This window comes from Jaculus jaculus, chromosome 11 (genome assembly GCF_020740685.1).
Source record: "Jaculus jaculus isolate mJacJac1 chromosome 11, mJacJac1.mat.Y.cur, whole genome shotgun sequence".
Lineage (NCBI taxonomy): Eukaryota > Metazoa > Chordata > Mammalia > Rodentia > Dipodidae > Jaculus > Jaculus jaculus.
Genome location: NC_059112.1, coordinates 90195853 through 90340031, shown reverse-complemented (window position 1 = coordinate 90340031; position 144179 = coordinate 90195853). Strand labels below are relative to the sequence as shown.

The window sequence follows — 144179 nt, the reverse complement described above, 5'->3', positions numbered from 1 at the left end:
AAAGGACTCATCTCATTTCCTTAGAAGTACATGCTCAACCATGTTTATTGCTGCTCAATTTATAATAGCTGGGAAATGGAACCAGCCTAGATGTCCCTCAACAGATGAGTGGATAATGAAGATGTGGTACATTTATACAATGGAGTTCTACTCAGCGGTAAGGAAAAATGAAGTTATGAAATTTGCAGAAAAATGGATGGACCTGGAAAGTATTATACTAAGTCAGGTAACCCAGGCCCAGAAAGCCAAGCGCCACATGTTCTCTCTCATATGTGGATCCTAGCTACAGATGACTGGGCTTCTGCGTGAGAATGAAAATACTTAGTAGCAGAGGCCAGTAAGTTGAAAAGGAGACATAAAGGGTGGAGAAAGGAAGGGAGGAGGATACTTAATAGGTTGATATTGTATATATGTAATTACAATGATTGTAATGGGGAGGTAATATGATGGAGAATGGAATTTCAAACGGGAAAGTGTGGGGGAGGGGAGGGAGGGAATTACCATGGGATATATTTTATAATCATGAAAAATGTTAATAAAAATTTAAAAAAAAAAAAAAACCCAGTGGCACTGTGTCTGGATGACAGAGTAGTTCACAAGAACAGGTTTCAGATTCGCCCACCAGGACCAAGGGTGAGGCAGACACTCTGCATGAGAATCTGTCCCTAAACCCCTAGCAGTGCCATGAGTGCTTTCCTCTTATCAAGCCTCAGAAGGGTTTGCAGTGAGTCAGGAGTGAAGAATAAAGCAAGCAGACAGGGCTGGAAAGATGGCTTATCAGTTAAAGCACTTGCCTGTAAAGCCTAACGACTGGAGTTTGATTCCCCAGTACCCATGTAAAGCCAGATGCACAGAGGCACATGCATCTGGAGTTCATTTGGAGCTGTTAGAGGCCCTGGCACACCCTTTCTGTCTGTCTCTCTTCTTTCTCTTTCTGCTTGCAAATAAATAAATAAAAATATTTTAAAAAGAAAACAACCAGTGCTGGAGGGATGGCTTAACAGTTAAGGCACTTGCCTGCAAAGCCAAAGGACCCAAGTTTGATTTCCCCAGAACCCACATAAGCTAGATGCACAAGGTGGCACATGCATCTGGAGTTCATTTGTAGTGGTTGAAGGCCCTGTTGTACCTATTCTCGCTCTCTCTATCTTGCCTCTCTTTCTCAAATAAATAAATAAAAAGAAAATATTAAAAGCAAAAACAAGCAGACGAGTGTCTTCATGCATTCCTTTGTTCATTGAGAACCTGGTGAGTGTAAGCTATTCTGTTTGATACCATGGGGGATACAAGGATCAAAAAGGCAGGATTTTTTTTTTTTTTTGACTGAGAAAGAGGGAGAGAGAGAGAGAATGGGCACGCCAGGGCCTCCAGCCCCTGCAAGCAAACTCCAGATGAGTGCACCCACTTGTGCATCTGGCTAACATGTGTCCTGGGGAATCAAACCTGGGTCCTTTGGTTTTACAGGCAAATGCCTTAGCCGCTAAGCCATCCCTCCAGCCCCAAGGCAGGGATTTTTGTCTTCCAAGATTCTCTAGCATGGCTCCCATCCTCTGTTAATAGAGTAGGATTTGAGATCTCTGGCCCAGTGAACCAATGAGTCAGCAATCTAAATACTTCCTACTGGTACCCTCAAAAAATGACTGGGAGCTGGGTATGGTGGCACACGCCTTTAATCCCAGCACTTGGGAGGCAGAGGTAGGAGGATTGCTGTAAATTTGAGGCCACCCTGAGAATATGTAGTGAATTCCAGGCAAGCCTGAGCTAGAGAAAGACTCTACCTTGAAAAACAAACAAACAAACAAAAAAAATCACTGGGCTCAGCCCTGAGAGGTGGAGAAACCCCAGTTGTCCCTCCACTCCACGCCATGGCTTCCTTATCACCGGAAAAATCGTGAGTTCAAGATCCCCGGGAGGCACGTGGTGCTGTGGTCTTGGGAAGTTACGCAGGTACTGACATTTCTTTGCATCAGCCTCCCTTTCCTGGTGCAGTCCAGGCTGGGCTTGAACAAACAAGCATTCTTTTCAGAGAAACACACACACACACACACAAAGCAAAGCAGACATCTAATGTTCTTAAAGAATGGATTTTTTTGGATAATAATTAAACAGCTTCTCTGTCCACATCAAGTCTTCAAAAAGGCTGGGTGATGATTTGTTCAGAAACCCTCACACTTCTTGCTCGGGCTCTCCAGACCCAGCATGTCTGTATTTTGCAGCTGCTGACTTGTTTGCCTCCTATCTCCGTGATTTCCAGTAGGCTTCCCCAAACACTTGGTTTTTTTCAACATGTAGGCTTAAACCAAACACCTCTCAAAGTCCTATAATCTCTGATAAGTGCCAATGCACAGGAAACAAGACAGAAAACTCACTACAAAGAAAATGGGCTGTGGAATTAGTCCAATCAGAGTCCACTACCTCTGGGACTCCAGGTCAACTTCCAAATCTATTGTAGTCAGCTTCACGTCATTGGGATCAACTTCCAAACCAGGGACAAGTTATGAGAGGAATGGATTTATTGAAGCTTATAGATGGGGGCAAGTTCCATAATGGCAGAAGAAACTGGTCCTTTTTTACAGGTCCATGCAAAGAGAAAATTAACACCAGCAGTATCATAAGCAAGCACACTCCAGGAACCCCAGGCCGAGCTCAAACACTCCGCATACCTTAGGCTGGAATTCTAGATATGCCCCCAAACACACCTTAAGGCTGGACCACAGTGACACCTCCTCCAGCCAGGCTGTTCCTCCCCTAAACTGTGCTTGGTTTGGAAGGTCATTGCAGCAATGTGAAGCTAAGACAAAATATCAGTGAGCATGTGTTTGCTTATCTGTGAACTGGGGATAAAATGCACACAGCCATGGACATAGACATCAAGGACATTCTTACCCACTAACTTCCCTTTGCTTCCTCCTAAAAATAGTGATAAAGCGCAGGACTTAATCATTACAACACATCACCGGGCTGGAGAGATGGCTTAGCGGTTAAGGCGATTGCCTGCAAAGCAAAAAGAAAGGATGTTGGTTCAATTCCCCAGGACCTACTAAGCCAGGTGCACAAGGTGGCACAAGCATCTGGAGTTCGTTTGCAATGGCTGGAGGCCCTGGTGTGCCCATTCTCTCTCTTGGCCTATTTCTCTCTCTTAAATAGATAAATGAAAATTAAAAATATTTTTAAAGAGTATTGAAAAAAAAAACAAAGCACTTTTCTTTAAAAAAAAAAAATCACCACTGGCTGGGGTTTGAATCCCCAGACCCCACTTAAAGCCAGAAGAAGTGGTGGGTTTCATTAATCTCAGTGTACCTACTCCAAGAGAAGAAGAGTCAAGAGAATTTCCCAAAAGCTCCAGAATGGAGTAGAACAGCAAGAGACCCTGCCCTGCCTCCAACGAGTTGGAAGGGAAGGACTGACCAGAAAGTTACACACACACTCACACACACACACACACACACACACTCACACTCACACAACTAAAACACCACCTCATCAGTTAAAGATGCACACTGCTGCTGCTCACGTCCTAACCAACTTCTCTGACACTTCGGTAATTAAAACAAAAAGTCTTGACATTTCTTCACTTTCTTTTAAAAAATATTTTATTTTTATTTATTTGAGAGAAAGAGAGAAGGAAATAGGCAGGGGGAGGGAGAGAGAGAGAGAAAGAGAGAATGGGCATGCCAGGGCTTCCAGCCTCTGCTGACGAACTTCAGATGTGTGTGTCCCCTTGTGCATCTGGCTTATGTGGGTGCTGGGGAATTGAACTGGGTCCTTTGGGTTTCCAGGCAAGCACCTTACCACTAAGCAATTTCTCCAGCCATTCTTTTTTTTTTCCTTAATGTACACTTTATTTGTATATCTGGCTTTATGTGGGTACTGGGGAATCGAACGTGGGTCCTTAGGCAGTGCGGGCAAGCGTCTTAACCACTGAGCAATCTCTCCAGCCCGATTTCTCCATTTTCTTATTCAGGGTCCGGTGGGGAGGAAAGCACCCAGTGTTTAGCATCCATCATTTCTCCATCCTCGTGCCCTCGGTGGTGGGCTGGCTGTTTCTACAGAACACGGTGCCACTTTCCCATTGTGTGACAGGATGCTTAATGTCGGCCTCCTGGCCTGTTAGGTGGGGACAGCTTCGTTGCAGGTAAGGAAGAGGAAATGCCTCGGGTGCCAAAGTGCTCTTTTGAGATTGTTCAAACCTTTTTCTAGCACCGAAATCCACAAAGAACTCCTCTATGGGTTTCTGTTACCCAGGGCTGTTTCTTTAAATTGTTTGACGTCAGAGAAAGAATGCTATAGCAACAGTCTGTCAAAGTGGAATTAACTCAAAAGAAAGATGGGGGTGGGGAAAGGAAAAGTACTCCCAGGCGGCACTGGCTTCAGAGGAAGCAAATTGGAGAGATGCATTTATTTTGTTTTTTTTTTTTAAACATGAGACACTCAGACAAATGTGGAGGGGGAGAAAGAGACGCCTAAGGTGCACGTGGTGTTTAACTCATGCAGAAAAGGGCGACTTGGTTGGGGGAGACGGAAGGCCTGCGGGTTTCGTCAGTGATGAGTCCCAGTTACTTCCAAGAACTGATCATTTACAAGCAGGTTCTAAGCACGCGTTACCTCGCTTACTAATATTTGCATCGCCTTTGTGAGGCAGGCATCGCTATCCCTAGTTGGGCATTCATGAAACTTGGGCCTCCACACCAGCTACCGATGGTGATGGTGGGAGTTTTGCAGGACTAGGCTTCTGCTTACTCTCCTTCATCTAGAATTCCAACTGGAACCCTCAACAGGACCTCGGGGGTCCCATCACCTTGTCCACACGAGCAAAATCGCTCGGATAGGCTCACGACACTTCACTTCGACGGCGCTACTCTTCTGCGCGCTCCCGAGGCCGGGCTCCTCACCAAGAAATCGAAACTGCCCTGGAATTCGTGCTTTTCGTCGCCATCTGGCCAGAGACCAGAGGCAGCCTGGGAAGCAAAACTGCACCCGATGCCGCGCCCCCGGTTGGTCCCCAACCCAGGCCATGCGCGCTCCAGGCTCTGCGCGCCCCCGTCAGGCCCCCAACCCAGGCCATACGCGCTCCAGACTCTGCACGTCCCCGTCAGCCCCAAAACCCATGCCATGCGCGCTCCAGGCTCTGCGCGCCCCCGTCAGCTCCCCCCCCTCAACCCAGGCCCTGCGCGCTCCAGGCCCTGGCGCGCCCCCGTGAGCCGCGCCCCCGTCCCCGCCCCGGTCCCGCGCGCCGCGGAGTTGGCTGCTGGGTGTGGCCGGGGCCGGGTCTCTGCGCTCCTCGCCGCCCTGCTCCGCTCCGCCGGCGCCGCGCTCCCCGCAGCCGAGCGCCCAGCCTGAGCCCCGGGCAGCGCGCGGTCCACGCAGCCCGGTTCCCTCCAGGTAGGTGGCGAGCGCGGGAGCGGCGGCTCGTCGGGGCGCGGCGCACCGGGGTCCCCGGGCTCCTCGCAGGGGGCGTGGGGATCCGAGCGTGGGACGGGACCCGAGTGGCGGCGCCGGCGGGCCGGGGTTCCTCTTTGGCGCGGGTGGTGCGCCCTGGTAGAGGGACCCCGGGGCGGTGGAAGCAGACAGGCAGTGGCCTCCGGGAGGCCCCCCCTCCCTCCGAACACCCGCGGGCAACTCAGCGCCACGAGAGGCCCCGGAGAACCGTCCTGGAGGCCGTGGTGATCCCGCACTGCCCTGGACGGGCGCTGGGGTGGAGAGCGCGCGGAGAGCCCACGGAAGTTCTCACTCCGACTGCCTGCCTGCCCGGTTTGTTTTGGAAATTTATGTGTATATATATACCCGGCGGCGGTTCTGAGGACGAGTGATGGGGTTTTGAATCTTGATGCGTTTCTACGTGAGAAGGTGTGCTTTCTCTTCCCTCCGCATCTCTCTGCGTCGGGACGCAAGCGGTCGCTTTTGGCTTAGGCTTGGACTGCTCTTTGGTAAGGGGGTGGGAGGAGGGAGTTTTCAGAAGTTTTACCACCGGCTTGCCTTTGTTCGTGGCTTTAGGAATTTGCATCTTCCCGTCTACGCTTTTCTTCCTCTCCTTCCCCTTCTCCTTCAGTAAAGGATGTGGATGTGTTTTTTCTGCCTAGCCACCGACAAACAGCCTGGGGGTATAGACTCTCCCCTACCAGGAAGTTTTCCTCAGACATTTGAAATTTAATTGCTTTGGATCCCTTTAGTGTCGCAACTGAGCCGGGATTCTAGAGCGCATCTTCCAGGAAGGAGAGAGGGGACGACATGTCCAGAGGGTGGACCATATGCGTGGTCTCTGCCATGGCACACACACCCTGGCCTCTGAACGTGGACTGTGTGTGCTCCAGTATTTGGTCAGACATCGTTTTCATATCTCGTTTGGGTTTGTAGATGAATTTAACACTGAAATAAAGACTTGAAAATACCATTGTATTGAATATTGCCAACCCCTGTTGTGCATAAGATCATGAAATCAATTAGCATACTTACCTTCGTGTCTTTGAAAGCCCACAGATGTTACAGAGGAAGTGATTTTTGAGTTGTTGATCCTGGTCAGCCTGTAATATGGATCACTTTGAATCATTCACGCTTCAATATATCGCCACTTAAGTTAACACTCTAAAAGTAGGCTCGTGATGGGCATTTTCTGCTTTTACCAAATGGTGCCGGAGATGGTGTGATGTCTTTTTTTCTGGCATGTTACTGAAGTTGGATAGCCGGGTTATTAGTTTCTTTATTTACCCTGCTGACGAATTTAGTCTGCATTTATTCTAGGAGTTATGTACGAAACCTCTGCCTTGTGTTAGAGGCAGTCCTGTGTTATAATCTTATTTATGTCTTAACTTAGCAAAGGAAACATCATCAACTTCCACAGGTAAGGAAACTGCCTCTGAGATGTTAGGTGACTTGTTAGTGGTCTTGTAGTGGCTGGGTAACTCAAGGCCTCAGTCGGTGAAGTTCATGTTCCTTCCTCTGGGCCACATTCACTTAGTCCCTGGGCATGAGAAGCGATGCCATTTTCTCAGCGTATGCATAGCAGAGCGTTCCCCAGACGTCAGCGCCGCGTGCAGGGCTCCCCAGTATGACCTGTATGCTCATCCTTGTTTCTGTGTGGCCTTCTCCCGTCACTCCTGTCCTAGGATAATTGTCGACTTAGCTAGGGCACAGTTATCCTATTGACAATTAATAGGTAGTGAATGGGTTCTCTGGAGACATCGATATAATTATTTGGGGACCGGGGACATAGCTCAGTGGGCAAAGTGCTTGCCGTGCAAACACGAGGACCCGAGTTCGTGTCCCCAGTACCCATGTAAAGACATGTTCTGTCGTACACATGTGTAACTTCAGTGCTGAGGAGATGAAGAGAGGCAGATCCCTGTGACTTAATAGCTAGCTAGCTAGTCTAGCAGAATCGGTTAGCTTTAGATTCGGGGAGAGACCTTGTCTTAAAAGATGAGGTGCAGAGTAACTGAGGAAGACGCTTGACACCAACCTCGGGCTCCACTTGCACATGCTCACATATGTGTGCACACATACGCCCACACGCACATGAACACACACACACATGTGCAAAAGAAAAAGACATAACTAATTTGGAAGGTTGCAAACAGGATACCAACCTGTGTGTGTGTGGAGGGGTGTACGCCTGGAACCCCAGCACTAGGAGCAGGAGGGCGAGTTGGAGACCAGCCTGGCTATGTTGTTAGCCAGACGGTGTCTCGTAATAAGAGAAGAGAATGGCAGTCTATTCTGTGATGTGGGAACCCACGGATATTCCTTCCATCCAGCCAGGAGATTTCTCCTTGTGATCATCCTTTCTTTCCCCCGCCCCACGTCTACAGTTTGCCTGTTTCTATGGGATCATGCGTGTTGTCAGGCAAACACTCTGTTGTATCTCCTGCCTTAAGGTAAATTTATTTTTCTTCACCCAGTGCTCTGCTTCAGTGGCTGCCTCATTTCTGAGCTTCATCTTGAGAAAACCTAGTGGGTTTTTTTTAAATTATTTTTTTGAGAGAACAAAAATAAATGCGAAAGAGATAACCAGAAACTAGTTGCCTCTAGGAGGCAGGTAGAAACTGGATAGACCGGGGGAGAGAGGCGTGGCGCTGATTTGAACGCACCTCTTTTTGTAGTTTTGAGTCTCAGAAACTTGTTAATCTTGAGTATGTTCAATTGAAATTAACAAGCAACAAATGAGCAATCTGTGTTGCAGTGAATAAGCCAAGTTAACAAAAGAAAAAACAGAATTCAAGTAAGTTTTCAACACAAGACTGACTGTTTGCCCTTAACTTAGGTACAAAAAAAAAAAAAAGTGTGGGGGAGTTGGGGGTGGGGGGAGGATTGAACTCTGGTATAGGCTGTTACTTGTATGAAAGAGGTACAGCAATTCTAAAACTCTGTGTCTTTGTCAGATTAAATAGGTGAGTAAATTCACTAGCACTTTGCAAGCTAGAGTTTCCACTCAGAGAACAAATACAAAAACAAGGGATGAGACCTGGAGACTTAGAGCATTTATCTCCAGCATGCATGAAGCATTGTGTTCAATCTCCAGCACGTCATCAAACGGGGCGTGGTGACATGTGCCCCTTAGCACAAAGGAATGGAAGCAGGAAGATCAGAATTTAAGGTTACCCTCAGCTGCATATCCAGTTCAAGGGCAGCCTGGACTAAATAAGACCCTGTCCTGTAAAACAAACAACAACAAAAACAGGGGACTGGGGAGAAGCTTCCGTTAGTAAAGTGCTTGCTGTGCAAGCCCGAAGACCTGAGTTCAGATTCCCAGAATCCAGGCGACTGCAGGGTGTGACAGCCGCGATCCAGTGATGGCTGCGCACTGGAGTTGGTGGCCAGGGATCCCTGGGGTTCCCGGGCTAGCTAAAGTGGAGAATAAGAGAGGAAACGCCTGAAATCAACCTCTGGTCTCCTACACACACGCACTCATGCTGACACACTTATAATTCACATGCATGCACACCACACATACATATGCAAAGAAAAGAAAGAAAAAGAAATAATAGGAAAAGGTAATGACGAATTCTCTGGCATTGGATTGGAACTAGTGGCATCAAAATAAACCCATGATGGATAAATATATATATACACACACACGTCTGCACACATACGTACACTTCCTAGCTCTGGCTAGTGAAAGGGCCTAGGAGGCTTGACACTAAAATAGCCGTGAATTTGGCCAGTGCCTTATGCAAATGTGGGCCACTTAAGTTGGGAAGCTGTAAGGTGAGCCTTGAATTTTGTGCCACAGAGAGAGTGCTACAGAGATGGCTTAGTGGTAAAGGGGCTTGCCTGCAAAACCCAAGGACACCCATGTTTGATTTCTCAGTACCGACGTAAAGCCAGATATACAAGGTGGCACATGTGTCTAGAGTTTGTGGTGGCTAGAGTATTTATTTATTTAAAAGAAGAAGCTGGGCATGGTGGCTCACACTTTTAATCCCAGCACTTGGGAGGCAGAGGTAGGAGGATTGCTGTGAGTTCGAGGCCACCCTGGGGCTACATAGTGAATTACAGGTCAGCCTGGACTAGAGTGAGACCCTACCTGGAAAAAAAAAACAAAAATAAGTAAATTAATTAATTAATGAAAGAAAAAGAGTTTTTAAAAATAAAAACCTAATAATGGGTGTATGTCAAAAGGACATAGGAAAGATCTTTTTTTTTTTTTTTTTTTGGAAAGATCTTGAAAGTACTCTCAATGAACACATCTGGGAAGTGTGGAAATGAAACATAATGGAAATATCTTCAGATGTCTGGAAAATCTGGAAGGCCATGAGAGGTCTTCGTGTCCCATGTTGAGATTCCTGCCTGCTTCCCCCTTACCTTCTACTTCTCTGACCACAGGCGGGAGCAGCACTGGTTAATGGGCATAAGTATAAATATCTAGCAGGAAATTTGATGAGTACAACATACCCATTTGGTTAAAAAAAAAAAGTATTGGTTTCAACTCTAGGGTGCATGACCTCCCCAGCATAGGCTTTTGACTAAGTTATCAGTTACCAGGGATGAGTTCCTTCCCATGGAGTGGGCCTTCAATCCAATCAGAAAACAGTTGGTTACCCCCAAAACAGTCATGCCACTGTTGCACCAGCGGGCATGTCTTGCATAACTCACAGAATCTTACTGCTTAAGACTGCTGATGAGGGCTGGAGAGATGGCTTAGCGGTTAAGCACTTGCCTGTGAGTCCTAAGGACCCCGGTTCAAGGCTCGCTTCCCCAGGACCCACGTTAGCCAGAAGCAAGGGGGCACACTCATCTGGAGTTTGTAGTGGCTGGAGGCCCTGGCGCACCCATTCTCTATCTGCCTCATTCTCTGTCTGTCGCTCTCAAATAAATAAATAAAAATAAACAAAAAATTAAGCCGGGCATGGTGGCGCACTCCTTTAATCCCAGCACTCGGGAGGCAGAGGTAGGAGGATCACCATGAGTTCAAGGCCGCCCTGCGACTACATAGTGAATTCCAAGTCAGCCTGGAGTAGAGTGAAACCCTACCTCAAAAAACCAAAAAAAAAGAGACTGTTGATGACTTTTCTTCCCCAGCACTATGACAGCTAGCCCATCGAGAGGAGCTTTACAGTTTACCTCCAGCTTGATTTCTCAGTGTCCTGCAACCAGAGCATGTGAGAACCAAACACTCTCCTGGGAACCGAACCGGGCCAGCACTGTTGAAGGTGTTTTAAACCCTGGAGTTTCCAGCCTTGATATCGTCACCTTTACTCTTGGCTGCCCTCTGGTGAAGGCAGTGGTAACAAGCAGCAAGTGAGAGAACTAGATCAGCTGGAAGAAACGGAAATGGAAAAACCTGGATCACAAACTGTATAATCAACTTTAAAATTTTAACAGGAAGCTGGGGAGGTAGGTAGCTCAGCTGGTAGATTGCTTACCTAGCATGCACAAAGCCGTGGGTTCAATCACCAGCAGTACATAAACCAGGCATGGTGGCACAAGCTATAAAAACAAGGATGGGGCTGGATAGATGGTTAAGGCATTTGCCTGCAAAGCCAGAGGACCTAAGTTCGATTCTCCAGGACCCACATAATCCAGATGTACAAGGTCATCTGGAGTTTGTTTGCAGTGGCTGAAGACCCTGGTGTGCTGACTCTCTTTCTCTCTCTGCCTCTTTCCCTCTCCCTCTCAAATAAATTAAAAAGAAAAATAAAAAAACGGAGGCAGAAGGATCATGGTAAATTCAAGGTCAGTCTGGGATACACAAGACCCTAAGACATATACACACACAGAAATCAAATTGAAAAATTGTAATTTATTTATGTGCCTGTGTGTGTGCATATATATGTATGTAAGGGGTGGAGGTGAGCCAGGGTCTCTTGCCATTGTGAACAAACACCAGACGCGTGCAGCACTTTTTGTTTCTGACTTACATGGGGAATAAACCCAGGCCTGCAGGCTTTGCAAGCAAACACTTTTAACTGGGGAGCATCTTTTAAGCCCCAAATTTAAAATTAATCCCAACACTTGGGGGCAGAGGTAAGAGGCAGATTTAAGAGAGGGAGAAAGGCAGACAGAGAATGGGCATTGTAGAGCCTCTGCTACTGCTAAGGAACTCCAGATGTGTGCCATTTTGTACATCTGGCTTTATGTGGGTCCTAGGGCCATCGGGTTTTCCCAGCAAGTGCCTTTGACCGCTGAGCCATCACTCCAGCCCTGAAATGTTTTTTAGAAAGGTATTATTATAGAATATTACAGAGTTTAAGAAAAGGAGAGAGGGCACAGCTCCTTTAAAATAGAGTCCTGAACAAGTCATCCACCAATTTGAAGATTTTAATATTATGTAAGCCTCCTTATAAATTTCTCATATGATCAAAAAGAGTGCAAAGGAAATGGCCAGTAGTTAAATTTGAAGAGACGTGTGTCTTCGTGTGAGAACTCAAGTGTGCAAGCTAGGTACAGGAGGCCACTGCTTCATTGGAGTGTCTCCCTACACCTACCTGCCTGCGGGATGGGGCGGGGGCGTTGGGATAGGGCACTGGTTCTAGAGAATTTCTTTTGGTGCAACAGTTAGGAGCATCACAGCATGTGTTCTCCATTGAGTATTATGGAGAGCTTTTTCTCCAAGAGATGGATGCCATTTGATCTACCTTGAAAGACATCACATGAAATAATTTTTCTCCTCTTGCTGGGGATTGAACCCAGGGCTTAGTACACACTAGGGCCATATTTTCAGCTATAGACAAGCTAACAGAATTTCATCTTTTTTTATTTGTTTGTTTTGAGGTAAGGTCTCACTGTAGCTCAGGCTGACCTGGAATTCACTATGTAGTCTCAGGCTGGCCTTGAACTCGCGGCAATCTTCCAACCTCTGCCTCCCAAGTGCTGGGGTTAAAGGCATGTGCCACCACACCTTGCTTCATTTATATATATATATTTTTTCATCTATTTTATGTATGAGGAGGATGGTCCTTCTATCAAGTTCCTTCTTATTGCCAGGACTCAATACCTGACTAAGTCAGTTTAAGGGAGGAAGGATTAATTTATTTATTCCATCATGGTGGGGAAGGCGTGGCTGCAGGCCTTGAGGTCCCTGTTCATATTCAGTCCACAGTTGGGAAGCAGAGAGGATAAATACTGCTGCTCAGCCAGCTCTCTCCTTTCTCTTCAATCCAGGACCCCATCCCGTGGGGTAGTGCCACCCACAGTTAAGGTGGGTCTCCCCACTTCTATGAACACAATCTAGATAATCCCTCACAGGCAATTCAGGTCCTGTCACAGTCCTTATGATGATAGCACAAATAATTTCAGTGCTAGGATTTTTTGGCATGTGTGTATGTGGTGGGTCTGTGTGGTGTATTCATATGTCTGTGGACAGGTGTGCATTATCATGCATGGGAAGGCAGGATATTGATGTTTAACGTCTTCCTCATTTATTGTCCAGATTATTTGATGAGATGGGGTGTTCTTCAAAAATATCTTCTGTTCCTTTAATTTTTTTTGGCTTTTCAAGGTAGGGTCTCACTTTAGCTCAGGCTGACCTGGAGGCGTAGTCTCAGGGTGGCCTCGAACTCACAGTGATCCTACCTCTGCCTCCCAAGTGTTGGGATTAAAGGCGTGCGCCACCATGCCCGCCTTAATTTTTTTAAAAAAATTATTTGTGCGTGTGCATACATGTGTGCACTTGTGTTCCTGTGAATGTGGGTGCAGGTGTGCCATGGCACATGTGGAGGTTAGAGGACAACTTTTGGGTCCTTGATGGTCCACCTCATTTGAGGCAGAGTTTGCTTGATACTGTTCTTCTTTTTTAGTTTTTTGTTGTTGTTGTTTTTGGTTTTGGTTTTTCTTCTGGAGGTTGGGTCTCGCTGCAGCCCAGGCTGACCTGGGATGAAAGGCATGCATCATGATTCCCAGCTGCTGCTGTTCTTTTCTCTGTACTCCTCAAGGGCTGCTGGGAAATTCTCCTGTCTCCACCTCCCATGTGTCTGGCAGAGTGCTGGGATTACAGAGCCTGTCACAGCCTCGGGCTTTCTATGTGGGGTCTGAGCATCAAAGGGGCACACTCAGACTTGAGTGTGAACACTTTCTTCACTGAGCCGGCTCCCCAGTTGCGCTTTTGCTTCTGTTTTGGGACAGGTCCTCTCTTTGGTCTGGAGCTCACCACTCAGGCTAGACTGGTTGGCCCATGAGCTCCAATGATCCGCCTGTCTCCACCTCCCTAGTGCTGGCGTTGGACACCACCCGGCCTGACTTTTACGTGGCTGCTAGGAATCTGAACTCAGGTCGCCATTTACCTCTGAGCCATCTCCCCAGTCCGGTTTTTAATATTTTCAATTGGCAACATTTAGCGATGGCTTCGCTTAGGTTTTTATTTTTATTGTTATTATTATTTTTTTATTTTTTTGAGGTAGGGTCTCACTCTAGCTCAGGCTGACCTGGAATTCACTATGGAGTCTCAGGGTGGCCTCAAACTCACGGCGATCCTCCTACCTCTGCCTCCTAGGTGCTGGGATTAAAGGCGTGCGCCACCATGACTGGCTTATTTTTTCAAGTTTTTGAGGTAGAGTCTTGCTCTAGCCCAGGCTGACCTGGAATTCACTACACAGTCTCAGAGTGGCCTCGAACTCACAATGATCCTCCTACCTCTGCCTCCTGAGTGCTGGGATTAAAGGCATGCGCCACCATGCCTGGCTTCAGTTAGGTTTTATTTCCCCTTGATTTTTACATAATGAGTTCTTCACCCAAACACCTTTACCTAGGAATTGATTAACTCTTTGGCCAGGTGAAAGTAAAACCCATAAAGCAGCTGAAACTGACTGAAACAGAGTGCAGTTAGGGTAGTGGATGAGATTTTCATGACTAGATTTTTAAATTTACATTTATTTGAGAGAGAGGGAGATAATGGGCATGCAAAGGCCTCTAGCCACTGCAAACGAACTCCAGATGTGTGTGCCACCTTGTGCAGCTGGCTTATGTGGCTACTGGGGAATCGAACTCAGGTCCCTAGGCTTTGCAGGCAAACACCTTAACTGCTGAGCCATCTCTCAAGCCCTGTGACTAGTTTCGATAAGGAAATAAGACAGTTGTGAGTTACATATATTTCAGTAGAATGTGGGTAAGTATGGTGGCGCACACTGTTGTATGGCAAATTTCCTCCACATTAAAAGGTGTAAACAACTATTGCCAACTTTATTAAAAGCAGCTGGGTCAACTGGAAAGTGATCAGATTGCCACCTGAGATTCAGGTGCCCCTGTGCGGCTGTATACGATAAGGCATGAGGTCTCGTGGCCTCAGGGGGAGATAGAATATATAGAGGGCAAAAGAGCAAGTAATAATGAGCGCCGTTGAAGTGGTATCCCTGGAGTCTCCATACTCTGTAAGTTAAGCCCTCACCCTGAGACTGAGGAGCATCCGTGGGGGGATCCCAGTATAGAGAGCCCTGCTAAAGTGCTGCTCTGGACAGGTACAAGGAGCTTCTAGAACTGGCCACAGGGAAGTTGTCATTCAGGGTGGAATGAGACTTCTGTGGTTCTGAGGTCCCTAAGTAAGCCCTCACCCCTGTGGCTGAGGGAGATGCATCCAAGGAGTAGTTTTTTAATATTTATTTTTATTTATGTATTTGAGAGCGACAGACAGAGAGAGAAAGAGGCAGATAGAGAGAGAGAGAATGGGCGCTAGGGCCTCTAGCCACTGCAAATGAACTCCAGACGCGTGCGCCCCTTTGTGTATCTGGCTAACGTGGGTCTTGGGGAATTGAGCCTCAAACCAGGGTCCTTAGGCTTCACAGGCAAGCGCTTAACCGCTAAGCCATCTCTCCAGCCCAAGGAGTAGTTTTTGCAAGGTAGAGTCTCACTCTAGCTCAGGCTGACCTGGAATTCACTATATAGTCTTCAGGGTGTCCATGAACTCAGGTGATCCTCCTACCTCTGCCTCCCCAGGGCTGGGATTAAAGGCGTGTGCCACCACGCCCGGCCCCAGGAGTAATTTTGACACAGGAATCTCCATCAAAGTGGCTGCTTTGGGGGCCTCCCGTCCCTATAAGTAACCCAGCAATAAACTCATGGGTTCACCAAATTGATATTGGTCTGCCATCTGAGCTCTACTTGGGGTGAAGACATGTGTCTGTGTCTCGCCAGGAGAAAAATTTCCTGTGCCACATGCCTGTAATCTCGGCAATCAAGGAGACTGAGACAAGAGGATGATAAATTTGAGGCCAGCCTGGGCTACATTCTAAGACCCTGTGTTAAATAAGTAAAAACATACATATGTACGTGCATGAATGAAACATGCTAGGCAGTTAACTATTTAAAGAGGAAATTTGTCCTAAGAACCTTTTTTAAAAAAAAAATTATTTATTTGCAAGCAGAGAGAGATGGAGAGAAGAGAGACGGATGGAGAGAGAATGGGCGTACCAGAGCCTCCAGCCACTGCAAACAAACTCAAGACGCATGGGTCCCTTGTGCATCTGGCTTACATGCGTGGGTCCTGGGAAATTGAACCTGGGTCCTTTGGCTTCATAGGCAAATACCTTAACTGCTAAGCCATCTTTCCAGCCCCCCAAGCACCTTTAATGTGCATTAAGTTATGTGTAGTGGCCTGCACTTGGCTGCAGAAATGGTAATTCTTCATTGTGTGGGTTACTGCCCCAGGGTCCACTGGAGGGGGTATGTTATCATATATGATGAACGTTGAAAAAAAAAAAAAACTGAGATTGGGCATGGTGGCACATGTCTTTAATCCCAGCATTTGGGAGGCAGAGGTAGGAGGATCGTCATGAGTTTGAGGCCACCCTGAGACCTAAATTCCAGGTCAGCCTGGGCTAGAGCAAGACCCTACCTCAAAAAAAAAAAAAATAAAAAAACAACAACAAAGCAAAACCCTGAAATTCTGAAAGCTTATCTGGCCCTAAGGCTGAGGGTGATAACTGATGGGTCCATGTGGGCGTGGATTTGTACATGTCCCTTTCTTTTTAGACTGCAAACTCCAGTGTCCTGTACCTAAGTGGTGTTCATGGATCGCCAGGGTTCCCTCAGTACGTTCACCCCATATTTATTGAGAGACTAGAGAAACAACCTGGAGGGCAGGGCTTTCTTTATCTCCTGGAACACCAAGCCCGTGGTAGAGTTGATCCACGTGGTGATTTGAATGCGTCTGTCCCCTATAGCCTCAAGTGTTTGTGATTTAGCCTCCTTCTTAGCCCCCAGCTGAGGAGCCTTGGGGAGGCGGGGCCTTGCTGGAGATGATTGTCCCTGAAGGTGGACCTTGAGGTTTATTAGCCCAGCCCCACTGGGTGTTCAAAGCTAGCCCAGCTTGCTCTTGCTCTTCCCTCCCTGCTGCTGATGCATGAAGATAGGAGCTGGCTGTCTGCTCTACTATGCTTTCTTCGCCATGGTGAAACTTCCCCTTAGAACCTCACGTAAACCCCCTGCTTCCAGAAGCTGCTTCGGGTTGAGTGTTTGGTCCTAGCAATGAGAAGGTGACTGCTCTGGTACGTTCCGGAGGCACTTAAATCTGTTCAAAATAAGGAGTCACAGCCGAGTGTGATGGCACACCCCTTTAATCCCAGCACTCGGGAGGCAGAGGTAGGAGGATCGCCATGAGTTCAAGGCCACCCTGAGAGTACATAGTGAATTCCAGGTCAGCCTGGGCCAGAGTGAGACCCTACCTCAAAAAAACAAAATAAATAAATAAATAAAGGAGTCACATTGCAAAGCAAAAGCAGACACAGACCTCAGTACTTTGTGCTCCAGGTTCAGCATTTCCAAAGTCTCCTTTCCTCCTGAACCTGCTTGCCCCACACAGTTCAAGGTCTGGGCTGACTTGCGAAAGCCCTATGGATGTATCTGCATGTAGAATCCCTTGGGGGTGAGGTAGGAAAATGTGGTTTTAAATTCCTAGGTCAAGCCGGGCATAGTGGTGCACGCCTTTAATCCCAGCACTCGGGACGCAGAGGGAGGAGGATTGCTATGAGTTCGAGGCCACCCTGAGACTACATAGTGAAATCCAGGTCAGCCTGGGCCAGATTGAGACCCTCACTTGAAAAACAAAAACAAAACAAAAGTTCTTAGGTCAGAATAATCTTAAAAAAAAAAAAAAAGGCTGGAGGGATGGGTTAGTGGTTAGGGCCTTTGCCTGCAGAGCCAAAGGACCCAGGTTCAACTCCCCAGGAGCCACGTTAGCCAGCTGCACAAGGGGTCGCACACATCTGCAATTTGTTTGCAGTAGCTGGCGGCTCTGGTGTGCCCGTTCTCTCTCCCTCTCTTTCTGTGTCATATAAATATAAAATATTTAAAAAAAACAAAATTTCAGGCACTGGGAGAGAGCTCAGTTTAAAGGAACTTGTTCTGCAAGCCTGGAGACCTGAATGTGATTCTTCAGCACCCATACAAGGCCAGATGCAAAGTGGCGCGTGCTCTGAGGCCCCAATGTGCCTGCAGCAACGGGAGGCAGAGCCAGGAGAGGACATGGACCAGCTAGACTGGGCTTCCCAGCAGCAAAAGCCAGAGAGGCCCTGTCTCAGAAGAAGGTGGAAGGTGGGCTGGAGAGATGGCTTAGCGGTTAAGCGCTTGCCTGTGAAGCCTAAGGACCCCGGTTCGAGGCTCGGTTCCCCAGGTCCCACATTAGCCAGATGCACAAGGGGGCGCACGCGTTTGGAGTTTGTTTGCAGTGGCTGGAGGCCCTGGCACGCCCATTCTCTCTCTCTCTCTCTCTCTCTCTCTTCCTCTTTCTCTCTGTCTGTCACTCTCAAATAAATAAATAAATAAATAAATTTTTTTAAAAAAAGGTGGAAGGTGAGGGTGACCTGACCTCCACATGGGTGCCATCACGTGTGTGTACTCAAACTCCTCACACACACTTTAAGAAGCCTTGGAATACTGTACCTGATTTATTACGGTGTGTAAAGATTATAAAAGTATGAGACATAACACTGCAAAGAGAAAAGTAGAATCTTAGAAAATCTAATTAGAATAGCAAACCTTGATCTTAACTTTCCTGGGCTGAGAAGATGGCTCAGTGTTTAAAGGCACTTCCTTGCAAAGCTTGTCAGCTTGGGTTCAATCTCTCAGTACCCAGGTAAGGCTAGATAGAGTGGTATGCTAATGTGTCTGGAGGTTCTGCACAATGGCTCTAGTGCCCATTTTCTCTCTCTTTTCATCCCTCTCAATTTTTTTTTTTTTTTTTGGTTTGTTTTTTTGAGGTAGGGTCTCGCTCTGGCCCTGGCTGACCTGGAATTCACTATGTAGTATCAGGCTGGCCTCAAACTCACAGTAATCCTTCTGGCCTCCTGAGTGATGGGATTAAAGGCATGTGCCACCACGCCCAGCTCAAATAAATATTTTTTAAAAAACCGGGCTGGAGGAATGGTTTAGTGGTTAAGGTGTTTGCTTGCAAAGCCGTAGGAGCCAGGTTCAATTCCCCAGGACCCACGTTAGCCAGATGCACAAGGGGGTGCACACATCTGGAGTTCGTTTGCAGTGGTTGGAGGCCCTGACACACTCATTCTCTTAATCTCTCCTTCTTTCTCTGTCCAATAAGTAAATAAAAATAAAATGTTTTTGAAAAAAGAGGGCTGGAGAAATGGTTTAGTGCCTGCAAAGTCTAAGAACCCAGGTTCGATTCCCCAGCACCCACATAAGCCAGGTGCATAAGGTGGTACCTGCTTCTGCAGTTGTTTTGCAGTGGCTGGAGGCCCTGGCATGCCCATTTTTTCTCTTTCTCTCTCGCTCTCTGCTTGTAAATAAATAAAAAGACATAAAAACAGAAATTAGTTTTCCAGATGAATGCACTTTTAGGAAGTAAAATTTGCTATGTTTACATCTTAAAGTACAATTTAAAGTATTCTTTCATGCTTTCTATGAGTTCTCATGATCAGAATGAAAACTACGAGTGACCAAGAAGTTCTTGTAATTCTTTGTCTCGAATGAATTGAAATAGCTGTTTGCTAACACAGCAGAGTGGTTTCACAGGCTGCATAATGCCTGACTTCAGTACAAGTCCTGTGCGCATGCCGAGACATGCGGAGAGAAGACCATTTGAAATAATGCAGCTGTACTTTTTTCATTTTATTTAGCACATTGGCTTGAATATAATGGTTCATTGGTATCTTTTGATATTTGTTACTTGTACAGATGAACTTTGAAAAGGTAACTGACATGCGACTTGCTGCTTAGCTTGACAAGGCCTTCACTGTATGACCATTGTTCAAAACCTACTGGATGAATCAGATATTCATGTTGAAAAAGAACTTAGTCAACAAGTTCGAAATGAAACCACTGTTCTTACCAAATAATTTCTGTTAAAGTGTTAATTAAAGTTGCCTGAACAATTTCAACAGCATGTCAGTTACTGTGATAAACAGCTCCAACTTGACCGTGAGCAGAAATCACCACAGGGGAGATCATCGCCTAATATAGTATAACCTTACTTTTTTTTTTATTGTTTTGGTTATTTGAGGTAGGTTTTCACTCTAGCTCAAGCTGACCTGGACTTCACTGTGTAGTCTCAGGGTAGCCTTGAACTCATGGTGATCCTCCTACTTCTGCCTCCCAAGTGCTGGGATTAAAGGTTGTGTGCACCATGCCTGGCCTGATTTTTTTTTTTTTTTTGGTTTTTCGAGGTAGAGTCTCACTCTAGCCCAGGCCAACCTGGAAATCATTCTGCCTCAGGGTGGCCTCGAACTCACAGCAATCCTCCTACCTCTGCCTCCCACGTGCAGGGATTAAAGGTGTGTGCCACCATGCCCAGCTTGATTTTTTTTTTTTTTAAAGAAGTATGAGCAGTTGTACCTCACATTCCGTTTGAGTATTTTCCTTCCTTTCACTCTCTTAATCAAGTGGCTGATATAGAACCCTGGGAAACATAAATATTTAAAGAATGAGGGCTAAGGACATGGCTCAGTGGCAAAATTAACTCAAAGTAAGGCACTTGCTTGCAAAGCCTGCCAACCCCAGTTAAATTCCCTAGTACCCACATAAAGCCAGGAGTACAAAGTGGCACCTGTGTCATTTGTCGAGGGAAGAGGCCCTGGTATACCCATTCTCTCCCTCCCTTGGTCCCTCTTCCCTTCTTCTCTTCCCCTCCCCCTCTCTCATAAACATATATATGTATGCATACACACACATTGGGTTTTTCAAGGTAGGGGCTTGCTGTAGCCCAGGCTGACCTGAAATTCACTGTAGTCCCAGGGTAGCCTTGAACTCTCGGCAATCCTCCCACTTCTGCCTCCTGAGTGTTGGGATTAAAGGCATTCACCACCATGCCTGGCATAAAAAAAAATTTTTTTTTAAAGAAAGGAGGGGCTGGAGAGATGGCTTAGCAGTTAAGGCATTTGCCTGCAAAGCCAAAGGACCTTGGCTTGATTCCCCAGGACCCATGTAAGCAAGACAAACAAGGTGGCCCATGCGTCTGGGGTTCGTTTGCAGTGGCTTGAGGCCTTGGTGTGCCCATTCTCTCTCTTCCTGTCAAGTAAATAAGTTAAAATTAAAAAAAAAACCCATGGGATATTTTTTATAATCATGGAAAATGTTAATAAAAATTTAAAAATTAAAAAAATAAAAATAAATAAAAAAAAGAAATTACAGCAATGAAAAAAAAATTTAAAAAAAAAAGACCCGGGTGTGGTGGCACATGCCTTTTATCCCAGCATTTGGGAGGCAGAGGTAGGAGGAGTGCCGTGAGTTTGAGGATACCCTGAGACTACATAGTGAATTCCAGATTAGCCTGTGCTTGAGTGAGACCCTGCCTTGAAAAACCAAACAAACAAACAAAAAGAAACAAAGAAAGAAAGAAATTGGTAATTAATCCCCACTCATGCTCATGCAAGCATCCTGGATTAATAAACCCAATTGATTAAAAAAAAAAGGGCACTAAAGTTTAAGAGTGACTGGTTGGGAAGCAGGGTTTCAGCATGAGAGGAAGACAAGAGAGGGTAATAGGAAGTTAATATGATCAAAATGCGTTGTTACATGCACAAAATTAATGAATTACCTTCTAAATGATGAGATGGATGTAGTGAAGGCCCACGCAGATACAGAGAAGGAATAGTTAAATAAGGAAGTCTAGTAAGAGGATCCTGACTGATTCAGCAGGTTGCAGGAGATGGACAAGAGGCTGCTTGGCTAACTGAGCCATTTTCCTGGCCCTTATGAGTATATTAACACCTCTAAAACATGTACCCAACTGGAGAATTAGAAAGTAAAAAATTACTTGCAGATATTTGTATTTTCTTCACTTATATTGTTTTATGTTCTTCCTTTAGAAAAAAATTTTTTTTAATTTTTTTTTGTTCATTTTTTATTTATTTATTTGAGAGCGACAGACACAGAAAGACAGAGGGAGAGAGAGAGAATGGGCGCGCCAGGGCTTCCAGCCTCTGCAAACGAACTCCAGATGTGTGCGCCCCCTTGTGCATCTGGCTAACGTGGGACCTGGGGAACCGAGCCTCGAACCGGGGTCCTTAGGCTTCACAGGCAAGCGCTTAACCACTAAGCCATCTCTCCAGCCCTTTTTTTTTTTTTTTTTTGAGATAGGGTCTCACTCTTTTAGCTCAGGGTGACCTGGAATTCACTATGTAGTCCCAGGGTGGCCTTGAACTCACGGCGATCCTCCTACCTCTGCCTCCTGAGTGCTGGGATTAAAGGCGTGCGCCACCACCCCTGGTTTAGATAAGTTGTTTTATGTTCATACTTTTAAATTTTATTATTCTTTTTTCTTCTCAAGACCAGGTCTGGTATAGCTGCCCTGGAATTCTATGAGGCTGAGGATAACCTTGAACCTCTGATTCTCCTGCCTCTACCTCCCACGTGCTGGGGTTACAGGTATGCCCGGCAATATGAATCCATCTTGGAACAATATGTTAATTAGTTAAAAATGTTAATTAGTCTTAGTGGGCTTTTGGATTGTGCAAAAGGGATATATATTTTTTTTTCTCTTCAGGATTTTTACCATTTGCTTATGTTGTACACAACCACAATCCGTTTGTTTAGTTGCTGTGTCTTCATACACTGCAATCAACGCCACAACCTCCCAGTTGTGTCCTGCTTGATTGTCATCTTTTATTTTTAATATATTTTTTTATTTTTACTTTTTATTTATTTGAGAGTGACAGGCAGAGAAAGAGAGAGAGAAATTGAGAGAGAATGGGCGCGCCAGGGCCTCCAGCCACTGCAAGCAAACTCCAGACGCGTGCGCCCCCTTGTGCATCCGGCTAACGTGGGTCCTGGGGAACCAAGCCTCGAACCGGGGTCCTTAGGCTTCACAGGCAAGCACTTAACCGCCAAGCCATCTCTCCAGCCCTTGATTGTCATCTTCAGTCTTGCTGCGTGAACAGCTATCCCCGCCCTGGAGGGCACGTGCCAGAACTTCTCAGTTTAGGCTTTTGTGTCCAGAAGTGGAATTGAATTGGATTATCAAGTTGAAAGGTGCATATACCTGGACTGGGGAGATAGTTCAGTCAGTAAAGCGCTTGCCTTGCAGGCGTATAATCCCAGCCCTGGAAGCAGAGACATGTGGGTCCCTGGGGCTCACTAGCCAAACACTTGAGACTACTTGGTGAGCTCCAGGCCAATGAGAGCCCCTGTCTCACAGGAGGTGGTTGGCTTCAGAGGAACACATACAGCATCACGCGCGCGCGCGCGCGCACACACACACACACACACACACACACACACACACTTATTTGAGAAAGAGGCAGAGAGAAAGAAAGAATGGGTACACCAGGTCCTCCGGCCACTGCAAATGAACTCCAGATGCATGTGCCCCCTTGTGCATCTGGCTAACGTGGATCCTGGGGAATTGAACCGGGGTCCTTAGGCTTCTTAGGCAAATGCCTTAACCACTAAGCCATTTCCCCAGCCTACAGCATCACTTTTGTTTGGTGTTGCCAAAGTGTTCCTTGAAGAGCTATCCACCAAACCCTGAGTTCTTATTATTGTTATTATTATTTTGGCTTTTCGAGGTAGGGTTTCACTCTAATCCAGCTAACCTGGAATTCACTATGTAGTCTCAGGGTGGCCTGGAACTCAAGGTGATCCTCCTACCTCTGCCTCCCGAGTCTGGAATTAAAGGTGTGCGCCACCATGCCCGGCTTATTTTTTAAATTTTTATTTTTTTATTTTTTTATTTATTTGAGAGCGACAGATACAGAGAGAAAGACAGGTAGAGGGAGAGAGAGAATGGGCGCGCCAGGGCTTCCAGCCTCTGCAAACGAACTCCAGACGCGTGCGCCCCCTTGTGCATCTGGCTAACGTGGGACCTGGGGAACCGAGCCTTGAACCGGGGTCCTTAGGCTTCACAGGCAAGCGCTTAACCACTAAGCCATCTCTCCAGCCCCCGGCTTATTTTTAAGACAAAACCAAATTATTTTTGAATGATGAGCATGAATTCAAAGTTATCCTCGGCTACATACTGAGTTCAAGGCCAGTCATGGCCACATGAGACCCCGTCTCAAACAAAATTACAAAATTAGCATGTAGTCCAGGACAGCCTTGAACTTACATTACGTCTTTCTGCCTCAGCCTTCTGAGGGCTGGGGTTGCAAGTATGTGCCAAAATATCTGACTCCTTAGATGATTCTGATCCTTTCTTTGAATTAGTCAGAGGTCTTTTGTTTTGTTTTTTGGTGTTTGTTTTATTTTTCGAGGTGCGGTCTTGCTCTATCTAGCCCAGGCTGACCTGGAATTCCCCAGTGACAGGTTCTATTTTTTTCTCATCATAAATCACTGCGGTGCCCTGTAAGTTGTTGTACCTCTGCTTGGGCTTCCTCCCCTCCCACATCTTTTGTTTAGGCACAGCTATAAAAGCCTACTTCAGGGCTGGAGAGATGGCTTAGTGGTTAAGCGCTTGCCTGTGAAGCCTAAGGACCCCTGTTCAAGGCTCGATTCCCCAGGACCCACGTTAGCCAGATGCACAAGGGGGCGCACACGTCTGGAGTTCGTTTGCAGTGGCTGGAGGCCCTGGAGTGCCCATTCTCTCCCTTTTTCTCTCTCTCTCAGCCTCTTTCTCTCTCTGTCTGTCACTTTCAAATAAATTAATTGGAAAAAAAAAAAAAAAACCTACTTCAGGGCTGGAGAGATGGCTTAACAGTTAAGGCACTAGCCTGCAAAGCCAAAGGAGCCAGGTTTGATTCCCCAGAGCCCATGTAAGCCAGGTGAACAAGATGGCACATGCATCTGGAGTGCACCTCCAGTGAGAGGCTGGAGGCCCTGGCACGTCCATTCTCTCCCCATAACTGCCCCTCTCTATATATAAAATAAATGAAAATAAAATATTTTTTAAAACCCGCTTCAGCAGCACTAGATTGTTGGTGAGCCTTTACTAGACATTTTTCTCTCATGTTGGAAACAGAAACTACTGCTACTTTTCCTCCATCTTCCTTTTTTTCTTCCTTCCCTCCTCCTTTCCTTCCCTTCCCTTCTCTCTGTAGCAGTCACCTTCTCATCACTGGGACAAAGCACCTGACCAGAAGCAGCCTGTGGAAGGAAAGGCTTATTTCGGCTCATAGTCTCCATAGTAACAGGAAAAACAGAACCAGAGCAGAAAGCTGGGTTTCATATCCTGTCACTTCAGCAGGGACGATGCAGCAAGAGTGAGCTGAACTGCGAACACCCAGTGAGCTAGACTAATAAACTTCAAGGTCTGCCCCAGTGACACACCTCCTCCAGCCAGGCTCCCCTGCCAAAGGTCCCACCAGCTGGGGAGTGCCGTGAGACTTAATTACAAACACATGAAGCTATGGGGGACATTTTACATTTGAAGTTCGACAAGTCTCCCTCCCTCCTTCCCTTTCATTCCTTCTGCCTCTCTTTCCCTTTCCTTCCTTCTCTTCCTTCCTTCCTTTCTCTTTCCTTTCCCCTCCCTCCTCTCCCCTCCCCTTCCCTCTCGTCCTTCAAAGCAGCATGCCCCATGTCTCTTTGTCTTCAGTGCTGGGTTCCAGGCACTGGGTGTATGTGTGCCCAAGACATCCCACCCCCATTTCAGTTACACATATAACCAGTGTGGATGGCAAATTTTGATTTCTATCTCTAATTTCCTACTTCATCATTAATTCAGGGGCATCCTGACCAGTGAAGATTGTTTTTGGTTTACTACCATCTCTGATGGGTATCTTGATGATTTTAAGCTTTTTTAAAAAAATACTTTATTTATTTGAGAGAGAGAATGGGCACTCCAGGGCCTCTAGCCACTGCAAACAAACTCCAGATGCATGCGCCACCTTGTGCATGTAGCTTATGTGGGTATGGGCAATTTAACCTTGTTCCTTAGGCTTCATAGGCAAGTGCCGTAACCACTAAACCATCTTTCCAGCCTTTTTCCAGCTTTTTTTTTTTTTTTTTTTTTTGGTTTTTCGAGGTAGGGTCTCACTCTGGTCCAGGCTGACCTGGAGTTAACTCTGTAGTCTCAGGGTGGCCTTGAACTCACGGTGATCCTCCTACCTCTGCCTCCCGAGTGCTGGGATTAAAGGCGTGCGCCACCACGCCCGGCTTTTCCAGCTTTTGATGAGGATGTTTTGATGTTGCAATTGGCCCACCTAGTTAGGCAGTGGAGGTCTCTCCAGGAATGAATGACAGTTCCTTTTAGTCTTCTCTCCACTTCCACCAAATTGCTTCCCCCCCCCCACCCAGGTAGGGTCTCATTCTAGTCCAGGCTGACCTGGAATCACTATGTAGCCTCAGGGTGGCCTCAAACTCACGGTGATCCTCCTACCTTTGCCTCCCTTGTGCTGGGATTAAAGGTGTGTGCCGCCATGCCTGGATCACCATCACCAAGTTGCTTTCTGGGCCCCCCCCCCCATACACATTGGGTTCACATAGTTGTAGAAGATACTCTGCCACTTCCCAATTTTTGTCTTTCATTGAACTGTAGACATGAAAAAAACTAGAGGAGGGCAAGGAGTGGCTGATGGGAATTTCTACTGGTCAAAACCAGGGCTGCCGGGCGTGGTGGCGCATGCCTTTAATCCCAGCATTGGGAGGCAGAGGTAGGAGGATCACCATGAGTTTGAGGCCACCCTGAGACTACATAGTTAATTTCAGGTCAGCCTGGGCCAGAGTGAGACCCTACCTCGAAAAAAAAAAACAAAACAAACAAACACAAAAAACCAGGGCTGTCGAGGACCTCACCTTTCCAAGCTGAGCATGCCTTGGGTGTATAGTCTGAAGGCTACTTCGTAAACCATACCTAACGTAGAAGGATGTTCCCCAAGATTTTTAAACTTCCATAGTCATGTGTGTATATGCCAGTGAACATCTTTGGATTATTACCTTCAAAACATTTTTAAAATTTTTGTGAGACAGGTCTCATGTAGCCCAGGCTGGCCTTGAACTCATTACATAGCTGAGGATGGCATTGAACTCATACCTCCACCTCCCAAGTGCAGAGATCACAGGCATGCACCACCATACCCAGCTGAAAACATAATTTATGAGGACTTATACCAGCTATCACCTAGGATATTTTCTGTCTTCATTTTACCCTGTTTAGACTTAGAGTTGTCTGGCTGTTGTTTATAATCTAAAAGTTTATACTATGGTCTGGCTCTATAGACATTGTCAAGAATCCATAATTGGAGCAGGAGAGATGGCTTAGTGGTTAAGCGCTTGCCTGTGAAGCCTAAGAACCCTGGTTCGAGGCTTGATTTCCTCAGGACCCACATTAGCCAGATGCACAAGGGGTCGCACACGTCTGGAGTTCATTTGCAGTAGCTGGAGGTCCTGTTAGCCCATTCTCTCTCTATCTGCCTTTTTCTCTGTCACTCTCAAATAAAAATGAACAAAAAATTTTTTTAAAGAATCTATAATTGTTGGGCTAGAGAGATAACTTAGCGGTTGCCTACAAAGCCTAAGGACTCATGTTTGACTCTCCAGGTCCCACATAAGCCAGATACACAAGGTGGTACATATGTCTGGAGTTCAGTTGCAGTGCATAGATGCCCTGGCATGCCAGTTGTCTGTCTGTGTATCCCCCTCCCCCCCCACACACACACATAGTTGCTGAATAAGAAGAAAAGATTAACATGCAAAATGTGTCCTTTCTCCTCAGTAACAAGAGGAAAGTTTTTTTACAAGTAAAAGGTCAGTTCTTTTTAAGAGTAATTTTAGCCAGGTGTGGTGGTGCACACCTTTAATCCCAGCACTCGGGAGGCCAAGGTAGGAGGATCGCTGTGAGTTCGAGGCCAGCTTGAGACTGCATAGTGAATTCCAGGTCAGCCTGGGCTACAATGAAATACAACTTCGAAAAACCAAAACAAACAAACAAACAAACAAAACCTTAATAAGTTAAAAAGGAGACATAAAGGGAAGAAAAAGGAAGGGAGGAGGGTACTTAATAGGTTGGTATTATATATATGTAAGTACAATGATTGAGATGTGGAGGTAATATGATGGAGAATGGAATGTCAAAGGGGAAAGTGGAGGGGGGAGGGTATTACCATGGGATTTTTTTTTATAATCATGGAAAATGTTAATAAAAATTAAATTTTAAAAAAAACTTATTTTAGAGCTTGGGTTCCTTATATAAAAGTTGCTCATGTATAGTCATCTCTTTGACCTCTTTTTCATTTTTTTAAAATTTATACAGATATATTAAATTATTTTTATCTATTTGAGAGAGTAAGAGAGGGAGGAGAGAGAGAGAGAGAGAGAATGGGTGTGCCAGGGCCTCCAGCTACTGCAAACGAGTTTCAGATATGTGCGCCTCCTTGTACATCTGGCTTACGTGGGTCCTAGGGAATCGAACCGGTATCCTCTGGCTTTGTAGGCAGATGCCTTAACTGCTGAGCCATCCCTCCAGCCCTAGATATTTATATTTTTAAATATTTTTATTTATTTGAGAGGCAGAAAAAGATAGGGGGAGAGAGAGAGAGGGAAAGGGAAAGAGTGTGCCAGTGAGTGAGTACGGGCACACTAGTGCCTCCGGATGGCACGGGCCACTTTGTGCATCTGGCTTTACAAGGGTACCGGGAAATTGGTTCCAGACCGTTGTCTTTAACCCCACTCCGCCATCTCTCCAGCACCCTAAATTTATACTTTAATTGGCTTACCAAGTAGTCGATTTCCGTGTGGCTTATTCATATGTCCTTAGTTGTGATTCATTCTCCCAAAAGGTCTTTTTATGTGTTGTGTGCATATATGTCTGTACATGCACGTGTATGTGTCCACGTGTGTGTGCATGTATGTGGAGGCCGCAGGACAACCTCACATGCCATACTTGGGCACTGACCACCTCCTTGAGACAGTCTTTCTCACTGGAGCTTTCCAAGCAGGCAGCTCTCGGGGTCCTCCTGTCTTGCCTCCCCAGTGCTGGGGTTACAGGGGCATGCCTCCTCTCCCAGCATTTTCATGTAGACACTGAAGTTCTGGATTAGATCCTCATGCTGATAAGCACGAGGCAAGCACTTTATCTGATAAGCTGACTCTCCAGGTCCCCTAAACGTGCTTAATGAAGGTAAGAAGAGGGATAGTAATTGGGAGTGAGATATACAGTCAAGAAATGTGGGCTGCAAACCCCCTCCCAAAATAAATAAAATTAAATCAATCAATAAATAACTGTCATGACCACACAGTGATTACCAATAACCCCATTGAAAGAAGCCCTCAGGGGCTGGAGAGATGGCTTAGCGGTTAAGCGCTTGCCTGTGAAGCCCGGTTCGAGGCTCGATTCCCCAGGACCCACGTTAGCCAGATGCACAAGGGGGCGCACGTGTCTGGAGTTCGTTTGCAGAAGCTGGAGGCCCTGCTGTGCCCTTTCTCTCCTTCCCTCCCTCCCTCCTTCCTCCTGTCCTCTCTCTCTCTCACACACACACACACACACCGTATCTCAAATAAATACATTTAAAAATATTAAGAAATATGTGTGTGTGCATGCACAGGCACACAGTGCTTCATGTATGTGTGAGAGCACAAGCCATGTTGCAGCATGTGCATGGAGGGCAGAGGGTGACTTTCAGATTAGCCCTCACCTTTCCACCTTCCTTTGAGGCAAGGTTTTTCTGTGGATCTCACTTTGGAGCAACTATAAAATATCTTTTCCAAACCGAAGTGGTGACTCGCACCTTTAACCCCAGCACTTAAGAGGCTGAGGTAGGAGGATTGCCATGGATTCCAGGTCTGCCTGAGCTACAGTGAGGCCCTGCCTCAAAAGACAATCAAATCATATATATATTATGTGTATATGTATGTGTGTATAATAAAATTTACATATTTATAAATATATGTATTTATATGTATAATAAAATTTATCTTCCTAGAGTCTTATTTGTTATGAATTCCCTGGGGTTCAGTCTTTTTGGCCTTAACTACTAAAGTTCAAGATTTCGCCATCTTCTGACCACTGTCCACACAAAATGAGCCACAGAAAGATCAACTTTCCAAAACCAAGGGTTTTTTTCTTTTTTTTTCTTCCTAAAATAACAAGGAACTGCTATCTGGGATATATGTATGCTGTGGGGAACCTTATGTACATTTGAGGAGGCTGAGAAAAGAAAGGAGGCTAGAAGTGGTGGTTCAAGTGCCATGTGTAAGCAGCTTATCTGGGAAGTTCCTGAATGTTCCTTCATGAGCATTTCCTGTGTGCAGGCCCTTTGTTTGGCAGAGGTGACTCCATTCTGGTAAGGACAATTTTTGTACCATGTTCCTCCATAAAACCCTTTAGGAGCGCAGAGCAGAGCCATTTGGCTGGTTGGTGGAGAAGTGTCCTCATTTTGCTAGACCACTGTGGACTTTTTCTGGACTCCAGCAGCCAGGCAGAGAAGATGCATAAGACTTCAGCTTTGGGTGAAAGAAAATGGCTCAATCAAGCAGATGCTCTTAAGTCCACTGGTGGGGAACCCCCTGCAAACAGTTGGTTACTAAAGGCTGCCAGGAAAAGCACCGCCTTTCCTGGTGGGGTAAGGAGAGATGGCTTAGCTATTAAGCGCTTGCCTGTGAAGCCTAAGGACCCCGGTTCGAGGCTTGATTTCCTCAGGACCCATGTTAGCCAGATGCACAGGGGCGCCCATGCATCTGGAGTTCGTTTGCAGAGGCTGGAGGCCCTGGTGCACCCATTCTCTCTCTCTCTCCCTCCCTCCTCCTCTCTGTCTGTTGCTCTGAAATAAATACAAAATATACAAAATTAAAAAAAAAAAAAAAAGAAACCTCATCGTTATGGGTTGGGACAGGTAGTGGTTTGCAGAGATCAGTCCTTACCAGAAATCAACCAGCTGCTCATCCTGAAGCTGCCCGTGCGGAGGTTGGTGAGGGAGATCGCCCAGGACAGCAAAGCCAACTCGAGGCTTCAGAGTGGAGGCCAGTGAGGCTACCTGTGGGCTTGTTTGAAGACACTAATCTGTGCGCCGTCCACGCCAAGAGAGTCACCAACACACGCAAAGATATCCAACCGGCTTGCCCAGTATGGGGAGAGAGCTTAAGTGAAGGCAGTTTTCATGGTGTAAAATACTTTGGTTTAATTTGTGATTTTTTTTTTTTTTTGGTAAGAGTTTATAATATGTTACATATGTACTTAAGCCATTCCATGTCTCACTGAGGATGAATACGCAAAGTGGTTGTTCACAGACCTCGGTGATGTGAGCCCTGTGGCTCAGGAGTGACAGGTTGCCAGTGTGCAGAGGGATGGGTGATATTTTCTGCTTCTGATAATACATGCTTCTGTATTTTTTAAACGTTTATTTTTTATTAGCATTTTCCATGATTATAAAAAATATCCCATGTTAATTCCCCCCTGCCCTCATACTTTCCCCTTTGAAATTCCATTCTCCATCATATTACCTCCCCATCACAATCATTGTACTTACATATATACAATATTTAAAAAAAATATTTATTTAAGAGAAAGGAAGAGGCAGAAAGAGTGGGCACGCCAGGGCCTCCATCCACTGCAAACGAACTCCAGACTATGCGCCCCCCCTTGCGCCTCTGGCTTATGTGGGTACTGGGGAATCAAACCCATTTCCCCAGCCCATCTTTCTGTATGTTTACGACTTACTGGGTAGCTATTAAGGTAATGGAATTGCTAAATGTGCATAGGGTTCTTTTGCACTAGAGCTGGTTATGATTTGATCCAGGTGTTTAATAGTTGGGGCTGTTAAGTCTGACCATACCTCACTGAGCTAGAATATGGGCTTTTTCAAGGGTTAAGTCTTAACTATAGTGTAGCTTACAGTTTTCTGAAAAGAAGAAAGTAAGTAAACCTGGCAGCTATAGAAGTTACTATGCATTTATAATAGCTATTTTATATATTGTAATGTCAACTTTTTTTCTTTTCTTTTGGCTTTTCGAGGTCTTGGGATGGCCTCAAACTCATGGCAATCCTCCTACCTGTGCCTCTTGAGTGCTGGGGTTAAAGGCATGTGCCACCACACCTGGCTGTACGTCTGTGTTTTAAAAGTAGATTAAATTCCAAACAAAAGGGCTAGGGAGATGGCTCTGTGCTTAAGAGCAATTGTCACTGAAGCATCAGGGCTTTTTGGGCAAGAGACTCCCTAGAAGCCATGTAAAAAGCTGGTGTGGCCACCCACAACTCTAATACCAGTAAGGGGGTGCTGCAGACCCAAGAATCACTGGGGCTTACTGAGAAACTCCTGGTTGAGGGAGAGACTTAATAACCATCTCCTCTGACCTCTCTGTGCACAAACGTGGGATGTGCCCATGTGCACACATCACACAGACTACTACATACTCTACGCATACAAAAAATACAAAGAATTGAAAAACAACCTCTCTCCCTCTTTCTCCTCTTTTTCTCCTCGATCTTCTGTTGTTACAGTCTTTCTCACCTGGTCACTCCCGAAGACACAGATTTACAGAATGAGTGAACTGGAACAGTTGAGGCAGGAGGCCGAACAGCTGCGCAACCAGATCCAGGTAAGAACTTGTATGTTTTGAAACCTTAATGGTTTTATTTACTGTCAACAATGGATGAAATTTGTTCAGGGGTTGGGAAGTGGTTAAAGGCTCTTGCCTGCAAGCCTGCCAACGCAAGCTCACACCCCCTCAGTGCCCATAGGGAGGCATGTGTCTGTAATCCCAGCCCTTTTGTGACAATGGAAGGTGGAGCCAGGGGAATATGGAAGCCTGAAAGCAGCAGTGTCAAAACAAGGAACAGGGCTGGAGAGATGGCTTAGCGGTTAAGCGCTTGCCTGTGAAGCCTAAGGACCCCGGTTCGAGGCTCGGTTCCCCAGGTCCCACGTTAGCCAGATGCACAAGGGGGCGCACGCGTCTGGAGTTCGTTTGCAGAGGCTGGAAGCCCTGGCGCGCCCATTCTCTCTCTCTCCCTCTATCTGTCTTTCTCTCTGTGTCTGTTGCTCTCAAATAAATAAATAAGAAATTTAAAAAAATAAAATAAAATAAAAAATAAAAACAAGGAACAGAACCTTGTCTCATAGAGGAGAAACACCCGTAGGTTGTCCAGTGATCTCCACATACACACTCTGGTACACTTACACACAAAATACGCATGAACACAAAGCATATCAAAAATTGTTCATCTGGCCAGATACGGTGGTGCACGGCCGGCCTCGAACTCTTGGTGATCCTCCTACCTCTGCCTCCCGAGTGCTGGGATTAAAGGCATGCGCCACCATGCTCGGCAAAGGCTATTTCTGTTGTTTTGTTTGAGACAGGCTCTTGCTTAGTCCAGACTGGCCTCTAACTCACTCTGGTGCTGAGGATGACCTTGAACTTCTGATCTTCCTTTCTCTTGGTTTATGCTGGGATTACAGGTATGTGCTTTCAGGCCTGGTTTATGCAGTTCTGGAGACAGAAGCCAAGCCTTTGTGCATGCCAGGCAAGCACTCTACCAGCTGAGTGGCATCCCCAGCCCGTGATTTTCAACAAGAATAATAAGTCTTCTGGGGCAGCTGGAGAAATGTGTGCTTCCTGCCTCCCACGATATACGATTAACTCGACATGGAACCATCACTTAATATTTAAACATGTACATTTTGGCTGGGCACGTTGGCACATGTCTTTGATCCCAGCACTTGGTAGGAGGAGCGCCATGAGTTCAAGATCAGCCTGAGACTACAGAGTGAGTTCCAGATCAGGTTGGGCTAGCGTGAGATCCTATCTTGGCGGGGGAGGGGGTTGTTGGGGAAAGCTAAAATTCTTGGGAGTAAGTAAATCTTCATGGCCTTAGATGAGGCATCAGTTAAATATGACATCAAAAGTACAACAAAAATAGGGCTGGGTGTGGTGGCGCAGCCTTTAATCTCAGCACTCGGGAGGCAGAGATGGCAGGATTGCTGTGAAGTTTGAGGCCTGCCTGAGACTAGAGTGAATTCCAGGTCAGCCTGGGCTAGAGTGAGAGCCTACCTCGAAAAACAAACAATAACAAAAATGGGTTTCATCAAATAAAAATTTATATATCAAAAGACTGTCAATAAAAGAAAGTAGGAAGCTGGGCATGCTTGGCGTACACCTTTAATCCCAGCACTTGGAAGGCAGAGGTAGGAGGATTGCAGTGAGTTCAAGGCCACCCTGAGACTACATTGTGAATTCCAGCTCAGCCTGGGCTAGAGCGAGACCCTACCTCGAAAAACCAAAAAGAAAGTAGGGGTTGGAGAGACAGCTCAATGACTGAGGTGCTTGCTTGTAAAGAATTATGGCCTGGGTTCAGATGCTTAGGACCCACATAAAGCCAGCTCCACAAATTGGCACTTGTATCTGGAGTACATTTGCAGCAGCTAGAGGCCCTGGCATGCCCATTGTCTCTCTCCTTGCAAATAAATAAATACATAAAAATATTTTTTTAACTCCTTTGCTTATTTTTATTTATTTGAGAGCAACAGAGAAAGAGGCAGAGAGAGAGAGAGAGAGAATGGGCGCACCAGGGCCTCCAGCCATTGCAAATGAACTCCAGATGTGTGCGCCCCCTTGTGCATCTGGCTAACATGGATCCTGGGGAATCAAGCCTCAAACCAAGGTCCTTAGGCTTCACAGGCAAGCATTTAACCGCTAAGCCATCTCTCCAACCCCAAAAATATTTTTTTAAAAAAGAAAAAGAGAGCCAGGTGTGGTGGCACATGCCTTTAATCCCAGCACTTGGGAGGCAGAGGTAGGAGGTTTGCAGTGAGTTCAAGGCCAGCCTGAGACTATATGGTGAATTCCAGGTCAGCCTGGACTAGAGTGAGACCCTACTTCAAAAAACCAAAAGCAAAATAAAACAGGTAAGAATTGATGATGGCATGAACTGAGAGACCAGAACTCTTTCATATATTCCTGGTAGGGACATAAAATAGTGTAGTTGCTTTGAAATGCAAGTTGACAGATAAAACTACCATATCAGGGCTGGAGAGATGGCTTAGTGGTTAAGCGCTTGCCTGTGAAGCCTAAGGACCCCGGTTCGAGGCTCGGTTCCCCAGGTCCCACGTTAGCCAGATGCACAAGGGGGCGCACGCGTCTGGAGTTCGTTTGCAGAGGCTGGAAGCCCTGGCGCGCCCATTCTCTCTCTCTCCCTCTATCTGTCTTTCTCCCTGTGTCTGTCGCTCTCAAATAAATAAATAAATAATTTAAAAAAAAAAAAACTACCATATCATCCACTAGTTCCATTCTTCGGTAATATCCCTGTAGCAGTTACCTATATGTTGCTGAGACAAAACACCTGACCAGGAGCAGCTTATGAAAAGAAAGGGTTTATTTCAGCTTACATTTTCAAGGGTAAGCATGGCAGAGCAGGGAGCTAGCTCACGTCTTCATATCACCATCAAGGAAGAAGTAGCAAGGGTGAGTTCACTAGCACTGACAAGGAGGGCTGGCGGTATCATGAAATCCCAGGGCCCTCCCCCAGTGACACACCCATCCAGCAAGACTATCTCCCAAAGGCTCCACCAGCTGGGGATCACATATGTGGCTTAATCGTAAACACACGAGGCAGTTGGGGAGACATTTACATTCAAACTACCACAACCCCAAGAATTAGAAATGTAAGTACACACAAAAACACATAGATGGATGTTCTTAGCATCATTAGTTAATCATAAGCAAAAAGCAGAAACAACTCCTGTCCATCAGTTTTAATTAATGGATAAACAAAATGTTGTATATTCATATGACAGAATATTAATCATCCCTAACAAGGAAGCCCACACTGCTTTTGCTATGCCATGCTAAACCTTCACAGCATACTAAAGAGGAGCCAGGCACAAATGACCACAGAGTACATGATTCAACAAATACGAAATGCCTCAGACCAGGCAAGTCCATACAGAAAGTCAGTTACTGATTACTGAAGGATAGAAAGAAAGGGAATCAGGATGGGTTGAATTTTTTTTTTTGTGGGGGTGAACATGTTCTAGCATTGGATAGCAGTGATATTTTTAAAACAATATTTTGTTTTTTTGTTTTTGTTTTTGTTTTCCGAGGTAGGGTCTCAGTCTAGTTCAGACTAACCTGGAATTCACTATGGAGTCTCAAGGAAGCCTTAAACTCACGGTGATCCTCCTACCTCTGCCTCCCGAGTTATTTTTTTTGTTGTTCTGTTTTGGTTTTTTCGAGGTAGGGTCTCGCTGTAGCTCAGGCTGACCTGGAATTCACTATGTAATCTCAGGGTGGCCTCGAACTCATGGTGATCCTCCTACTTCTGCCTCTCAAGTGCTGGGATTAAAGACATACACCACCACACCCAGCTAATATTTTATTTTTACATAATAATATAATAAATAGAGAGAGAGAGAGAGAATGAATGGGTGTGCTAGGGCATCCAGCTACTGCAAACAACTCCAGACACATGTGTTACCTTGTACATCTGGCTTATTTAGGTCTTGGGGAATCAGACTTGGGTCCTTTGGCTTTGCAGGCAAGTGCTTTAACCTCTAAGTCATCTCTCCAGTCCAATAGGGATTTAAAAAAATTATTTATTTGAGAGAGAGAGTAAGGAAGAGGTAGATAGAGAGAGAGAATGGGCACACCAGGGCCTCCAGCCACTGCAGACAAACTCCAGACACGTGTGCCACCTTGTGCATCTGGGTCACATGGGTACTGGTGAATCAAACCTGGGTCTTTAGGCTTTGCAGGTTAAGTCCCTTAGTCACTGAACCATCTCTCCAGCCCAGTAGTGACTTTTGTACAACTCATCTGAATATACTGAAAAATCACTGAATTTTACAACTAAAATGATTAATTTTATGCTATATGAACTTTATTTCAAAATATTTGTAAAATAAAGATTATGTAAACCGGGTGTGGTAGTATATGCCTTTAATCTCAGTATTTGAGAGGCAGAGGTAGGAGAATTGTGTGAGTTTGAGGCCACCCTGACTACATAGTGAATTCCAGGTCAGCCTGGGCTAGAGCAAAACCCTACCTTGAAAAATAAAAAATAGGGCTGGAGAGATGGCTTAGTGGTTAAGCGCTTGCCTGTGAAGCCTAAGGACCCCGGTTCGAGGCACAGTTCCCCAGGTCCCACGTTAGCCAGATGCACAAGGGGGCGCACGCGTCTGGAGTTCATTTGCAGTGGCTGGAGGCCGTGGCGCGCCCATTCTCTCTCTCTCCCTCTATGTGTCTTTCTATGTCTGTCGCTCTCAAATAAATTAAAAATAAATAAGTAAAATAAAAAAAATAAAGATTATGTGATAAAGGATTATTTGTAGAACTATCTTTTCAACATAAAAATTTTTTTCAATGTATCTGTAGTTTTCCACACCTAAATGTATGTAATCGTCTTTCTTTTCTTCAGGATGCTAGGAAAGCCTGTAATGATACAACGCTTGTTCAGGTAAAATATTTTTTTCCGCCCAATTCATTTTAGCAGTTCACAAGAACTAATCTGATAGAATTGATGTTCACACTATTTTTATTACTGCTTAATTGAAAATAAGTAAAATCTGTACATAAAGTGCTACCTAACTTGTCAATGCCACATAGACAGTGAGAGTACTTTTTAAAAATAAACTGTTAAGGACCGGTAACCCAGTCTTTTAATCCCAGCACTTGGGAGGCAGAGGTAGGAGGATCACTGTGAGATTGAGGCCAGCCTGAGACTACATAGTAAATTCCAGGTCAGCCTTGGCTAGAGTGAGACCCTACCTTGAAAAACCAAAAAAAAAAAAAAAAGCTGATAAGATACAAGTATTTGGGGAAGTAAATACCACAAAAATACATAATGATTGGCTGCTGGAGAGATGGCTTAGCGGTTAAGGTGTTTGCCTGCCAAAGGACCCAGGTTTAATTTCCTAGGACCCACATAAGCCAGATGCACAAAGTGGCACATGCATCTGGAGTTCATTTGCAGTGTCTGAAGGCCCTGGTATGCCCATTCTCTCTCTCTATCTGCCTCTTTAGATATCAAATAAATAAAATAAATTTTAAAAAATACATGTGATTGTTTAGCTTAAGCTTATTTTACATAGTTGCTCATTCTTTCTAGTATGCTCTGATTAAGCTGCTTTTTTTCTGAAAATTCTTAGGAAAGTTTCACTGATTTAATTAATACTACTTTTATGAAGGAAATATGTTTTGTGCTATATACATATGAAACTGGGTTTCTTGTAGACAAGTGTACGTTTCATTCTTTGGTCATGTACGTTTAGATTTTTCCTTATGGCTGCTGTAGTTTTTCTTCTTGACATAGTGTGCGCGTGCGTGTGGCTATAGTGTGGAGACTGGTTGTGTGTGCATTGTGCAGATCAAGTTGGAGTGGTGCTCATTTCCTTCAGACACTTGCCCCTGCTTTGCCCTGAGAGCCCTGAGCACCTCTCTTCTAGTTCTTTATAAAATACATGACGGGCTGTATAAATTATAGTCACTTTTCCAATGACTGTAACCCAGTTCCCTTTAATGCCTATCTTTTCTGTTTTCTAGAACGGCTGATTTTTGTTTTTGTTTTTGTTTTTGTTTTTGTTTTTTTGAGGTAGGGTCTCACTCTGGCCCAGGCTGTTCTGAATTTCACTATGTAGTCTCAGGGTGGCCTTGAACTCACGGCGATCCTTCTACCTCTGCTTTCCAAGTGCTAGGATTAAAGACATGTAGCCACCATGCCCGGCTCTGAATTTTTCTTAGCATTTAGAAGTGTATCTGGTCTTTTCAGGTCATAGTCTGAAAAAGCATTATTGCATGTAATACAGCACATAGGATGACTTTAATTTGATTGTAGTTTTCAGGAACAGTATTTTTATCTTAACGATGATTCTTGTGGAGTTATACTTAACTACCTTCGGGTGCTGTAAATTTCATGTCTGCTCTTTTGTCTGTCTACTAACTCTTGCTAGTTTTACTTCTTGAAGAACTTCCTAAGGCAAAGAGTAACATGCTTGCCACTTTCCCAAGATTACTTCGAACATGGACTCCGTGGGACGGATACAGATGCGAACGAGACGCACACTGCGAGGCCACCTCGCTAAGATCTACGCCATGCACTGGGGCCGGGACTCAAGGTGAGCGCCTGTCTTTCCAGACTGTCCACAGTCAATAAGAATCATCGCTGGGCTGGAGGGATGGCTTAGCGCTTATAAGGCATTTGCCTGCAAAGCCAGAGGAGCCAGGTTCGAGTCCCCAGGACCCACGTTAGCTAGATGCATAAGGGGCACACACATCTGGAATTTGTTTGTAGTGGCAGGAGGCCCTGGTGTGCCCATTTTCTCCCTCTTTCACCCCCTCTTTCTCTGTCAAATAAAAATAAAATATTAAAAACAGAATATCATTAGCATGTTCTTTGCTCAAAATCAAACCTCACTCATGACGTGCTTGTAGAGAATGCATCCAGCATAGGCACTTGTCTTACACTTAGAATACTCATTGATGCTGTGAGTTCAAGGCCAGCCTGAGACAACATAGAAGACTCAGTGACACTTCAGAAGTTTAGAAAGAGTTTCTTTCAATTTGAGGATCACAAGTACTTGACCACTGAGTTACCCCCTAGCCTTTATAGAAGCTTGAAATGGAAAATAATTTGCATCTCAAAAAAAAAATCTTGGGCTGGAGAGAAGGCTCAGTAGTTAAGGCACTTTCCTGCAAAGCCTAAAGACCTAGGTTCATTCCCCAGTACCCACGTAAAGCCAGATGCACAAAGTGGCACATGCATCAGGAGTTTGTTTGCAGTGGCATTCTACCTCTTTCCTATCTCCCTGCTTGCAAATAAGTAAATCATTTAAAAAAAAAAGATTAAAAATAACAAATTTTGGGGCTGGAGAGATGGCTTAGCGGTTAAGCGCTTGCCTGTGAAGCCTAAGGACCCCGGTTCGAGGCTCGGTTCCCCAGGTCCCACGTTAGCCAGATGCACAAGGGGGCGCACGCATCTGGAGTTCGTTTGCAGAGGCTGGTAGCCCTGGCGCGCCCATTCTCTCTGTCCCTCTATCTGTCTTTCTCTCTGTGTCTGTCACTCTCAAATAAATAAATAAATAAAATTAATAAAAAAAAAATAACAAGTTTTGGAGATGGCTTTAGCGGTGAAGGTGTTTGCCTGTGAAGCCTAAGGATCCCAGTTCAATTCTGCAGGACCCACATAAGCTAGCTGCACAAGGGGGTGCATGCATCTGGAGTTGGTTTGCAGTGGCTAGAGGCCCTGGCGCCTCCATTCTCTCCCTCTCTCTCTACCTCTTTCTGTCTCAAATAAATAAATAAATAAAAATATATTTTAAAAAATCTTTATTGCCAGGCATGGTGATGCACGCCTTTAATCCCAGCATTCAGGAGTCAGAGGTAGGAGGATTACTGTGAGTTCGAGGCCAGCTCACATAGTGAATTCCAGGTCAGCAGCCTGGGCTAGAGGGAGACCCTACTTCAAAAAAACAAAACAAAACAGTAAATCATTAATTATCAAGTGACCTGGAGAAACAATTTAGGAGAGGATTCTTTTGTGCTTGTCAAGCAGCAGTGTACTGTATTTTTATTTATTTGCAAGGAGAAAGAGGAAAAAAAATGGGTGCAAGGGGCCTCCAAGCCCCTGTAAACAAACTCCAGATACACGTGCCACTTTGTGCATCTGACTTTACATGGGTACTGGGGAATTGAACTTGTGTTGTTAAGCTTTGTAAGCAAGTGCCTTAACCTCTGAGTCATCCCTCTAGCCTATACTATTTTTTTGTTTGTTTTTCCAAGGCAGGATCTCACTCTAGTCCAGTCTGACCTAGAATTATATATATATAGAATATTATTAATATATAATATATATAATATTATATTATATAATATATAATATAATATTATATATATTATATTATATTTATTATATAATATATAATTATATATATATACACACACACACATATATATATACATATATATATATATATATATATATATATATACACACACAATATTATATATTATATATAGTCTCAGAGTGGCCTTGAATCCACGGCAATCCTCCTACCTCTGCATCCTCGATGCTGGGATTAAAGATGTGCGCACCATGCCTGGTTATGTACTGTGTTTTAAAATATTTTTTTTATGGCCAGGCGTGGTGGTACATGCCTTGAGAGGTAGAAGGATCACCAAGAGTTCGAGGCCACCCTGAGACTACTTAGTGAATTCCAGGTCAGCCTGAGCTAGAGAGAGGCCCTACCTTGAAAAAAAAAAAAATTATGTACTTATTTGTGTTGTGGGGGGGGGGCACACCAGGGTTTCTTGCCACTGCCAACAAATGCCAGGTGGTTGCACTACTTTTTGTGTCTGGATTTATGCACATGGCAGTTGAACCTGGGCCAGCAGGCTTTACTAGCATGTACCTTTTCTGCTGAGCTAGATCTCAAGCCTGAAAGAGAGGGGGAGAGAGAGAGAGAGAGAGAGAGGGTGGGGGGTATGTAGTGTAGTGTAGTATTTTGTTTTTGATGTGCCAAAAACAGTTTAATTTTTTTTGTTGGGGGAATGGGAAGGTTATTTCTTTATCTTGAGACAGTGTCTTGCTAAGTACCCCCTGATTGTCCTCAACTTAAAATCATCCTGCCTCAACCCTTTGAGTGCTGGAATTACAGGTGTGTGACACTATACCTGGCCCCAAGGTGCGTTTATTATATATTTACCTAGAAAAATCAGTTAAGAAGCAGATACGTGTTAGGAACTTCTAGTGGATATTGCTGTAATTTATTACTTAACTTTACAAGGGATAGAAGTACACAAGACAAAAATAGTTTGATCGAATAGCTATTTTCCTTCCCCAGCCCAACACAAACAGCAGCTTGTGTGGGTGTCTGCTTAGGACACAGGCCACACCTGGCACACTCCCGCCTGAGTTGCAGAGGGTTGGGGCACAGCATTCACTGTGTTCCGCCCTGGCAGGGCAGCCTGCATTTTCCAGTGGGTGGCAGCAGCCTGCCTGCCTGCCAGCCAGCACAGAGGCTGTCTGTTCCTTTAGTAATTTATCCTATTCGGTGATGTTCGCACATTTTTAATAGAAATATTCTGTTCTTCCAGGAGACACCAGTATTGTAAGTAGAGAGAGTCTCCTCCATTTCTTACTCTCAGACATAAATCAGGTTACTTGAGCCCAATAACATAGGATATATGTGTCTTAAGAGGGAATATATAAAATCACATAACTGACAACTGACATAAAGCTAGGGCCAATGTTTTATTTAAAAATATTTTTAGGGCTGGAGAGATGGCTTAGCGGTTAAGCACTTGCCTGTGAAGCCTAAGGACCCCGGTTCGAGGCTCGATTCCCCAGGACCCACGTTAGCCAGATGCACAAGGGGGCGCGTGCGTCTGGAGTTCGTTTGCAGTGGCTGGAAGCCAGGGCGCGCCCATATTCATTCTCTCCCTCTCTCTTAGTCACTCTCAATATAAATAAATAAAAATGAATAAAAAATTTTAAAAAATGTTTTTAGCCGGACGTGGTGGCTCACACCTTTAATCCCAGCACTCACTTGGGAGGCAGAGTTAGGATCACTGTGAGTGTGAGGCCACCCTGAGACTACATAATGAATTCCAGGTCAGCCTTAGCTACAGTGAGATCCTACCTCAAAAAACAAAAAACAAAAAAACAAAAAAAAAGAGAGAGAGAGAGAAAAGTTTTTAGGGACTGGGGAGGCAACTCAATGGTTAAAGGCACTTGCTTGCAAAGCTTGCCAGCCTGGGTTTGATTCACCAGCATACACATAAAGCTAGATTTTTTAAAAAGTGGCTCAAGGGCTGGAGAGATGAGATGGCTTAACAGTTGAGACACTTGCCTGTAAGGCCTAAGGACCCAGGTTCAATTCCCCAGTGCCCATGTAAGCCAGCACATATATCTGAAGTTCATTTGCTGTGGCTAGAGGCCAGAATTCACTATGGAGTCTCAGGGTGGCCTTGAACTCACAGTGATCCTCCTATATTTGCCACCCAAGTGCTGGGCTTAAAGACGTGCACCACCATGCCAGGCCCAGTCCATTTTTTCCTCCCTCCCTCCCTCCCTCCCCCCCTTTTTTTTTTTAATTTGAGAGAGAGAGAAAGAGGCAGAGAGAGAGAGAGAATGGGAATGCCAGAGCTTCCAGCTACTGCAGACAAACTCCAGAAGCATGTGCCACCTTGTGCATCTGGTTTACATGGGTCTTGGGAAATTGAACCTGGGTCCCTTGGCTTTTCAGGCAAGTGCCTTAACCAGTGAGCATTTCTCCAGCCCCCTACTTCCTTTTAATAAGGGCTCATGAAGCTTAAGATAATGTTAAACTTACTATCTAACTGAGGATTACCTTGAACTTCTAATCCTCCTGCCTCTACCTTCCAAGGGCTGAGATTACAGGTGTGTATCACTATACCTGGTTTACATGGCACTGGGGACAGAACTTGGTTTTGAGCATCGTGGGCAAGCACTCTACCCACTGGGCAACACTCCCAGCCCCCAGTCTCTTTCTCAAATTAATTTACCCATTTCTCACAATCTGAACACTTAATGGGCTTAAGTTCTTGCAACCCCCTGAATCCTTGGGTCTGTCAGGGGTCCTGGTTAGCCTCCTAAGATGCACTTTATTTTCAGCTGTCAGTTCTCTCTCTCTCTCTTTTTTTTTTTCTGGTTTTTCGAGGTAGAGTTTCACTCTAGCTCAGGCTGACCTGGAATTCACTATGTAGTCTTAGGGCGGCCTTGAACTCACAGCCATCCTCCTACCTCTGCTTCCCGGAGTGCTGGGATTAAAGGCGTGCCCCACCACGCCCAGCTTCAAAGTTCATTTTTTCAGGGTATTTACCTTTAATGCATTACTTTTTTACCCATTGTGATATTGTCATACCATTCTTATCCTGACACCTTGCATGCTTATTATAAGCATATGCAAATGTCCATCTCACCAGACAGCAGAGCAGGGGCTGTGTACCCACGGTACCCGCAGCAGTGGCTTGGATTGAATGCAAGTGGGTATTAGGCATGAATGTACTCTAGTTAAAGTGAATTGGTCAACACAAAACCACTCTGGTAATACTTCCCAAAACCTTTAGTAATAACTAAAATGCTTTCACCAGGAAAAATAATTAAATCACAGAGAAACTTTCAGTCACTTGCTAAATTCTATGATTTATATTCAGAGATTTTGGCATAAAGCATGTCTTAAAAAATCTGGAAGATCATTTTTGGTATCAAAGTTTTATTTGAAAAGCTGTATTTTATATTTTTCTCTTTTGAAGTGTCATGCATTAAAGCAGTGCTTAACTAATTTAAGCTCCTTTTTTTTTCTCTCTGTCAAATTATTTTTGTATTTTCTCCTCCAGGCTACTAGTCAGTGCTTCACAAGATGGAAAGTTAATCATTTGGGATAGCTATACGACCAATAAGGTAGAGTTATTTTTTATCATTCTGTAAATAATCTTGCTAACTACTTTCTTGTATTCTTTTCTATTCATGTGTCTGTGTGTGAGTGTGTCTGTGTGTTTGTGTCTATGTATGTGTGTCTGAATCTGCGTATGTGTAGTTCCATGCATGCCATGGCATGTATATGTGTTGGGCTGTGAAAGGCCCAGGCGTGAGGCCTCGTGGAACTTCCTGAGTCTAGGTAAAGTTTGGCGACCTGTCTCTGGCCAGCTGGGACTCAGCAAGACGCCTAATGGCTTCTGGCCTGCCACTTCCATTTCAATAGTTAAAGTTTACTATTGGCCCTTACCTCTTCCCGCATCCTAAAGTCCCCGCCTTTGTCCCCAACATGATATAGACAACTGCTCAGAGTAATAAAGCGAGTTTTTTTCTGCAAGGTTTTTTCTGCGAGTTTCTGCATCGAAAAGACTCCTGACTCAGTGTGTTTTTTCTCCGGTGGTCAGGAGACCCGGTTCACCAGGAAAACAGCACCCTTGCTTATTTCGCCAATTTTTCTTAGTTTCAGCCGGGGCCCTTTTGAGGTATGATGGGGTGGCTCTCTCCTTAGGCTCTACATCTATCTGAAAAAGAGAAACAGATTCTCCAATGGAGAGTAAGTTAGCACCAGGACAAATGAGATAACCCTTACTTTTTTTTATAGAGAATTTAATAGGTGTAGGCCCTCTTGTAGCCCATGATTGATGGTAGCTTGATAATGGAGAGTGGGCTTATGTTTGGATGTGGTTCTGACTTGTTTCCCAGCTCCAGCTATGGGTCCCCTACCACTGAGGGGATCAGTTAGCCGAATCAAGAGCAGTTGGTTCCCCACCCTGGCTGTGAGCCACTATTGTACTTGTGTGCTCAGACTTTGCCTGACCTCTGAGATGAATTTAGTCCCCTCAGTCCAGGCCATTTCTTTGGATTTAGGGCCTGCTTTTAATATTTTGCCCTTTTCTTTTTTTTTTTTTTTTTTTCACTGTATCCCAGGCTGACCTGGAATTCACTCTGGAGTCTCAGGGTGGCCTCGAACTCACGGCAGCCCTCCTACCTCTGCCTCCCGAGTGCTGAGATTAAAGGCATGCGCCACCACGCCCGGCTCTACTTAGCCCTTTTCTATTTCTAGGTACAAACCACAGGAATATTGTTTACTGTGTTCATAGGAATCTCATATTATTTGAATTTTAGAAGAGGATTGTGTGCATGCATGCAAATTTAAAATTTTCCTGTTTCCTAATGTGAAATAACTCTGCGAAGTTGATTCTAGTGGTAGTAGGCTGAATATGACACTGCTTTTAAGGCATTTCCATAGTCCAGTCTCTGAAGGACTTTGAAAATAATATAGATTGGCCTTGTTGAGAGCTCCCAGGGTGAAAGACTAGATTCTCTCTGAACAGCTAAAATTGTTGAGGCTGGACACAGTGGTGCATGCCTTAAATCTCAGCATTCTGCAGGTAGAGGTAGGAGAATCCTTGTGAGTTCAAGGCCTTCCTGGGACTATAGAGTGAGTACCAGGTCAGCTTGGGCTAGAGTGAGACCCTACCTTGGAAACATAAAATAATAAATAAATATACAATAAAACAATAAATTGTTGAGTCATAGTAGAAAGTACTTTAGGGATACTTTCACAAGTCAAATATTTTTATCCTGACATTACAAATATTTTGGTTAAATATTTGAAGGTAGAATTTTGTAAAATAAGTAATATTTTCTATCTTTATTTTTTTCCTGCATTGCAGGGGCTCAAACCTAGGGTTATGCTCATAGTAGACAAGGGCTCAACCACTGAACCACACTGATTGAAACTAAAGCTACCTAAGATCAGTTTGTAATACAACAGTTTCTGTTTATCAATTGGGATTGGGCACATCTTTTTCAAACTTAGTTTCCTTAAAATAAAAATACTCCAAAATTGTGCTTTTAAAATATTAGTAAAGGGCTGGAGAGATGGCTTAGTGGCTAAGGCACTTGCCTGCAAAGCCTAAGGACCCAGGTTTGATTCTCCAGGTCCCGTGTAAGCCAGATGCACATGGTGGCACATGCACCTGGAGTTCATTTACAGTGGCTGGAGGCCCAGGTGCACCCATTCTCTCACTCTTTCTTCCCTCTCACTCTAATGAATGAATAAATAAATAAAAATAAATCTTTAAAATACTAGTAGTAACCACAGGATATATTGATACTCTGTCTAGATATATCAGTACCCTGAATAGATAGATCAGTTTGCCTTGGTGTTCTCAAGCACTGTCCATCTTTCCAGCTGATCTGCCCAGCCCTGGTGCTTGGTCAGAGGGTGCCAGACAGTTGTGACTGGACCAGTGAGACTCTCATCACTGTCCCAGTGAGATTCCAGAATTGTGCCTGATAATAGGATGGTACCGCCAACTCTTCTTGGAAGCGCCATCCTAATAGGCTCTAGCACTTGGCAGCTACTTGGTGGTGGTTGAGCACTATGTTGGAGGAAATAGTGTTCTTCTACTGAACACTATTGCACAAATAAAGAATTTTACCAGTAAGGTGCCAGAGAGATGGCTCAGTGGCTACAAAAAAAAAAAAGAATTTTACCAAAGGGCTGGAGAGATGGCTTAGTCAAGGAACTTGCCTGCAAAGCCAAAGTACCTTGGTTCAATTCCCCAAGACCCACATAAGCCAGATGCACAAGGGGGCACATGCATCTGGAGTTCATTTGCAGTGGCTGGAAGTCCTGGTGCACCCATTCTCTCTGTCTCTCAGCCTCTTTCCCTCTCTCAAATAAATAACTAAATAAATAACCTTTCCTCCCATCAGCTACTTAAAAAAAAAAAAAGAATTTTACTAAAATTCTTATTCTTACACCCAATTTTTCAAATGTGTATCCTAGCACTAAAGCAGCCTAATAGCCTAGCTTCCCTTAAAAGAATCATTCCTAAAAACAAGTACTTGGAGCTGAGGAGATGGCTCAGTGGTTGAAGCTGCTGTTTGGAAAGTGTACTGGCCCCGGTTCAACTCTCCAGCCACCCACATAAAGTCAGACAGACATTCACTTGCAGTGGCAAGAGACACTGTCACGTGCACGTGCACATGCAAGTAGATAATTATGTTTGTTTGTTTTTCGAGGTAGGGTCTCACTCTAACTCTAGCTTAGGCTGACCTGGAATTCACTATGTCATCTCAGGGTGGCCTTGAACTCACGGCGATCCTCCTACCTCTGCCTTCCTAGTGCTGGGATTAAAGGCATGCGCCACCACACCTGGTTGCAAATAGAATAATTTTAAAATAAGAAATAAACACTTCTTCAATCCAAGTGTCTTGGTAATACAGAGAAAGGTGTTACCTGTGCATATCATATTTTCATTTTTAATTATTCCAATGGGAACAACGGATGCTGCAAGCATTCAGCCTTTCACCTGGCTCCTTTTCCTTTGACGTGCTTGATTTGGGGTAATACTTGCTTCGTTATAGATAGGTTCAGAAGCCCAGCAGCCATATCTGCAGCTTTCCCTCAGTAACGAGTGCCTCTGTGCCATTGATGTGATAGATGCATGCCATCCCGCTGAGATCCTCCTGGGTGATGACTTGTGCGTACGCTCCCTCCGGGAACTACGTCGCCTGCGGGGGCTTAGACAACATCTGCTCAATATACAACCTGAAGACCAGAGAGGGCAACGTGCGGGTGAGCCGGGAGCTGCCGGGCCACACAGGTGAGCCGCGCCTCTACCCCCCAACCTCCCTCCTGCCCGCGACGAACCGCTCTGCTAGCTAGAGCAAGAGGGCTAACTGGAGGAGAGTGCAGACTGCTGTGACTTACAAGATGGTCACTTTCTGAACTGGCACCCAGTGATCACCATGTCATTCCTTTACCATTGGATTCTGGTGCTGGGGACTGAGCCTGGACTGCCATCATGCTAGCCATTTCTTCAGCGTATGGAACCATATTCCAGGCCCCTCAGGTCCTTTTCTTTTTAATATTTTGTTTTCATTTATTTATTTGACAGAGAAAGAGAGAGAGAGAATGGGCTTGCCTGCCAGGGCCTTTAGCCACACTGCAAATGAACTCCAGATGCATGTGCCCCCTTGTGTATCTGGCTAACATGGGTCCTAGGGAATCAAACCTGGGTCCTTTGGCTTTGCAGGCAAACACCTTAACTGCTAAGCCATCCCTCCAGCCCCCTCATATCCTTTGCTTTTGAAAGTTGGGAATGTGTAGATAGCCTGGCCATTAAAAGCACTTGCCTAGAAAGCCTGTCAGTCTGGGTTTTAGTCCCCAGCAACCCACCTACAACTGGATGGGCATTCCTTTTGCAGGGCCAAGAGACCCTGACATGCACACACACACAACTGTTCAATCAAGTTACAAACCAAACCTCTCAGTGTTTGCAGTAAATCACACCGTATACATAGCTGTCCTCTGCCGTATATGGCTGGTGGGCACCCCAGTAGGTGACCCAGTATTGTAACTTTCAGAGTGCCTGGTATCGCTGCGGTATTAAGTACCGCAGCAGAATGTGGCAAAACTTATCTGCAGACAATATGGAGTTGGAGGTGTTTGAGAGCAAGTCCTTACATCATCCTGACACATGCTCACTGCCCGGGCTTTATGTTTGTTAAACGTAACATGTGGATCCTGAGTCCCTGATCAAGACCACCTGACCTTGCTGCTGTCTGTGCCTCAGGCTATTTGTCTTGCTGCCGCTTCATAGATGACAGCCAAATCATAACCAGCTCAGGAGACACAACTTGGTAAGTTCATTCCAGAGTTAATGGTGTTTGTTGTTGTTGTTGTTGCTTTGTTTGTCTGTTTTCCGAGGTAGGGTCTCACTCTCTGGCTCAGGCTGACCTGGAACTCACTATGTAGTCTCAGGGTGGCCTCGAGCTCTCAGCGATCCTCCTACCTCGGCCTCCCGAGTGCTGGGATTAACGACGCCCAGCTGCTGATGTATTTTTATTCCATTTGAATTCCAGTGCTTTGTGGGACATTGAAACTGCACAGCCAACCACCACCTTCACAGGACACTCTGGGGATGTGATGAGCCTCTCCCTGGGTCCCGACGCACGGACCTTCGTTTCTGGGGCTTGCGATGCGTCTTCCAAACTGTGGGATGTTCGAGATGGAATGTGCAGACAGTCCTTCACGGGTCACGTCTCAGACATCAACGCCGTCACTGTAAGGGGATAGCATCTCTAAAGATGTACTTTGTGTCTAAAGTGCTGAACACGGTGCATGAGTCTAACAGATTACAGCCAAAGATTCTTATTAGTAATGCATACTTATATCACTGAATCCTCAAATAATAGCGTTTGATTTTTAAAACTTAACGCATAGGTGTAGGTCTTTGTTTTTTAAGTTTATTTTATTTTTTTTGAGCTAGGGTCCCTCTCTAGCTCAGACTGACCTGGAATTCACTATGAAGTCTCGGGGTGGCCTCAAACTCATGGTGATTCTCCTACTTCTGCTTCCCAAGTGCTGGGATTAAAGGTGTGTGCCACCACGCCCAGCTTTATTTTTTATTTAAAAATTTTTTTAATTTATTTGTAAGGAGAGAGAAGGGGTGCACCCTCTAGTCACTGTAAACAAACTGCAGATGCATGGGCCACTTTGTGCATCTGGCATTACATGGGTATTGAGGAATGGACCAGGGTCCTCTAGGCTTTTCAGGCAAGAGCCTTAACCGCTGAGCCATTTCCCCAGCCCTGTTGGTCTTTATTTTCAGATGAAATAAGTCTTATTTCCAAAATGAAAACAATAGGCTGTCTTGAGTAGCTAGTGGACATTTGCAGTGTGTTCAGATGGGGAAAAGGTCCAGTGTCTCTGAGGCCCAAGGAGTGGTCGGGGAGGCCACTGAGGAAGGAGGAGGCTAGCCATGGGGGTTAGCTGAAGGCGGAGTGAGCCAGCACCCCATTCAGCAGCTGTGAGGTCAGCAAGCCTTTCATGTGGGGACACCACTGCCCACATTAAGGAGCAGTGGGAACGCGCTATGAAAGTACTTACTAGATGATCAGGAAATGGCATAATGTGCTGCTTACGTCTTTAAAATTCAATGAAGTAACCACAAGTAGATTAAGCAGATAACAAGTACTCAGTATATATAGGAGGATGAATTAGTTGTGCGTTGGGGGGATAAAGTAAAACAGTGACATTTTGAGCCGGGTGTGGTGGCGCACGCCTTTAACCCCAGCACTCAGGAGGCAGAGGTAGGAGGATGCCATGAGTTTGAGGTCACCCTGAGACTAAGTGGTGAATTCCAAGTCAGCCTGGGCTAGAGTGAAATGCTACCTCAAAAAACCACACACACACAAACCATTTTAAATAAAAATCTAAGAGATTATCCATTGGGGAAAACTGAGGGGAGATGTTTTGGGTAATGTGGTATGCCACATGAGCCAGTTAAATGTACCCATGTAAGTCAGGTGCCAAAGGCATTCTCATTCTACAAGAAAATATTTTGGCAGAAAAAAATCTTTTTATTTTTATTTTTTATTTTATTTTTATTTACATGTTGGAAGCCTTAAAAAAATTTTTTTTGAAGCAGGGTCTCACTGTAGCTTAGGCTAGCCTTGAACCCACAGTGACCCCCCACACCTCAGCCCCCCACCCAGTGCTGTTGTTAAAGGTGTACACCACCACGTTTGGTGAAAGTCATTATTATGGCATTTTTGTAGACATTCAAGAAAATGCTTTGTTCCCGGCACAGTTAGAATGAAGAAGTTTCAGAGCAAACAAACCCATGTCTAGTGTGTGCATGCGTGTGCTCATACGTATGTGGGCACACGTGTATGTGTACATGTACATGGGAAGACCAGAGGTCAGCTTCAGGTGGCCTCTACTGCTTCTTCATTGTGTTCACTGACCCCAGAAGTCACCAATTTGGCAGCAAGTTGCAGGGGTCCTCCCGTCTCTGCCGCCCACTGCTGGCATGACAGCTATGATTCGCCCCACTCGGCCTCTCCACAGGGGTGCTGGGAGCTGAACCCGGGTACCTTATCCACTGAGCAGCTCTCCAGCTCATGTCCATCTCTTGCCCTGCCGTTTTCACCAGCTTGAGAGTGTGCTCTTAAGTTCCTAAGCTTTAAAAATCAGAAGAGTGTCGAATTCTTCTCAAATGTTTTCCCTCCATCTTCTGAAACGTGGGGTTTTGTGTTGCTAAGATTTAAACCCAGAGCCTCATGTTTGCTAGGCAGGGGCACATTTTTTTATTAAATCAATTACTATAGGTGTTTGTTGTTGTTTTTGGAGGGGGCAAGATATAAGTACCATTGTAGCCAGGCATGGTGGAGCTTGCTGTTAATCACAGAGGCAGAGGTAGAAAGCCTGCAGTGAGTTCAAGGTCACCCTGAGACTACTTAGTGAATTCCAGGTCAGTCTAGGCTAGAGTGAAACCCTTCCTTGAAAAAAAACACAAAGATGTAAGTACCATTGTTATAAGATAGTGCTGCATACTGAAGGTTCCTTTTAAAATGAAATGATTAAAAACAAAACAAAACCATAAGAAGGCTGGGTATCTGCTACCCCACAAGAATTGACTGAGGCCTTCATGACCCCACAGTGAATACCATAACCCCACTGAGGAGAGCCTCCAGGGTAACAGGAGCTGGGACAAGGGGATAAAAGAGAATAGCCTGTTATAACTTATATAAAATTAAAATTGAAAAAAATAATTTATTACATTGAGAAATCTACTAATAATGTATAAAACTTTTAAATATTTGTAAATGGAGAGAAATCTTATGGTATTAGGAACAGATATTTTCTGTTAAGTACTTTTTAATTTTTCTTTCCCTTTTTTTTTTGAGACAAAAATCTTGCTTTGTAGCCCAGACTGACCTTAAACTCTGTAATACAGGCCATCCTCAAACTTAAAAAAAAAAAAAAGAAGGCTGGGTGTGATGGTGCATACCTATGATCCCAGCACTTGGGCAGCAGAGGCAGGAGGATCACTACAAATTTGAGGCCAGCATGGGCTACTGAATGAGTTCCATACCATCCTGAGTTACATAGTGAGACCATCTCAAGAAAAGACAACAAACAATAAAGAATAACTTTCTTATACCAGCAATAGTTTTCTAGAAAGGAAAAAAGTCCTACCAAGAACAGCAATAAGAACTATAAAATAAGAATGAATTTGTCCCCAAAAAGGTGCTGATCTTTATGAAGATGATATAAAACATTACTGCTAGGTATTTGTATTTAATAACTAGAAATATTTTTGTGGGTTTTTTTTGTGGTTTTTTGAGGTAGGGTCTCACTCTAGCCCAGGCTGACTTAAAATTCACTATGTGGTCTCAGGGTGGCCTTGAATTCATGGTGATCCTCCTACCTCTGCCTGCCGGGTTCTGGGATTAAAGACGTGCCACCATGCCCGGCAAGTGACTTTTTCTTCTTTTTTTGATAGGGTCTCTCTAGCCCAGGTTGATCTGGAATTCACTCTGTATACCAGGTTTGCCTTGAACTCAGTTATCCTCCGATATCTGCCTGCTGAGTGCTTGGGTTAAAGGCATACACTTAGATCGTGCTGGGCTCAAATAACTGCCTTTAAAGCTCCGGGACGAGGGGCTGTGGCTCAGTGGTACAGCACTTGCCAAGCATGCATGAGGGCCAAACCCCGACATGTAGAAGAAGAAAAAAGGTTGTTGCCAAGAATTTAGTAAGTGATGTAACAGTCAGGAAGCAGGCCATCAAAGCTCCAGGCCCGCCCCCAGTGACCCTCTTTCTGCAGCAAGGCTCCACCTCTTAAACCTGGGGGCCAAGTGTTCAAACACATGAGCTTGCAGGGGCTTAGGCCAGCTGGTGGTCCACCTAACTCAAGTACTAAAACGAAAGCCTAGCGTATTCAAACAGTGCTTTAAGGCACCCAGCTCCTTCCCCAGCCCTCTGTGCAGAATATTCAGGACCTTAGGGCGGATGGGGTGGTACACACCTGTAATCTCGGCACTCTGCAGACGGAAGCAGCATTGTGGGTTCTAAACTCGCCTGGGCTACCTGGTGAAATCTTGTTGGGGGTAAGTAGCACGGCTGGACTTCTAGACTAGGTCTGCCTTATGTCTCGTGACGCTGCCTCCTGTGATTCTTGAGAATACGGACGGTGTTGGTTATTTTTCTTCTAGTTTTTCCCCAATGGGTATGCCTTTGCCACCGGCTCTGACGATGCCACTTGCCGGCTCTTTGACCTCCGGGCAGACCAGGAGTTACTGATGTATTCTCACGACAACATAATCTGTGGAATCACTTCCGTTGCCTTCTCCAAAAGTGGGCGCCTGCTGCTGGCCGGTTACGACGACTTCAATTGCAATGTGTGGGACACCCTGAAAGGAGACCGCGCAGGTGCGTACACTTGGGTTCTGAGTCCTAGGAAGCCCCGTTTTTATCTTTCCGTGGATCCATTTCCCTCTACTGTGCTGAGTATCAGCCATATACTGAGAAGAAGTGGGGCACTTGGGGGCCCTAGGGGATTGCTTCTTCCGTCATGCTGTTAGACCTCCTGCAGTGCCCTTTCACTTAAAAAAAAAAAAAATTCATGCCAGGCATGGTGGCACACGCCTTTAATCCCAGCACTCAGGAGGCAGAGGTAGGAGGATTGGTATGAGTTTGAGAACAGCCTGGGACTACATAGTGAATTCTAGGTCAGCCTGGGCTAGAGCAAGACCCTACCTGGCGGAGGGGGGCGGGGAGAAAATTACATTGTTTTACTTTTTTTATGTTCTGGGGGACATGCTCATGTTTCCATTCAACTTGTGAGTTTCAGTTTTCATTTTTGCTTCCCTTTTTGTTTGTCTCTTTATGGTACCCAATTTTAAATAAAATATTTGCAAGCAGAGAGGGAGAGACTCTGAATTATGGGCATACCAAGGCCTCTAACCACTGCAAACAGTCTCTAGATGCATGCACCACTTTTTGCATCTGTCTTTATGTGGGTACTGGGGAACCAAACCCAAGTCATGATGCTTTGCAAGCAAGCACCTTTACCCAAAGAGCCATCTCTCCAGCTCTAAAATGTTTTGTTGAAAGGATCATGATGGCTCAGCAGTACAACCAGAATAGCACAAACTTCTTAGAAATGTGGAATAAAAGCTAGACGTGGGCTGGAGAGATGGCTTAGTGGTTAAGCACTTGCCTGTGAAGCCTAAGGACCCCAGTGTGAGGCTTGATTCCCCAGGACCCACGTTAGCCAGATGCACAAGGGGGCACACACATCTGGAGTTCGTTTGCAGTGGCTGGAAGCCCTGGTGTGTTCATTCTCTCTCTCTCTCTCTGCCTTTTTCTCTGTCTGTTGCTCTCAAATAAATAAATAAAAATAAACGGACAACAACAACAAAAAAAGCTAGACGTGGTGGCACACACCTTTAATCCCAGCACTTGGGAGGCTGAGGTAGGAGGATTGCTCTGAGTTCAAGGCCACCCTGAGACCACATAGTGAATTCCAGGTCAGCCTGGACCAGAGTGAAACACTACCTTGAAAAACAAAAGACAAAACAAAACAAACAACAAAAGCAGAATAAATGTTTACGTCTGTTTACCTGGTATAAAAATGTATAATAATAAGATGTTTCTCTAAAAATTAAAATGAAAATCACAAATGGATTTCCTATAAAAAATGCAAGTACACGTGGTATTTTACACGTGTCCACTTAAACGACCTCAGCCTCTCTAAAGACACCAGCAGTTTACTAAATACCCTTCTAGATCTTACTATACCTATTTTTTCTTTTTTCTGCCTTTGGTGTGTGCATGTGCGGGAGGAGTGTGTGCATGTGGCACAGGCGTGATGTGGGTGTGTGCGTGTGCTGCATGTGGAGGAAGACTTTGGGTGTTCCCTCTGTGGCTCTTCCACCTTATTTACTTGAGAGTCTCTCACTGAACCTGGAAGCCTCACCCCCATTTTTCGGCTAGGCTGGCTGACCAAGGAGTCATAGCAGTCTTCCTGTCCCCACTCCGCCCCCCTGGGTGCTGGGTCACCTTTCTTCAGCATGTTCACGTGCGTGCTGGGGGTCAAGCGGAGGGCCTCTTGCTCTCCCAGCTTGCGCTGTTCCCCACAGGGCTATCTCCCCAGCCCCTGAGTATACATGCTCTTCAGCTCTAAAACTCTTTCCTTTCAGGTGTTCTTGCTGGTCATGACAACCGGGTCAGCTGCTTGGGTGTAACCGATGATGGCATGGCTGTGGCTACAGGCTCTTGGGACAGTTTTCTCAGAATCTGGAATTAAAGGTGTCGGTGCATATTTTCCATTCTCCACTGAAATCTGGGGAAATCAACGCTACAGCCTATAGCTGTGAAAAAAAAAAAAATCTACTTTGCAGATGAAGATTTTTCTATTGCAATTATATACAAAAGCAGCTTTCAATAAACTACAAAAAAAAAAAAATGGTGAGAAAGAAACAACCATCAAGGCAAAGCACCCGCTGAGATCAGATGACCGGCGTCTTAATCTGAAGCGCTGGGTCAACAAAACCTATGAAGTTTGCTTCTGCTAAGCAGTTATTTCCCTGCATGGAATGGAATGTACACTTTGCTGCTGATGGTCCTCATGTTGGTTTTGTTAAGGACTGTGTTGGGAACTGTATATAAGAAATGTCATGTCGGGCGTGGTGGCGCACGCCTTTAATCCCAGCACTCAGGAGGCAGAGGTGGGAGGATTGCTGTGAGTTCGAGGCCACCCTGAGACTCCATAGTGAATTCCAGGTCAGCCTGGGCTAGAGACCCTACCTCGAAAACCAAAAAAAAAAAAAAAAAAAAAAAAAAGGGTCATATTTTAGCAGGGCGTGGTAGTACAGGCTTTAAATCCCAGCACTCAGAAGGCAGAGGTGGGAGGATCACTGAGTTCGAGGCCAGCCTGTGACTATAGAACGAGTTCCGGGTCAGCTGGGGCTAGAGTGGGACCCCACCTTGGGGGAAGAATAGTGTTGTCATGGAAGAGCCAGGTGGCCAGGGCCGCTCCTGCATTCATTACCTTGCTGGTAGTCCATGTCAGAGCTCACTTAGTCCTCTGAGGAGATAGGTGATGTGACGGCCACCAGGTAGACATTTCACATGGACATTTGGGACACACCTAAGAAATTTCATTTCATTAAGGGAAAGCCGATACTAGCAGGCGATGGTGATGTTTCAGTAGTTAAAGGGACTTGCTTACAATTCTTTCTGTCCTGGGTTCATTTCCCTAGTGTCCATGGAAAAAACAGACACTAAAAAAGGGACGCACGTATCTAGTTTGTTTGCAGTAGCAAAGTGCACACGTATATAAATGAGTAAGGCTTTTTGAGGCAGGGTCTTACTTTAGGCCAGGCAGACCTGGAGCTCTCTCTACAGCCCAGCCTGGCCGCCGACTCACGATGACCCTCTTACCTCACTCACCAAGCATGGCTCAAGTTTTTTTTGTTTTTTTTTTTTTTTTTGAGTAGATATTAGCATACAATTCTTGGTATTCTAAAAGGCTGGCTGTGAAACTTGACATTTTGAGCAGCCCTCTAAACAATTGAATCTCTCTGTTCACTTCATGCTCTGTTCAGAGAGGGTGCTTGTATTTCAGGAGTTTCGTGGAGCAGGTTTGTGCCTGCATCGGAAGACCTTCCTTGTATTCTCCGGAGGTCACATGTCGATTAAAAAATACCATCCAAGCATTAATATTTTTGCAAGGTGTGAAGTTTAACCATTGATTCATAACCAGGTGGCTTTCTCCATTTCATGTAAAAACTCTGGTTGGTGCAACCATCAGTCTAGGGCTGTGTGCATGCTAGGCGACTGCTCTTAGCCAGCGACACCCCCAGTCCTCGTAATTCTTAACATCCTACATCGAAACCCTGCTTTTTCTATAGTATTTCTATTTAGCACTAAGTAACTATACATCAAAGAATGGCTAGATCTCTACTTTAAGGCAAAAAAATACAAAAAAAAATCCCAGAAGTGTTTTCTCAAAGGCCCCAGAGAACAAACCCAAGCAGCCCTTCCGCATGTCCATGGTGCGCATTGGAGTGAGGAGCCTTCCCATGCACTGACTGAGCACGGCAGTGTCGGCGCTGAAGTCACGGGTTATTCTCGTGTGCGTGAAGGCGTTGTCTTCAGTAAGCGGTGACTGTTTAGCAGCTTCTGTGCTAAGTCATTGTAACCCACCCACTCCCAGGTTGCCCGTGTGAGTTTTCGTTTCTGTATGTGAATGTGTTCAGACATGTATCTGCTCTGGTGAAATTGGCATATGTTATGTGGATTACAATCTGTTGATTTTAGAAAGGATAAAATGGAGGCAAATCACAATACAGGATTCAAAGCCAAAATAGGATATTGCGCATGGCAGGTGAGAACATAAGTCATATTTGGTTATGATTTCTATAGGCTCTCTATTAATATCTGTGAACTACTTACATCATAAAGAGCAGCTGTTTTGAATTAACAAGTCTACTTGCGTGCGCCACCACAAATGGCTACTTTTAAAATTTTTGGTAGTACTGGGGATCAAACCTGGGGCCTTGCACATACTGTTAGGCAAGCACTCTACCACTGAGTCACATCCCAGACTGCTCTATCCCAGCCAGAAATAAGCCATATTATAGAGGAACACTATCATCTCCAAACTCAGATGAGTGGAAATGTGCCAAGTATTCTAATAGTTACGTCATTCTTCCCAAACTCCTGTTCAAAATAGAAGGCACTTTAAAATTTTAAGTTATTTGGGAGTTACAGAGAAGCAGACAGAGTGAGTATGAGTGTGCCAGGGCCTCCTGCCACTGCAAATGAATTCAAGACACATGGGCCCCTTTGTACATCTGGCTTTATGTGGGTACTGGGGATTTGAACCTGGGCAGCCACACTTTGCAAGCACACACCTTTAACTGGTGAGCCATCTCTAACCTGAGAAAGCATTTTTATGTGTCAACACACACAGACATGCACATATCTCTTATGCTTTCATGTTATTGTGCTAGTACTTAGGCAAATTTCATGCCAGAACAACTCGATGATCTCAATATTGTTTTATACTTATTAATTTGAAACAAAGGAGGGAAAGAAATGGTAAACTGGGGCCTCCTGCCACTGCAAATAAACTTCAGACACACACAGCGCTTTGTGCATCTGGCTTTACATGGATATTAGGGAATTGGGCCTGGGCCATCAGGCTTTGCGAGCAAGTGCTTTTAACTACTGAGCCATCTCTCTGGTCCCTCCAAATACTTAAAAATGGCATTTACTTTCATGTCCATATAGTCTGTGTAGAACAGAATTTAAAGCAATTCCCCTACAATTCTGAGGACAGCTGAAGGCTAGCGACTATTAACACGTGTGGGTCACTGCACACAGCATCAAGCTGACAGAGCCTCTCATCACCACCCAGGTACCTGGTTGGTTGAGGTGCTTTCTTGTGACTGACAGGGGTTCCAATTGCTAAATACATTGGTTGACTCGCACTTGGAATTCAGCTGTGTAATTCTGCTGTAACAGATTTCCTGAAATAACATATAATGTGCCTTAGCAGTTTGATAGAAACTATATCCTATCAAAAAAAAAAAGTTTCTGAGATTCTTTTTTAAGTCAGGGTCTTGCTATGGCTTTAGCTGAGATTAAGTATGCACCATCATGTCCATTTCTGGGAAGATTTTTTTTTTTAAGGCTTTTCGAGGTAGGGTCTCACTCTGGCTCAGGCTGACCTGGAATTCACTGTGTAGTCTCAGGGTGGCCTTGAACTCACACCAATCCTCCTACCTCTGCCTCCCTAGTGCTGGGATTAAAGGCGTGTGCCACCATGCTGGCTGCTCTTTTTTTTTTTTTTTTTTTTGAGGTATGGTCTCACACTAGCCCAGACAACTCTGTAGTCCCAGGCTAGCCTTAAACTCATTGATTTTATCTGTCTCGCTAGTGCTGGGATTAAAGGTGTATGCCACCACACCCAGCTGGCAAAATTTTTTTTCTTATTATTTTTTTGGTTTTTCCTAGGTAGGGTCTCACTCTGGCCCAGGCTGACCTGAAATTCACTATGGAGTCTCATGGTGGCCTTAAACTCACGGCGACCCTTCTACCTCTGCCTCCTGAGTGCTGGGATTAAAGGCGTGCGCCACCACGCCCGACTCTGGCAAGAATATTTTAAAAGCACATATTCTCTTTTAAAACACAACTACCCTATGGTTTGTGTCAATCATAAAGCCCTAGTCAATAAGTTCTTGCTGTCAGCAAGGACATCCCCACTTCAGGAGAGGCCTTGTTTTGGGCAGCTGTGCAATGACTCAAGTTTTACACATTATGACATACAGCATACTGAACCCCAAGTCCCTGGGGGCAAAGATTTGGGTGTAATACCTCAACAGCAAGCATCTAGGGCTTGGCAGGTGGCTCACTTGGACAAAGCATTATCACACAAGCATGACCCGAGTTTGGATTTCCAGAGTCTAGTCACCAATTCTCTAATTCAGAATCGGGCGAGCACATGGATATGATGGATAGTGGGTAGGAGTGCTTCTGGAATGCTAAGGACTTTTAACCCATTAAAAAAATGAAGCTGAGCATGGTGGTGTATGCTCATCCAGCTCTAGGGAGAGTGAGGCAGAAGGATCACTGGAAGTTCAAGGCCAACCTGGAATAAAGGGTGAGACCCCAACTCAAAATGATAAAAATAGAATTTTTATTGCTAAAAGGCCTCCTCCTATCCTGTTGTGTTTTAGAAATGAAAGTAAGTGTTCATGGAAATTTGCGTAACAATGAAAGTCTCAGATTTTAAATTATAACACAATGCCTGTGCTCACTGCTGATGAGTTTAAGAATTTATTCAACAGTGTCCCTAGATATCCCTGCCACCATTTTAGGAATGAATGTCCATTTTAAAACCTAGGATGGGGGCTGGAGGGATGGCTTAGAGGTTAAGGCGTTTGCCTGCAAAGCCAAAGGAACCAGGGTCAATTCCCCAGGACCCACGTTAGCCAGATGCACAAGGGACGCATGCATCTGGGGTTCATTTGCAGTAGCTGGAGGCCCTGGCACGCCCATTCTCTCACTCTCTCTGTCAAATAAATATAGAATCTAGGATTAAGTCTGGCCTTGAGGAATATTCAGTTCAGTACTATGTTCAGCTTCGCTTTGGCCACTGTGGAAAAGTGTAATTTAAAACTATTTCTTGGCTTCTGTTAGAATTCTAAAACCATACGTGGGCGAGTACAGTATTTTATCAGAAAGGGCAGCATGATGAATGAACCCTGTCTCTTACCCTGGATCAGGCAGAAAATGAAGTACACTGCACTCACTCTTCTTACTCACCTTGTAAAATACTGGTGATAACGGGTCCTTGTTGAACATCTGGTTCAAACCTTCAGTTAACGACAAACTGACCGTGTACCTTGCATTCAGAAAAGCATTTTGCATGACCAAGTCGTCTACAGTACTGGCCAAAGCAGGAGCTCACAGGATGTGTAGACTAGCGAGGTTCAGAGCTTCGGGAACCACTCACTGACAGCACACCTTGCATTCAGATGTTTTGCATGTTGATAGTTTTCTAAATAGTTTTTTCCCCTTAAATCCAATGACTGATTTTGTAAAATGGTTATGACAATGTAGCATTGTGGGGGGGGGGGGATATTGTTTCAACTAGTGTCAAATGTACCAAAAAAACCCACCGTTACACAGCACTGGTCCTTAGCTAGAACGTGAGTGGTGTACTTGGGAACCAGGCACCAAAGCCTTTTTGTCTCAATGTTGCTCTGTGTCTTTCTTATGGGAACATCTGAACGTGGGCGCTTTCCAAAGGAACCACACTCAAGCGTATTGGCAAATCTGGCTTAAATATTTTCCTGTAAGTCACTTTGAGAATGCTTTTCTTCACTTAAAATACTTTCTACACACATGGCCAACTGACTGTGAATGTCAGTGGTACATCTAATGATACAGAACAGTTAACATGCTAGGTTATGTCTCTCTCATGAAGGTTTTCCCATACAAACTGTGGACTTGCTATGACTTAACAGTATTCTTAGATCTCTCCTGGTGATTTATTCCCCTTTTTTGTACAGTTGCTTTGTGAAATATTATTGCTGTAAATTGATACTGTAATCAATAAAGTGCTTCTAACTAGAATTCATTATACCTTGCTGTAAATCAACTTTTAGAAAGATTTTAAAAATTTTTTAATTTTTACTTATTTGAGAGCGACAGAGAAAGAGGCAGATAGAGAATGGGCATGCCAGGGCCCCCGGGCACTGCAGACAAACTCCAGACATGTGCACCCCCTTGTGCATCTGGCTAACATGGGTCCTGGGGAATCGAGCCTCGAACCAGGGTCCTTAGGCTTCACAGGCAGGCATCTCTCCAGCCCTAGAAGAGTTTTTGACATCAAGACCCAGAACTAAACTCAAGTCCAGTATTTCATGGTTACCTTAATTCCTGTGTTTAAACATTGGTAACTTTTTCATGAGAAATGAGTGGACTGGCTGCCAAAGCATGGAAGAGGTTGGCATGCTGCCTTTTCCTAAGCCACCTTGCCTTGTATTGTTAAAAAAGCTAGATTTTCATTTTAAAAGTCAATGTCATGATATATTGTCTATATGTATGGAAGTTGTCAATAAAACAGCTGGGAGTGGTGGCACACGCCTTCAATTCCAGCACATGGGAGGTAGAGGTAGGAGGATCGCCATGAGTTTGAGGCCAGCCTAGGACTACATAGCAAATTCCAGGTCACGCTGCGATTGAGTGAGACCCTACCTTGAAAACCCAATAAATAAATAAAAAACAGGCATACATGGTGGTGCACACATTTAGTCCCAGCAATTGAGAGACAGAGGTAGGAAGGTTGTTGTGAATTTGAGGCTAGTATGGGGCTACACAGTGAGCTGTATGTCAGCCTGGGCTCAAGGAAAAAAAAAAGGGAGGGGGTAGGGAGGGAAGGAAGTCAGTCATTCACTCTTTCCTGAAGCTAGGCACAGGAGCCCAGGCCTATGATTCTAGTACTTGGCAGGCACAGATAGGAACCCACGTTTGAGGGCAGCAGCCTGGGCTACATGGCAAGACCCTGTCTCAAAATCAAAAATAGGGCTGGAGAGATGGCTTAGCGGTTAAGGTACTTGCCTGCAAAGCCAAAGGACTCAGGTTCAATTCTCCAGGACATACACAGGCCAGATGTACAAGGTAGCACATGCATCTGGAGTCTAGCAAGGGTAGAGGCCCTGGTGCACCCATTCTCTCTCTCTCAAATAAATAACATTCTCTCTCTCTAATTAATAAATGAGATATTTTTTTAAAGTTAAAAACAAAGCTGGGGGCTGGAGAGATGGCTTAGCGGTTAAGCGCTTGCCTGTGAAGCCTAAGGACCCCGGTTCGAGGCTCGGTTCCCCAGGTCCCACGTTAGCCAGATGCACAAGGGGGCGCACGCATCTGGAGTTCGTTTGCAGAGGCTGGAAGCCCTGGCGCGCCCATTCTCTCTCTCTCCCCCTATCTGTCTTTCTCTCTGTGTCTGTCGCTCTCAAATAAATAAATAAAAATTAAAAAAAAAAAAAAAAGCTGGGCATGGTGGTGTGTGCCTTTAATCCCAGCACTCAGGAAGCAGAGGTGGGAGGATTGCTGAGTTGGAGACCAGCCTGGGACCACAGAGTGATAGAGTGAGACCCTATCTCAAAGCAAAGAAACAACAAAGGTCCTATCCTTATAGCTCCCTTGGAATAATATAATTTTTTGTTTTACACGTGTGTGTATGTACATGGTGGCCACAGATCGATGTGAGATGTCTCCCTTAATGAAGCTCCTCCATATTTACTGAGGGTCTCTCCCTGAATCCAGAGCTCACAATTCGGCTACTCTGTCTAGCCATTAAGCCCGGGGAGCTCCCCAGCACAGTTTCAAGGTGCATTACCACACCCACCATCCCCTTTCCAAAAAGCTAAATGTCTTCACTACCTCAAGACAGAGAAAAGTCATATTAGTTCTCTCTGCCTAGAAAACAAACTGGACCTATACCTGGAAATGGCATGTCTCGCACAGAAAACCTGCTAAGTGTGCTCCTGGAGTCAATGACTGGTCAAGGAAACAAAATGGCAGTAATGTGACTATCGGATCTGGTCAACTCAACTTTTAAAAAAGTATTTATTTCAGAGAGACCAAGAGTGTGTGAATGGGCATGCCAGGGACTCCAGCCACCACAAAAGAAATCCAGATGCATGTACCACCTTGTGCATCTGGCTTACGTGGGCACTGGGGAATCAAATCTGGGTCCTTAGGCTTTGCAGGCATGTGCCTTAACCACTAAGCCATCTCTCCAGCCCAACTGTTAACTTGATCAGCTAGAACTTCGTGTGCGGATGTCATGTGCCAGTGCTTCCTAAATGTCAGTGCATGAGGATTACCTGCAGGGTGTGCAAACGCAGAACTGTGTGTCCTAAGCCTTGTGTTAGATTCCATTCAACTGAGACCCGAGCATCTGTATTTCTCGCAAGTTTAAAAGTAATAGTGGGGTGGGCATGGTGGCAAACATCTTTAATTCCAGCACTTGGAAGGCAGAAGTAGGTTGATCACCATGAGTTTGAGGCCACCCTGAGACTACATAGTGAATTCCAGGTCAGCCTGAGCTACAGTGAGAACCTACCTTGAAAAACCAAAAAAGTAATGGTGGGCTGGAGAGATAGCTCAGTGGTTAAAGGGATTTGTTTGCAAAGCCTATCAGCCTAGGTTCAATTCTCCAGTGTCCATGTAACACTAGATGCACAAAATGGCATATGCATTTGGAGTATGTCTGCAGTAGCAAGAGGCCGTAGGGCACGCATACTCTCTTTCTTGCTGATAACGAATTTTTTTAAATCTTATTTTTTCTCAATTTTTTAAAACATTTTCCATGATTATAAAAAATACCCCATGGTAATACCCTCCCTCCCCCCACTTTCCCCTTTGAAATTTCATTCTCTTATCATATCCCCTCCCCATCCCAATCAGTCTCTCTTTTATTTTGATGTCGTGATCTTCCCTCCTCTTATGATGGTCTTATGTAGGTAATGTCAGGCACTATGAGGTCATGGATATCGAGGCCATTTTATGTCTGGAGGGAGCACAGATAATGAGTTTTTTTAAGTAATAAAATGTTGGGGGCTGGAGAGATGGCTTAGTGGTTAAGCGCTTGCCTGTGAAGCCTAAGGACCCCGGTTTGAGGCTTGACTCCCCAGGACCCACGTTAGCCAGATGCACAAGAGGGCGCATGCGTCTGGAGTTCGTTTGCAGTGGCTGAAAGCCCTGGCATGCCCATTCTTTCCCTCTGCCTCCCTCTCCCCCTCCTTCTCTCTGTCACTCTCAAATAAATAAATAAAAACAAACAAACAAACAGTCAGGTGTGGTGGCGCACACCTTTAATCCCAGCACTCAGGAGGCAGAGGTAAGAGGATCACCATGAGTTTGAGCCCACCCTAAGATGACATAGTGAATTCCAGGTCAGCTTGGACTAGAGTGAAACCCTACCTCAAAATAAAAACAAAATCAAAATAATAATAATAAAAGTATCGTTGATGACCTTGGGGCCACACTTCAAGGACTGGTGCACCAGACTAATGACGTCATACCCACCCACACTGAAGCTCCCTCATGTACCTTTGTAAGCTAGGTTATCATACTTCAGTGACAAATACCAACTTTTTTATTTTTTAATTTAATTTTACTTAGAATGAATTGGTTGTACTAGGGCCTCAGCCACTGAAATCAAACTCCAGATGCTTGCACCACCCAGTGAGCATGTGCAGCCTTGCATATGCCTCGCCTTTGTGTGTCTGGCTTATGTAGGATCTGGAGAATTGAACCAGGATCCTTAGGCTTCACAGGCAAACACCTTAACCGCTAAGCCATCTCTCCAACCCTCAAATATCAACTTAAAAATATTTTTATTTGTTGGAGACAGAGAAAGAGAGAGAAGGCATACCATCGCCTCTTGCTACTGCAGACAAACTCCAGATGCATGTACCACTTTGCGCATCTGGCTATACATGGATACTGGGGAACTGAACCTAGTCCAACAGCCTTTGTAAGCAAGCAGCTTTACTGAGCTGTCTTTCCAGCATGTAACTGTTCATTTTTTATCCCTCACCCCACTGAGTGGCCTGTACTATTGTCTGAGTTAAAAATCAGTAATGAAATCAAAATAGGCATTTTAAAATTTGAATACTGTATCCCAATACCTGGTGTAAGTAATTTGCAAGATTTCTATAGAATATCTTCTCCTTCAAATGCCTTGAAAATAGAGGTATACCTGTTATGAAGTGACACCAAGTAACATCCAGGTGCTGAGAGGGGAAAAAAGCACTCAGAATTAAGGAAGAAGAAAAGCCCAATATTTTACCTTTCACATGAAACAGGGTCAAGTGCACTGGCCCCCAGGAATGTACGTTTTGAGGGAGTGACTTGTAGGTACTGATCTGTCAGTATCCTGATCGAGTGTATGCTGTGCCTCAGCAATGAGTCTCGGTGGTACTGAATCATTTGGTTCTTATTTTACACAGCAAGGTCTGAGAATGATGTCAGCTTAAGATATTTTCACTGAGATTTCAATTAATTTTTTGTTTATTTTTATTTATTTATATGAGAGTGACAGACAGAGAAAGAGGCAGAAAGAGAGACACAGAGAGGGAGGGAGAATGGGCTCACCAGGGCCTCTAGCCACTGCACACAAATTCCAGACACGTGCGCCACCTTGTGCATCTGGCTAACATGGCACCTGGGGAATCAAGCCTCAAACCAGGGTCCTTAGGCTTCATGGCAAACGCTTAACTGCTAAGCCATCTCTCCAGCCCTCAATTAATTTTTAACAGAGAAGCAGACATGATAGTTCAACCATAAGCTTTTCATTAATTAATACAATAATAACTTTAGTGGGGCCCTGGTAAATTCATGTAAAGTGAATGTCTCCAGGGGGTGAGACCAGTGTGTCAGCTCATGCTTCCTGAGAAAGTGCTTTTCAATACTGTTAGCCCACAGAGCAGCCCTGTGACACTCTGCCCACCTCACTGATGTGCCACAGTTCCCCCAGCAGTAAAGCTTTCCTTGCTAGACTCAACTAGAGTGAGGCCGAACGTGTTCCTAAGAAATGGACCAGGAAACTGGACCCAGATACTTTAACACGTGACTACAACAAACCTTTCTACTGCTTTTTATCAGATTTAATGAGAATAAAAGAAGGGCTAAAAACAGTGTTTTTATTAGTGGTTTACATACTTGCCTTAATGTCAAAAGTGACTGTACCTTGCATAAATAGTACACCCGAGAACATTCCACACCCCTTGGTGGTTAGAGCAAATCAGCTTATGAAACCAAACAAAAATTTTACTATTCCCTTAATTTAAGAAGGCATCAAAAACTAGTGCTGACAGAGAAGATGAAAAGATCATTCTCTAACTCCTGGATGCCAGGAAGCAGAGTTTTTAAGAATCAAAAACAGAGAAAGCCCTAATTAAGAGCTGCAGGACCCACCCCTCAGGGGCCACACAGTTGGTTTCACTGCTTTAAAACTAATTCATTATTTAACCCAAACAATTTAGTCTTTTCCCAACTAAAGCTAAGAACATATCACAACACTCTTCACAAAGTGCAACCCCCTGGACAGATGGTTACCAGAATCTATGCAGAGATCTGCCACTTAATCACAGTTAGTGTAATTCACACTGAAGTCATCCCATAAAAATAACAACTCTCCATCTTCCAAATCCTCTTTCCTCCTGTGCTGGTGGTCAGCAGAGGGGTCTCTATTGTTAAGAATCTTCATTGCTTGAGAGTAGAAATTGCTTAGAAAAATTCTCCAGCTCACTTTCAAGGTGAACAGCTTTATTTCTAATAAAAAAGAATAAAACACCAATCTAATTATCATAGTCAATGAGAACAGTGCATTCTATCCAGTCACAAAACAACTTCCAAGCTGCTGCTACGTTTATTGCTGTTTTTATTTTATGCGGCTCTCGCCAGCAAACCCAGACTCCATGTCCAGAAGTAAGTCAGGCACAGCAGACAGTGGAGCCATGGCAGCTTGCACAGGAGTTATACCTCAGTCATGCCTTAAGTACTTACCTACCTAAGGCATGAAGTACTGAGCAAGTCACTTCATGTGTATGCAGAGAAGCTGACAGCTACTGAAGGGTCCTATTGTACACCAACACTAGAGTCACGTATGAGGCAGTCAACTTCCTGCAAGAGGAGAAGCTGAGCTACGCTCACAGTCACAGATCTGGGCTGCGTGTCCCCATGCTCTGCTAGGGCACTTTCTCAGAGGGGCTCACTTGAACTCTCTTGCTCTATGTTGAGAGAAGGAAAGGGTATTGTTGTCTCTGAACACATGGGTGATGACACAGAAGCTACATGTGATGTGCTGCGCACTTCAATGAACAGACTTCTTCAGGCCCCTCTCCAGCACATCAGGCAAGAAGGCTGTGCCTCCTCTGGTAACAATGGAGATTCCAGACTGCCATGGCTCACTTCATGACTGGTATGGTGGTTTGAATATAAAATGTCCCCCATGAGCTGTGTTTAAACATCCTGTTCCCAGCTGCTTAAACTAAGTAGAAGGCGGAAGCATCAGGAGGTTACGCCTTGCTGGAGGAAGTGTGTCACTGAGGTGCAGGGAGGGGCCGAGGTGTTACAGCCCCGCCCCACTTGCTGTTCACCACTTCTACTTCTCCCTTGTGGACGTTCCTGCTGCGTTCCCCCACCATGATGGCCTTCCTCTTAAAACCAAAGCTGAGAATAGCTGTTTCTGGTTGTATATTTTGTCCCAGCAATGAGAAAGAATATGACACCCTGGACACTTTCAAGGAGAAGGGTGTCAGTGACTTCATTACTGTGGGACCATTATGGAGAGCACTTACACAAGCCTCACTGTTACAGCCTACAGGCCTGAGATCCACCAGTGACCTGCTGCTGCTAGGTTACAAACCTGCACATGTCACTGGACTGAATGCTAAGGGCAACTGTAACAAATTTATGTCAACAGGCACATGAGTGGTATGTTGCGCTGTCAACAGTTGTTCAGCTCCATAATAATCTTATGGGACCAGCATTATATTTAGGGTTCTTTACTGACCCAAACATGTGGCCAATGACAACAAACATACCCCCAACTTTCAGGACACTAGATAGTTCCTCTGACTTGTAAACACTGGCTATGGAGCCATGCTAGAAGTACTGTTTCAAGTAGCGTATGCCTTCAAGTGGCAGAGCTGCTCCGATGGTGCTCGTTCTGAACATGTGGGACAAGTAAGTGAGCTCAGAGTAAGAACTGACAGGTTCAGACCTGACAGTGATGCTTCCTGTCATGTTTCCCAAAGCATATCTTACTGAATCTCAAAGAATCGATAATAAGTTGTATTAGACCAGAGGTCTATGTTTCATCAGGAAACATCATTTACATTTAATGCTGGAAAGTTAAATATATATATTGTCTCCAACAACAGCAAACATTATGGTCCTTGGACCTACATGACGAAAAATGTTTTTTGTTTTTGTTTTTGTTTTTTGAGACAGTGTCTCATGTAGTCCAGACTAGCCTCAAAATCGTTAAGTAGCTGGGGGTGACCTGGATCTCTTGGTCCTCCTGACTCACTCCCCAAGTGCTGGCTGCCACATCTGGCTAAAAACTAGTTTTAAAGAATTTCTGTTCTGAAAGAGAATTAAGTAGTCTAGCAAAGAGTAAATTTAGGCCTATTAAGTTCCTTCTAATCCAGGTTCATTCTTTATGAACCTGAACACTCAAACTGCAAAACATGAGATTAACCATGAAAGGTCTTAGTTTAAACAAACATAGAAAGTTGTAAGTTTTAATAAAATTAATTAGTGGCTTTACATATTAATTCTGGTTATAAAATGCCAGTACATGTGGATGTTTGTGAGGGGGGGAAAAAAAGGTTTAAATACCTTAAGAACTTTGAACTGTTTTGTATTTTCTCCAGTTGATCTATTTCTTTGGATAGTCTAGCAATTTCTTCTTCTAGATGTCTTTGAGTAACATCTACTTGTTGGCACAGGCGAGCAAAAGTGGTAGCCATTTCTCTTAAAAATTAAAACAAAAAATTAGCCATAATACATGTCTTCTAAAATAATAAACTTTAACAAAAAGGAGAATAGTTTTATAAGTATCTGAATCATGGTTAAAGACACAGCTAAGAAGATATGCTCACAATAACAACAGGTTTCATTTCCCTAGCTCAAGACACAGATACTCAAGAAACCACATTACCTCTGTTGTCTGGATATGAACACAAAAAGCTGTAAGAACTCAGACAGGGCTATTTCTTCAGAAACACATTAAACATTATTTTCCCTTGTTCAACAAAAATAAGTTGTTAAGAATAGGAAAGAAAAGCCACTCAGGGAATGTCTATAAAGTAACACAATTTAATCAAGTTTCCAGAAGCAAATCTTCTATATAAACTAAGTGTTGACTACTGTATATCAGCTTTGGCAAATACCATGTTGTCTTTTCAAGAAGGAGCATATCTGGTGAGTGTGTGCCTCTAGCATATAGTTAACTAAAACATGGTCTTTCTGCAGCTGTTCCCTATACATCTTCACCTTTCCCCTGGCTTTTATCTCTACCAAATCCCAATATAACACATAAGTCAACTTTCAATATTAATACTTTATTAAATTTAAATTTACCCAGTTTTTTTAAAATATTTTTTGTTCATTTTTTATTTATTTATTTGAGAGCAACAGACACAGGGAGAAAGACAGACAGAGGGAGAGAGATAGAATGGGCGCATTAGGGCCTCCAGCCACTGCAAATGAACTGCAGACGTGTGCGCCCCCTTGTGCATCTGGCTAACGTGGGACCTGGGGAACCGAGCCTTGAACCGGGGTCCTTAGACTTCATAGGCAAGTGCTTAACTGCTAAGCCATCTCTCCAGCCCCAAATTTACCCAGTTTTTGAAGTTGTTTCCATTAGAAAACAAAGGATAACCAAATTATCTTCCAACTCTTTATTTCCCATAACTCAGAATAGTTATCACATGGGAAAGGTGCACTATTTTTGCTTAAATGAACCTTACACAGCTGATTTCTTCTGGAGATCCTAGTAAGTTCTTTAGAGAAAATATCTTCCTTAATACAAATAAAAATTAAAAGTATAAAAAACTAGAGCCCAGGAGGAATTTGGTGGGTTAATGAATAAACAAATGCCTGAAGTATGTTATTTGGAACAGTTCAACCTCTTTGCTAATTCCTGCCTCCTGGTCTAACCATCCTATGTACCACGCCAGTGCAATTCTTTGTTCTAGAGCTAAGCTACTGGTGGCATCATGATGGGGTTCCCAAATCCCCAAGCCCACTGTGCACGCTCTGGCTTCAGTCTCACTCCCATGCCCCGACCTTTCATACTGGCTATACTGCAGTGTTCTTCATGGTCTTGCACAGTCTGCTTCTCCCGCCTTCTTATTTCTGGTTTGAGTCATCTTTCCTGATCTTCCCGTTCTGCACATTCAGGTCTCTATGTCACCTCTGTTGTCAAAACTTCTACTGAAGACCCATCACCCTTCAGGCCTCAGCAACTTGACTGTCACATTTCTTGAATGCTCTCTTACATTACTATTTAGGGCTAGCCTGGTCTACATAGTGAGTTTCAGGCCAGCCTGAACTTGTCTCTGAAAAAAACAATAGAAAAACCAGACTCAGAATGAGCTTATGAACCACACCATATGTATCTCCTCACCTGGGACTAGAAATGTGCCCCCATTTTTTTTTTAAATGGGCAGAAGGGGTTTATTTCAGTTTATAGATCCAGAGGGAGAAGTTCCATCAATGGTAGAAGCTACTTTCATACATCCAAGCAGAGAGAAGCTACCAAACAGCCAGAAAAAAACAAAAGCAGCAAGCATGAACTTGCCACGAGCAGGACCTCCAAAGTTCAAACCTCTCTTTGTACCTTTTGGCTGGAATCAAATCTGCCTCCAAACACACCTTGGGACCCCAGGACACCTCCTCCAGCCAGGCTGCTGGACAACCAAGTTAAAAACTTTAATAAAAAAAACCTGAGTCCATGGAGGCAGGGTGCCCCAAAATTTAATGTGGCAGGCACACTGACCATCACCTGGTCACTCATAATGAGCCTACAACTTGAAGAGGTGACATGCACCTACAGATAAGGCAAAGCGAGACTGCCACAGGGAAGAGCACTTCAAACTGACACTTTAAACTGCCTGCCGCTGCATTTGACAACTCCACCTTGCGTGCCTACTGTTTGTAAAGTATTTTATCTGGTCCCCTACTCAGACTTTCCTTGAGTTAATTTCAGTCTCTGCCTCTGACTTTGATACAGTCCCTCTCAACACTGCAGCACGGAAATCCCCTCCTAGCCATTCTGCAACCTGTGTAGCAGTGGGTGAAATGTACTGTGTAATGTGAGTTACGACTGGATAAAAGGACCTGTGATTGCCATTGGCCATAAGTACCAAGTGAAGTCAGTAGTGCTTGGTGAAGTTACATCAGTGAAATTGGTATACCTTGTCAATTTATTGTTATATAGCCCAGGATGGCCTCAAATTTATGATTCTGCCTCAGTGTACCTGGTAGCTATGATTACAGACATGTAACACCATGTCTAGCAAATTTATTGTCACTCAACAAATGTTGGCAGTGTAGGAACAAACCAACATGTTCGTCTGTTTGTTACAAAGCTTGCTTGTGCTCCAAGTTCACCAAACTACCAATGCCACACTGAGAGCTTTATAACAAATCAGGAGACACTGTGGATAAGTTTCCCAAGAAGACTCCATATCATAAAGACTCTTGGCCAACACTGATGGCTCATGTCAGTAATCCCAGCACTGAAGCTGAGGCAGGAGAACTGTCATTAGTTCCAGGCCAGAACTCATGACAGTGGGTTAGAGATTAGAGTGAGACTCTGTCTCAAAACAAAACAAAAACCAAACAAGAGTCTGCCCCAGCCCACTTATTAAATGCTAAAAATTTAGGCGTCAGTTTAGAAGCCCTATCTTAACAACATAACTTAGACTAGATCTGCTGAAGTACTGTCTTTTGAAAGCCTCCTGTCTACATATTTCTAGATGCTCACATCTAATCGACCAGGACAATGGGAGCACAGTGACTGGAGGAGGGCAGAGTACAGAAGTGAGGTGTGTCACTCCTCCTCTTCCTACCACACGCTCATTCTGCCTAGATCATGTGTCACGAGCATGTTGTGTACAATGTATCTTTCCACTTACTGTTGCACTTGGTGGCTACAGTTTGCACTGGTGAAGCTCACAATCATCTGCAGTTTTTCTGTTGCATAGTTTACAAACTGCTGCTTGAAGGCCCGCTCCTTGGCACGTGTGGTCCAAGTCAGCCTTTCATAAAGATACAAAGCTCCATACATACTTAATGAAATAGATATGAGTTTCCAGCCCACTGTTTTCCAAATCTGCAAGATAAAGTCACAGCTTCCTCTAAGAAGGAAAAAATATGATTTGAGAGAATATTAAAGGCATTTAGGCTCCTGAATTATTTTCTAAAAATGCTTTCTGCAAGGAAATCTAGTGGGGAAGGTCAGCATTACACATCAGGATGAACTTCCACAGCCTACCCAATTTGGTGCAGTGACTCAATGCCTCTCAAAACAGTGACAAGTGTATATATAGATATGCTTTTAAAAAAAACTTTTGTTTATTTGTATTTGAGAGAGACAGACAGAGGCAGAGAGAGAGAGAGAGAGAGAATGGGAGTGCCAGGGCTTCTAGCCACTTCAAACGAACTCCAGACACGTGCACCCCCTTGTGCATCTGGCTAACGTGGGTCCTGGGGAGTTGAGCCTTGAACTAGGGTCCTTAGGCTTCATAGGCAAGCGCTTAACCGCTAAGCCATCTCTCCAGCCCTAGATATGCTTTTTTTTAAAAAATTCTTTTTGTTTATATTTATTTGATAACGACAGAGAAAGAAAAAGGCAAATAGAGAGTGAGAGAGAGAGAGAGAACGGGCGCACCAGGGCCTCCAGCCACTGCAAACAAACTCCAGATGCATGCGCCACCTTGTGCATCTGGTTATGTGGGTCCTGGGGAATCAAACTTCAAACCAGAGTTTTGTTTTTTTTTTTTTTTTTTTTTTGGTTTTTCAAGGTAGGGTCTCACTCTAACCCAGGCTGACCTGAAATTCACTATGGACTCTCAGAGTGGCCTAGAACTCATGGCGATCCTCCTACCTCTGCCTTCCGAGTGCTGGGATTAAAGGCGTGAGCCACCATGCCCGGCTTCAAACCGGAGTTCTTAGGCTTCACAGGCAAGTGCTTAACCACTAAGCCATCTCTCCAGCCCCCTAGATATGCTTTGAATGAAAAGCAATTTAGTAAGAATTTCTAAACTGGGCAGGTGGCACATGCCTTAATCCCAGCACCCAGGAGGCACAGATAGGAGGATCACCATGAGTTCAAAGCCACCCTGAGACTATATAGTGAATTCCAGGTCAGCCTGAGCTACAGTGAGACCCTACCTTGAAAATAACCAAAGAAAAAAGAATTTCTAGTAATCTTTCAGAGAGATCTCACTGGCATTCAGAGAAGGCTGTACAGAGCAGCATCAAATCTTTCTCTGTGGTGCTGTAGATCAAATATTCTCAACACTAGAGCTAAGATCTCACCCCACTGAACCTTTTTTGTTCTAGCAATGTACAAGGATCACTTCTTTTATGTTCTGTGGTACACAGACAGGCAGGTGGACTGACTGTTTCTGCCGTGGCTGCTTGTTTCTGTTACACTGGGGAATGAGCACAAGCTTTAATGCAAGGCAAGTGCTTTGCTCTCACGCAGCCCTCTTGTACTTTTGTAAAATTTTTGAGGCAGATTCTCACTAAATTGCCCACAGTGGCCTTGAACTGACTCTAGTCCAGGCAGGCTTTGAACTTGAAATCCTCTTGCCTTAGTTTCCCAGGCGCTGAGATTATAGGCCTGTACCACAAGGCCCAGCTTAACCTATACAGTGGTGGTAATGCTTCCTTCCTAAAGATATATAAATAATGTATCTTCCAAAAGATATCAATAAATTATGCATAAGATATGCAAATGTTTATATGCATTTATGCTTATATACATTTATTTTAATATTTTATTAATGAGAATGAATTAATGGGTGTGCCAGGATCTCTTGCCACTACAAACTCCAGACAAATGTGTCACTTGATGCATCTGGCTTCATGTGGGTAATGGAACTAAACCCAGGTGAGGCAATCTCTCTAGCCCTAAATGTATATATTTTATGTTAAGATTAAGTCTATGAAATTTTAGCCAGGCATGGTGGTACATGCCTTTATCTCAGTACTTGGGAGGCAGAGTTAGGAGGATTGCCATGAGTTTGAGGCTGCCCTGAGACTACATATGGAAAATAGGTCAGCCTAGACTAGAGTGAAACCATACCTCAGAAAAAAAAAAGAAAACTGAAATTTCTCTTATTTGCTATTTTTAGCATACAAATCTGCATATTGCTTTATGGATCCTGGAAACAGGAGTAAATATGCCCTCTTTTCATAATCAAACAGGCAGATCTGAAACAATGTCAACTTTAGCTTTCTTTTCTTTAAAATGTTTTTGTTCATTTTTTATTTATTTATTTGAGAGAGACAGACACAGAGAGAAAGACAGATAGAGGGAGAGAGAGAGAATGGGCGCGCCAGGGCTTCCAGCCTCTGCAAACGAACTCCAGACGTGTGCGCCCCCTTGTGCATCTGGCTAACGTGGGACCTGGGGAACCGAGCCTCGAACCGGGGTCCTTAGGCTTCACAGGCAAGCGCTTAACCGCTAAGCCATCTCTCCAGCCCAACTTTAGCTTTCTTAAAGTATTGTTTCTTACCACTCCTCCAATAACAATAACACCCATTGATGTTCTAGATGTGAGCGATGCAAGTGTTGTTATTAAGGTGACCATGATTTCTTCTTGGGCTGCATTCTCTGGTGCTGCGGGATTAGCAGGAGCAGTGGGAGTTGATGCTAAAGATCTAGGGAGCTGATACAAAATGGTACAGAATTAACCAACTTCAAATGAAGTAGTGACATTCATAACCTTTTTTATTTTTAAAATTATAATAGCAAATGTATTTATATAATACATCTAAATAGGTCTATATAAGACCTCAGATAATGAGCAAACCACAAATACATAAAGAAAATAAAAATGGACCAAAAATTCTTTTTGTTGCTTTCTTGAGGCAGGGTTACACTCTAGTCCAGGCTCACTTGAATCTCACTGTGTAGCCCAGGCTGGTCTCAAAGCCACAGTAATCCTCCTACCTCAGTTTCCTGAGCTCTTGGATTCAAGGTGTGAGCCACCTGACCCAGCTCTTCTCTTCTGAGACTGCCTTACTATATTGCCCAGGCTGGCCTGAACTCAATGCTCTGACCTCAGCCTCCTGTAATGCTTGCATTACAGGTGTGCACCACCACAAAAATTGTTTCCTGTGACACAGACCAATGATATAAAGAACAAGAATAAATTTAACAGTGGCTTTATAGGAGCGAAACTATAATTCTTAAGGGCTAGAGATGTAGCACAGTGGCGGAGTACATGATTACCATGTGTGATGCTCTGGCTCACATCCCTAGAACTTTCAAAAAAATCAAACAGAGCCAGGTGTGGTGGCACATACCTTTAATCCCAGCACTTGGGAGTCACAGGTAGGAGGATCATCATGAGTTCGAGGCCACCCTGAGACAACATAGTGAATTCTAGGTCAACCTGGGCTACAGTGAGACCCTACCTTCAACAACAAAAAAAAACCTCCCAAAACAGAAGCTTCTCACATTCCAAACTTTACAGAGCTTGCACTACAAGCGTAAGGACCTAAGTTTGATCCCAAGCACCCACAGAAAAAGCTGGGCATGGCTGTGCACACTGTAACTCGAGTGCTGAGGGCGAAGATGGGAGGATCTTTGGGCCTAGCCTGTCAGCCAGCCCAACTTTAAAATAGGGAGCTCTAAGCTGGGTGTGGTGGCACATGCCTTCAATCCCAGCACTAGGGAGGCAGAAGTAGGTGGATTGCCGTGAGTTCGAGGCCACCCTGAGAATACATACTGGATTCCAGGTTAGCCTGAACTAGAGTGATACCCTACCTTGAGAAAACAAAACAAAAGCCGGGGAGAATCTTATTCCAGTTTCAGTGAGAAACTGGGTCTCAGGAAAATAAGGCAGAAGAGTGATAGAGAACGACACTGATGTCCTCTGGCCTTCACACCTATGTGTATGGAGTGCATGCACCCTATACATACATGCAATTCACCACGTGCATGCGCGCGCGCGCGCATGCGCACACACACACACACACACACACACACACACACACAGCCCAGATAAATTGGACTTCAAAATAAAAATCCTTTTGGTTGGGTATGGTAGCTCACATCTGTAATCCCAGGGAGACTGTAAACTTGGAAGGCTGAGGCAGGAGGAGTGCCATGAGTTCCAGGCCAGCCTGGGCTATGGTAAGACTCTGTCCCCTAAAGCCAGCCACCTGAACATATGAAAGCTGACTTACTACAAATGGGCATGAGAGATTTTTGTGGGACAACAAAAATGTTTTAAACTGGATTTTGGTATAGTTTATAGTTCCATACATTTTCTCAAAAAATATTAATAAATTTATCAATCTTTTTTAAAATTATTTATTTGAGAGCGACAGACACAGAGAGAAAGACAGAGGGAGAGAGAGAGAATGGGCGTGCCAGGGCTTCCAGCCTCTGCAAACGAACTCCAGATGTGTGCGCCCCCTTGTGCATCTGGCTAATGTGGGACCTGGGGAACTGAGCCTCAAACCGGGGTCCTTAGGCTTCACAGGCAAGCGCTTAACTGCTAAGCCATCTCTCCAGCCCAAAAATATTAATAAATTTAATTAATTAAATTGTAAAGCCTGAAAACAAAACCTTTTAATTATTTTATTTTTATTTATTTATTTGAGAGCAACAGAGAAAGAGGGAGATAGAGAAAATGGGCACACCAGGGCCTCCAGCCACTGCAAACGAACTCCAGATGCATGCGCCTCCTTGTGCATCTGGCTAACGTGGGCCCTTGGGAATTGAGCCTCGAACTGGGGTCCTCAGGCTTCACAGGCAAGCACTTAACCACTAAGCCATCTTTCCAGCCCAACAAAACCTTTTAAAAAAATAGTTTCGAAACCAAACATAGGGCTAGACAGATGGCTTAGCGGTTAAGGCACTGGCCTGCAAAGCCAAAGGACCCATGTTTGATTCCCCAGAACCCACATAACCAGATGTGCAAGATGGCACATGAATGTGGAGTTTGTTTGCAGCAGCTGAAGGTCTGGCGTGCCCATTCTCTATCTGCCTCTTTCTCTCTCTCAAATAAAATAAAATAAAAAGTTAAAAAAAAAAACCTGAACATTATCTACATTACTGTGTGAAAAATTCCTATACTAGTATATCCAGATCAGAAAGGACCTTATTTATGGCAGACATTAGTTCATAAATATGTGGACTTGGTGAAACCAGTTTAAGTATAAAAAACTGCATGAATGAAATCAGAATTTCAATGGGTAGACTCAAAGGCACATACCTGAAAGACGGGCTCTGACAATCCAAGCAGCACCCGCTGTGCGTTTGTAGAGCCCAAGAACCGATGCACAAGGGAAGACCAGCCCAGGGAAAAACGGAACACAATATCCTCTTGAAAATCTGAACATAACTTGTGGCAATTTAGGTCATAACTGAGATCAAATTTTTTGCAAGGGATCAGCGTATGAAGTTTATTCTGTATTCCAGCTGGAAGTAATGGCTTCAAATTTTCTGGAAAGAAGATTAATACATTGATTTTAAGAAAGAGTAGGACAAAACATTTTGCCTGTTTCATTTATATATTTATCTTGTTTTTTTTCTAGGTAGGGTCTTACTCTAGTCCAGGCTGATTTGGAATTCACTGTGGAGCCCCAGGCTGGTCTTAAACTCACAGCAATTCTCCTACCTCAGTCTCCAAAGTGCTAAGATTAAAGTTGTGCACTACCATGCCCAGCTTAAATGCAGCCTTCTAAGAAATTCACCCATGGGAAAATAAACCCTTCATGAAGAAAGGGGTGAGGGAGGGAAACTGCGTATGAACTTTCAAACATATGCATTACCAATAATCTCCTGCTGGGACTGAAGCATGGAGGCATTGACTTCATTGGTACACCGATCAGCCAAATTCCTTCCCATTCCATCTTCTATGTGCTTATTTAATTCCTGTAAATGATTATGGTAAATGCTTACTTTAAAAAAAAAACCCTTTAAATGTCACAAATGCTACAGTTTTAGATTTTAATCTGATTACTAGAGAATAAAATTTAGTGCTTAGTAAAGAACCCAGAGCCTCATGCATGCTAAGCACCTGCTGAACTGCTAAGCTCTGTGTAGTTTTATAAAAAGACGGTTTACAGTTAACACCCGTAGTCTGTATAATGACTGCCAAGAATACCATAATATAGTGCAAAACTGTTCCAGAGAACTCCTAATAGATACATTTTAACTTACACTTTTATAAACTTTCAGCACACTTGGGGTAGGATGAAACTCGGAACAAAATTCATCTACCAAAACAGACAGCCGGCAAATTTCATCTGTCATTGCACATGAAACCTGAAAAATAAAAAATAAAAAAAAGAAAGAACAGTTAAACTGGGCATGGTGGCACACTCCTTTAACCCCAGCACTTGGGAGGTAGAGGTAGGAGGATCATCATGAATTTGAGGCCAACCTGGGACTACAGAGTGAGCTCCAGGTCAGCCTGGACTAGAGTGAGACCCTACTTCAACATAAACAAGTTAAAAAATTAAAACAATTCAGGACAACTTGGTCTATTTAGCAAGACAAACACATTCTCTCTACCTCCCTTCCTTCCTATCTGTTTTGCTTCCCTCTCTCCCTCCATCCATTCAGAATATCCATTGAGAAGGTTCTCATCTGACATTGGGGCATTTTCTGCATGACTGAGTCCTACCCCCAGGTCTAACCTTGCGACTGTAGTTAAGACTCACCTTGTTCGCCACTTCCTCGGTTACCTCCTTAATTTTCTTCTTAACATCCAGTGTTAAAAGGTTCATCTGGTTCCGGATAAAGTCCAGTCTATCAATTTGGTCTTCCCTCTCTTCCATTGAATAAACCCTAATTGTATTATGAAGAGTCATTACATGCACTCACAGGGTACATTAAAGTCACAAAGCAATTAAACAAGCTCCGCATTTATGTACTGAACATCTATTAGCATGACATATGAAAAAGGAAATTCTAAATTTCAAAATTTGAAAGGATTAAAATAGAATCTTATTTATTTGTCCATCTGCTCATATGGTAGCAGATTCCTGAAAAAGAAGGTCTGTTGGTACCTGGAAAACACAGACCTGAGATTTTTTAAAGAAAACTGCTAGCTTTAAGAGTTCCCAAAATATTATCCTCAAATCACTTCAGTGTGCTGTATTTGGTTCAATATTTGGGCCTATATTTCTAAAAAAAAAAAAAACTCAACAAGGTAAGCCAAATTTAGGGGCTAAACAAAGCATCAGCCATGCGGCTCTGACAGCAACACTATCGGCAAGGCTGTGCAGAGATGTTACCCCAAGGATTCGAGACTCGACGTTCTGGCAATTCTCTACTTTTGTACACAATGCATTCCTGACAAGCGTGCCAAAAGCTGTTACAACAGACTTAGAGCAAACATGGAGCAGGGGGTGTTCCTAGAAAGAAAGAGACCAGGGCCTCTTGCCTCTACAAACTGAACACTGGACGTCTGTGCCACTTTTTTTGCATTTGCCTTAGGAAGGCAGCTTGCAAACTGAAGCCCAGGCCAGCCAGCTTTACAAGCAAGCACCTTTAACCACTGAGCCATCTCTCCAGCCCCCAAGATACTTTCACAATTTCAATTTTAGCTGGGTGTAGTGGCTAATGGCTGTAATCTCAGGACTCAGGAGGCTGAGGTAGGAGGATCCATGAGTTTGAGGCCAGACAGAGTTACACAGCCAGTTCCAGGTTACACAGTCAGTTCTACAGAGTGAGACACTCTCAAAAAATAAACATCAATTTTAGCCTATCTTGGGCTTAAGTCTTTGATGATTTGCATGTTTCCTTCAAGTGGTATCACCTTACTAAAGTTCCACTAAGGATTAACAGCATTATTTTTGTCATTTCTAATTATATTCTGAGCTTTGTCTCAAGTGTAGCAACAGACCTTGTCTCAAATCAAGATTCTCCTGTCTCAGTCTCCCAACTGCTGGGGTTATAGATACAGACCTTATACTCTATAAAACTGTACTTTTCCCCTTCAAGGCTCATGGAAGACTTCGGAAGAGGAGACAGAAAGAATGTAAGAGCCAGAGGAAAAAGAGGAATACTGTAGAACAGTCTTCTGTTCATAAAATGGCTGAGGAATTCATGACCTTACAGCAACTGCTGTTACCTGCACAAGACCTGACAATATTGGGCCAATCAATATTCCATCATATATGATGGTGGAAGGCCAAAATAAAAAAAAAAAAAAAAAAGGAGGGAGTCATCAAAATAGAAGGACTAGCTAGGAAGAAACTGGATTCAGTATAAGGGAGATGGGATGGGGGGCAAAAGAAGGTAATGGGGAGAGGATTATGATTAAAATACATTCATTATGTACATATACAAAAACTGCCAACTACTTTTGAAGCACTGTCTCCCCCACCCTACCGAGACTAACTGATGCATCCATAACCCCACAGTGAACATAGATAATCCCACTGAGGAGGGCCCTAGATGGAGAGAAGGTAGGAGAGAGGGAACAGAAGAATATAACCCAATGGGAATATCACCAGTATACAAGATGTTCATACAATAAAGTTCTCAATTTAAACAAACCTACTTTTCATCAATACTGTTTGGCTCCTGTCATGTACTCACTTCTAGGTTTAAAAAGAACAGGCTGTGGACTGAATACAAAGAGGATCGCTTGAGTTGGACTTCTTCAGAAAACTCTGCTTGAAGAAACGGTTCATCCACTGCTTTGAAGACACTTCAAAGCCACTAAGCATTTTAAAATCACAGTTCCTACACAGGGGAACTGAGGTGCAGGGAATGTAAATGCTGCATTCAAGGTCATAGAATTAATACATGTATCTTTAAATAGTCACTTAAAAACATGCAAGCAGCACCAGTCCAATTCACAAAATGATCTTAGTGTGGTACGTAATTGTAGTGTAAGTGAACACTGCAGCCTTGAAGAGCTGACACGGTAGCACTGGCATTTTTGTTATGACAAAGTGAACTCATACCTTTTCTCTGCTGCCGCCACGTTTATTGAATCCATTATGTTTTTCACAGTGTCTAGTATCTGTTTAGCTCTGATAGTGTGCTGTTCAAACTTTGTTTTCACTGCTGACTTCGAGATACACTCCTGCGAGGGGCCCAAGCCATAACACATTACTGTAATTCCATCCCAACACTTTCAGGAATTTAAACACAAGAACTTGCTGGTTGTAATATAAACCAAAAACAAACAAAAGGTAGAAAAAAATGCATAACAAAATAAACACAACTTAAAAATACAAAAGTTAAAAAAAAATTAAAGGATTAAAAAGTAAAAGGGATTTTACAGCAAGTTTATATCTTTATGTGTTCTTACACAGTAATGTGGAATGGTTTGACTATATAACATAAAACATAAAATAAACGGCACCATTTTCAGTGTCAAGGAATGTTTCCTATTAGAGGTGCTATTTCAGTTCTAGTCCATTTATACCTTGTTTTAATCTTACTTGCAATATATAACCAAATCAAGTTTGAGTTGTTAGAATTTTTTTTAGAATTATTTTTAATTACTTGGATAACAACATCTTAAGTTTATCAAAAGGGGTATCTGTGGGTTTAACTATGGGTTAAAAGGTGAACAACTTAAAATTGTCATTATTAAGCAGCCTAAATATTTTGAGATCAGTTTTAGAAAGTATACCTGCAGCTCCTTCAAAACCTGCAGAGCAGGACATGCAGGCCTGCACTTCAAGCTCACAGCCTGTCACTGAGGTACTTTGTCACAAGTAGGCTCTCTCTCTGTTTCCTCTCATTTTTTGTTCTGCTCTTTTGAGACTGTGGAGTGAGAATGCTTTTAATTCCCTCTGTTCAAATCGTCCTTGCCTCATAAAATTAGTTGTTTTCTCTCAGCTTTTTTTGTTAAGATATCATTATCTCTTGAATATTCAGTAAAACTTCTCCTTAGCCAAATGTTCTATGTGGGGTTTTGTGGTATGTAGGCTGGCCTCCAGTTTGAGGCAATTCTCCTGCCTTGGCCTTCCAAAGTTCCTCAGTTGGAATTACAGCTATGAGGAGCACAGGTATGAGGGCTGCAGGCAGGAGCCACCATGCCTGGAAATGGGATTTCCTATACAGCCCAGACTGGCCTGGAACTCTCTGTGTAGTCTAGGCTGCCCTCAAACTCAAACTACAGGCATAGGACACCATATCTAGCTGTGGTTTTTAATTAGAATACAACAGAGTGCATCACATTAAGTGATACATATTTAGTTTGTGAAATTTTTGTTTCAATTTTTAACAAATGTATTTTTGCCATCTATATTTTTTAATGATTCATTATCAAAGTTAACAAAATTATTATTTTTACAACTGGCCTCATTTAATTTTTACTTCACAGAAAGTCAAACTCTCTACTGACATAGTATTTGAAAACTAAAAATATTTACTATAAAAAAAGAGCTGTGTTGGGCATGGTGGCACATACCTTTAATCCCCCAGCACTTAGGAGGCAGAGACAGAAGGACTGCTGTGAGTTCAATGCCAGCCTGGAACTACATAAGTTCCAGGTCAGCCTGGGCTAGAGGGAGACCCTGCCTAGGAAAAAAACAAAAAATACTAATTCTTAAAAATTGAGCTGGTCTTTGAAGACTCTAAGAATCAGTTACATATAAGTACATTTCATAGGAAATGCACAGGTCAATGACAACTCGGGTGTCAGCCAGTCTTTGACTTCCACCTGACAGGGTTCTCTGTTGTCCCCTGCTGCTGTACGTGCCAGGCTAGCTGGCCCTCGAGCTTCAGGGAACCCCACCCTACCTCTCCACAGGAATGCTGGAGTACAGAATCACACCAGTGTGCACATCTTTACATGGTTCTCAGGATCTGAACTCTGGTCCCCACACTTGTGCAGCAAGCACTTTACCCACAAAGCCATTGCTTCAGCCCACAGCGTGCTTATATTCTAGGACGAATTTTTATTCAGATTACACATCATTTTTCCAATGCTATGAATGTATCTTCTCTTCTTTGTGTATTTAGCTAATGCAAACTATGAAAATTACTTCTCGAAGCTTATCCTGTCCTTCTGCTAAAAGCACCTTTCAAATGTCTTTAAAAGGTAGTTACTTAATAATCGACATTTGCTACCCTGAACTCATCAGCATTCATATGCTCATTAAATGTACTATTTAGAAACTTTTTTATTTATTTATTTTTATTTTTGAGGTAGGGTCTCACTCTAGTCCAGACTGACCTGGAATTTACTATGTAGTCTCAGGGTGGTCTCAAACTTATGGTGACCCTCCTACCTCTACCTCCCGAGTGCTGGGATTAAAGGTGTGCGCCACCACGCCCAGCCTATTTATAAACTATGTTTACCCTTCTGCCTCTAAAAGTTATCTGTGCCTTTTACTAAAAAGTCCTTGTGTTGTTTTAGCTCCCTCAAGTATCCTGTTTGAGGTTCAGAAAACAAAACAATCCTGTAGATAGAGGGCACAAGGGACCACTGACCCAATCAACAGTGTGTAAGGACACCTTAGAATCCACCTGGGAACATCCCCTTCTGCCCCTGATGCTCCTTTCTCCATCACCCTCACTGATCACTGACAGACTAGTGACAGGAAGCTGCTGGGTTCCTGCTCTGCACAGGCCTAAAACAAGAACACAGCTTTGGGAATGCTTCCTTCTTTGAAACTTCCAATCATACCCAAGAGGAAACATACCATTATAAACTACTTATTTTTAGAGACAGGATCTCATGTAGCCCAGGTTGACCTCAAACTCAATATATAGCCAAGGATAACCTTGAATTCCTGATCCTCCTGCCTCTGTGCACTAGGATTACAGGAGTATACCACCACGCCCAGTTATAAACTAGTTATTTTTTAGTGGCCAAAACACAGTTTGATTTTATTTTAAATAATTCTACCTTGTAAATGTGCCAAATTAACCTTCACAGAAATTATAACAAAAGCATAAAAGTAATTTAAAAGGAAAAAAGGTTAAAAAAATTCTCTGTTCCTCGATGAGGTAGATCTAGATCTCAGCAATGAAGGTGTAGAGGCGCAGACACAGCACAGTGTTAGAGCTAGACTAGACGTGGAGAAAAGGGGCCAGAGTCATTGACATACAAGTTTTCAGATTCAAAACACACCATGACATGAACTGGAAGGAAGGAAGCAGTTCCGACTAAAAAGCTCCCCATCTACAGGAAGGAACAGTGCTCACACACTGATGAACTGGTCTCCACTGGAAGCATATAGTCGCAGACCCTCAAATCCTTTGTATTAGAAACTTTGTAACTATATAAAACCAACTTGAATTCCAATTTCTCGGAACATCTTATGCTATTTTAAAACTTAATGACGAATGGCATTACCATGGGATATTGTTTACAATCATGGAAGTTGTTAATAAAAAAAATTTGAAAAAAAAAACTTAATGACTAAGAACAAAAATGATAATCTCATCCTAGACAGTTTTCTGACTTGCTAATAACATCTAAAGAAATAAGCTAATCAACCATGCACAGTTACATAATTTTGACTATGAATACATGTAACTAAAATACAAAACAAACTTGTCAAGTCCCTTTAACAAAAGACCCACAAACTCTCCAAAACATGTTATTCAGTGTATTTAAACTGAATGCACAAAAATAATGCTAACAAACTTCTCATATAGATGTATCAAATGTTTACATATATGCACACATGTACACACACACACACACACACACACACATTCTTTTAAGAGGCAAGGTCTACAAAGTTGTCTGGGATGGTGCTGACCTCCTGGGCTCAAGTAACCTCCTGCCTCTGCTTCCTCCATAGGTGAGATTACAGGCCTGTGCCTGGCTTCTGACTTAGGCATCCAAGGTCAGTGTGGCCATCATGATCTCAGCACCAAACATGGATTCAGTGAGCTGGCCACAGTGGCACACCTGTAGTCCCAGTTACTGGCAGGCTAAGGTGAAGGGTTTCTCAGGCTCAAGAATTTGAGACCAGCTTGGCTAACATAGTGAGAGTCTGACTCAAACATAAAACACATCAATACTTGTCTTCTAATAATGTGGGCGTTTCCTACAGTTATGGAACAATTCTGTGCACATGTACCACAGACACAACACTACTGTCTAATAAAGCCCAAGTCTAAGTCTCACCAGGATCATTCTTTGTAGCAAATTTTCATGTTTAATATGAAAATTTTTTTCATATTATCCTTCTCCTTTATAAGCCTTTTATATCCTTCTCCTTTCATAAGCCAAATCGATGATGAATACATAATGGTGAAGCAATTTGGCCAAGAAATTCAAATTTCTAACTTGTCATTAGAACAATGCCTGTCCAAATGAAGGTTAAAAACAGTTAAGAAAAATGTTAACAAGGGAGGGTATTACCATGGGATATTGTTTACAATCAGGGCAGCTGTCAGTAAAAAATTATTAAAAAAAAAAGAAAAATGTTAACAGTGTTAATAATATGGGCCTTCTTGACTGCTTTAACCCCAACACGGTTCCAAGCCTTGTTTAGTGCAGCAGTTTCTATGTTCAAAATGCTTAGCTCCTTTGAACCACATGAATCTGAAGAAGTCCTTGGCAAAGTCCAAATTGAAATAATGAGTTTGGTACAGAGGTTTTCTGTTTTCTTTTGGCATGTATACGTAGGCTGTTTGCACAGGCCAAGGGTATCACTGTTTTCCCTCTATTGCTCTCCACCTTATTTATTGAGGCAGTTTCGCTGAACCCACAGCTCACCTATTTGGCTAACCAAGATGGCCAGATGGCCCTTCAGATGTGTCTCCACCTCCCCAGTACTACTATTACAGGCAGACACACTACCACTCCCAGAATTTAGAAGGGAGCAGGGCATCAGAAGTCAGGTCTTCATGCCTATGTAGCAAATGCTCTACCAACTAAGCCACCTCCCCAGCCCCTAGGGATTTTTTTGTTTGTTTGTTTTTTTGGTTTTTTTGGTTTTTTTTGTTTGTTTGTTTTTTGAGGTAGGGTCTCACTCTGGCTCAGGCTGACCTGGAATTCACTATATAGTCTCAGGGTGGCCTCGAACTCTTGGTGATCCTCCTACCTCTGCCTCCCGAGTGCTGGGATTAAAGGCGTGCGCCACCACACCCGGCTGGGATTTTGTTTTTTAAAATGTTTTTATTTACTTGCAAGGGGAGAGAGAGAGAAGAGAAGAGAAAATATGAATATGGGCGCTACAGGGCCTCTAGTTGCTGCAAACAAACTCCAGATACATGTACCTCTTTGTGCAACTGGCTTTACATGGATCCTGGGGAATCAAACCAGTGTCATTAGGCACTGCAGACAAGTGCCCTAACCACTGAGCGATCTCTCCAGCCCTGAAGATCTTATTCATAAAAATTTCTCACAAAGAAAAGAATTTTTAAAATAAAGAAAATGTGTATCAAGGTCATAATGAGTAACGACAGCAAAGAAACCAAAATATATCAATTGAGAAAAAAGGACTACAGCAAGACCCTTCCTTGAAAAAACAAAAAGTTGGGGAAGAAAGAATCAATATACCTGATTTAAAAAGTTATCAATAAGGGAATGCCAAAACATCCACATTCCACAATTATAAGTTCTTAAAGAACAGACAGTAAAAGTCAACTCAACCAGGTAACTCTGTTAAGATTACCACAGAAATTAATAAACAGAACCCCAAAGTGGTATTAATTAATTGACAAGTTAACTAAGAACTGGACCTAGATTTTGAAGATAAAGCAAAGCAATTTAAATCATTTGCAAAAAAATAAATAAAATTGTTCACAAATCTAACAATGGTGTGTGTGTGCATGCGTGCACAAGGCACAAGAGACTTAACACATGAATATTAGGCTACTAAATTTAAAAAAATACACCAATTTCTAGGAAATTAACCAAAACTGACATAAGAAGAAATATGGCCTTTACGTACATTTTTTAGTTTTAGGAATTCTTTTATTTTCTTTGTGTGTGAAATTTTATGAATAAAAATTTGGTGGGACTGACAATGTAATCACCAAAAGAATGCTTTGGGCCTTCATAATAATAATGAAATATATGAAGAAACTAAATGATTAAATGTTTTACCCAGCTAATTATTTCTTTCAAAATATTCAAATAATCTTTTTTGTTTGTTTGTTTGAGGTAGAGTCTCACTCTAGCCCAGGCTGACCTAGTACTCACTCTGTAGTCCCGGGCTGTGATTCTCTTACCTCTATGTTAAGATTAAAGGCATGCACTACCATGCCCACATCAAATCATCTTTTTTTTTTGAGGTAGGGGCTTACTCTAGCTCAGGCTGACCTGGAATCCACTATGTAGTCTCAGGATGGCATTGAACTTAGGGCAATCCTCCTATCTCTGCCTCCCGAGTACTGGGATTAAAGGTGTGTACCACCATGCCCAGGTCAAATAATCTTGATGCTCACTTTAATCACAGGTTTCTGTTTTTACTTTCGGTTTGCTCTAACTAGTAAGAATGGATTATGGATTCTCTTGTGAAAGCAAAAGGGGAAGAAAAAAGAAGAAATAGCAAGTGGTTTCTAAGTAGCTAGAACTTCATGTATCCTATGGTTGATATCTGAAGGCTCCTAAAAAGGAGAAGCATCACCAAGACAGCCAATAGATAGCCCAATAAACTTTTAAAAAAATATGTTAAATATTTTATTTATTTATTTATTTATTTATTTATTTATTTATTAGAGAGAGAGAGGCAGATAGAGAGAATGGGTGCACCAGGGCCTCTAGCCACTGCAAACCAACTCCAGACGCCTGTGCGACCATGTACATCTCGCTTACATGGATTTCTAGGGAAATCGAACCTGAGTCCTTACGCTTCGCAGGCAAGTGCCTTAACAGCTAAGCCATCTCTCCAGCCCTGATAAACATTTTGTCTTCACTTGTCTAATGGTCTTCTCTCACCAAAAATGAGTAAGAAAAGCTGAAATTTAGAAACTTCTGCCTAGTGTAGTCAACATTTATGTTCCTCCTACGAAAGCAGTTACTGCTTATGGTGACTAGTTACAGGCACATGTTTTCTAATACTGTAGCCTTTGTGTTCCTTCACAGTTGAGAGTGATATGGAACATAAGAACTATTTACACAGGCATTAGAACGTTAGCATCTAGAAAACTCTGGTCAGATATCAGGAGGAGAGTTGAGACAATCAAATGATCTATCACAAGGTCAATTAGCCTCCTTCCTCAGGTGCATACCCACACTTCAGTGCTTTCCCACCAGATTCTATAATTACTTTTACATTCCTTCAATTATCGCAAAATGAGAATTAGCAAGTGACAATACAGTCTAGAGACATAATACTCATGTCAAATGACTATGTTTTATTTCAGCTATGTTTTATTTCTATAAAGAGCATGGCTTTAAAGAAGGATTATCTTGGCCTTGCTATTATTTATTTATTTGTAAGGGGGGGGGGTTTAAAAATGTGTGTGCCAGGGCCTCTAGCCACTGCAAACAAACTGCAGATACATGTACTGCTTTGTGCATCTGGCTTACATGGGTACTAGGGAATCACACCAGGGTTGTCAGGCTTTGCAGGCAAGTGCCTTAACCACTGAGAAATCTCTCCAGACCTTTGCTGTTATTCCTTACCATCCTTGCCCTTGCACCACATTACTGAATACAAAGGATGTCATTCACTGTACCACACAAGCCTGGAACCATTCTTCACGTATACATAAACATACAAGGAATATCATCATCATCAATGCTCCATTCTTACAGATCATCCATTCTGCAGGGCTTCCTTTCTTCAAACCTTCTTGTTGTACTTGCTGTGTCAGTACTATACTTAATAACAACACAGGTTATTGACAGAGATAGATCATGAAAACTGCCATCACTTTCCAACCAAAGCAAGAGTTTTGTATTAACCATCAGTCACAAAATTCCTACCTCAAAAATTTGTTCAAAATTCTGAAACTCTTGTAACCTTGCCTGAAATCCTTCAGCAAGTGCCCCACCTGTAAGATATAGGCAAAGAATTTTATTTCTGTTTTTTGAGACACAGTCTCACTGTGGAGCTAGGCTGATTTCAAAACTCTCCTTCAGCCTCCCATGTACTGAGATTATATGTGTGAGCCAGCATGCTTGCTTGAGGCAAATATTCTTAAATCTTGTATGTAAGTCTTCTTTTAGAGCACACCCAGGAGGGATGTACCCAGGAACCTTCATGGCTGCCTGACAGTGCAGTTTTCTACACAGACTCACACACACCGAATGTTTTTCTCATCTTACCTAAGCATTTTCTTTTTTGGGTTTTTTTTTTTCTTTTTCTTTTTCTTTTCTTTTTTGGAGATAGGGTCTTACTCTAGCCCAGGCTGACCTGGAATTCACTATGTAGTCTCAGGCTAGCCTCAAACTTATGGTGATCCTCCTACCTCTGCCTCCTGAGTGCTGGGATTAAAGGTGTGCACCACCACACCTGGCCTTTACCTAAGCATTTTCCATGCATCATGGCCATAACTTTTGAAGTTGGAGAAATGCTGGGGAACTAGCACTAATTTCCCTTTACTTTCTCACAATTTCATAGATTTGTTCTTATCAAAGAATCTTAAGAAAAACAATACTTTTCTTTATTAAGTGAAGCACCTCACCTTTTCAAGTGAGGGAAGATTTATGGCCTTAACTGGGCATGTTTGAATTGTGGCACGAGGAAGCATGCTTATAATGGACCACTACTAAGTGAGACAGCGTCCATAGCCGATCTGATGGACTGAATGAGAGGATGACTTCTCCTGCCTGGGACAGTGACAGGTTTCACTGTGCTACTCAGAACAATGCGAGATTTAAAATGTATGAGGTGTGTATTCTAATATTTTCAGACCAACTGAGCAGTTACTGAAGACACAGGAAGTGAGGAACTAACATATATAGCAAAAAAAGATTTCTGGTGTGCTACTACCTTTTGTAACTTACACTTCTGTTTCAAAAGAAAACCTGCAATTACTACATACCACCTTCGGGCAACCCCTGGACTTTGTGCTTTCTGGCATTAAGAACTTCCTTTGCTGAAACAAAGAAAATCCGGTTCCGTGCTTCCAATGGACTCACAACTTTGAGCTCTTCTACCAAGAAGTGCAGACATCTTTCCATGTGCTGTCTGCGGACCTACCAACAGTGAAAGAATTAATTAATTAACTGTTTTTAGAGTGGGCGTGTGTGTGTAATGAGCACCTGTGTGTGCATAGGTCAGAGGGTGATGTTAGGTGCCTTCCTCTTTTGAGACAGGGTCTCTCACTGAACCTGAACATCACCGACTCAGCTAGTTTACAGAGCCAGCTGACCCAAGGGATAGAATGTCTGAAGCCTCCCAAGCAGTCACGTGGGTCCTGGGATCCAAACTGAGGTCCTCATACTTGTACAGCAAGTACTCTTCCCACTGAACCATCACCCCAGCCCCATTAGTTGAAATAAGTTAAGCAACAATAACTATACTCATCAACCATAGGCCTCTTCTAAGCTTCAATTATAGTGATAGATATGACAGTACTAATTCTTATACACTAAAATGCAGGATATTTCAGGAAATGAATTATGATCCTTGATCACTGATGGGAAATCACTCTTAAATAACTTTAAAAAAAAAAAAAATATATATATATATATATATATATATATTTTTTTTTTTTTTTTTTTGAGAGAAAGAGAAAAAAGGCAGAGAAAGAGAATGGGTGTGTCAGGACCTCCAGCCACTGCAAACAGACTCCAGATGCATGCGCCACCATGTGCATCTGGCTTACATGGGTACTGGGGAACCGAATCTGAGTCTTCAGGCTTAGCAGGCAAATGCCTTAACTGCTAAGCCATCTCTCAGCTCTTAAATAACTTAATGATCTATTTTTTTGAGCATTTACTTAAGCTGACAGAATATCTAATATTATACAACCATTATCAAACATATTACAAGTAGCTTAACAGCACTGAAAAAGTGTCAGCTCTGCAGTAGCGACATACTACAGTAATACGTGTACATGTGTGAATTAACTGCAGCAGCAGGCACACGACACCTGAGTAAACAGTGGGACTTTTATTTCTTCTGTGTTATGCTTTTCTTATGTTCCAAACTTGACTCAGTGAAACTAGTAATACCTTTGGAAGCAGAGGGTAAATTCTACAATAAATTTATAAAACAAAGTTATTTTTATTTTGAAATCTGAACATCACGATATATATTTCTTCATGAGCATGGGAATTTGGACTGGGAAGAATGAATTAAATAAATACGATTACATGTGTTGTCTAAGGTCAGCATTTAGCACTGAAATGAATATTAAGGGTAGGAACTTAAGAGTCTAGCATTAGTCTTTAACATTATGGTTGAGGGAATTTCTCAAGATTTTGAAGATTTTAGAAAGGTAAAATTAGCTGAGCATGGTGGTATATGCTTACAATATAAGAACTAGAGAGGCTGTAGCAGGAGGACCATGAGTGTCAGGCCAGCCTGGACAATATGGTGATATACTATCCCAAAAACAAAACAAGCAGAAAATGAAGATAAAGAGCAATGCTGAACTATTTTGTGGTTATGTCCTAATTCTACAATACTTAAGACTCCAATTTTAAAGTGTACTACTGGAGACTGGGAAGATGGCTTTAAAGGCACTTGCTTAGAAAGCCTGCTGGTCTGGGTTCAATTCCCCAGCACCCACAAAAACCTGGACCCAAAGTGGTACATGTGTCTGGTGTTTATTAGCAACCCCGGTGCACATGCACCCATGTGTGTGTGCACACACAAATAAATTAATTTTGAAAACTTGTATTTATTGGACTGGAGAGATGGCTTAGTAGTTAAGGCGTTTGCCTGCAAAGCCAAAGGATCCCCATTTGACTCTCCAGGACCCATGTAAGCCAGATGCACAAGGGGGCACATGCATCTGGAGTTTGTTTGCAGTGGCTAAAGGTCCTGGTGCACCCATTCTCTATCCCCCTTTCTGCCTCCTTCTCTCTCTCTCACTCGTTCTCTCTCAAATAAATAAAATAAAAGTAAGGTTAAAAAAAGAACTCTTGAAAAGGAAAAAAAAAATTATTTGAGAGAGAGACAGACAGAGAATGGGCCAGGGTCTCTAGCCACTGCAAATAAACTCCAGACCCATGCGCCACCTTGTGCATCTGGCTTATGTGGGTACTGGGAATCGAACCTGGATTCTTAGGCATCATAGGCAAATACCATAACCATTAAGCTATTTCTCCAGCCTAACAAATTAAGTTTTTAAAAAGAAAACTATTACAAGAGCTGGGCGTGGTGGCACACGCTCGGGAGGCAGAGGTAGGAGGATTGCTGTGAGTTCAAGGCCACCCTGAGACTACATAGTGAATTCCAGGTCAGCCTGGACTAGAGCAAACCCTATCTTGAAAAACACAAGCAAACAAAAAAAGAATACTAGTACAAAACAACAGTTAGAGGCTGGGGAGATGCTCAGTAGTTAAAGGCACCTACTTGCAAACCTGCTGGCCCAAGTTCACCTTCCCAGCACCCAAGTAAAGCTGGGTGCAAATGGCACCAGGAAAATCCAGATGCTCACAGGCTAGCTAGGCTGACACACACAAAGCAACGTGGCAAAAACAAAGTAACAAGGGAGACCAAAACATCCCAAGACTTTCCTCAGATCTCAAGGAGGGGGTGGTGGTGGTGAATACTGATTGGAATAGAAATGCCTAGCTTAGTAAAGCACACTCTGGGGTCCCATGTTTGTGAGGGCATTTACAGAGGAGTGTGCAGGCATTCTCTCTCTGCTTCCTGGCCCCTATGAGGAGAGCTGCTCTGTTCTCCCATGCCCTCTTCCACCACAGGGGACTGAAACCTATAGAACTTTGAGAATAAAACTAAGCCCACTTCAGGTTTTCTATAATCATATTCCTTTGTTTTTGTCGTTTTCAGACAAAGCCTAAGCTGATTGCAAACTTATGTAGCCTAGATGCATTTTGATAGCAAGTGCCTTTAACTGCTGAGCCATCTCCCAGGCCAGATTGGGTTTGAACTCCTGATCCTTCTGTGCCTACTCCCTAAGTTCTGGGATTGCAGGTATGCACCACCAGAACTACCTATAATCCTACTCTTTTCATGAGCAAGAGACTAACTTAAAAAAAAAAAAAAAAAAAAAAAAAAAAACTAGGGCTGGAGAGATGGCTTAGTGGTTAAGGTATTTGCCTGTGAAGGCAAAGGAAATTTTTTAAAAATGTTAAAAAATTATTTGAGAGAGAAAGAGTGTGTGTGTGAGAGAGAGAGAGAGAGAGAGAGAGAGAGAGAGAGAGTGTGTGTATGTGTGTGTGTGTGTGAGAGAGAGAGAAAGAGAGAGAGAGTATATGTGTGGGGGGGGCATGCATGCTAGGGCATCCTGCCACTGTAAACAAACTCCAGACACATGTGCCACTTTGTGCCACTGGCTTACATTGGTACCTGGGACTCAAATCCAGGCTGTCAGACTTTGCAAGCAAGAGCCTTTAACTGCTGAGCTCTCTCTCCAGTTGAGACTAACTTCTTGTGATGTTCTCTGAAGTATACTGTCTTCTCAGGTAAAAACACATACGACTACTCTTCAAAGCCTAAAGAAAAAGACGACTTACATCTTCCATATACTCTGGCTCTGAGGCAGAGGCATCCCAACGGTTATTCAGAATAAAAATATTAGGCTTGGAAAGCCGCTCATTCACCTTGTGAAAAAAATGTTTCTCCTGGAAAACAATGAAAATGACACTTTAAAAGACAGTTTATGTTTACATTTTGCATTGAGATAGTTTAACTTAAAAGTATGAACTGTTTAGGCAGCAGTGAGTCACATCTACTGATGAAGAATCCTAATGAACTCTGTGTACATTAAACTTTCCAGCGAAAATTACCATAAATCACTGAGAAAATGTCACATCAATACTACAAATAAGTGTAATGTCTACTCAGAGGAAGGAGATACCACAGCTAGTAGAAACCAGGAAAAGCTACATAAAGGCAGAAGTGGTAAAGATGGGTTTCAAAGTACTTTAACAGGTTTTGTTTTTAACTCCTGACTCTCCTGTTTCCACAATTGTGCTGAGACTGTAGGCATGTGCACCACATCCAGATTAATGAGTTTCAAGACAAAAAATAATGCTAAGGGTGGTGGTATACACCTTTAGTCCCAGCACTGGAAAAGCAGAGGCAGGTGGCTTGCCATGAGTTATGAGCTCAAGACCAGCCTGGACTACAAAGGGAGTTTCAGGCTGGCCTGGTTGGTCTGAGATTCTACCTGGAAAAAAAAAAAAAAAAAATCAACCAACCAATCAGCAACAACAACACAAAAAGATGAAAAGTTCCAAACCGGGCATGGTGGCACACGCCTTTAATCCCAGCACTCGGGAGGCAGAGGTAGGAGGATCGCCATGAGTTCGAGGCCACCCTGAGACTCCATAGTGAATTCCAGGTCAGCCTGGGCTACAGTGAGATCCTACCTTGAAGAAAAAAAAAAAAGATGAAAAATTCCAAGCTGGACAACTATAGGTAAAGAATAGCATCAGCGGGCTGGAGAGATGGCTTAGCAGTTATGGCGCTTACCAGCGAAGACTAAGGACCCAGGTTCTATTCCCCAGTACCCATGTAAAGCCAGATGCACAAGCTGGCATATGCATCTGGAGTTGGTCTGCAGTGGCTAGAGGCCCTGGCATGCCCATTCTCTCCCCACACCCCAACCTCTTTCTAAATAAATAAATCATCAGCAAGGTTGGGAGTGTAGGTACATGGTAAAACGCTTGCCTACAATCCATGTGGCCCTGGGCCCGATTCCCAGCACTAAAAGAGGAAAAAAGAAAGTACAAAAGGCATCAAAATCAGAACATGTATCAGAAGTCTCATCCAACAAATAATGGAGGTATTCAACACACTGCTCACACGACCTCATGATGAGCAATCATGGACAGAGCACCAAGAGCACAGTGACAATCATCCTAGTTTTACTGCTCACAACTAGGATATCGTAGTGCAGTCACTGCCAAGGTTTAGATGAGTAACATTACAGTTTGGTATACCTGACATCTAAACTCTGGAAAGCTTCTTTGGAACTAATCTGGACACCCTGGATCTTAAGGCTTAGAGAATTAGGCAAATGAGGAAACCCACAGCACAAGCCAGTAAAGCTGGAAGAGGGTGGAAACCTGAATTGGAAAAGCTCTGCTTGATAGACAAGTGAACATTTCCACAATGCTGACCTTGCTCCCTTGGACATAAGCAAGCAGCAGAGTGAACGCCCACACATGCACATCACCTCACACCCAGGAAGCTTCCCCATCAAGTTCTGGCCCCAGGGAGACACGAATACTTGAGCTCATTCTTTCTAATTCACAACTGGATTGCTCCCACTCTTCAGAAAAAAAAATGGATGCTACTCAATTCTTTAATGTTCAAACACAGTGCCATGAGTAAATCCTACCGTGTTCATTAGTGTTGACTCAGAGTTTGCAACTAGAACAAAGACATCTGCGTCGAGGCAAAACTTATCAATCCAGCTGTCTAGTTCTGTAGTCACATCTGTACCTGGACTAATGAGAGGGAAATAAACACTGTATTAGCTATTTTTTAAAGAGTTAGGTTATAGATTAAAAGAAAATTTGAAGTCTAAAAGACATAAATTCTACCAGCAGCTACATGATGCCTACATTTTAATCCACATTTTTCTTGACAAAACAGGTAACATAATCAATATGTCAATCTTTCAAACTGTTATGTTTGGAAAGGCTGGAAAGGAAGTACCAAAAAATAAAACAAAGGCTAATGAATAATAAAAAACAGGATGTGATCAGCCATGCCCAATAGCAGCTCAGAGATTAAAATGCTCATCAGTACAAATAATAGAAAATAAAATAAGCCCCAGCCGCTATTAACTATGGCAGATTTTATATACTATGAAAAATGCAGTGAAGGACTTGCCAACTGTTAATCCTGACTTGGATTATGGATATAGGCTGGCTATGAAGTATAGCAAAATTAGCTGCCATATTTCAAGTATTTTTATCTCAAAAGCATCTTTTCTCTCATCTAAATTGCTCTTATTGATTACTTGAAACACACTTCTTCTAAAAGAAAAACCTAATCCCAGCATTTGGGAGGCAGAGGTAGGAGGATCGCCATGAGTTCGAGGCCACCATGAAACTACATAGTGAATTCTAGGTCAGCCTGAGCTAGAGTGAGACCCTACCTTGAAAATCCAAAAAGAAAAACCCATTGTCAGAAATAAATCATTTTTTAAAAACACTGAAAAGTTAATTAAAGAAAATAAAGCCATATTAAAAACTTTGATCAGAATCGTAATAGTAATAAAAAATCTCTACAGGGGTCATTTTTCTCCTAACTTATTCTATGTTCAAATGTGGAATTTCTATCTCCCAAGAGGAAATGTGACTTGACTTTGGTGCCAATGGACAGAAAATTCTACCTATGCTACATAAGAGAAGTTTGGAATGCACTTAAATAACTGGTTTTTACACCTTGATTTTAAGGTGGAGAGAAACTGATCATGAATCTCTAATTTCAAAGCAGTAGGTGCTTAATATTTTTGACTTAGTTAATACCCATTTGAATATCATGGGTTCTATTAATTATAGAATGAACTTAGGATCCCAGTCCATTGTCATCGACTGCCCTTGGACTATTCCAAGGTATAACATGGGGTTTTATGCAAAATTCCAAGCTACCACGTAACTTTTTTAAAATTGTAACTAGGAGGGGGAATAGTTCCGTCCCTTTTTAGTGTTGTCCACTGTGGTCCAGAAATGCCAAACCTTTTTTTTTAATTTTTAAATTTTTATTAACATTTTCCATGATTATAAAAAAAATGTCCCATGGTAATTCCCTCCCTTCCCCCTGACACTTTCCCCTTTGAAATTCCATTCTCCATCATATTACCTCCCCATCTCAATCATTGTACGTACATATATACAATATCAACCTATTAAGTACCCTCCTCCCTTCCTTTCTCTTCCCTTTATGTCTCCTTTTTAACTTACTGGCCTCTGCTACTAAGTATTTTCCTTCTCACGCAGAAGCCCAATCATCTGTAGCTAGGATCCACATATGAGAGAGAACATGTGGCGCTTAGAAATGCCAAACCTTTTTAACAGTGGTACAACTTGGAGTCCTAAGCTTGGTGACTATGCAGGCTTGAGTTTCATGGCATTTCAATTTTGCCATTTATATAGGAGAGCTATTGTATGTGAAACAGCCCAGAATCGCAAATGTCACATGTGGATAATATGGTAACTTTAAAAATACATCTGTATTGTATTTGAAGACTATTTGCCATAAATTTAAAATTTAAACCTATGTATTTCAATTTGGTATATTCAACAATAATTAATGTAAAATCATTTTTTATATAATAGTGTAATCTCAGTTCAAAATTTAAATGAAAATATAAAACCCAAACGATTTCTATATATAGTAAATTGAACTGTAAAGGTAACTTGTGTGTGTGACTCTGAATACATAGGTAAGATGTTTCTATTCCTCAAAAAAAAAACTTTGAATCATTTAAATATATGTTTAGGTAATGATAATGTCCAACTAGTATGCACAACAGTTCCTCAAGCATTAGTAGGATGATTTTAAAATGTATCACAGACTTGGGAGCAAGGCTCAGTGGTACTTGCCTAGCATGCACAGACCCTGAATGCAAACCCTAACACCATAAAATAACTAGAAAAAAATTTAAACCTACCATAAATACAGATTAGCCTAAACCAATGAAAAACATTCCAAAACCATTCTATTTATTTCTGAAAATCAAATACTACATGGCCTTTCTAACAATGTCATTTGAGGAAACCTTGTCTTAAGAACCAAATCACTACTGGTTAAGCAAAGTAGTTTTGTAAAGTGATCTATCCAGGGCGGGGCGTATAGCTCAGAGACAGAACACTTGCCCAGCAGGCACAGACCCTGGGTTTGACCTCATGTATCACAAAAAGAAAGGGAGGGGGCCTGGAGAAATGGCTTGGCGGTTAAGGCATTTGCCTGCAAAGTCAAAAGACCTAGGTTTGATTCCCAGACCCATGTAAGCCACACGTCTGGAGTTTGTTTGCAGTGGCTGGAGGCTCTGGTATGCCCATTCTCTCTCTCTCTTCCTCTTTCTTTCTCTCTCTCAAATAAATGAATAAATAAATATTTTTTAAAAAGAGGGGGGGAAGAAAGATAATTATATATCTATATATTTAAACAATTTCTAATGCAAACTGTAAATTTTTGTTTAAAGTAACCGAAACAAGGGGCTGTCTCAAATTTCTTCAACCAGAATTAGACAACTGTGATGAAGAATCTTCACTGGCAGTTGGCTGGACCTGGTATCACCCAGGAGACACCTCTGGGTATGCCTGACAGCGTTTCCACAGAGGCTTAGCTGAGGAGGAAAGACACTGCTGTAAATGTGGGCAGCAGCACCATCCATGGTCTGGGTCCCAGACTGAATGAAAGAGGGAAAGGAAGAGGCCAACTCAACACTAACTTCACCTCTCCCTGCTTCCTGAGTGCAGGTGCGCTGTGAGCAGACACCTCATGCTCTCACCACCACAGCTACGGCTGTGCCTTCCCCACCATGACGGATTAGATTCCCAAACTGTGACCCGACATAAAGCCTTCCTTCCTCACACTGGTTCTTGTTGGGGATTTGCTCACAAAAAGTTGGAAAATATAACTATGCACCTATTAAAAAAGAAAAATGAGGCCAGGTATGGTGGCACACACCTTTAATCCCAGTACTTGGGAGGCAGAGGTAGGAGGATTGCTGCAAATTCAAGGCCACCCTGAGACTACAGAGTGAATTGTAGGTCAGCCTGAGCTACAGCAAGACTCTACCTCAAAAAACAAAACAAACAAACAAACAACAACAACAAAAACTGTTCCTTAATCTCAAATGAAAACAAAGCAGCAACCAACATGAAATGTTCGCAGGCCTTACATTAAAGTAAAAGAAGATATAGTTTATAGGTAAACTTACCTGTCTACTAAAACCAGGTCATCTCTCAAGAGGGCACATTTTGCCTTTGGCCAAAATACATGCACAAGGCAGCCTGCTTTCAAGTCTTTGTCCATGTGGAGGGCGTGGGCCAGCTGATTGACTGTCTATGGAGGGAGGGGAAGAGAACAAATCTTGACCATTACGATAAGCCAATAAACATTTAAAGTACTCTGAGCTGACACAATCTTATTTATTTTTATTTATTTTTGAAAATTTACTTATTTGATGAGGAGAGAAAGAATGGGTGTGTCAAAGCCTCATGTCTCTCTACAAATGAACATCAGACATACATACCACTTTGTGCATCTGGCTTTACATGGTATTGGGGAATCAAACCTGGACCCACAAGCTTTTCAAGCAAGTGTCTTTAACTGCTGAGCCATCTCTCCAGCTCGTATTTTTTATTTTTTTATTTATATACATTAAAAAAAAATTTTTTTTGAACTAGGATCTCACTAGGAGCCCAGGCTGGTCTATCTTAGCTGTGTAGCCCAGGTAGACCTTGAACTTACTATCCTGTCTGTCTCTTCAGTGCTAGATTTATAGGCTAAGCCCACCATACGGGACTCTGTTACAAAACAGAATGGCAGAACTTCAAAGAGTTTAAAGTAAAACCACCCAAACGATTCTGAGAAACCTGAGGGGTTAGGTTAAACCTGAGTTTTAAAAGAATTAAAGAAACAAATAAGTTCCTTAAAATATCACCCTACAAAACTAGCGTTGGAAGCACTTTACACAACAAATGGAACTCTAGCAATGGAATCCTGTGTAAATCATAAAACTGAGCCTGTTTATATGAAGCATGAGTCAGGAGCCTTTTTTTTTTTTCTTTTGAAGTAGAGTTTCACTCTAATCTAGGCTGACCTGGAATTCACTATGTAGTCTCAGGGTGGCCTTGAACTCATGGTGATCCTCCTACCTCTGCCTCCCAAGTGCTGGGATTAAAGGTGTATGTCAGGCTAACTCTTTATGTTTTTGTTTTTGTTTTTTTCTGAGGTAGGGTATCTCTCTAGCCCAGGCTGACATGGAATTCACTATGTAGTCTCAGGTTGGCCTTGAACTCACATTGATCCTACCTCTGCCTCCCAGAGTGCTGGGATTAAAAGCATGAGCCACCACACAGGGCCAGGAATCTTTGTTTTGCAAATTATTTCTGATTCTTCTAAAATGATGGCATATTGTTTAGTGTAATGTAGGGAAGTACCATTATCAGAAGAAATGTTATATTAAAATAGTTTAAAACATCCTATTGGAATAAAGGGAGGCACTATAAGGGATCAATACAAATCTGTTGTGTTTTGGTTTGTCTGTCTGCAAAGGTAGCCAAGGCTAGCCTCAACTAATGCTGTCCTCCTACTCTAGCCTCCCGGGCTGGAATTACAGGTGTGAGCTACCATTCCTGGCCAAATTTGTCTTTTTATTAAATTTTTTTTTTAATTTATTTGAGAGAGAATGGGCACGCCAGGGCCTCTAGCCACTGCAAACAAACTCCAGATGTGTGCACCCCCTTGCACATCTGGCTAACATGGGTCCTGGCAAATCATACCTGGGCCCTTAAGCTTAGCAGTCAAATACGTGAACTGCTAAGCCATCTCTCCTGCCCCAAATTAGTCTTTTTTTTTTTTTTTCCAAATTAGTCTTTAAAAAAAGCTTTTTATACTTGATTTTGGAGACAGAATTTATTCTGTAGCTCAGGCTACCATAAACCTATGTAGACCAGGCTACACTTGAACTTGCAGTGATCCTCCTGCCTCTGTCTCCCAAGTGCTGAGATTATAGGCAAGAGCCATCACATCACAGCTGTCTTTTAAGAAGCATTTTTCAGCAGCAATTTACAAAAATCTGATCATAAACAATGGCTGTGCCCCTCCCACTTTTTTTTTTTTGGTTTTTCGAGGTAGGGTCTCACTCTGGCTCAGTCTGACCTGGAATTCACTATGAGTCTCAGGGTGGCCTCGAACTCACGGCGATCCTCCTACCTCTGCCTCCCGAGTGCTGGGATTAAAGGTGTGCGCCACCACACCCGGCCCCCTCCCACTTTTAATTCAAATTTCCAAACTTAGAGGCTAGAGAGATCGCTCAGCAGTTAAATGATTGCTTGCAAAGCCTGGCAGCCCAAACTTCATTCCCCAGTGCTCACTTAAAATCAGATGCACAAAGCAGCACATGCGTCTGGTGCATCCATATTCTCATTCTCTCTCTCCTCTTTCTTTCTTTCTTTCCTTCCTTCCTTCCTTCCTTCCTTCCTTCCTTCCTTCCTTCCTTCCTTCCTTCCTTCCTTCTTTCCTTCCTTCCTTTCTCTCTTTCTTTCATTTCTTGCTTATTCATTTGCAAGCAGAGAGAGAGAAAGACAGACAGACAGACACAGAATAAGCACACCAGGGCCTCTAGCCACTGCAAATAAACCCCAAATGTATGTGCCACTTTGTGCATCTGACTTTAGGTGGGTACCTGTAACCACTGAGCCATCTCTTTAGCCCTCTCCTTCCTTTCTTAAACAAATAAATTTTAAAAAAAATTTTACTCTTATTTGTTTTGGTTTTTCAAGGTAGGATCTCACTCTAGCCCAGGCTGACCTGGAATTCACTGTGTAGTCTCAAGGTGGCCTCAAACTCATGGCAATCCTCCTGCCTCTACCACCCAAGTACTGGGATTAAAAGTGTGCACCACCATGCCCTGTTTTTTTTAAACATTTTTTTAAAATTTTTATTTATTTATTTATTTGAGAGCAACAGACACAAAGAGAAAGACAGATAGAGGGAGAGAGAGAGAATGGGCACGCCAGGGCTTCCAGCCTCTGCAAACGAACTCCAGATGCGTGCGCCCCCTTGTGCATCTGGCTAATGTGGGACCTGGGGAACCGAGCCTCGAACCAGGGTCCTTATGCTTCACAGGCAAGCACTTAACCACTAAGCCATCTCTCCAGCCCACATGCCCTGTTTTTAAATTTTTTTTTTTTTTAATTCCCAAACTCAGCAGGGCATGGTGGCACATGCCTTTAATACCAGCACTCGGGAGGCAGAGGTAGGAGGATCACTATACATTCAAGGCCACCCTCAGACTACATAGTGAATTTCAGGTCAGCCTGGGCTACAGTGAAACCCTACCTGAAAAAAAACAAAATAAAATAAATAAATAAGTAAATAAATAAATCCAAGCCTCTATTTTAAGATAACTTCTGACATATGTTAACATGTGAAATTAATGTACCTATGCAATACACACATCCATGTAAGTGTTCAACTAAATACATAGTAAATACAAGAGGCCTATGACAAATAAATTAAGGAAAAGACACCTCAGCACAGACAACTACAGTTCCTTTGAAAGGAAACATCTATGTGTAGATGTACTCAATTGTCTTGATCAGAGCTGAAGTACATTTCCACAATGACAAGTTTAGGCAGGGTTTTTTGTTTTTTGTTTTTTTCTTTCTTTGTATGTTTAATGTGGTTAGCTTCAGAAAACATTCTGATAGACTTGAAAGCTTGCACTACATTCTTGGTACAGAATTTATAAAATTAAGACAATAGGGAAGGAGGTGTGACTCAGTGTTAGAGCACTTGCCCAGCACTCAAGGCTCTGGATTTGATCCCCAGCACCACATACAAACAAAACTGAGAAAATAAAACCACCTGATAAAACCATGGTGAAGTTTGTTGTGTTTAGACAGTACCTTCTAAGAGCTCACTGAAGTACTACAGAAATTAGTGTTTCCTTTACTACCTAAAATGTTAGTGTACAAATCTCAGTCTGGATGTTAGAGAAGACCACTTCTTGAGGTGATTTCAAAATGGGAGCAGAGAAGGGGGAAGCAAAGGAGAAGCAGACAGCACAGACAGGAAAATGGGGAATGACATCCAAAAAACAGCACAGCAAATGTTCCTTTGAGTCTCTAAAGCACAGTTTGAATTCTGACAGTAAAAACTCTTAATTACAAAATAACAGTGATTCCTTTAAGAGTATGGATTAAAACTTTGAGGAATATTTGGTAGAAATCATCTCATTTAAAAATGTTTATTTAAAAAAAATGTTTATAATTATATAATTTATAGTATTATTGTTTAATATTTAATAACAGAGAGAGGGAGGCAGATAGAGAGATAATGGGCATGTCAGGGCCTCCAGCCACTGCAAAAGAACTGCAGATGCATGCACCTCCTTGTGCATCTGGCTTACCTGGGTATTGAAGAATTGAACCTGGGTCCTTAGGCTTTGCAGGCAAGCCCTAACTACTAAGCCATCACTCCAGCCCTCATCTGTTTTTTCTGTTAATTTTTATTTATTTATTCACTTAGAGAAAGAGAGACAGAAAGGCAGAGAGAGAGAATGGGCACCAGGGCCTCCAGCCACTGCAAATGAACTCTGGACACAAGCGCCCCCTTGTGTATCTGGCTTACATGGGTGCTGAGGGTCCTTAGATTCCGTAGGCAAATGCCTTAACTGATAAACCATCTTTCCAGCCCCTCATCTCATTGTTTTTTGTCTGAAGGAAATACCATCTCATTTTTATCTAAACAGTATGTTCAATCCAAGGAGATGAGGAACAAACTGAATTACTTCAGACAAGCCAGAAAGCAAGGTCATAGAACTAGACTCCTGAGCTTGTCTACAGCTTAGCAAAACCTGAAAAGGCCGGGTAGAGGAGACAGTTCTGTTGGTAAAGCTCTTGCCTCACAAGCATGAGGACCGAGTTTGATCCCTAAGACCCATGTGAAATGCCTGGTGTGGTGGCACACGCCTGTAATCCCAGTGCTGGGGAGACAGACAGGAGGATCCCTGGGGCTCACTGGCCAACCAGTCCAGCTTACTTGTTAAGTTCCAGGCCAATCAGAGACCCTAATCCCCCAAAAGGGTGCAATGCAACCAAGAAACAACACCCAAGCTTGTCCTCTGGCATACATACACACACACACACACACACGCATCTTCAATACTGGATTTTTGTGTTAGGAAAGATCTTTCCACTTAAGGTGACTAGGGCTGGGTGTGGTCACATATACTTGAATCTCTGACACAACCGAGACAAAATTCTAAAAATAAAACAAAAGTTCATGGGAAGTAGAGGATTACCATTTCCCTGGATCTGGCAAGTCCATATTTATACATGAATATGCTTTGTACCTTTTCATGGGTAAAGTTTCTAAAAGTAGGTAAATGGGCCCCAGGCACTAATTTTTTTTTCTTTTTATTATTTTTTTTTTAATTTTTATTAACATTTCCCATGATTATAAAATATATCCCATGGTAATTCCCTCCCTCCCCACCCCCACACTTTCCCGTTTGAAATTCCATTCTCCATCATATTATCCAGGCACTAATTTTTTTAACTAAGTTTTAAAAAGACAAATTTTAGACTAAGCAGCAATAATAGACTTTAACAATGATCTTATTAGAATGTTCTTAAAAATTTTTTAATTTTATTTTTATTTAAAGTTAAGGACAGGGTTGGAGCTACAGCTCTTAGCAGAGTACTTGCCTAACATGCATGAGGTCCTGGGTTCTATTCCCAGAACTGTAAAACCTGACAGACTTTTATTCTTTCAATAATTTACCTGTTAAGCAAAAAAGCTTTTAGAAGTTCAAAAATATTACTGATGGCTTTAAGTTATTAATGTCAATAGTTTTCCGCCTCTAGAAACATAGATACCAAATTTTAAAGTTGCAAAGATGAGCTGGACATGGTGGCACATGCCTTTAATCCCAGTACTTGGGAGGCACAACAGGGGTTGGAGAGATGGCTTAGCAGTTAAGGTGCTTGCCTGCAAAGCCACAAGACCCAGGTTTGATTCCCCAAGACCCATATAAGACAGATGCACAAGACGGCACATGCATCTGGAGTTCTTTTGCAGTGGCTGGATGCCCTGGCGTGCCCATTCTCTCTCTCTCCCTCTTTCTCTCAAATAAATAAAAATAAAAACAACAAATATTGCAAAGATGGGGACTGGAGATAGATCAGTTGTTAAAGTTCTTTGCTTACAAAGCCTGATTACCCAGGTTCAATTCCCCAGAACCTACATAAAGATAGATACACAAAGTGGTGCATCTGGAATGTACTTGCAATGGAAAGAGGCCCCAGTGTTTTTTTTTTTTTCTCTCTCTCTCTCTTTCTCTCTATGCTTGCAAATAAATAAAAATGCTTTAAACAATTGCAAAGACGCTGCTTCAGGGACATTAGCATACTACAGGTTAAGTGTATCACACCTTCACACTCTTCTTCTCATCTGATCCTTCAGTCATGAGGTAAGCTCTATCGCCATCGGTTCCTTCAACACTCAGGAAGCAGTTGGTCGTGTGGCCAATCCCACTGGGAAGAACCTTATCCCACAGCATTGCGTTGATCACAGAGCTCTTCCCACTACTAGTCCTGGAGAACACACACATCAAAGCAGTCAAAGCTGGTTTTCAATGGGCAGGGAGCCAGCATTTCCACAATTCTAGTTTCAAGAGACTGCATGCCAAAAAAAATAAATAAAAATAAAAGATAAAAAGACTGAAAATCTCAAGCTGGGCATGGGGCACATGCCTGTGATCCCAGCACTCGGGACATGTAGGCAGGAAGAATCAGAAGTTCAAGGTCAATTTTGGCTATATGAGACCCTGTCTCAAAACAAAAAAATAGCAAATAAAGTGACAACCTCACTTAAATACTAGCAAAATACACTTATGAGAAACATTTTTTGTTTTTGTTTTTGCAATACTGGGAGTTGAACTCAGGGTTTAGGGCATGCTAGGCCAGTGTTCTACCATTGAGCTACAGGACCAGCTCAAAATACATTTAGATAGAAAAAAACACCAGCTGGGCATGGTGGTGCCTTTAATCCTAGCATGCAGGAGGCAGAGGTAGGAGGATTGCCGTGAGTTTGAGGCCACCCTGAGACTCCATACTGAATTCCAGGTCAGCCTGGGCTAGAGTGAGACCATACCTAAAAAACCAAAATTAAATAAATAAATAAAACACCAGAAAAAAAAAAAAATCCTCCTTTTCTATGAAGCTATCCTTAGATTATGTTTCTTGCTTATGGCAATCTGAAATCACAGGTCAAAATTATGTGGTATTATGTGATCCTTTTACTATTAGATGAGGCCTATGTCCCATTTTCTTAAATCTGGGGCTGTCTTGACTGCTTCAATAACACATATCACAAGTGACACTCAGTGACTCCAAGGCTGGGCATAAAAGGCAGAAAAGCTTCTGTCCTGTTTACTAGATCACATGTACTTGGTGTCTTTCCAAGTACAAAGTCAAGTGCACTGAATCTGCCAAGCTGGGAGAAAGTCAAGCTTTATAAATGGAAGCTCTTCCAGCCCAGGTTCCAAACATGAGTGAAGATTAAATATAATTCCAACTCTCAGTTGTTAAGCAACCCCAAATTTCATAAGATTATATACCACAAAGTAAAGATAAGCCTTTCCCACTGTGCCCTGTTAAATTAACTCACAGAATTGGTATGCATAATGAAATGGGTGTTTTTAACTGGCTAAGCTTTGGGTGACCTTTTCTTTTTCTTTCTTTTTGTTTTTTTTTTTTGAGGCAGGGTCTCACTCTAGCCCACGCTGACCTGGAGCATCTTAACCGCAAATGCTTCAAGTTCTGCGAACACACTATACTTTCCCTCTCCCTTTCCATTTATGGCTCTTTTCAAATTAGGCTTTGGGGCAGCTCACATTTACAGCTAATAAAGATGCTCTTCATACCTTATGATGGGGTCACAACCTAATGAACCCACATTTATACAGCCGAATGTGTGTTATTGGAAAGGCAAATGTATCTGATCTTCCCAATACTTTGGCTTAGCAATATAGCACACTAGGTTACCAGCCATTTACCCTGATGACTATGTGCAGCTGGCTCCCTGCTACACACAGAGCTAGGATTATATCTGCTTAGGGGGAACACTGGCCCAGGAAAAGGTAAAAATCCAAAACAGGAGTTTGACTGAACATGCAGTCCTCCTGTACCACCCTGAAGGGGGATTAAGTCAACTACCATAAGCAGGGACCCTCTGGCCAGGCATGGCAGTATATATACCTTTAGTCTCAAAACTCGGGAGACTGAGGTAGGAGCACTGCAATGAATTCAAGGCCAGCCTGGGGGTACAGAATGAGTTCCAGGTCAGTGTGGGCTATGGCAAGACCCTACCTCAAAAAAAAAAAAAAAAAAAAAAAGTTACAGGGACCCTCTAAACCTGCTTCTCAGCCACCTCCACAGGAGGCCTCTTCCTATTCTACTGTAGCCCCTCACTTCCATTTCCTCTTTAAGGGAGCTAACTCATACCTGAGAACTCTCAAGTGAAGGAAGCAGGCAATAAAATGTAAGACAAAATAACAGAGCTTTGTGAAAAGTTCTTGAAGACTAACAGGGTGCTTTAATGCAGAAAAGAACGGAGCTGGGCAAGGAGGTACACCTCTGGATTCGCTGCACTTTGAGGGTTGGGGGCAGGAGGATCAGGGATCAGTTCAAGGTCATGCTCAGCTACTGAAGACCAGTGTGGTGGTTTGATTCAGGTGTCCCCCATAAACTTAGGTGTTCTGAATGCTAGGTCCCCAGCTGATGGAAATTTGGGAATTAATGCCTTCTGGAGGGAGTGTATTGTTGGGAGTGGGCTTATAGGTGTTATAGCCAGTTTCCCCATGCCAGTGTTTGGCACACTATCCTGTTGATATGGTCTACCTTATGTTGGCCAGAGGGTGATTCCACTCTCTGCTCATGTCATCATTTTTCCCTGCCATCGTGGAGCTTCCCCCTCAAGCTTGTAAGCCAAAATAAACCCCCTTTTTTCCCCACAAGCTGCTCTTGGATGGGTGATTTCTACCAGCAATGCGAACCTGACTGGAACAACCAGCCTAAGCTACTTAGGACCCTGTTTCAAAAATCCTAAATAAGGGGGCTGGAGAGATGGCTCAGCGATTAAAGTGTTTGCCTGCAAAACCAAAGGACCTCGGTTGGATTCCCCAGGACCCACATAAGCCAGATGCACAAGGTGCCACATGCATCTGAAATTCGTTTGCAGTGGCTGGAGGCCCTGGCATGACTATTCTCATCCCCCTCCTCTCCCTCTCTCTTTCTCTCTCTCAAATAATAAATAAGAATAAAATGTGTTTTAAAAAATCCTAAATAGGGCTGGAGAGATGGCTTAGCGGTTAAGGTGTTTGCCTGCAAAGCCAAAGGACCCAGGTTCAATTCCCCAGTACCCACATAAAGCCATATACACAAAGTGGCACATGTATCTGGTGTTCACGTGCAGTAGCTGTACGCCCTAGCATGCTAATGCTGTCTCTCCTCTCTCTTTCTCTTCCTCTCTCTCTCTCTCTCTCTCTCTCTGCTTGCAAATAAATAAATAAAAATAATTTTTAAAATTACTTAACCCCAGATACAAATCTTCAGACAACTGACTGATAAATGCATGCTAAATCAGGGCAAGACCAGGCTAACACTCTAGACACAATGACATGTGGTCCTTCCTACTTCCCCCTGGAAAAGAGTAAAAAGTTCTTCTGGAAGACATACGTGAAAAGCAATGTGAATTTAAGAAAATTAACTCATAACCTGAGCATGGAAATGCAAGACTGTGACCTCAATACTCAGGAGGTGAAGGAAAGAGAATCAGGAGTTCAAGTCCAACCTGGGCTACATGAGAACATATTTTAAAAATTTAAAAAAAAAAACCAGAGGTGCACGCCTTTAATCCCAGCACTCGGGAGACAGAGGTAGGAAGATCACCGTGAGTTCAAGGCCACCCTGAGACTACATAGTGAATTCCATGTCAGCCTAAGCTAGAGTGAGACCCTACCTCAAAACAAAACAAAACAACAAACACAAAACCATGAATTAGGCTCTTCATTTACTTTTATTTCCATTCTTTTTTAATTTTTGGTATTCCAAAGTAGGGTTGCACTCTAGCCCAAGCTGACCTGGAATTCACTATGGATGCAGTCTCAGGGTGGTCTTGAACTCACAGTGATCCTCCTACCTCTGCCTCCCAAGTGCTGGGATTAAAAGCATGTACCACCAGGCATGGCTTATTTCCATTCTTATAATTGGCTAAAAACAATTTTTTTATTTTATTTTATTTTTTCGAGGTAGGGTCTCACTGTGGCCCAGGCTGACCTGGAATTCACTATGGAGTCTCAGGGTGGCCTTGAACTCATGGCAATCCTCCTACCTCTGCCTACCAAGTGCTGGTATTAAAGACGTGAGCCACCACGCCTGGCCTATTTTTATTTAAGAGAGATTGGGGGAGAGAGAGAGAGAAAATGGACATGCCAGGGCTTCCAGCCACTGCAAACAAATTCCAGACACATGCGCCCCCTTGTGCATCTGGCTTACATGGGTCCTAGGGAACAGAACCTGGGTCCTTTAGCTTTGCAGGCAAATGCCTTAACTGCTAAGCCATCTCTCCAGCCCACAGATTTTTAAAAAAATATTTTATTTATTTGAGAGCAAAGAAGAGAGAGAGTGAGAGAGGGAGGGTGGGGAGAGGGAGAGAGAATGAACTCAACAGGGTCTCTAGCCACTGCAAACAAACTCCCAATGCATGCACCACCTGGTGCATCTGGCTTTGAATGGGTACTGGGGAAGTGAACCTGGTTCCCTTGGCTTTGTGAGCAAGCACCCTAACCACTAAGCCATCTCTCCAGCCCTAAAAGCTAATTTTTTTTTTTTTTTTTTGAGGTAGGGTCTCACTCTAGCCCAGGCTGACCTGGAATTTACTATGTCATCTCAGGGTGGCCTCAAACTCACGGTGATCCTCCTACCTCTGCCTCCCGAATGCTGGGTTTAAAGGCATGTGCCACCATCCTGGCCCTAAAGGCTAATTCTTAAAGATGAGAATCCTTATGAGATGAAAGTATTACTGACCTTCATAAAGTTTCACTTATATCAGGAGACATACATGCTAACAACTTTTAACATTTAACACAGGTAGAAACTGTTGGGGAGCAAGAACATCAGACAAAGCTTGGGATATAACCAAGAAAAGCTGATTTGTAGAAACTAACCTTTGAGAAATAGGAAAGGATTACCTGCCAAAAAATGCAACTTTCATGTGTCTCCGAGACAGCACCTCTCCAATGACAGCAAGTTTGTTTCTGTACCCCTGTATCTCTACCAGATCATCTTCGGTGGCTATCCGATCAAGTTCAGGATTCCTGTATGTTGCTGCAACATTAAAATAATATTAGAAAATGAATATTAAGTTAACTACACAATGAAATAAGTAAAAACTAGATATATTTTTATTTTATTCTACATTATTTTAATTCTGTATTAACATGTCATTTGAAAAGTAAAAGAAAAAAATTAGTATCTGAGTATTTAGTAAAAGGCATGCTCTATTACAAAGTGAAAATCCTGTCTGAAAGGATTTTTAAAAATATTAAAAATGTCCAGGGTCCACTCAAAGGGTGCAATTCACCAAGGTCTCCAAAACACAAAGTATGGGGCTGGAGAGATGGCTTAGCGGTTGAGCTCTTGCCTGTGAAGCCTAAGGACCCCAGTTCAAGGCTCGGTTCTCCAGGTCCCACGTTAACCAGATGCACAAGGGGGCGCACGCGTCTGGAGTTCGTTTGCAGTGGCTGGAAGCCCTGGCTTGCCCATTCTCTCTCTCTCCCTCTATCTGTCTTTCTCTCTGTGTCTGTCACTCTCAAATAAATAAATAAAAAATGAACAAAAAAATATTAAAAAAAAAAAACACAAAGTATGTATCTGAAATGAACACCCAATTCTAAAGAGAGAAACAAGAGCCTGACAGCCTGGTCTTGAGCTGGAAGGGGCTCCATGTGCTCAGGTTGAGATTAAGGTTTTGAAGAGGAGCCTCTCAGAAATTAAGATGCAGCCCAGTCTTTAAGCCTGGAAAGACCTAACTACTTTATCACTTCATGTACCACTTCCCACAAGACAGACCAAAACAGCTCAATGAACAAACAAGAAAAGGCAAAGAGAGAAGAGAATTATACATTGAATCCCTGTCTTTTATTTCCCTCCCAGGTTTAGGGATAACTGCCCAGTGTAGTTCTAACTTCAACTTTGCCATGGACAAATTTTGGAGCTCCAAATGCCTGGGTTTCCTGGGATGAAAAAGTAGAAATATCTGGGCTAGACAGATGGCACAGCGGTTCTGGCTCTCACCTGCAAAACCTAAGGACTGAGCTTGATTCCCCAGCACCCGCGTAAAGCCAAATGCACAAAGTGGTGCTTACATCTGGAGTTTGTTTGTAGTAGCTAGAGGCCCTGGTGCACCCATTCTCTCTTTCTCTCTTTATGTATGTCTCTCTCTGTGTGCAAATAATAAAAAATTTTATTTTTAAAGTAGAAAAATCTGCCAGGTGTGGTGATGCACACCTTTAATTCCAGCACTCAGGAGGCACAGGTAGGAGAACTGGTATGAGTTCAAGGCCTGGGACTATGGAGTGAGTTCCAGGTCAGCCTGAGCTAGAATGAGGCCCTACCTTGAATACTCCCCAACCCCCCCCAAAAAAACAGAAAAAACAAGATCACTTTTGTTTTATTCCATCAATAAGAGATAAACTAATCCTTTCTTGACACTTCTTTTTGAAGATGAAGATGGAGATTCATTTGTCTAAGTGACCATAATTAGAAACAAACCCTGCAAATTAAAATTACCCTGGGGCTTACCTAATTAAGTGAAGTTCTCATACCTAATTTTTTTCCAAGTACATTGATAAAATATGTGCAATTTAGTGAGCAATAGAAAGACTTGAATTGTGGGGCTTAGGAATTGGCTTAGCAGTTTAAAGGCATTTGCTTGCAAAGCCTGCCAGCCTGGGTTCAATTCCCAAGTACCCACATGAAGCCAGATGCACAAAGTTAGGCATGTCTCTGGAGTTTGTTTGCAGCCATAAGAGGCCCTGACATGTCCATTCTCTCTCTTGTAAATAAATAAAAAATATTTTAAAAGAAAAGACTTGAATTATGTCACACTTGGTTTTGGAAACAATAACTGCTCTAGAACGGAGGAGCTCAACATAGGCTTGAGAGAGTATTAGGAAGAACACCGAGAAAAAGCTGAACTGCCAACCTGTGAAATGATTCCTCAGTGTCCTTCAAGAAGCTTAAAGAACTTCTTGCTTCACTGTAAAGTTAATGGGCATGTGAAATTTCTGAGTTATCTTCAAATCAGTGTATCCTTATATTCTTGGCTACCTTCTTTGTACAGTTACTCAAAGGAAATTCCTTCTATACTTTTCCCACTCAATCCTGCCTCAACTGAAAGGAACAGATTAGATAGACTAAGATTCTAAAATTGCTCCATGCTAAAATGGAGAGGAGACAAGTATGCTGGCTGAATGTGCACTGCCTGATTGTTGGTCTATTCCTAGCTTTGTGACCTTGGGCAAGTTGCTTATCTTCACTTTGCTTCTGAAATGAGGACTATAACTTACCTAATGATATAGCATGATGATTAAAGGAGTCATAATACAGTAAAATAGAGTACCTTACTTATTTCTTTGTAACTGTTATGAAATGGATTTTATTCATTGTGGTATCCTTCATTGTATACAAAACAATGTAGGCTCAAGAGCTCAAGTTGAGCAGGGTGTGATGGCTTATGTTGTCATCCCAGAATTCAGGAAGCTGAGGCAGGAGGATGAGGAGTTAAATACCATTCTCACCTGAGGTACAAGTTCAAGACTAACCTAGGATACATGAAACTTTGTCTCAAAACAAGAACAAAACAATGACAACAACAAAAAAAAATGGGCTGAGAAGATGAGATGGTTCAATAGTTAAAGGTGCTTGCAAAGCCAGATGGCCAGGGTTCTATTCACCACTACCCACATAAAGCCAAATATAAAAAGTGGTGCAGGGCTGGAAAGATGGCTTAGCGGTTAAGCACTTGCCTGTGAAGTCTAAGGACCCTGGTTCGAGGCTTGATTCTCCAGGACCCACGTTAGCCAGATGCACAAGTGGGCGCATGCCTCTGGAGTTAGTTTGCAGTGGCTGGAAGCCCTGGCATGCCCATTCTCTCTCTCTCCATCTATCTGCCTCTTTCTCTCTCTGTCACTCTCAAATAAATAAATAAAAATGAACAAAAAAAATTTTTTTTAAGTGGTGCATACTTCTGAAGTTTTCTCTCTCAAATAAAAAAATTTTTTTGGAAAAAAAAACAAAAACAAAAACCATGGGCTGAGGAGATTGCTCACTGGTTAAAGGCACTTGCTTGCAAGGCCTACTGGGTTCAATACCCCAGTACCCATGTAGAGCCAGACGCACAAAGCAGCACACGCAACTGGAGCTCCTTTGCAGTGGTAAAGAGCCCCTCACTCTCCTTCTCCCTCTCTCACAAATAAATAAAAAGCTAAGGTTGAAATAATAAAGTACTTTTATATGTTTTATGTTTCAACAGTAATCATTCTGAGAACTTAAGAGAAACTAACCTTCAATAAAATGTGATCCTTCAGTAACAAACTCCAGTAACTGGCCAAAGATTGCGGTAATTGCCTTCTTCGCCAGCACAAAGTGCTTCAGTGGAGAAACAGACTCTGCCATTATGCTACTGGAGAGAAAGAAGAGCAACAATTAAACTACTGGGTGATTCACACCTGTTGTCCCAGCTACCACAGAGCCTGAGGCAGGAGGACCACTAAGCCCAGGAACTTCACTTCCACATGGACAACATAGTGAGGCCATCTCTCCCCCTCCCCAAAATAAAATCTCTAATTAAACTGAATAAAAAGCCAAATGCATGGGGCTGGGGAGATGGCTTGGTGGGTTAAAGCACTTGTACAAGCCCGATGACCGCTCACTCAGAGCCTGGGAACCCATGTAAAATGAGTGTCCATAATCCCAGCCCTACAAAAGTGAAATGGAAGGCAGAGACAGGAGAATACCCAAAGTCTGTAGGCCAGCTAACCTGATGCATACCTCAGTGAGCTTCAAAAGAGACCCTACCTCAAACAATTTGGAACTGAAGTTGTCTCCTGAATGTCACACTCCTACACACAAAGGGGTTTTTTGTTTGTTTGTTTGTTTGTTTGTTTTATTCTGTAAAGCCAGGTGTGTTATTACACAACCATCATTCCAGGAGAGGGAAGCTCAGGCAGGGTGATCATGACTTCCAGGCCAGCCTGGGACAGACCCTGTTCCAAAGGAAAAAGAAAAAAAGAAAAGAAAAACCATGATGTGACAAAAGCAGGCATTTTTATTTTATTTCTTTTTAATTTTTGAGGCAAGGTCTCACTCTAGCCCAGGCTGACATGGAACTCTGTAGCCCAGGCTGGCCTGGAACTCACAGTGATCCTAACTCAGCCTTCCAAGTGCTGGGATTTAAGGAATGCACCACCATGCCTGCCTATCATGCACATTTTTTATGCCTTTCAGTCCATTCCTTAATTACCAATTGAGTAAGTTAAACTGTCAAAATAAGATAAGTATCTTGGGAGAAGTGTTTTAGTAAGAAATTAAAACATTTTTGTATGCTACCTCATTCAGGTGAAGTCAGTCTTGTCTGGTATTGACCTGTAATCCCAGCTACTCAGGAAGCTGAGGCAGGAGGAACTTCAGTGAACTCAGCCTGGGCTACACAGTGAGTTGTATGTTTGCCTGTGTAACTCTGTGAGAGCTCATCTCAAAAGAAGTAAAAATAGCTGGGCGTGGTGGCGCACACCTTTAATCCCAGCACTTGGGAGGCAGAGGTAGGAGGATCGCCGTGAGTTCAAGGCTACCCTGAGACTACAGAGTTAATTCCAGGTCAGCCTGGACCAGAGTGAGACCCTACCTCGAAAAAGCAAAAAAAAAAAAAAAAAAAAGAAGAAGAAGAAGAAGAAGTAAAAATAGGGCTGGGGCTGGAGAAATGGCTCAGCAGCTAAAGGAACTTGCTTGTAAAGCCTGACAGCCTGGGTTCAATTGTCCAGTACCTAGGCACAGACTGTTGCATGTATCTGGAGTTCTCTGCAGTGTCGACAGCCTCTGGTATGCCCATTCTTCCCCTCTCTCTCAATCTACTCTTTCTTTCAAATAAGTAATTCAAAAGAAAAGAGAGAGAGAAAAAAAAAAGAGGGCTGGGAATATAAACTCAGTGGTAGACTGCCTGCCCAGCACGTTGAGTCCTTAGCCTCAATTCCCAGTACTGCAAAAACATACTAGGTGAAATCTATAGTGAGTGCAAAAATCTTGGTTGCAGTTTCTACTTTCTTTCCCATCAATGAAGATGAAACTGGCTGAACCGTGACCGCACGTGACTCTTCATCACATCAGGGAACTGGATTAGTAAGAGGAAGCCCAATCTTACAAACAATTCCCAAGTTATGAAGTTTCCCAACCTGGAGCATTACGTGTGCGGAGGTGTCTGTGCAGAGGAAGAATACAAAACCCCCAAGACCACGATGCATGCAGTGCAGGCATTTAGCTAGCAGTAGTAAGCTGTCAACCATGACAAACAGGAGACGAGGCTTCAAGAAGGCATCCCGGCTTCCAAAGTACCAAAACCTTGCTGGAACCTAAGTTGAAGTTACAAATGTTCTCCCCGGAGGTATCTCATGAGAACACACCCCGGTCTTATCCAGGTATGTGTGTGTGTGTTACGGGGCACGGTGGCCATTTAGAAGGTGGATCCTTTCAGAGTGGCGGGAGACCAGCGACCTGCTCAGCCCTCCCTGAGTACACCTACCTGAGACCAAAGGCCTTCGACCCTGCACGCCTCGGGGCCGTAGCCCGCCGCCGCCCCGCGCCCGCCCTCCCGGCCCCGTGGACCCCGCAGGCCCGCCGGCTCGCTCGTCACAGAGCGCTCGGCCCAGGCCCCGGATATTCGAAGGTCACTCAGCCAGCCAGCGGTCACTCACACTGTCCCGGCTCCGACTTGTCACCCGGCAACCGCAGTCAGCCAGCCACAGCCCCCAGCTTGTCTCATCCTCCCAGAAGAGGCGAGACGCCCCGGAGGCGGCGGGAGGAGCGGCCCGAGGGCGGGCACTTCCGGTCTGCCTCTCGCCTATTCGCCGTGAGACTCGGTGGCCGGAAATGCGTCAGTGTTGAGCGCCATTTTTCCTAAGGGCAGAAGGCAAGGCCTGTTGTGGGCAGGGGTATTGATTGACGGAAGGGGTTTGTGTGTGTGTGTGTGTGTGTGTGTGTGTGTGTGTGTGTGTGTGTGTGTGTGTGTGTGTGTGTGTGTGTGTGTGTGTGTGTGTGTGTGTGTGTGTGTGTGTGTGTGTGTGTGTGTGTGTGTGTGTGTGTGTGTGTTTTCCACGCACCCTAGTACTTCTTCCCTAAGCCTTATCCCTTCAAAGTTTCCCAAGCTGCTGGGCGTGACAGGGCTCACATTTGTGTGTGTGTGTGTGTGTGTGTGTGTGTGTGTGTGTTTTCCACGCACCGAAGGGGTTTTTGTGTGTGGTACTTCTTCCCTAAGCCTTATCCCTTCAAAGTTTCCCAAGCTGCTGGGCGTGACAGGGCTCACATTTAGTCCCAGCACCCCGGTAGGAGGATCGCCTGGAACTAGAGTGAGTTCCAGGTTAGCCTGGGCTACACTGACACTACGTGGGGTTTTGGGGAGGCGCGGGTGAGAGAAGGAAAAATAAAGTTTCCAAAATCTTTCCCCATCCTGAGCATAGCCAGCTGCCCATGGCTATCTTTTGAGAGTGAGGTCCCCAAGGCTAGAGAGATTCATGTTTGTCATGCCAACAGTTCAAAAGGTAAACGTTTTGACCTCTCCAGACTGTTTTTTTTTTTTTTTTTTTTTTTTTTTGGTTTGGTTTTTCGAGGTAAGGTCTCGCTCTAGTCCAGGCTGACCTAGAATTCACTATGTAGTCTCAGGGTGGCCTCGAACTCGGTGGTCCTCCTACCTCTGCCTCCTGAGTGCTGGGATTAATGGTGTGCGCCTCCACGCCCGGCCAGTACTCTGTTCTTGAGTGGCTGGCTTCCTAAAGTTTGTGGGAGTACGGTGAGAGGTGTGTGTGTGTGTGTGTGTGTGTGTGTGTGTGTGTAAAGAGGTCAGACTGAGAATTTAGACATTCCCTTGCCTAGTGCTTCTTGAGCTTTGTTAGGAAACATCTTGGGAATCTGTTAAACTGCATTTTCTGATTGGCTCAAGCCTGAGGGTCAGCATTTCTCACATGGGCATAGAGCTGCTGGTGGTGGTATGTGGCTCTACAGTGCCCTGAGAACTTCTGTCCAGAGCTGGCAAGCTAGATGCTTTTGCTAGTGATGTCACTTCATTGCTCATGAGTCACAGGTAGTTCATCTATAAAATCTGAATGCTAAATAATGGCTACCTTATGCACTGTGAAAATTAAATGGGTGTATAGGATGTAAAGTGCTTAGAACACTGCTAGGCACATGGTAATAGAGCTAAGTAAATCCTAGTGTTCTACTATGACAGGTAAATATCAGGAATAAATAATAAATCAGACCATTTTAAATAGTGCTTATGGGCTGGAGAGATGGCTTAAGATGGTTAAGGTGCTTGCCTGCAAAGCCAAAGGACCCAGGTTCGCTTCCCCAGGACCCATGTAAGCCAGATATACAAGGTGGCACATGTATCTCGAGTTTATTTGCAGTGGCTGAAGGCCCTGGCATGCCCATCCTCTCTCTTAAATGAGTAAAATAAATTAATAAATAGTGCTATTATGGGGGGTAAAAAACCCTTAAGGGCAATGGAAAAGACTGTCTGAAGGAGAAAAGGCAGAGCAAATTAGGTTGGTCTTTTTTGAGAAGGCAGCATTTAGCTTTTTGCCAATATCAGGAGGAAGAATGCCAGACTCACAGGAAGGACAGTGATGTGAGGTGGATGAAAAGAAAAACCAGGACTGGAAAGATGGCTTAGCAGTTAAGGTGCTTACCTACGAAGCCCAAAGGCCTAAATTCGAATCCCCAGTACTCTCTCTCTCTGTAATAAATAAAATAATAAAAAATATATAATTAAAAATAAAGACAAGTAAAATAAAAATTTTAAAAGGAAGACCAATGAAAATGAGAGGAAAAGCTGGGCCTGGTGGTGCACACCTTTAATCCCAGCACTTGGGAGGCAGAGGTAGGAGAATCACCGTGAGTTTGAGGCCATCCTGAGACTCCATAGTGAATTCCAGGTCAGCCTGGGCTAGAGTGAGACCCTACCTTGAAAAAAAAAGAAAGAAAGAAAGAAAGAGAGAGAGAGAGAGAGAGAGAGAGAGAGAGAGAAAAGAAAAGAAAAGAAAATGAGAGAAATTAGGTAGGCAGATAAGGAATTATATAAGCTAAGGTCAGAAGTAAGACAGGATCCCACTGTGTAGCCTAAGCTGCTCTTGAACTTGAAATCCTGCTTCAATCTGGCAAGTGGTCTGATTATGGATGTGCACACTGACACCAGCAGAAGTTTGGATTTGATTCCAAGTGTCATGGAAAAATATTGGAAAAGTTTGAAGCACAGAGAATAATTTGATTTCCTTTTTTTTTTTTTTTTTTTTTTTTTTGGTTTTTCGAGGTAGGGTTTCACTCTGGTACAGGCTGACCTGGAATTCACTATGGTGTCTCAGCGTGGACTTGAACTCACAGCGATCCTCCTACCTCTGCCTCCCGAGTGCTGGGATTAAAGGCGTGTGCCATCACGCCTGGCTTGATTTACTTTTTAAAAGTCGATTGCTTTGAATTCTGGATTGTAAAGAGAGTCCATACAATGTTTTTAAAAAGTGTTGGGGGCTGGAGAGATGGCTTAGCGGTTAAGCTCTCGCCTGTGAAGCCTAAGGAGCCCGGTTTGAGGCTCGATTCCCCAGGACCCACGTTAGCCAGATGCACAAGGGGGCGCACGCGTCTGGAGTTCGTTTGCAGTGTCTGGAAGCCCTGGCGAGCCCATTCTTTCCCTCCCTCTCTCTCTCTCGCTGTCTCTCATTCTTTCTCTCTCTGTTGCTCTCAAATAAAACAAAATAAGTCTTGGGCTGGAGAGATGGCTTAGTGGTTAAGGTGCTTGCCTGCAAAGCCTAAGGACTCATGTTCCACTCTCCAGGTCCCACATAGCCAGACGCACAGTGACGCAAGCACGCAATGTTGCACATGTGCCACAAGGGGGCGCACACGTCTGGAGTTCGTTTCAGCTCAAGGCCCAAGCCCATTCTCTCTCAAAAGTTAAAAAAAAAAGGGGGGAAAAAGTGCTGAGAATGAAATCCAATGCCTATCACAAGGTGCACTCTACCACTGAGCTACATCTCTAGGCCTGGGTGAAATATTTTTTCTACAACTGAACAGTGCATATCCAGCTACTGGGAAGCTGAGGCAGGAGGATCACCTGAGCTCAGGGGTTCCAGCCCAGCCCAGGCAACATAGTGAGATGCTATCTTAAAAAAAAAAGTTGTTCACACCTGTAATCCAAGCACTGAGCAGAATTACTTTGAAACAAAAGGCATTTCACATAAAGGATTAAAACTATATTGCTGAAGACTCCACATACTTGGGCTGCAAGGCCACTGAGAAATCCTGCTGGAACTGAGCTGATAACCTCCTCCATGTAGATCAGCTGACAGAAAGCTGGAAGAAGCCATTCTATATGTAGTTCAATGGGAGAAAGAGATACCACCAGTGAATATACTCAACAGTGGACACTGCAAGCCTTATAATTGGCCAGCCAGGCCAAATGAGACAACGGGTGCAATAGTGGCAGGTCTGTCATGGTGGAAACCAACTGCCCTCCAATTGGACTGGAGGCCCGCTCCATGGGAGGGAATGCATCCCTGATACTGAAAACTTAAGACGGTTAGTAATAAGGCCTAGGGGTGTAACATTTGCTGATGTCTGGATAAATGTATATACTATGCTTATCGAACTGGCCAGTAAGCACTTCTCTTATTATTTATACCCTTATATTAACACTACTCTCACTTTGGGTACAGAATCTTCTCTTTTCAGATGGCAGTGACCTTGGGACGACTCAGAAAGTATCATAGTCCTAGAAAGAAGTGACTGGAGTACTGAGTAACATCTTTTTTTTTTTTTTTTTTTTTGGTTTTTCGAGGTAAGGTCTCACTCTAGTCCAGGCTGACCTGGAATTAACTCTGTTATCTCAGGGTAGCCTCGAACTCATGGCGATCCTCCTACCTCTGCCTCCCGAGTGCTGGGATTAAAGGCGTGCGCCACCACGCCCGGCTCTGAGTAACATCTTGATCACACCTTCCAAGGCTCAGGGTCTAATGCGGAAGAGGTGGTGGAAAGAATGTAAGAGCCAAAGGAAGGGTAGGACTCCTTACAACATGCTCCCTCCAGACATAAAATGGCCTGGATATCCATGACCTCATAGTGCCTGACACTACCTACACAAGACCATCATAATAGGAGGAAAAGATCATGACATCAAAATAAAAGAGAGACTGATTGAGATGGGGAGGGGATATGATGGAGAAATGGAATTTCAAAGGGGAAAGTAGGGGGAGGGAGGGTATTACCATGGAATATTTTTTATAATGATGGAAAATGTTAATAAAAATTGAGAAGAAAAATGTTTTTAAAGAATTAAAACTAGGGCTGGAGAGATGGCTTAGCGGTTAAGCGCTTGCCTGTGAAGCCTAAGGACTCCGGTTCAAGGCTCGGTTCCCCAGGTCCCACGTTAGCCAGATGCACAAGGGGGCGCACGCGTCTGGAATTCCTTTGCAGAGGCTGGAAGCCCTGGCGCGCCCATTCTCTCTCTCTCCCTCTATCTGTCTTTCTCTCTGTGTCTATTGCTCTCAAATAAATAAATAAAATTTAAAAAAAAAAAGAATTAAAACTACTCATATGGGGCTAGAGAGGTGGCTTAGTGGTTAAGGGGCATGCCTGCAAAGCCTAAGGACCCAGATTTGATTCTCCAAGTCCCACATTGGCCAGATACACGTGGTGATACACACGTCTGCAGTTCGTTTGCAGTGGCTAGAGGTCCTGGTGTGCCTATTCTCTCTTTCTCTCTCTCCCTCCTTTCTCTGTCTCTAATAAATAAATAAAAATAAATCTTTAAAATACTTTTTTGAAAGCTACTTATGCAAAAGACCAAGTACAGTCTCATATTTGCTGTGGTAGTGTTGCTGTGTGTATCAGTTATGGCACAAAAGAGCTTTATTGTACTTATTTTTAAGTATTTTATTTATTGTACTTACGGGAGTGAAGGAGCTGGCTAAGCATAACAGAATGTGTCTGGCCATCAGAAGAGGCCAACTGGGAACTCTGAGCAGATGACACTAATCCAACTGAGAATCTCTTCTGAGAGAAACGACACTTCTGCTCTTGAGAAAACAATCCCCTTTAATTTTAATGCAGTTCTTGTGGAAGTACTAACTTTGGATGGAAGTGGAATAAACTTCTTACTTATTTACCAGGCCCTCGTGCTGCTGCAAACGAACTTCAGACTCGTGTGCCACTTTGTCTGGTTTATGTGGGTGCTGGAGAATAGCTTGCAGACTTTGCCAGCAGGTGCCCTTAACAACTGAGTCACTGCCTCAGCATGAATTTCTAAATTTACATCAAAGTAGAAAAAGTCCACCCAAAACTAAGACTGTGCAATCACACTACATAATGCAAGCACGTACTAAATCATAATACTTCAAACATGCAATTATTATTAAAGGGTGTGGATACAATGAATACAGACATATTCTAATCATGCCTCTGAGGCATTGGAATGTGCCTAGTTAAAAACCAGATTGGGAATGGAATTTCAAAGGGGAAAGTGTGGTGGGGGGAGGGTATTACCATGGGATATTTTTTATAATCATGGAAAATGTTAATAAAAATTGTGAAAAGAAAAAAAAAAAAAACAGATTGGGGGGGGGGACAGATTGGAGCCAGTCATGATGGCACATACCTTTAATACTAGCACTTGGGAGGCAGACATAAGAGGACTGCTGTGAGTTCAAGGCCAGCCTGAGACTATAGAGTATCAGGTCAACCTGGGCTAGAGTGCAACCATGCCTTACAAAAGCAAGAAAACTGGACTGGAGAAATGGCTTAGTGATTAAGGTGTTTTCTTGCAAAGCCTAAGGACCCAGGTTCCATTCCCCAGTATCCTTATAAGCCAGAAGTACAAGGTGGTACATGTGTCTGGAATTTGTTTGCAGTGGCTAGAGGCCCTGGCACGCCCATTCTCTCCCTCTCTCAAATAAATATATTTTTTTCTCTTTCAAAACAGATTTGTCAAAGGTTATTTTATTTATTTATTTGACAGAGAAAGAGGCAGAGAGAGAGAATGGGCACACCAGAGTCTCCAGCCGCTGCAAACGCACTCCAGACGCCTGCACCCCCATGTTCATCTGGCTAACGTGGGTCCTGGGGAATGGAACCTGGCAAACGCCTTAGCTGCTAAGCCATCCCCCCAGCCCTCAAAGGTTATTTTAGAGCTTAGCTGTTTTGGCTCAACAATCAAATAAATATCTTTTTTAAATTTTTAATTAAAAAAACAAAAATAAAATGGAAATTAGAATCACAGGGCTTGGTCTCACTGCTCTAGTGTTTTCTCTTTTCAGTTGTCAGCTATGATAAGTGAAAAACACAGGACACATTTTTGCTGTTTTGAAAAGTTGACAGAGATCTAGAAGTCAAGCCTATGCTGACTTAAAATGCATTTCACTAATGATAGAGAATCACCTCTAAGCTATAAACAAGTTGAGACTGAAAATCCATATTATCAAATCCCATACATTCATGTATCACCTACTCAGGTTTTTTTTTTTTTTGTCTCACACTAGCACAAGCTAACCTGAAATTCCCATGTAGTCTCAGGGTGGCCTGGAACTCTTCTACCTCTGCCTCCCAAATGCTGGGATTAAAGGCATGCCCCATCACCCCCGGCCTGTTTTTTTTGAGATAAGAGTTTCACTCTAGTCCAGGCTGACCTGAAATTCACTGTGTAGTCTCAGGGTGGCCTTGAACTCAGGGCGATCCTCCTACCTCTGCCTCCCGAGTGCTGGGATTAAAGGCGTGCACCACCACGCCCAGCACCTACTCAGTTTTTTTCATACCCATGTGCCATTATTTGTGTCTTCCTTAAGTTGGTTTGCTTTGGGTTTTATGAGACAGGGTCTCACTGTAGTCCAGACTGGTCTGAAACTTAGTATGTAGCACAGGGTGGCTTCAAACTCATGGCATTCAACCTGCCTCAGCCTCCTGAGTGCTCGAGTACAGGCATGAGCTATCACACCTGGCCAGGTTTTAAGAATTAGAGCCAGGCATGGTGGCACATGCCTTTAGTCCCAGCACTTGGGAAAATTAGTATTTTCCTAGTAACATCCTTTATTCATTATTTTTCATAAATTTACTGTGGGGTCAGGTACTTAACACATTAATACCAGTTGAGTAAGAAGAATAAATTTCATAAGGTGTGACGATTAATGATTCCATATTATCCATTAAATTATTTAAAAATTTTACTCAGGCGACTTCCGGTTAAGATGGCGGCGTAGGTACCACGCCAAAGCAGCCTAGGGGGGAAAAAGACCAAAAAAAACTCAGCAAAATACAAATTTTTACTAAAAAGCGAGGTGTATAGGAAATTGAAGTGGCAGCAGAGAAGTAGAAGAGATCCAGAGCATCCAGAGCCCGCACAGGCCGGCAAAAGCAGCCCCAGCAGCTCCGCCAACCACAGCAGCAGGGTGCACCAGAAAGCCGCCAGGCTCGGCTCCAGCCGCAGGAAAAGCCAGGTGCGGGAGCTTCCCTCACACCGCGCTCTCCGCAACTCGGAAAATGTGAAGGGAGAGCGGCAGTGAGCAGCGGAGGAGCAGACCGCGAGGTAGAAGAACGCTTGGAGCAGCGAGAGAACCAGAGCAGCTGCGGCTCCCTCCCCTCCCCCACCGCCTGAGCCCAACTCCGGCGAACAGAGCAACGGCCCAGGACCCGGCCACGCCAACTTGGGCTGACAGCGGGACCCAAGCAGGAGCAGAGTTTAGCAGCAACATCAGCAGCTCCAGCACCGGTAACAGCGGCCCCAGCAGTAGCAGCTCCAGTTGTGGCAGCAGCCGCAGACCCAGCAACAGCAGACCCAGGAGCGGCAGCAGCGGCAGACTCGGCAACAGCAGCTTCAGGGGGAGCAGCAGCAGTGGACACAGCAGCAGCAGCTTCAGCAGCAGTGGTGGCTCCAGCAGTGGCAGCTACAGCAGCAGCAGAGGCAGCAGCAGCAGTGGGTCCAGCAGCAGCACCTTCAGCAGCAGCGGCTACAGACCCAGCAGTGGCAGCTTGAGCAGCAGCAGTTCCAGCAGCAGGGGTGCTGATCTGCAGGGCCACACTTGCCAGGCTCGGTTTGCCCCACAGGAAAAGCAAGTGCCCAGCTCCAGAAATCAGAACAGCAGCCCGACGACCCAGGCAGCAACTTGACTGAGACCAAAATCATCCAAGGTAACGGATTGCACCAGGGAAGTGTCTCACTTGGTCGCAAGCTGACTTGGATCCCTCAACAGACCATAAATCTTAACCTCTTTGTTGATAGAGGATCTGGTCGTTATAATAACTACTCTTGCATACATACTCGGGGCTGTTTTTGATTGAATGTGTACAGTGTTTAGTTAAACTTTAGAATCTACCTGTATTTTATTCCACTCAGCCTGCTTGAATACTCCTATAGCAGGGAAACTCAACCCCTAAGAACATCTTTATAGATACTCTGAGAGTCTTAAGAGCCACACCTAACACCTTAAGCTCCTACCCTGAAAATATATTACATCAAATCAAATGATAGAACTAAGAATACCCAGCTAGCTAGAAAATCCAAGCATTAACTTAATCCAAGATGCAAACACACATAAAAGGGATACAAATTGGAAAGGAAGAGATCAAGTTATCATTATTTGCAGATGACATGATTCTATACATAAAGGGCCCTAAAGACTCTACTAGCAAACTGTTAGAGCTGATCAAAACCTACAGCAATGTAGCAGGATACAAAATAAATACACAGAAATCAGTAGCCTTCATATATGCTAACAACAAACACACAGAGGATGAAATCAGAGAATCACTCCCATTCACAATTGCATCAAAAAAAATAAAGTACCTTGGAATAAACCTAACCAAGGAAGTAAAGAATCTCTACAATGAGAACTTTAAAACACTCAAGTGAGAAATTGCAGAAGACACTAGAAAGTGGAGAAACATCCCTTGTTCCTGGATTGGAAGAATCAATTTTGTGAAAATGGCAATCTTACCTAAAGCAATCTACACATTTAATGCATTCCCTATCAAAATTCCAAAGGCTTTCTTCATGGAAATAGAAAAAACAATCAAAAAATTCATTTGGAATCACAAAAAAACCTCGAATATCTAAAATAATACTGAGCAACAAAAATGAGGCTGGTGGTATCACCATACCTGATTTTAACCTATACTACAGAGCCATAGTAACAAAAACAGCATGGTACTGGCACAAAAACAGACATGTAGATCAGTGGAACAGAATAGAGGACCCAGATGTAAGCCCAAGTAGCTATAGCCACCTGATATTCAATAAAAATGCCAAAAATACTCATTGGAGAAGAGACAGCCTCTTCAGCAAATGGTGTTTTGAAAACTGGATATATATCTGCAGAAGGATGAAAATAGATTCTTCTCTCTCGCCATGCACAAGAATTAAGTCCAAATGGATTAAAGACCTTAACATCAGACCTGAAACTCTGAAACTGCTAGAGGAAAAAGTAGGGGAAACCCTTCAACGTATTGGTCTTGGCAAAGACTTTTTGAATACAACCCCAATTGCTCAGGCAATAAAACCACAGATTAATCACTGGGACCTCATGAAATTACAAAGATTTTGCACTGCAAAGGACACAGTGAAAAAAGCAAAGAGGCAACCTACAGAATGGGAAAAAATCTTCACCAGCTATATATCTGATAGAGGATTAATATCTAGGATATACAAAGAACTCAAAAAGTTAAATAATAAGGAATCAAACAAGCCAATCAAAAAATGGGCTATGGAGCTAAATAGAGAGTTCTCAAGGGAAGAAATACGAATGGCATATAAGCATCTAAAAAAATGTTCTACGTCACTAGTCATCAGGGAAATGCAGATTAAAACTACATTGAGATTCCATCTCATTCCTGTCAGATTGGCCACCATCATGAAAACAAATGATCATAAATGTTGGCGGGATGTGGAAAAAAAGGAACCCTTCTGCACTGCTGGTGCGAATGCAATCTGGTCCAGCCATTGTGGAAAACTGTGGAGGTTCCTAAAGCAACTAAAGATTGATCTACCATATGACCCAGCTATAGCACTCCTAGGCATATATCCAAAGGACTCATCTCATTTCCTTAGAAGTACGTGCTCAACTATGTTTATTGCTGCTCAATTTATAATAGCTGGGAAATGGAACCAGCCTAGATGTCCCTCAACTGATGAGTGGATAATGAAGATGTGGCACATTTATACAATGGAGTTCTACTCAGCAGTAAAGAAAAATGAAGTTATGAAATTTGCAGAAAAATGGATGGACCTGGAAAGTATTATACTAAGTGGGGTAACCCAGGCCCAGAAAGCCAAGCGCCACATGTTCTCTCTCATATGTGGATCCTAGCTACAGATGATTGGGCTTCTGCGTGAGAATGAAAATACTTAGTAGCAGAGGCCAGTAAGTTAAAAAGGAGACATAAGGGGTAGAGAAAGGAAGGAGGGTACTTAATAGGTTGATATTGTATATATGTAATTACAATGATTGTAATGGGGAGGTAATATGATGGAGAATGGAATTTCAAATGGGAAAGTGTGGGGGTGGAGAGGGAGGGAATTACCATGGGATATATTTTATAATCATGGAAAATGTTAATAAAATTTTAATAAAATGTTAATAAAAATTTATTTTAAAAAATGTTTACTCATTTAGTTTGGGGAGATGGTTTAGTCATGAAAGATACTTGCTCGCAAAGCTTGCCAGTCTGTGTTGAGTGATCCAGTACCCATGTAAGCCAGATATACAAAGTGGCAAGGCATCTGAAGTTCCTCAGCTGTAGCAACAGACCCTTTCATTCTATCTCTACTCACAAATAAAAATATTAAAAATGTGTATATTTATTTGCACACGCATGCTTGCATGTATGGGTTTGGACACATCAGGGTGTCTGCCACTACAAATGGACGTCTGTCTCATTTTGCATAGATGGTAGGGAATTGAACCTAGGCCAACAGGCATTGCAAGCAAGCACCTTTAACCACTGCGCCATCTTCCCAGGGCCCAGAAGATCCAGAAGATTACTTTCCAGAGTGTGAAGTAACTCAGACAACTGACAGGCTCTTAGGATCTTAGTTTTCAAACTTATAAACTCAATACAACATACACCTTCATACAAACCTGAAAACGACATGACAGCTTTTTACTTTGTAAGATCCTACTTTATGACAGGTAGGTAAACATCTCTCAGATTTGAGTGCTGTCTTATGGGCTGAGGGGATGGCTCAGTGGGTGAAGTGCTTGTTGTATAAGCAGGCTGGTCTGAGTCAGTTCTCAGAACCTACATAAAAGCCAAACCAAGTAGCAAGCTTCTGTAATCCCAGCCCTCAGGTAGTGAGATGGGAGGCAGCAACAGGAGAATCCTGGAAGCTACCCAGCTTCCAACCAGGCGGAAGATGAAATTCTCTCTTCTTTCCCATACATGAATGTACACACACACGGGGCCCTAGGTTTGGTCCTGAGGAAAAGTGAAGAAATAAAAAAGTAACTGGGCCAGGCATGGTGGTACACACCTTTAATCCCAGCATTTGGGAGGCAGAGGTAGGAGGATTACTGTGAGTTCAAGGCCTCCCTGAGACTACATCGTGAATTCCATGTCAGCCTGAGCTACAGTGAGACCCTACCTCGGAAAACTAAAAAAAAAAAAAAAAGTAACTGGGTGTGAACTGGTAAAAGGCTACAATCCCAGCATCTAGGAAGCTGAGACAGAAGAGTCTCCGTTTGGGAATCCAACTTGGTCCACAGAGCTAAAACTTTTTTTTTCGAAGGAATTTATATCCCCAAGTTGTATTAATTTGTAGGGATGAAACAACTATAAAGTTAACCTAATTGACTACATTCACTTCTCTTCAAGGATTCATAAACCTATCTACCTTCTAAGGTGATTATGGCCATTTTTCTTTTCTTTTTTTTTCAAGGTAGGGTTCCACTGTAGCTCAGGCTGACCTGGAATTCACTATGTAGTTTCAGGGTGGCCTTGAACTCACAGTAATCCTCCTACCTGTGCCTCCCGAGTGTTGGGATTAAAGGTGTGCAACCCCACGGCTGGCACCATTTTGATCTTTTATTACTTTTTCAAATTCACATTGACAGTGTTTGTTGTTGCTGTTTGTGGTAGGGTCTCACTGTAGCTCAGGCTGACCTGAAATTCACTGTGTAGTCTCAAGGTGGCCTTGAACTCATAGCAATCCTACCTCTGCCTCCTGAGTGCTGGGATTAAAGGTGTGACTCATCACGCCCTGCTCCAGCGTGTTCTTTTAGACACTAAGACTCCACTAGGCTGGGTGTGGTATTACAAGCCTATAACCTTAGTACTGGGGAGGTGGAGACAGAAAGATTATTAGTTTGAGGTCCCTTAGTGAGGCTTGTCTCAAAATGTAAAAACCAGGACTATGGAGGTAGCTCAGCCTCGCCAGGGTTTGCTCCACAACACTTGGGGGGCAGGGAGGATTAAAAAAAAAAAAAACACCTCTTGGGGTGGAGAGATGGCTTAGCAGTTAAGTGCTTGCCTGTGAAGCCTAGGACCCCGGTTCAAGGCTCAATTCCCCAGGACCCATGTTAGCCAGATGCACAAGGTGGCGCAGATGTCTGGAGTTCATTTACAGTGGCTGGAAGCCCTGGCGCGCCCATTCTCTCTCTTTCTGTCTGCCTCTTTCTCTGTCTGTCCCTATCAAATAAATGAATGAAAAATAAACATTAAAAAAAACCTCTTAAAACATAGCTGAGAAATACATTAAAACTGTTTTTAAGGCTTAGCAGTTAAGTCGCTTACCTACAAAGCCAAAGGACCTAGGTTCAATTCTGCAGGACCCACATAGGCCAGATGCACAGGGGGTGCATATGTCTGGAGTTCATTTGCAATGGCTGGTGGCCCTGGAGCGCCCATTCTCTCTCTCACTGTTTACTTGCCTCTCTCCCTCCCTCTCTCTCTCTCAACTAAATAAATAAAACACTGACAGTGGATTACAGACCCTGAGAAACTGATATATATGTGAGGTATAATGAGAGAACTCCAAGAACGATTCTTACAAGTGGTAAAGTGGCTGATTTATAAATAGGAAGAGTCATGCACAACCAAGTCCTGGAGGATAGGAAAATGCTCTGGAATCTCAATAGGAATAGTGCATTGCAAGAAAAACAAAGCCACCCACTACTGCTCCACACCGCTGCCAAGATCCTTACTGTGCTATTAGGAAGCAACTCCACCAGCAGTGTTCTTTGGCGAGAACTGTGAAAGTCACAATACAGTGGAAATGTGTCACTAAACAGGGGATGAGTCCAAAAGCAGAAAAATCTCTATTCATACAGGTTGGATTTTCCAAGGATCATTGAGCCAAAAGTACAACCAAACACTTCAACAAGTTCTGGCCAGTTACAGACATTCTTGAAAACAGGCACAGCAAAAGTTGTGATTGGACAGACACAGTGGGATATGGGCTTCTGCAGCAGATCTGTACAAAGTGAGAGATACTAAAACCTGTATCTGTCTCTTCATTAGCTTCATTCAATCTCTGACTTCCAACCTCACCAACTACAGAAGAATACAGCCCCTATTTTAGAACCAAGGCATTGGTTTGCTTCCTTAAACCATATTCTGGAACTAGGTGTTTATCAAGGAGCATGAAAAATATGGCATTATCAAGAAGCTAAGCAGATAGCATGGTTGCAGGAGAGATGTCAATCAGGGCAAGGACAAAGGCTGCACACAGTGTGTAATGGAAACATAGCTAGGCTGTCATCCAAGTAACCTGGATTGCACTCGAGACCGACATGGCTCTGTGACCTTAGCTTATTGGCACACTTCCTGTGCAAGCTAAGGGGAGGCCTGAGAAACCACTGGAGTCCAATCCCCAGAACCCACATTAACAGCTGGGCATAGCCACACACATCTGTAACCCCAGTCCTATGAGGACCAGAGACTGGAGAATCTCTGGGGCTCACGAGGGAGAGTGCTGGTGAGGACACCCAGTGTTTCTCCCAGCCACTGCAGGCAAGCACACCCTGCTATAGGTGAACATACAGGGCACCACATGGGCACATATGTGCATATGCTACACACACACACACACACACACACAGGGTGGGACCAGATAATTAAAGAAACTGCCGGAACTGCAGAGATGGCTCAGTGGCTTAGGGAATTGCTTGCAAAGCCTGAAGGCTTGGGTTTGATTCTCTATTGCCCACGTAAAGCCAGATGCAGAGTGGTGCATACATCTGGAGTTTGTTTGCAGTGGCAAAAGGCCCTGGTGTACCTGTTTCTCTGTAAATAAAAAGAAACTGCCAAGCAAACACCCTCTTTCTGTGCACAGTAACACTGGCTTTGTAGTGCTGCTCAAGGAGATTCCCGATGGGAATGCACTAGGAAGCCCAGCTTCTTACCAAGTATGAAGGGATAGCTTTCAGATTCTGTTGCCATCTCATTCTGGTAGTACTGTAATCTACTTCCACATGAGAAAAGCTAGGCCTGACCTGAGTTAAGGGGACAAGTCAGTGGCTCCCGTGATAAGAAAGGAGGCTGAGGTTTGTCAGCAGCTTGTTTCAATTTGTGAAACTCTATCATAGAGTCCCCAGGAGTGATTTCAAATGTGAACTACCATGCAACTGAAATGCCACAGTTAAGGTTTAATTATATACTGAAAAATGTAGCAATGCCAAGAAAACAGTCTTACTTGTTAAAGGGAAATCTCCTAAATTGTATTTAAAATCAGTTTAACATCTCGAAAAAATCTGCATTTATTATTTGACATAAACATTGTGTAAAAAGAACAAGAGTCAAGCTGTCTCGTGGACTGTAAGGTGGCTGATGAGCTCTCTTTCATTTCCAAACCTCATCAAGCAGTCACTACATTTATGAGGCAAGTCAGCCGAATGCTTGAAATCTAGATGGATTTTCAGATCTTCGATTTGTCCTGTTGAATATTCACAATACTGACATAAATAAATCCCTTCAGATAAATGTGAATTTAAATGCTTGCAATACTCTAGCATGCTGGAAAAGCCCTTCCCACAGTCGTCACAAACATGGGGGAATATCTTAGTGTGCTCAATAGCCACATGCCTGTTAACATTTGTGTGGAGTCTACTCCGAAAACCACACACTTGGCACACGAAGAAGTTCTTGCACTTGTCGAAGGTGATTTTGCTCAAGAGGCTGTACTGTCCGTGCCCGCCACTGTTATACTTATCACTGAGCTCTATCAGCTTGCACGCGTGCTCGTTCACCACATGGCTGTGCAAGTCTTCAGGGTCACTGGTCTCATGCTCACAGAACTGACACAGGTACTGCTCGTCGCAGCTGTGCTCCTGGAAGTGCAGGTAGAGCTCGCTGCTGGAGGAGAACTGCGCGTCGCACTGCTCGCACCAGTACAGGTGGTCGCTGAAGTGGATGTCGGCAATGTGCTGGCTGAGATTCTCAAAGATCACCGTCTTGTAGTCACAGTACTTACAGATGTACGGATCCTCTTCGTGCAGCTTGGCGTGTTCAATCAGAAGCATGTTGGTGGAGAAACGTTCCTTGCACACTCGACACACGTTGGAGTCGGTACGTTTATGCTTTAGGATGAGATGCTGCTTCAAGTCAGAAAAATACTTACTGTTGAATTCACACAGTTCACACTTGTAGAGGCCGCTGCTGTTGGCTCTCAGCAGAGGCCATTTCTGCTGGGCAGTCACGTTCAGAGCTTGGCTCTTGTCAACAATCTTACAGAGCTTGGCTGGCGGCTCCTCCTCGCTGTGCTCGGGGAGGCCTTCCGAGCAGTTGTTCTCTGCCTCTACGTCGTAGTCCTCCGAGATGGCGTGCACCTCCACCGCAATTGGGACATCTTCGGCGGCGTGGACGTCGATGGGGCTCTCTTCCTGAGTTTGCTGCTGGACTGGCTCAGGTGAGTCACACTCTTCATCACAAGTTTCAACGTCAGCAGACTTTTCTGGGAAAAAAAAAAAAAAAAGCAAACCTGATATCATAGTACTATTACTAAGTAAGGACGGTTAGGTAAATAGTTATGCAAAAAGAAGGTTATAGTATATACTGTTTTGAACTGATCCTTGCTAAATTCTATTAATTTCTCTAACCTGTAGAAAAGGCAGTATGATCTAGAATTCTAAGCACAGGACTGGGAACCAGGTAGCTCTGATTTCTGTTTCTGGACTTAATTCCATCTGTGAATTTGGGCAAGTCATGTGATGTCTCAGGGTCAGAATCATCATCTGTTAAAAAAAAAATCAGAAAAATAGCCATTATTTGCATTTACAGCATCAAGCATTATAAAATACCAACTCTTTGTTTTGTTTTTCAAGGTAGGGTCTTGCTCTAAGCTCAGGCTGACCTAGAACTCACTCTGTAGTCCCAGGCTGGTCTCAAACTCAGTGATCCTTCTACCTGTGCTTCTCTGAGTGCTGGGATTAAAGGCATGCTCTACCATGCCCAGTGACTTTATTTTTATTTATTTATTTATTTATGGCTTTTTTTTTTTTTGAGGTAGGGTCTCACTCTATCCTAGGTTGAACTGGAATTCGCTATGTAGTCTTAGGGTGACCCAAAACTCAGCAATCCTCCTACCTGTGCCTCCTGAGTGCTGAGATTAAAGGTGTGTGCCACCATACCCAACTATTTTATTTTTTTAAGTTTTAGATTTATGGAAAATTATGAAGCGATCATACACACGCATACACTTTTCTCCACTATTAATACCACACATTACAATGGCACATTTAAGCCAGGTGTGGTGGTGCATGCCTTTAGCCCTGGCAGAGGTAGGAGAATTGCTGTGAATTCAAGGCCAGTCTGAGATTACATAGTGAATTCCAGGTCAGCCTGGGCTAGAGCAAGAGGCTACCTTGAAAAGCCAAAAAAATAATAATACGAAAAGGCGTTTTCTTTTAGCTTTTGTCATACTAAAGAACAAACTAGACCTTCACATGCTAGACAAACACTACCACACAGCTACCTACACCCCTAGATCCTGCAAATGCAATGTACAGAAAACTGGTATAGAAAATATGAGATTTACCTTTGCTGTCAAAATATTTGAAGTCTGGCTGCCTCATAGAACAGACACTGTAACAATGATCAGAAAAAATTCCACTGAATCCATCTGCAATTCTGCTTATTCCAGAGGAATCTGAACAAAACAAAGTTCAGAACATTTCCAACACTTAATACAGTTAACGCATGGAATGAGACATGCTTTATCTAACATTCTTGCAGTGCTAAGGACCGAACCCAGACCTTGCGCATGCTGCGCGAGCAACCTACCACTAAGCTGTATCCCTAGCCCAAGCTTTCACGATTTAAAGCTTTCATACTTCACGCTTGACACTGAGTCTTATTTATGACAAGAATCATAAATTGCAGACTTGTGACTTTTTTTGTTTGTTTGTTTTATGAGATAGGGTCTTGCTATAGCCCAGGCTTACCTGAAATTCACTATGCAGTCTCAGGGTGGCCTCGAACTCACAGTGATCGATCCTCCTACCACTGCTTCCCAAGTGCAGGGATTAAAGGCATGTACCACCACGCCTGGCTACCTTGTGCTTTTTTTTAAAATCTTGTTTTAAATTCTTATTTATTTACTTGAAAGCGACTGACAGAGAGAAAAAGAGGCAAATAGAAAGACAGAGAGAGAATGGGCATGCCAGGGCCTCCAGCCACTGCAAACGAACTCTAGACATACGCGCCCCCTTTTCCATCTGGCTAACGTGGGTCCTGGGGAATCAAGCCTCAAGCCAGGATCTTTAGACTTCACAGGCAAGCAAGCGCTTAACCACTAAGCCATTTCTCCAGCCCAACTTATAATTTTTTGAGGAGCCAAATGGGTGATGCACACCTGCAATTCCTGCACTAAAAAGGCTGAGTTCAAGGTCAGTCTGGGCTAAACAGCAAGGGCCTGATTCAAAAATAAAATCAGGATAAAATAAAAAGAGTAATTTTACAACATAAAACAAAGTATCTGCCTCACAATCAGAATCTCACAAAAGACAATGCTGTGTCAACTACACAAAACTACTAGGAACTGCCAAGAAGGTCTGCCATGTGGTTCAGTGAAGGCGTAATACATAGGGGAATGGCCTGAGGAGTAAGGAGGGCTTGGTACCAGAAAGCACCAGTAAGGTGACCAAGCTTATCTGAAGTAAGCTAATGGCTACACTGAAACAGTCAGTCTCAAGTACATGTAAGGGGTTTTAGAGATGGACACAAAGACTTTTCTTTTTCTGGTTGTGAGGATCTCATGTATTCCAGGTAGACCTCAACCCACTCTATTGTCAAGGATGACCTTGAACTTCTGATCCTCCTGCCCAGTGCTGGAATTACAGACATGCACCACCATGCCCAATTTTATGTGGTGCTGGGGATTCAATCCAGGGCTCTGTGACAACACTTTAAGAACTAACACAACAAAGGGGAAAGTGGGGGGTGGGGAGGGAATTACCATGGGATATCTTTTTACAATCATGGAAAATGCTAATAAAAATTTTGAAAAAGGAGGAGGGTACTTAATAGGTTGACATTGTATATAAGTAAGTACAATGATTGTTATGGGGAGGTAATATGATGGAGAATGGAATTTCAAAGGAGAAAGTATGGGGGGGAGGGAGGGAATTAACACGGGATTTTTTTTATAATCATGGAAAATGCTAATAAAAATTTAATAAAAAACTAAAAAAAAGGAATTCATATCCTATATCCCTATATCCAACCCTAAAACAAATATATATATATAAAATAAAAAAATAAAAATAAAAAAGACATGATTGCCTGGGTGAAAAAAAAAGAACTAACACAACACTGCCAACCCAATTACAAATGACACCATCAAAATAGGAGGTCACATTTCTGAAGATGTACAGGACAAAGCCTCTCCTGCCCCGGCAACTAATGCTAAATATTTTCCCATGAAGTTATCACCATATCTTGGTGACTCTAACAGGCAAAGCCCAATTATGCTACCTAAGTAACCTTGGAGATCTAGGTTTAACCGTTTGTAACCCAGAGTGCTGTGAGAACTAAGCAGAACAGTGTCTGTTAAGTCTAACGAATCCCTAGCACATGACAGGCAAGAAGATAGATCCAGAGAGTTTAACCAAGTGTTCTCTTACCTAGAAACCGATCCAGAGACTAAAGTCTTCTCTTTATTTGTGAGAAAACAGATGGGCCTATGTGTTTCCTGGAAGTTAATCTATGACCCAACTTCAAAATAATCAATTACACACCAACCTGAATAACGAGAAGGGTGTAAAGTCTTCCTTTTCCTTTTCTTAGGATATTCATTCATATCTTTTCAATCTAAAAATGAAATGAATTGAATAGGATACAGTTAACAAATTGTAAAAAATCTTTTTTTAAAGAGAGAGTTGGCACAACAGGGCCTTAGCCACTAATCAGACTGCACACACTTGCTCCACCTAGTGCACATGTGCTACCTTGTACTTGCGTTATCTTTGAGAGTTTGCTTTATGTGGGATCTGGAGACAGACTGAGCATGAGTCCTTCCTTGGGCTTCACAGGCAAGCACCTTAGCCACTAAGCTAATTCTCCAGTCCTAGAAATTCTTCGTAAACTTTTTTTTTTTTTTAGGTAGGGTCTCACTCTAGCCTAGGCTGACCTGGAATTTATATACTCTCAGAGTGGCCTCCAACTCATGGCAATCCTCCTACCTCTACCTCCCAAGTGCTGAGATTAAAGGCATGCACCACCACACCTGGCTCTTTAACTTTTTGTTGATAATTTCCATACATACAATATACCACGAGCATAATTCCCTCCCACTTTTCCCATATTCCCAAGTCCCTCCTTCACTAAATACCTTCTTTCTAGTCTCTCTTATACTTTTATGTTCATTTTTTAAAACTTATTTATTTGCAAGCAGGCAGACAGGGAGTGACAGAGAATGAATGGGTGCACCAAGGCCTCTTGCCATTGCAAATGATCTCCAGACACACGTGCCACCTTGCACATCTGGCTTTCATGGGGACTGGGGAATTGAACCACCATTAGGCTTTGCAAGCAAGCACCTTAAACCACTGAGTCCTCTCTCCAGCCCTTGATATACATTTATTTCCCTCTCCTATTATGCACCTCGTGTGTCAGGAACATCAGTCACTGTGAGGTCATGAATATCAAGGCCATTTTGTGTCTGGAAAGCAGCACTGTAAGCACTCCTCCCCTTCCTCTGGCTCTTAAATTTGCTTCTACCACCTCCTTTTCAGGCCTAAGTCTAAGAACTCTTTCTAACCAAAGAGTATACTGGCAATAAAAAATTTCTGTACCACATGAAAATGTCTTATAAGAGCAAATCATACAATGCCTCTATTTACATTTTGGATTGCCTTCCTCATAAAACATAAAGGCAAGATATGGATTTAGGCTTTGTTTCTTAACAAGGTTAAGTTCTTTTTTTGGAACAAGGTTCCACGTAGCCTGGATGACTTTGAACTTCTGATACTCTAGCATCCACCTCCTAAAACTAAGATTACAGGCCTGTGGCACCAAGCTCAGCTTATGCATTGCTGGGAACAGGACTCCGAGTTTTATACACACTAGATAAGCACTGTACCCAATGAGCCTTACTCCACGCCCAAGATTCTTTTCAAATATTTTATTTTTATTTATTTGAGAGAGAGAGGAAGAATGGGTGCACCAGGGCCTCCAGCCACTGCAAATGAACTCCGGATACATGTGCCACCTTGGGCACCTGGCTGACATGGGTCCTGGGGAATCGAACCTGGATCCTCTGGCTTTGCAGGCAAGTGCCTCAACTGCTAAGCCATATCTCCAGCCTGAAAAACTCTTTTTAAGTGTTGTTGCAATTGTGAGAAGCAGAGCAGGACATGGTGGTGTATGCCTTTAATCCCAGGCAAGGTAGAAGGAGCTGTGAGTTCAAGGCCAGCCTGGAACTACAGAATGAGTTCCAGCTCAGCCTGGACTAGAATGAGACACTACCTCAGGAAAACAAACACCAACAACAAACCCAGAAGGGGCTGAAGAGATGGCTTAGCAGTTAAGGCACTTGCCTGCAAAGCCTAAGGACCTAGGTTTGATTCCCCAGTACCCAGATGCATAAGGTGGTGCATGTGTCTGGAGTTCGTCTGCAGTGGCTAGAGGCCCTGGCATGCCCATTCTCTTTTCCTCTCTCTCTCTACCTCTTTCTCAGAAATAAATGAAAAATTTAAAAACACACAAAACAAGAAAAAACCAGGCCATTAGCTTTAAAAAAAAAAAAGTCAAAAACTCTATATTGAGCTGTGTGAGGTGGCGCATGCCTTTAATCCCAGCACTTGGGAGGCAGAGGTTGGAGGATCACCGTGAGTTTGAGGGCACCCTGAGACTACACAGTGAGTTCCAGGTCAGCCCAGGCTAAAGCAAGACCCTAACTCGGGAAAAAAAAAAAAATCTATATTGATACCATGACTTCCAGATAAACAAAAAAGAATAGAATCTCAGTATAATAACTTTCAAGGGTTGTAGAGATGGCTTAGCAGTTATGGTGCTTATCTACCTAAGGACCTAGGTTCGATTCCACAATACTCATGTAAGCCAGATGCACAGTATCTGGAATATGTTTACATGTCTAGAGGCCCTGGTGTGCCCATTCTCTCTCTCTCTCTCTCTCTCTCTCTCTCTCTCTCTGCCTCTTTCTCTCAAATTAAAACAAAATGAAAATAAATTACTTTCAAAATAAAAAACTCCCGTATCTTTGAGCTTCTATTTAACATTGTACTGAGATCTGAATTGTGATAACCAACATACAGTTAAATTCCCATTAGCTATTATAAAAGTAATTAGTTTTGCTATACTCCACTTACTTAAGATAATTCTTAATACTGCAGCAAAGAAAAATGAATTATAGGGAAGTTTCCACAGATGGACAAAAACACCTACAAGTAAAACATAATAGAAATCATATAAGCAAAATGTTGCACATTTGTATGATGCAAAATAAAATAATATCAAATTTTTAATTAGTAAGGCAAGAATGAATAAGTATACTATTATTTCCCATTTTCATACACTAAAAATTATATATATTGATAACTATGAAATTATATGCAAATTACTTCTTGCTTCTTTGAAATTCTTCTGCATTGCCATAACTATAGCCTAATGCCAAAAGCAGAATATAAATCTGCATTTATTTATTCAGCCTAAGATAAGCACAAAGAATGAGACCAAATACTGGATCACAGGCCCAAAACTTTTAGAAATCCTTAACAAAACCCACTTGCTGTGAGACCAAATATAACCATTTTTTAAAAAAAGGCCCAGGCCTGACTTAGATAGAGCACTAGCTGGCCAATGTGCTGACCTTTTCTTCTGTAAACTTTGCTTGCTTAATTGCTGCCTTTCCCCCTAACATTTCTGAGAATCTCCACTTCAAGGACATTGCAGAAACGCTCCACTGCAGGGGGGGGCTCCGACCACCTGCTTAGATAAGAAACTGAGGAATCTCCACTTCAAGGACAATGGAGAGGACTTCATCTGCCTGCAGTGCCCCTAGCTCCTGCCCCCAACTTTGCCCGCTGAAACCCCAAGCCAATCAGAACTGTTTAAATCAACCAATCATGTATCTATCCCCTACTTCTTTGTTCGAATTCCTATATGAACCCCTTCCCCCAAAAGAAGGGGCTCTCTCCCTCACTACAGTGTGCCGGACTGGGGGGATGGAGCCAGGCCTAGGCTTGCAATCAAGAAACCTGTGTCTCGCCTTCTGTGGCCATTCTCTGGGTGACTTGGCTCCTGGTCAGGGGTCTTGGCACAACATGCATGCCAATCATATACCAGACAGTGGACACATGTTCATTTATTCTTAGGTTATACAGAACCCACAAGACCTTCCCCATGTGGTCGCTTATCCCTTGCTACTGATCAGCAAATTGAGGCTTAATAAAGTTGGATATTCAGTAAGTTGTAGGGCTATATGAAAAGACCTATCCAATTTTTTTGTTTGTTTGTTTTGTTTTGCTTTTCAAGGTAGGGTTTCACTGTAGCCCAGGCTAACCTGAATTCACTATGTAGTCTCAGGGTGGCCTTGAACTCACAGCTGGGATCAAAGGTGTGTACCACCACGTGCCTGGCAGACCTATCCAATTTTAAGCCCTTTGTTTTGGAAAGAAACAAACAGAAAGAGTGACCCACCCAGTTCAGCGCATTAGTCCCGGTCAGAACTTCCTCTTCCACCTCAGGTTAATGTCTGTCCTTGGCTGCAGTGGGTGGGGATGAAGCAGATATGCATCTTAAATGCTGCCTTTCTTATCAACAAGGTGCCCCCCTCCCCCCAGGCAGGGTCTCCCACTAAGCCCAGGCTGACCTGTGTGATCTCAGTCTGGCCTAGAAGTCAAGGTGATCCTTCTACTCTCAACTTCTGCCCCCTCCCTCCCTCCCTTTCCTTTTCTCTGGTGGAGGAGGGAGTGGATCTCCTTGTGTGGTCTTCTCTGGCCATGAACACTTGACGGCCCTGTCCCAGATTACTAAGTAGTGACTGCGCAGGTGTAGACCACCTCCCGGGACTACCAGGGTGACAGGGGCACGAAGCCAGGATCCATGTGCTGAGACAATATAGTAATAAGATAGTAGGTACTTTTCCAGCTTACCTCGCACTTCCTTAGTCTCTGTCCCATCTCTTCTTCGCAGTAAGCCCATGAAACACACAAGGGCTTACCTAACTAGCAAACCTACCTCATTTTTACTGCAGGCAACTTGGAGAGTAACTGAGGACACAGGGTTCACTGCTGCACAGGACCAGCAGCAGGGTCGTGTAGCTTCCAGCTGTCAGTCACCAAGGAGGAGGGAAGGTATCACCTAAAAGACCGACAGCTATAAGTGAACAGAAATGTTACATGGATATATAAAATGTCTCACATTCTCCCCCCAACCCCTTGGTTTTTCGAGGTAGGGTCTCGCTCTAGCCCAGGCTCACCTGGAATTCACTATGGAGTCTCAGGGTGGCCGCCACCTCACAGGGATCCTCCTGCCTCAGCCTCCCAAGTGCTGGGATTAAAGGCGTGCAACACCACGCTGGGCCAAATAATTTTTTTAAACTGTTTTGAACCAGGTGTGGTGGCTCATGCCTTTAATCCCAGGACACGGGAGACAGAGGTAGGAGGATTGCCTTGAGTTCGAGGCCACCCTGAGACTACATAGTGGGGAAAAAAAAAAAGCTGTTTTTACCTTCATGTTCTAAACTAAAATTCCAAAATCCTCTGTTGTACAACTCCAGAGCTCCAGAGTTTAGGAGGCCAACAACCTCAAGTCCTACACACTCTTATATAATATTTTTCTTCAAGGTAGGGTCTCATTCTAGCCCAGGCTGATCTGAAATTCACTACGTAGTCTCAGGGTGGCCTCGAACTCATGTCAATCCTCCTACCTCTGCCCTCGAGTGCTGGGGTTAAAGGTGTGTGCCACCACACCCAGTCCTACACACTCTAAAAATGCCAATGAGAACACTGAAAACTGCCAGAGGACATTTCAAGTTGTTTAGAACTTGAGTAAGAAATGGAAACCAGGGCCAGGGATGTGGGTGAGTGATAGGGGCCATGCCCAGCATGCGTGAGGCCCTAGGCTCAGAGGCCACCACCACCACCACGAAGTGGCATCAGGGAGGGGGAACCAGACAGTCATGCATACTGGGTTTGACTGTCAGGTGAAAGAAGCCAAGGCCACCTTGCAGGAAGGTGAGGGGAGCCGACCCTCACAACCAAAACCACTGACCAGCCTTTGTATAAGATGCGGTTGCAGTCAGCTTCATGAATTGCTGGTAGAAATCACTCCATCAAGAGCAGCTTGTGGAGAAAAAGAGGTTTATTTTGGGCTTACAAGCTGGAGGGGGAAGCTCCATGATGGCAGGGGAAAACTATGGCATAAGCAGAGAAGGGTGGACATCACCCCCTGGCCAACATAAGGTGGACAACAAGAACAGGAGAGTGTGCCAAACACTGGCATGGGGAAACTGGCTGTAACAACCATAAGCCCTCCCCCAACAATACACTCCCTCCAAGAGGAGTTAATTCCCAAATCTCCATCAGCTGGGAACCTAGTATTCAGAACATCTAAGTTTATAGGGGGCACCTGAATCAAACCACCACACAAGCATTATGGACAACCACCTTCACAAATAAATCTGGCTTTGTAACTAAATCATGTAAGTCATATAAACATTTGCTCACACAATCACAGGCAACTTATTTACTCCCCCCGCCACTTTAAAGACAAGCTACACACATATCGTCACTACAGGAAAAACGAGAACTTTTTAAAAAATTAAATCAACCGGGTGTGGTGGCGGCGCACACCTTTAATCCCAGCATTCGGGAGGCAGAGGTAGGAGGACTGACGTGAATTCAAGGCCACCCTTAGAGTTACACAGTGAATCCCAGGTCAGCCTGAGCTAGAGACCCTACCTTGAAAAACAAAAAATAAAAAAATTAAGTCAGCCAGAATCTGCTCACTCAGAAAACAGTATCGTGATGTTATATCCACACTGTTCCCTGTATTAAGGTACATATACACAGGTATTTCATTTCTATCACTTTTTGTGTTACATTTAACGTGACTCTAACATTACAATTGGGTGTAAATTCAAAATAATGCACAACCACATCCCATGGGAATGACAATATTTGAAATATTCTTTTCAAAAAGCATCTTACAACATATATGTTGGTGCCAAATGGTAGTTTACTCCTATAATTCCAGCACTTACAAGGCTGAAGCAGGAGAATTGCTAGGAATTCAGGGTTAGCCAGGGCTACATAGGATCAGGCAAACTAGGGCACCATTGCAAGATCCTGTCTAGAAAAAAAAAAAAAGAAAGAAAGAAAGGCCTGGGTATGGGGGTTCACATCTATAATTCCAGCACTCCGCAGGCTAGGGTAAGATTGCGCACCATGAAATCGAGGCCAGCCTGGCCTAGAGAGAGACTACTTCAAAATAAATATATAAACCTGCACGTTTATCATGTCCACCTGTCATTTTCAATCGACAATGTACATACAAGCCACAATACACATAATAGGATTAACTAAAGAGATGGACCTTTTTAAAGGCCACCCATGCTTACGATGGTATAGACAGTAAACGGCTGCATCTTAAATGAGTTTAAAGAGCTATTATTTCCCATTTACCGCTTCATAAAAGTATTTCTCACATTTTAAAAGGACCGACCCCAGCCACGGTGGTTGCACCCCCTTGCATTCCCAGCAATCGGGAGGCCTAGGCGGGCGGGAGCACGAGTTCAAGGCCAGCTTCGGCTACACAGAGAGCTTGGGAGGTCAGCCTGGGCCACAGGCAGACCCTGCCTGCCTCTCAATAAATAAAGAGGGCTGATAACGTTCCGGGGGCGCAGCTTGAGCGTGCGTGCACTGAGATCAAGGTCCCTGCGTGCAGAACGGCCCGGGTCCTCGTCTCCGCGGAGACGCCCCCGGCCCCGGCCGCGCTCCAGCCCAGGGCCGCGGGGGCTCCGCGTGCGCGGGCAGGCCCCGGGCCACCTCGCCGGACGGCCCGGCGCAGGAGGGAGGAGCGGACCCGGCCCGGCCCTGCCCTGGCTCCCCGCCCCTCACCTCGGCGCAGCTCGAGCTCAGCCGCCCACGTCGGCTCCGCCGCGGAAGCCGCACCGGGTGGAGGCGGCCCCCCGACGCCGCCCGTTCGCCCGCCCGCCCGTCCGTCCGTCGCTCGGCGCCTGGCTCACCGCGCTCCAGCGGGCTAGGCCCGGCCGCACTCACCGCGCCTGCGCCTGCGCCACGCTCCGGGCCGCGAGGGCGCGCGCGCGCGGGGACGCGGGGCGGGGCGGCGCGCCCCCTGCTGGCGCCCGCGGGGAGCTGCCACAGGACAAGGGCCTTGGGCGTGTGCGCTGGGCGGGCGCAGGCGGCGCGAAGGGTCCGCACGTCTCCAGAAATCCCGCTGGGACCAACCCAGCTTATCACAGAGGATCGCATCCATGATCTGAAATCTTTTTTTTTTTTTTTTCTGACCTGACGGTTGAGCAGATGTAGAAAAGGATTACATTAAGTGGACACAATTTTTTTTTTAAATTAATTTTAGAGAGAGCGTCTCATGTAACCCAGGCTGCTTGAATGCTCCCGATTCTCGTGCCTGCTTGTCTCCTGGGTGCTGGGATCATGGACACGATGCCAGGGTGTGGACACAGGTTTTAAGATGGTCTTTGGAGCTGGCAATGGCTAAGTGGTTGTGTGTATTGCATGCGTAAGACTTAGGATTTGAACCCTGGCATGGCAGCTAATAAGTAATGTCTGTATTGATACTGATCCCTGACTGATGGCTTTTTAATGTTATTGTTTTACTTTTGGCAGCTTTAAGACTAGAATCCTCTCCCTCAAAAATAACTGACTGCTGCTCCCACAACGCATAAACCACAACCCCGTTAGAAATACATATAACCCCACTGAGGAGGACCCCAATGGAATGGGGGCAGGGACGAGAGAAAAGAGGGTACCAACACATGCTGTATCCATACGAAATATGTTGTTGTTAATAATAATAATAATAATAAATATTTTAAAAGGCTAAAAAAAAAAAGCAGGGTGTGGTGGTGCACGCCTTTAATCCCAGCACTCTGGAGGCAGAGGTAGGAGGATCGCTGTGTGTTCCGGGCCACCCTGAGACTACGTAATGAATTCCAGGTCAGTCTGGGCTAGAGTGAGACCCTACCTTGAAAAGCAAACAAACAACAACAAAAAAGTTAAAATGAAGAATCCAAGTCCTGTGGCATTGGTACCACTTTTAATCCCAGCAATCAGGAGAGAGAGGTAGGAGGCTCCATGTGAATTTGAGGAATTCTAGGTCAGTCTGGGCTGGAGTGAGAATTTACCTGGGGCGGGGGGGGGGGGGAAGAGGTGCATTATATAATAGAATCCAA

General features: G+C 43.6%; 3 protein-coding genes across 10 annotated transcripts; 1 reads left to right on the top strand and 2 right to left on the bottom strand.

Moving 5' to 3' along the window:
* The first annotated feature begins 5314 nt into the window (after positions 1–5314).
* Positions 5315–55405, top strand: Gnb4 (G protein subunit beta 4). Its single transcript, XM_045161696.1, has 10 exons — positions 5315–5382; positions 32180–32277; positions 37088–37126; positions 38677–38783; positions 44026–44089; positions 47619–47781; positions 48754–48820; positions 49043–49244; positions 53183–53399; positions 55172–55405. Exons 2-10 carry the CDS (start codon positions 32221–32223, stop codon positions 55276–55278), a joined length of 1023 nt encoding a protein of 340 aa, XP_045017631.1. The 5' UTR covers positions 5315–5382; positions 32180–32220; the 3' UTR covers positions 55279–55405.
* Positions 55406–66179: 10774 nt separating this feature from the next.
* Mfn1 (mitofusin 1) lies at positions 66180–116148 on the bottom strand. 2 transcript variants are annotated; one of them, XM_045161681.1, is made up of 18 exons: positions 116017–116148; positions 113614–113732; positions 110239–110374; positions 105418–105580; positions 99193–99317; positions 95635–95743; positions 93803–93910; positions 90193–90346; positions 89132–89199; positions 81240–81361; positions 78984–79110; positions 78481–78585; positions 78090–78192; positions 77531–77760; positions 74819–74971; positions 72209–72405; positions 68904–69038; positions 66180–66830 (listed from the first exon to the last, which is right to left on the bottom strand). In XM_045161681.1, the coding sequence occupies exons 2-18, from the start codon at positions 113723–113725 to the stop codon at positions 66752–66754; spliced, it is 2226 nt and encodes a 741-aa protein (XP_045017616.1). In that variant the 5' UTR covers positions 113726–113732; positions 116017–116148; the 3' UTR covers positions 66180–66751. The 2 variants fall into 2 exon arrangements, with proteins under 2 accessions (XP_045017616.1, XP_045017617.1); XM_045161682.1 differs by having other exon boundaries at positions 113614–113729; positions 116017–116131.
* Positions 116149–130912: 14764 nt separating this feature from the next.
* Znf639 (zinc finger protein 639) lies at positions 130913–143010 on the bottom strand. Of its 7 annotated transcripts, none has more exons than XM_045130467.1 (8): positions 142992–143010; positions 139982–140104; positions 139442–139506; positions 138112–138183; positions 135524–135592; positions 133320–133430; positions 132382–132516; positions 130913–132236 (listed from the first exon to the last, which is right to left on the bottom strand). In XM_045130467.1, exons 5-8 carry the CDS (start codon positions 135579–135581, stop codon positions 131083–131085), a joined length of 1458 nt encoding a protein of 485 aa, XP_044986402.1. In that variant the 5' UTR covers positions 135582–135592; positions 138112–138183; positions 139442–139506; positions 139982–140104; positions 142992–143010; the 3' UTR covers positions 130913–131082. The 7 variants fall into 7 exon arrangements, with proteins under 7 accessions (XP_044986402.1, XP_044986398.1, XP_044986403.1 ...); XM_045130463.1 differs by lacking the exon at positions 142992–143010 and adding an exon at positions 142864–142932; XM_045130468.1 differs by lacking the exon at positions 142992–143010 and adding an exon at positions 142864–142932 and having other exon boundaries at positions 133320–133366.
* Positions 143011–144179: the final 1169 nt, after the last annotated feature.

Bases quoted from the DNA above. Each gene is read 5' to 3' on its own strand.
- Mfn1 (XM_045161681.1), bottom strand. From the start codon at position 113,725: ATGGCAGAGTCTGTTTCTCCACTGAAGCACTTTGTGCTGGCGAAGAAG. The intron at 78,193-78,480 runs GTAAGTTAAAAT...AATCATTTACAG, and splicing joins TGCTGAAAGTTTATAAAAGT to GAATTAAATAAGCACATAGA. The intron at 72,406-74,818 runs GTAAGAAACAAT...TTTATCTTGCAG, and splicing joins TTATTGTTATTGGAGGAGTG to ATTTGGAAAACAGTGGGCTG.
- Gnb4 (XM_045161696.1), top strand. From the start codon at position 32,221: ATGAGTGAACTGGAACAGTTGAGGCAGGAGGCCGAACAGCTGCGCAAC. The intron at 38,784-44,025 runs GTGAGCGCCTGT...TTTCTCCTCCAG, and splicing joins CACTGGGGCCGGGACTCAAG to GCTACTAGTCAGTGCTTCAC. The intron at 44,090-47,618 runs GTAGAGTTATTT...TTGATGTGATAG, and splicing joins ATAGCTATACGACCAATAAG to ATGCATGCCATCCCGCTGAG.
- Znf639 (XM_045130467.1), bottom strand. From the start codon at position 135,581: ATGAATGAATATCCTAAGAAAAGGAAAAGGAAGACTTTACACCCTTCT. The intron at 133,431-135,523 runs GTTGGTGTGTAA...TGTTTTGTTCAG, and splicing joins ACACCCTTCTCGTTATTCAG to ATTCCTCTGGAATAAGCAGA. The intron at 132,517-133,319 runs GTAAATCTCATA...TTTTTTTAACAG, and splicing joins CAAATATTTTGACAGCAAAG to ATGATGATTCTGACCCTGAG.